At 35.6% G+C, this 119,050-nt stretch overlaps 23 protein-coding genes, 2 long non-coding RNA genes and 1 other non-coding gene across 51 annotated transcripts in view; 10 read left to right on the forward strand and 16 right to left on the reverse strand.

Moving 5' to 3' along the window:
- LOC117126772 (MADS-box transcription factor 23-like) overlaps nucleotides 1–2,550 on the reverse strand; it is an 8,495-nt gene extending 5,945 nt beyond the window's left edge. Inside the window, exon 1 of the mRNA XM_033275835.1 lies at nucleotides 2,319–2,550. Within this exon, the coding sequence (XP_033131726.1) occupies nucleotides 2,319–2,383 (65 nt within the window). The 5' untranslated portion in view covers nucleotides 2,384–2,550. The remainder of the gene's footprint in view (nucleotides 1–2,318) is intronic.
- A 1,990-nt stretch (nucleotides 2,551–4,540) lies between these two features.
- LOC103831745 (ethylene-responsive transcription factor ERF073) lies at nucleotides 4,541–5,531 on the forward strand. The gene has a single exon (XM_009107647.3). It carries the CDS (start codon nucleotides 4,588–4,590, stop codon nucleotides 5,341–5,343), a length of 756 nt encoding a protein of 251 aa, XP_009105895.1. The 5' UTR covers nucleotides 4,541–4,587; the 3' UTR covers nucleotides 5,344–5,531.
- Nucleotides 5,532–6,317: 786 nt separating this feature from the next.
- Nucleotides 6,318–7,913, reverse strand: LOC103831746 (40S ribosomal protein SA). Its single transcript, XM_009107648.3, has 5 exons — nucleotides 7,664–7,913; nucleotides 7,233–7,495; nucleotides 6,962–7,159; nucleotides 6,668–6,875; nucleotides 6,318–6,581 (listed from the first exon to the last, which is right to left on the reverse strand). Exons 1-5 carry the CDS (start codon nucleotides 7,797–7,799, stop codon nucleotides 6,508–6,510), a joined length of 879 nt encoding a protein of 292 aa, XP_009105896.2. The 5' UTR covers nucleotides 7,800–7,913; the 3' UTR covers nucleotides 6,318–6,507.
- A 131-nt stretch (nucleotides 7,914–8,044) lies between these two features.
- On the forward strand, nucleotides 8,045–14,232 carry LOC103831748 (protein PHYTOCHROME-DEPENDENT LATE-FLOWERING). 2 transcript variants are annotated; one of them, XM_033275836.1, is made up of 12 exons: nucleotides 8,045–8,423; nucleotides 8,494–8,563; nucleotides 8,651–8,715; nucleotides 8,786–8,869; nucleotides 9,253–9,333; nucleotides 9,670–9,807; nucleotides 9,897–9,995; nucleotides 10,075–11,420; nucleotides 11,670–11,887; nucleotides 11,964–12,109; nucleotides 12,230–12,268; nucleotides 12,354–14,232. In XM_033275836.1, the coding sequence occupies exons 1-12, from the start codon at nucleotides 8,295–8,297 to the stop codon at nucleotides 13,917–13,919; spliced, it is 3,981 nt and encodes a 1,326-aa protein (XP_033131727.1). In that variant the 5' UTR covers nucleotides 8,045–8,294; the 3' UTR covers nucleotides 13,920–14,232. The 2 variants fall into 2 exon arrangements, with proteins under 2 accessions (XP_033131727.1, XP_009105897.2); XM_009107649.2 differs by having other exon boundaries at nucleotides 8,792–8,869.
- An 844-nt stretch (nucleotides 14,233–15,076) lies between these two features.
- On the reverse strand, nucleotides 15,077–16,806 carry LOC103831749 (chaperone protein DnaJ). Of its 4 annotated transcripts, none has more exons than XM_009107650.3 (6): nucleotides 16,394–16,806; nucleotides 16,165–16,249; nucleotides 16,016–16,083; nucleotides 15,865–15,921; nucleotides 15,543–15,744; nucleotides 15,077–15,416 (listed from the first exon to the last, which is right to left on the reverse strand). In XM_009107650.3, the coding sequence occupies exons 1-6, from the start codon at nucleotides 16,481–16,483 to the stop codon at nucleotides 15,337–15,339; spliced, it is 582 nt and encodes a 193-aa protein (XP_009105898.1). In that variant the 5' UTR covers nucleotides 16,484–16,806; the 3' UTR covers nucleotides 15,077–15,336. The 4 variants fall into 4 exon arrangements, with proteins under 4 accessions (XP_009105898.1, XP_009105900.1, XP_009105902.1 ...); XM_009107652.3 differs by having other exon boundaries at nucleotides 15,077–15,374; nucleotides 16,394–16,793; XM_009107654.3 differs by having other exon boundaries at nucleotides 15,538–15,744; nucleotides 16,394–16,778.
- Nucleotides 16,807–17,317: 511 nt separating this feature from the next.
- LOC103831750 (probable complex I intermediate-associated protein 30) lies at nucleotides 17,318–19,781 on the reverse strand. 3 transcript variants are annotated; one of them, XR_004449582.1, is made up of 8 exons: nucleotides 19,672–19,781; nucleotides 19,249–19,356; nucleotides 18,858–18,971; nucleotides 18,591–18,647; nucleotides 18,175–18,266; nucleotides 18,001–18,081; nucleotides 17,819–17,907; nucleotides 17,318–17,726 (listed from the first exon to the last, which is right to left on the reverse strand). XR_004449582.1 is itself a non-coding variant. In XM_018653108.2 (8 exons), the coding sequence occupies exons 2-8, from the start codon at nucleotides 19,298–19,300 to the stop codon at nucleotides 17,535–17,537; spliced, it is 687 nt and encodes a 228-aa protein (XP_018508624.1). In that variant the 5' UTR covers nucleotides 19,301–19,356; nucleotides 19,672–19,779; the 3' UTR covers nucleotides 17,342–17,534. The 3 variants fall into 3 exon arrangements, 2 of the variants coding, with proteins under 2 accessions (XP_018508624.1, XP_018508625.1); XM_018653108.2 differs by having other exon boundaries at nucleotides 17,342–17,726; nucleotides 17,819–17,917; nucleotides 19,672–19,779; XM_018653109.2 differs by having other exon boundaries at nucleotides 17,342–17,726; nucleotides 17,819–17,917; nucleotides 19,249–19,439; nucleotides 19,672–19,769.
- A 2,389-nt stretch (nucleotides 19,782–22,170) lies between these two features.
- On the reverse strand, nucleotides 22,171–22,986 carry LOC103831751 (auxin-responsive protein SAUR78). Its single transcript, XM_009107656.3, has one exon. The coding sequence runs from the start codon at nucleotides 22,759–22,761 to the stop codon at nucleotides 22,405–22,407; it is 357 nt and encodes a 118-aa protein (XP_009105904.2). The 5' UTR covers nucleotides 22,762–22,986; the 3' UTR covers nucleotides 22,171–22,404.
- A 4,803-nt stretch (nucleotides 22,987–27,789) lies between these two features.
- LOC103831752 (CCAAT/enhancer-binding protein zeta) lies at nucleotides 27,790–33,098 on the reverse strand. Of its 2 annotated transcripts, XM_033274215.1 has the most exons (17): nucleotides 32,338–33,098; nucleotides 32,186–32,258; nucleotides 31,979–32,098; nucleotides 31,736–31,811; nucleotides 31,465–31,533; nucleotides 31,288–31,368; nucleotides 31,114–31,185; nucleotides 30,847–30,939; nucleotides 30,517–30,663; nucleotides 30,348–30,431; nucleotides 30,112–30,255; nucleotides 29,937–30,026; nucleotides 29,636–29,718; nucleotides 29,174–29,545; nucleotides 28,829–29,051; nucleotides 28,297–28,743; nucleotides 27,790–28,265 (listed from the first exon to the last, which is right to left on the reverse strand). In XM_033274215.1, exons 1-17 carry the CDS (start codon nucleotides 32,993–32,995, stop codon nucleotides 28,161–28,163), a joined length of 2,937 nt encoding a protein of 978 aa, XP_033130106.1. In that variant the 5' UTR covers nucleotides 32,996–33,098; the 3' UTR covers nucleotides 27,790–28,160. The 2 variants fall into 2 exon arrangements, with proteins under 2 accessions (XP_033130106.1, XP_009105905.1); XM_009107657.3 differs by having other exon boundaries at nucleotides 27,792–28,743; nucleotides 32,338–33,096.
- A 1,502-nt stretch (nucleotides 33,099–34,600) lies between these two features.
- LOC103831753 (protein TIFY 11B) lies at nucleotides 34,601–36,797 on the reverse strand. The gene is made up of 5 exons (XM_033274216.1): nucleotides 36,591–36,797; nucleotides 36,328–36,531; nucleotides 35,818–35,947; nucleotides 35,391–35,729; nucleotides 34,601–35,189 (listed from the first exon to the last, which is right to left on the reverse strand). Coding segments are annotated over exons 1-5 (876 nt in total). The 5' UTR covers nucleotides 36,592–36,797; the 3' UTR covers nucleotides 34,601–34,987.
- A 1,999-nt stretch (nucleotides 36,798–38,796) lies between these two features.
- LOC103831754 (transmembrane protein 87B) lies at nucleotides 38,797–41,436 on the reverse strand. Its single transcript, XM_009107659.3, has 4 exons — nucleotides 41,059–41,436; nucleotides 39,509–40,523; nucleotides 39,301–39,437; nucleotides 38,797–39,219 (listed from the first exon to the last, which is right to left on the reverse strand). Exons 1-4 carry the CDS (start codon nucleotides 41,262–41,264, stop codon nucleotides 39,039–39,041), a joined length of 1,539 nt encoding a protein of 512 aa, XP_009105907.1. The 5' UTR covers nucleotides 41,265–41,436; the 3' UTR covers nucleotides 38,797–39,038.
- An 835-nt stretch (nucleotides 41,437–42,271) lies between these two features.
- On the reverse strand, nucleotides 42,272–44,708 carry LOC103831755. Of its 2 annotated transcripts, none has more exons than XM_009107662.3 (6): nucleotides 44,031–44,708; nucleotides 43,873–43,951; nucleotides 43,085–43,683; nucleotides 42,830–42,995; nucleotides 42,689–42,747; nucleotides 42,272–42,597 (listed from the first exon to the last, which is right to left on the reverse strand). In XM_009107662.3, the coding sequence occupies exons 1-5, from the start codon at nucleotides 44,034–44,036 to the stop codon at nucleotides 42,728–42,730; spliced, it is 870 nt and encodes a 289-aa protein (XP_009105910.1). In that variant the 5' UTR covers nucleotides 44,037–44,708; the 3' UTR covers nucleotides 42,272–42,597; nucleotides 42,689–42,727. The 2 variants fall into 2 exon arrangements, with proteins under 2 accessions (XP_009105910.1, XP_009105908.1); XM_009107660.3 differs by having other exon boundaries at nucleotides 42,272–42,594; nucleotides 42,684–42,747.
- An 11,041-nt stretch (nucleotides 44,709–55,749) lies between these two features.
- Nucleotides 55,750–59,681, reverse strand: LOC103831758 (inter alpha-trypsin inhibitor, heavy chain 4). The gene is made up of 12 exons (XM_009107663.3): nucleotides 59,106–59,681; nucleotides 58,760–58,918; nucleotides 58,465–58,680; nucleotides 58,305–58,394; nucleotides 57,862–57,978; nucleotides 57,524–57,793; nucleotides 57,280–57,439; nucleotides 57,130–57,207; nucleotides 56,938–57,038; nucleotides 56,695–56,865; nucleotides 56,553–56,627; nucleotides 55,750–56,484 (listed from the first exon to the last, which is right to left on the reverse strand). Exons 1-12 carry the CDS (start codon nucleotides 59,484–59,486, stop codon nucleotides 56,032–56,034), a joined length of 2,271 nt encoding a protein of 756 aa, XP_009105911.1. The 5' UTR covers nucleotides 59,487–59,681; the 3' UTR covers nucleotides 55,750–56,031.
- Nucleotides 59,682–65,291: 5,610 nt separating this feature from the next.
- Nucleotides 65,292–69,033, forward strand: LOC103831760. 8 transcript variants are annotated; one of them, XR_625903.3, is made up of 6 exons: nucleotides 65,292–66,370; nucleotides 66,485–67,087; nucleotides 67,212–67,473; nucleotides 67,645–67,776; nucleotides 67,968–68,200; nucleotides 68,472–69,033. It is a non-coding gene; the product is annotated as an uncharacterized LOC103831760 (long non-coding RNA). The 8 variants fall into 8 exon arrangements; XR_004449420.1 differs by lacking the exon at nucleotides 65,292–66,370 and having other exon boundaries at nucleotides 66,377–67,091; nucleotides 67,212–67,297; nucleotides 67,356–67,473; XR_625905.3 differs by lacking the exon at nucleotides 65,292–66,370 and having other exon boundaries at nucleotides 66,377–67,087; nucleotides 67,212–67,297; nucleotides 67,356–67,473.
- Nucleotides 69,034–72,389: 3,356 nt separating this feature from the next.
- Nucleotides 72,390–73,167, forward strand: LOC103831761. The gene has a single exon (XM_009107665.3). It carries the CDS (start codon nucleotides 72,473–72,475, stop codon nucleotides 72,956–72,958), a length of 486 nt encoding a protein of 161 aa, XP_009105913.1. The 5' UTR covers nucleotides 72,390–72,472; the 3' UTR covers nucleotides 72,959–73,167.
- A 1,159-nt stretch (nucleotides 73,168–74,326) lies between these two features.
- LOC117127001 lies at nucleotides 74,327–74,463 on the forward strand. Its single transcript, XR_004449761.1, has one exon. It is a non-coding gene; the product is annotated as a small nucleolar RNA Z247 (small nucleolar RNA).
- A 3,422-nt stretch (nucleotides 74,464–77,885) lies between these two features.
- On the forward strand, nucleotides 77,886–81,153 carry LOC103831762 (multiple organellar RNA editing factor 7, mitochondrial). 2 transcript variants are annotated; one of them, XM_009107666.3, is made up of 4 exons: nucleotides 77,890–80,309; nucleotides 80,381–80,478; nucleotides 80,575–80,640; nucleotides 80,719–81,153. In XM_009107666.3, exons 1-4 carry the CDS (start codon nucleotides 80,050–80,052, stop codon nucleotides 80,844–80,846), a joined length of 552 nt encoding a protein of 183 aa, XP_009105914.1. In that variant the 5' UTR covers nucleotides 77,890–80,049; the 3' UTR covers nucleotides 80,847–81,153. The 2 variants fall into 2 exon arrangements, with proteins under 2 accessions (XP_033131950.1, XP_009105914.1); XM_033276059.1 differs by having other exon boundaries at nucleotides 77,886–80,309; nucleotides 80,381–80,640.
- Nucleotides 81,154–81,464: 311 nt separating this feature from the next.
- On the reverse strand, nucleotides 81,465–83,466 carry LOC103831763 (putative receptor-like protein kinase At1g72540). The gene is made up of 5 exons (XM_009107667.2): nucleotides 83,007–83,466; nucleotides 82,784–82,919; nucleotides 82,559–82,695; nucleotides 82,352–82,475; nucleotides 81,465–82,269 (listed from the first exon to the last, which is right to left on the reverse strand). The coding sequence occupies exons 1-5, from the start codon at nucleotides 83,409–83,411 to the stop codon at nucleotides 81,716–81,718; spliced, it is 1,356 nt and encodes a 451-aa protein (XP_009105915.2). The 5' UTR covers nucleotides 83,412–83,466; the 3' UTR covers nucleotides 81,465–81,715.
- On the forward strand, nucleotides 82,811–84,093 carry LOC117126868. Its single transcript, XR_004449602.1, has 2 exons — nucleotides 82,811–82,903; nucleotides 83,010–84,093. It is a non-coding gene; the product is annotated as an uncharacterized LOC117126868 (long non-coding RNA).
- A 3,327-nt stretch (nucleotides 84,094–87,420) lies between these two features.
- LOC103831765 (exportin-T) lies at nucleotides 87,421–92,967 on the reverse strand. 3 transcript variants are annotated; one of them, XM_033276060.1, is made up of 14 exons: nucleotides 90,463–92,967; nucleotides 90,185–90,364; nucleotides 89,994–90,098; nucleotides 89,799–89,858; nucleotides 89,617–89,679; nucleotides 89,401–89,496; nucleotides 89,075–89,245; nucleotides 88,818–88,988; nucleotides 88,669–88,734; nucleotides 88,479–88,577; nucleotides 88,228–88,371; nucleotides 87,975–88,128; nucleotides 87,828–87,880; nucleotides 87,421–87,743 (listed from the first exon to the last, which is right to left on the reverse strand). In XM_033276060.1, the coding sequence occupies exons 1-12, from the start codon at nucleotides 92,185–92,187 to the stop codon at nucleotides 88,039–88,041; spliced, it is 2,970 nt and encodes a 989-aa protein (XP_033131951.1). In that variant the 5' UTR covers nucleotides 92,188–92,967; the 3' UTR covers nucleotides 87,421–87,743; nucleotides 87,828–87,880; nucleotides 87,975–88,038. The 3 variants fall into 3 exon arrangements, with proteins under 3 accessions (XP_033131951.1, XP_009105916.1, XP_009105918.1); XM_009107668.3 differs by having other exon boundaries at nucleotides 88,228–88,374; nucleotides 90,463–92,722; XM_009107670.3 differs by having other exon boundaries at nucleotides 88,228–88,374; nucleotides 89,075–89,242; nucleotides 90,463–92,187.
- A 3,786-nt stretch (nucleotides 92,968–96,753) lies between these two features.
- LOC103831766 (germin-like protein 1) lies at nucleotides 96,754–97,736 on the reverse strand. Its single transcript, XM_009107672.2, has one exon. The coding sequence runs from the start codon at nucleotides 97,547–97,549 to the stop codon at nucleotides 96,926–96,928; it is 624 nt and encodes a 207-aa protein (XP_009105920.1). The 5' UTR covers nucleotides 97,550–97,736; the 3' UTR covers nucleotides 96,754–96,925.
- Nucleotides 97,737–98,577: 841 nt separating this feature from the next.
- On the forward strand, nucleotides 98,578–99,830 carry LOC103831768 (protein ELF4-LIKE 2). The gene is made up of 2 exons (XM_009107674.3): nucleotides 98,578–98,838; nucleotides 99,188–99,830. The coding sequence occupies exon 2, from the start codon at nucleotides 99,216–99,218 to the stop codon at nucleotides 99,552–99,554; it is 339 nt and encodes a 112-aa protein (XP_009105922.1). The 5' UTR covers nucleotides 98,578–98,838; nucleotides 99,188–99,215; the 3' UTR covers nucleotides 99,555–99,830.
- A 336-nt stretch (nucleotides 99,831–100,166) lies between these two features.
- On the reverse strand, nucleotides 100,167–102,063 carry LOC103831769 (sanguinarine reductase). Of its 2 annotated transcripts, XM_009107675.3 has the most exons (8): nucleotides 101,776–102,056; nucleotides 101,535–101,695; nucleotides 101,336–101,431; nucleotides 101,176–101,253; nucleotides 101,031–101,093; nucleotides 100,791–100,964; nucleotides 100,619–100,714; nucleotides 100,167–100,472 (listed from the first exon to the last, which is right to left on the reverse strand). In XM_009107675.3, the coding sequence occupies exons 1-8, from the start codon at nucleotides 101,960–101,962 to the stop codon at nucleotides 100,392–100,394; spliced, it is 936 nt and encodes a 311-aa protein (XP_009105923.1). In that variant the 5' UTR covers nucleotides 101,963–102,056; the 3' UTR covers nucleotides 100,167–100,391. The 2 variants fall into 2 exon arrangements, 1 of the variants encoding a protein (XP_009105923.1); XR_004449603.1 differs by lacking the exon at nucleotides 100,167–100,472 and having other exon boundaries at nucleotides 100,682–100,714; nucleotides 100,791–100,944; nucleotides 101,776–102,063.
- A 1,160-nt stretch (nucleotides 102,064–103,223) lies between these two features.
- LOC103831770 lies at nucleotides 103,224–106,682 on the forward strand. 5 transcript variants are annotated; one of them, XM_009107676.3, is made up of 9 exons: nucleotides 103,224–103,401; nucleotides 103,608–103,761; nucleotides 103,946–104,105; nucleotides 104,358–104,428; nucleotides 104,603–105,460; nucleotides 105,597–105,716; nucleotides 105,815–106,111; nucleotides 106,192–106,248; nucleotides 106,356–106,682. In XM_009107676.3, the coding sequence occupies exons 2-9, from the start codon at nucleotides 103,636–103,638 to the stop codon at nucleotides 106,458–106,460; spliced, it is 1,794 nt and encodes a 597-aa protein (XP_009105924.1). In that variant the 5' UTR covers nucleotides 103,224–103,401; nucleotides 103,608–103,635; the 3' UTR covers nucleotides 106,461–106,682. The 5 variants fall into 5 exon arrangements, with proteins under 5 accessions (XP_009105924.1, XP_009105925.1, XP_033131952.1 ...); XM_009107677.3 differs by having other exon boundaries at nucleotides 105,821–106,111; XM_033276061.1 differs by having other exon boundaries at nucleotides 104,358–104,406; nucleotides 104,599–105,460.
- A 72-nt stretch (nucleotides 106,683–106,754) lies between these two features.
- On the forward strand, nucleotides 106,755–109,377 carry LOC103831772 (developmentally-regulated G-protein 2). 2 transcript variants are annotated; one of them, XM_009107679.3, is made up of 12 exons: nucleotides 106,755–106,916; nucleotides 107,076–107,191; nucleotides 107,308–107,375; nucleotides 107,479–107,555; nucleotides 107,661–107,841; nucleotides 107,965–108,021; nucleotides 108,095–108,169; nucleotides 108,265–108,384; nucleotides 108,457–108,627; nucleotides 108,721–108,834; nucleotides 108,918–109,088; nucleotides 109,161–109,377. In XM_009107679.3, exons 2-12 carry the CDS (start codon nucleotides 107,122–107,124, stop codon nucleotides 109,254–109,256), a joined length of 1,200 nt encoding a protein of 399 aa, XP_009105927.1. In that variant the 5' UTR covers nucleotides 106,755–106,916; nucleotides 107,076–107,121; the 3' UTR covers nucleotides 109,257–109,377. The 2 variants fall into 2 exon arrangements, with proteins under 2 accessions (XP_009105927.1, XP_009105928.1); XM_009107680.3 differs by having other exon boundaries at nucleotides 106,901–106,916; nucleotides 107,094–107,191.
- A 74-nt stretch (nucleotides 109,378–109,451) lies between these two features.
- LOC103831773 (protein IQ-DOMAIN 1) lies at nucleotides 109,452–111,825 on the reverse strand. 2 transcript variants are annotated; one of them, XM_009107682.3, is made up of 5 exons: nucleotides 111,324–111,825; nucleotides 110,987–111,247; nucleotides 110,516–110,734; nucleotides 110,326–110,436; nucleotides 109,452–110,238 (listed from the first exon to the last, which is right to left on the reverse strand). In XM_009107682.3, exons 1-5 carry the CDS (start codon nucleotides 111,390–111,392, stop codon nucleotides 109,663–109,665), a joined length of 1,236 nt encoding a protein of 411 aa, XP_009105930.2. In that variant the 5' UTR covers nucleotides 111,393–111,825; the 3' UTR covers nucleotides 109,452–109,662. The 2 variants fall into 2 exon arrangements, with proteins under 2 accessions (XP_009105930.2, XP_009105929.2); XM_009107681.3 differs by having other exon boundaries at nucleotides 110,326–110,439; nucleotides 111,324–111,813.
- A 2,138-nt stretch (nucleotides 111,826–113,963) lies between these two features.
- On the reverse strand, nucleotides 113,964–115,871 carry LOC103831774 (probable cinnamyl alcohol dehydrogenase 1). Its single transcript, XM_009107683.2, has 6 exons — nucleotides 115,636–115,871; nucleotides 115,446–115,559; nucleotides 115,122–115,352; nucleotides 114,767–115,052; nucleotides 114,527–114,677; nucleotides 113,964–114,441 (listed from the first exon to the last, which is right to left on the reverse strand). Exons 1-6 carry the CDS (start codon nucleotides 115,740–115,742, stop codon nucleotides 114,245–114,247), a joined length of 1,086 nt encoding a protein of 361 aa, XP_009105931.1. The 5' UTR covers nucleotides 115,743–115,871; the 3' UTR covers nucleotides 113,964–114,244.
- Between the last annotated feature and the right edge of the window lie 3,179 nt (nucleotides 115,872–119,050).

The raw sequence follows: 119,050 nt of genomic DNA on the forward strand, positions 1-119,050 counted from the left end.
TCTACCTATACGAACCACCGATAAGACGGAGGACTTAGCACGCGAGTATCTGAACGTCATAGTGAAGTTACATGGGGTACCGGTGAGCATAGTATCTGACCGGGATCCGAAGTTTACTTCAACTTTCTGGCAGGCATTTCAAAGAGCATTGGGAACCAAGGTTCGCCTTAGCACCGCGTATCATCCACAGACGGATGGACAATCCGAGAGGACCATCCAGACACTCGAGGATATGTTGAGGGCGAGTGTTTTGGAATGGGGGGGTAAATGGAGCGAATATCTACCGTTGGTGGAGTTCTCTTATAACAACAGCTACCATGCGAGCATCGAAATGTCCCCGTACGAAGCATTGTATGGGCGACCCTGTAGGACCCCCTTATGTTGGACCGAAGTGGGGGAGAAACGAGATATGACCCCCGAACTAGTTGGAGAAACGATCAAGCAAGTAGAACTCCTCAGAGACAGATTGAAAACGGCTCACGACCGCCAGAAGAGTTACGCCGACAAACACCGGAAGAGACTAGAGTTTGCGGTAGGGGATGAGGTGTACTTGAAAATGAGAACTTTTCGAGGGAATGACCCAAACCGAAAGTTGAAAAAGCTGAGACCCAGGTACATGGGTCCATACGTGATAAAGGAGAGAATCGGTGCAGTCGCGTATCGTCTGGTACTACCGCCGGAACTATCAGATTTCCATGACGTGTTTCACATCTCCGTGCTACGGAAGGTCATAAGAGAGCCTGAGCTGATCTTGCCGCACCCGCCTAAGGATGCGCAACGTAACTTGACCTTGGTTAGCAAACCCATAAAGATTATGGAGGAAAAGGAAGTAAATAACCGGGGACGAAAGGAAAAGATGGTTCTTGTACGATGGGAGAGGGATGGAATCCACGAGGATGTGTGGGAACATGAGTCGCACTTGAGGGCTAACTACCCCGAGATCCTTGGAAACGCGGAGCGGGACCAGGAGGAGGTCCAGAATTCGGGGACGAATCCTTTTCTAGTGGGGGAGAATTGTAACATCCCGGGCCCGGCCCAAAAGGGAACTCAAGTGCAGGAGGCCCAAGAAGAAGAAACCCTAGACATAACCCCTCCCATTGCTTATAAAAGGAGAAGTTCCCCTAGGGTTCAGCCACAAGAGAGACAGCAAGCGAAGCCCTGCCCGAGCAGAACCCCGCCGCCGCCTCCGCCTCAAGCCGCCGCCGCTCCACCTCCGGCGAAGCCAGCCGCCAGCCGCCCGCGAAGCCCTAGCCGCCGCGACCGAGCCCCTAGCCGTCGCCTCCTTGATTCAGTTTCGTGCAAGCAACTGAGATCTGAACCCTAAAGGTAAACCTAAGATCTCTAGTTCTAAGTCATTGGAAATGACAGATCCTAAACCCATCTCTCTCTTGTGTGAATCCAATTCTCTAACCAGATCTCGAGAAGTGACTGTTTCCCAAACCTAGATCTAGACCTACTTCTGCAAAAAGCTAAGGTGAGGACTTGGCTGTGAACTTGCCTCATGTTAAGTAACCAATGGGACTTAGTCCTTTGTTAATCAGATCTAGATCTTGTGTGTATGTGTGATATGATTATGTGATTGATCTTGTTTAGACGGCAGTACATGTTGAAGTGATAAGAACATAGGCATGTTAGGGTGGTCAAGAAATGATGATAAGATGATGAGACGTGTTGTGAATGTTAAGTGAAAGATGTAAGAATAAGTACGAATAAGGGATCATATAGAGAGTCTAAGGTTTGTAGGTGGGGTAAGTGGTCCAAGCTAGGTATCCATAGGAGATGTGGCGAATCCACATGAATATGGAAGCACCCATAGGAGATGTGGCGAATCCACATGAATATGGGGTAGAAGCCTAGTGGGGGGCTACCCACTGAGGAAAAGAGGAAAAGAGGAAAAGAGGAAAAGAGGAAAAGATGAAAAGGATATGCATTGTAGGGTCTTTAGTTCATGTCGGGTAGTATGGGATTCTGTGTAATAGATCTTATTAGCTCATGACTTGTGATTGTTTGCTCTTCCTGAGCTGAGTTCGTGGGTTCCTAGAACCTGCCCTCACTGAGTATTGTGTACTCACCCCTCTTTTTACAGGTATGGCCGAGAGGGAGCGGGAGTAGATGTCCGTATGGTGCAAGTGTTTTCTCGAGTCTTTCATTTTGGATTCTTTTCTTTCAGCCATTTCTTCTTAAGTTTTATTCGACATTCAGTTTTTAGTTGAGTTCGGTTTTATGTAAGACAGTTTGAGTTTTAATAAGAGTTTTTTTGAACGAAAAGGTTTGAGTTAAAGTATTTGATAAGGTTCATCGGGCCAAGGCCGTTACAGTTTTGTTGGAGCTTTTCTTCCTTGAGCGGCAAGCAAGCGGTTGATGAAGGTTCTCCATCCTCCATGTTGATGAGGACAATGATGAGAGAGGAGATCACAAGAATATTGAGTTAGCCCTAGTTACAAAAATAAAAGACTCTCTGTAAGGAAAAAAATATTCCGACATTTATTTATATACACATAGTTTGAAGTCAGTTAAGGAAGTTTCATTATACTTATGCTAATTTGAGGTGTTAAATGCTCGTCATAATAATAATTTCATTTTTTTTTATGGAAAGATTCCATAAAATGAAACTTAACCCTTTTAATCTAATTGGTAATATTATTTCCTAGATTTATGAGATACGCTACTTTCAATTTTGCGTGTTAAAGAAACTACCGGTGATTGCTAGCTAGTATATCTACGGTCCAGTAAATTTAATTGCAGATTGTGATTACGGGCCACGGCCGACGTTTTCTTTGACAATAGATACCAATCTTAGCCGTAATCACAATGTATCACTTAAATACATTAGGCAAAGTTATACGTGAATTTTTTTTGGTGTAAAATATACGTGAAAGTTATAGAATAAATTTGGATTTTACTGAAAAATCGAGGTACTAATTCGTAATCAAACTTAGCTAAGCGTTGTTCAAGAAGTTGTAATCAACTTAATTATCCAACCTACCACTCGGCATAGCATTAGTGTGATAAAAGAAATGAGTAATTTGACACTTTTGATACAAATCACTAATTGAACAATATGTAATTTGATACAAGCAATTACTAATATCACTAAAAGAAATGAGTAATTTGACACTTTTGATACAAGTAGAAGAATAAATACGGTGGAATTTGACATTTTTTTAAAAAAAATCACTAATTGAATAATAATAGAAAAAAGATTTCATTAATAGTCTAATTCTGATGTTTTTTTTAATTTCTAAACAAAATATGAAATTTTGTGTCTTTACTAAATTTAAGAGAAACAAGTTATTCCTATACCTCTAATTCTACTCACCACTACTCGATTAATCGTTATTTCACACTAACAACCATTTGGAATCTTCATTTTCTACGGTTTTGAGACAAAAAGGAACCACCGTAAAGTCTAGATGATGCCCATCGTTACCTGCTTGACCTTAAATCGTTATTTTCCGTCAATCGGAGCCATTAGATTCGGAACCCCTTAATTACCGTTACTTAATTACCTTAATTACTCTTCAACTAATCTCCCGCTCACGCTTAGTATATCAAATAGTCTTTTTTTTTTATGAGCAACTATAGTCTTTTATTTATCACTCAACAATACACTATTACCTGTACACACATACATACGTGCACAAAAGCACACACACACATATATACAACTGTAATATATACTGATTATCTTGCTGTAAAAGATTCAAAGAAAAGTTGATAGATTAATTTAGATTTGAAAATGGTTAGTGGGGAAAACCGTGGTGCAGTTAGTCAGTAATTAAAGACTGCTTCTGGTTTCAAAATTTAATGCCATATTTAATAACGACATACCCCTATAGCTAGGTTAACAACTCGTATTACACTATGATTAATTAATGTTTATATTTTACTTATATATCAAGTTGTAGCTCACATCGACTAGTCCAAAAGCCATGGCGACCTCCTGAGAGGTGGTACACGGAAAAGTAAAATAAGCCTAACTAATATACAAGAAAATTTAGAATAGGAATTTTAGAAAAAGTGAACAAATATGATTAAAAATATTGTACTAAATGGAAAAATTGATAGAAATCTATATAGAGCTTCATATCACTGATCATATAGCCACAACAACAGGTCAAAATTACATAGAAATAAAAAAGAAATATAAACGTTGCATTAAATTGGGAGACAGAAATCACCGTCATTAAACTCAAATATATTGTGATCAAAAGAGGCTTCAAAGAAAAATTCTTCAATATACATACGAATATATTAGTCATTAATGTAAAGATATGATGATTATAGATAAGATCGAATACTAAAGATTAACAATCCGATTCATATCCCATCTAATACAGATTCATTACAGCAGCAGCCAACTTGTAAATATTTTAAAATCTACAACAAAGCTATGCAAGGGTAAAACAGTAAATCAGCTAATATCCACTTGGCCCAATTGTCATTCCATGAAACACGCGTGGTCATTTTTGCATATAAAAGAGGAGAGAGTAGTGCAGCTTCAAAGCAAACCACATTCAACATTTGAGAGATATTATATTTCGAGCCACTTTTAACTCACACCCTTATTTAAAAGTCTTGAGCAAGATGTGTGGAGGAGCAGTAATTTCCGATTACATAGCGCCGAGAGCTGGCAAGCCTTCCTGGAGACGCGACGACGTCGTTGACCTGACACTCGACGACTTGGAGGGAGATTCTCAGTATTATCCATGGCTAGGTATGAAAAGAGAAGATGGGACGAGGAGGAAGAAGAAGACGAATAAGAGTAGTAGTAGCGAGTACAGAGGAATCAGGAGACGGCCATGGGGAAGATGGGCGGCTGAGATTCGCGACCCGATCAAAGGAGTTCGAGTTTGGCTAGGGACGTTCAACACTGCAGAAGATGCTGCGAGAGCTTATGACTTTGAAGCTAAGAGACTCCGTGGAGTTAAAGCTAAACTCAACTTCCCTAACGAGTCTCCTGCGTCATCATCTAGAAAGCGTAAAGCCTCTTCACCACCACCAACACAGCGGCCACAGGTTCGGAAGATAGAAGAGAAGCGTGAGGATGTTGATGTTCTTGGTGGTGGATGTTTTGATTTCTTGTGGGAGGAGAATAATAATGCGGACACGAGTCAGGTCGACACGCAATGGCTTGAAGATGTTATTATCATGGGCGATGATGCGGAGAAGAGACAGAAAGGTTATTATGATTGTGAAGGGAACGTTGATGAGCTTCTGTCTTTTCAGAACGAGACGGAGTGTTTCTTACAGACGCCGTTTATGGAGGGGGGAAACTGTGGTTTCTCGACGTCTCTGACTAGTCTCTTAGATGAAGTCAATGTCATGGATCTTTGGTCTTGAACGGTTTTTTTTATTGTATATACGACACGAGTTGTAAAAAAAAAAAAACGACACGAGTGTTTGGTGTTCTGTTTTGTACAAATGAGTTCTTGGTCTGTTTGTATGTGCCTAGTTAGTGTCTTGACTCGTGAATTTGTTTTGTTCTTGTCTCTTGTAAATACTGAAAGAAATGCCTTGTTTCCCGGCTTTTCAACATCGACTAGCGACTATAGCCATTGCATTACACAAGTTCGAAACTTGTGTAAAAACCGAAGTATGTTTGGCAACACAATGGGCCACAACATCACCTTGTAGCACTAGCTCAAACCCATCTAACTTTGTCCCAAACCGTTCCTTAGGACTCAACTCAGTACCATAAATCTCTCCATCTTTTTTGTCCATGACCCATCAACATTGCATTTCAACCAATCACATGATCCTTGGTGCACTAAGCTTGGTATCAAACAAAATGAGAAATGAGAAGGCCATTGTCCTACTCAATTTCTCATTTTGTTTCTTGTACATAAAACTTATAAAACTGTACGCCTTTATAGATCAGCTCATTCCTCGTTTTCCCTTAGCCGCCAAAGCATATCCAAGGAAAAAGCTTCAAACTGTCTTCCACTGTGATCCTGAATACTACTAGCAAAAAAACAGCCTGTAAACTCTCTATCTACCATTTGGACAACATGGAACTAGTGATAACGCCCGAACTAGTCTCGAGAATGGACACTGAAACAGCAAAGTGGCTTCACTGTTTCTATGGCTGAGCAGCATCTTTTACATAAGGACTCTTTGGAGCTATCTGTTGTGTCTATGTCTATGAATCAGAAAGTTCTTGCCTTTCATGGTTGATGGAACAATGATTGCATACTCGTTCGCCAACATTGAGGGTTTGATAGGATGTTATTGGCTAATCAATACCCTGACTATTGAAGTATATAAGAAACTAGATTTGTTTTCATTATTGTGGGATATGTTGGGTAAAGAACAGCTGCAAATAACCAATCTATATTTGTGATAAAGCGCAAAAGATAAATAGAGATTCCATTCAACAACAAAAAAAGGAGCAAAACAGAGTAATCTAAGTGTCTTGTCTCAAGAGAAAAAAGAAAAACAGTGAACTCTTCGATCCCAACAGTAACAAAAAAAACCCATGTCTATAGCCATTAATGGCTATCAACTTTATTCCCAATTGGTCACTGCAGTTGTGGGTGGCACAGCCGCGTCCCATCCACCTTCTGCTGCTGCTGGAGCAGCTGAAAAATAAAACAAAGACCAACAATTAATATTTGTCAAGACCAAAGGGGGGCCGAGATAGGATATTATATATGTCAAGACTAACCGGAATCGTTCCATGAACCAGCGGCAGGAGCAGCAGAGATCGGCGCCTGAGCTTCTCCAGGCCATGCAGCATCAGGGATAGCAGCAGTGGTCCACTGGTCTCCACCTCCATACTCAGGAGCAGGTAGTCCAAACTCAGCCTGAGGTGCAACTTCATCCTCATCCTCTGGCTTGGTCTCCTCGGGCTCTCTGTAGAAGAACAGATCAACCTATACCAGCACAACAACATATAAAAGAAGTCAAACACCAAACAAGAACACAAGAAATGAAATTACAGACTTCTATGCCTCATTACCATGACATCCCACTTCTGAGCAGGGCGAATGGTTCCACGCATCTGAAGGACCATACGAGCAAGAAGCCAGAAGAGACAACCAATGCTGTGCTTCCCCTTGTTGTTAGCAGGGATACCAATGTCAACAAACCTCATGGGAGAGTCAGTGTCACAGAAAGCAATGATTGGAATGTTTCCCAAAGCACCTTCCTTGATAGGCTGCAACACATACACAAACAAGATCCCAAGTTAAGACAAAACCAATCAGGAAAAACACTCATCTTGAAATTACCTGGTGGTCGGTACGTGGATCAGTAAGAATCAAAAGCCTTGGCTCGCTGAACGAAGTCTGCATCTGATTGGTGAAAGTACCAGGAGTGTGCCTTCCAGCAATGGCATTAGCTCCAGTGTACTGAGCGAACTTCAAAACAGCTCTCTGACCATAGGGCCTAGCTGACTGCACAATGATGTCTTGTGGGTTCTCGATAGCAACGATGACTCGTGCAGCCATCATCAGCTTCTCCCATGTCTTTCCAAGGTTAAAGATGTAAATACCTAACAAGCAAAAACAAACAGATACTACAAACATCAGCCGACCCGACCAAAACCTAAACTAAAACTAACAGCTGTCGGAACCAAAAAAAAAAACAGATCTCAATGCTCTAAATCATAACTACTTGGAAGTGAAACATTTTTTTGAAAGAGGAGAAGAGTTGTAATTACCGTCGTTGCGTCTCTTGAAGACGTAACGCTCCATTTGGTAGTTGCAGTTCTTGGTTCCGAGGTGAACCTCAGCAGCGCACATCATCTTGATGTCAGCTTCCTTCTGTGAAAGCTGAGTAGATCCGTTAGCCGCCATTTTCGTTTTCTCTCTTCTTCTTCTTCTGCAATTACACGAGAGAGAGAGGCGAGGAGGAGGAAGCTTTAAGTGGCTGCAATATATGAAGCGGAAACCCTAGTTTGTGTGTGTAAAAGACGATTATACCCTTGTCCTTAACATACGGTTTTATCAAATCGGATTTATAATCACCGGTTTAGTATTTTTTAAACTATTTCCGGTTTTCTAATTTCGGTTCGGTTCAGATTACAGATTCAGTTTGTTTATACCATCTCGCTGCTCGCCCAGTCAGCAAAAAGATCTTATCTCTGTGTTATCTCTCTAACCTATAGAAGTTTAGAACCCTAATGATCTTCGGTTCCTCTCCTTTTCTATCCGATTCGAACGCAATTGGAGCTGTGTTACGATCCTCTCTGAAAAATCGAGCTTATAAAGGTTTCAATTTCATTCAAATTCGTGTTTTGTTGCAAGGACCCAGACGGTTTTGAGATTCGATCTTCTTGGTGAGAGCTCATCATGGGCGTCACGTTTAAGATATCGAGGACTGGTAGAAAGTTCCGCCCCAAGGTCTCTACTGAATCGGCTACTCCCGACTCTCCAGAACAGCTGAATCCCAAATCAATCGTTCTATCAGCTAAATCAAAGGTAATGTAGCCTAATTTTTGAGGAATTGTGATTTTATTACATCACTGTGAACAAATGTTTTTGATTTCAGGCCCTTGTTGAAAGCCATGGTGGTGAGGGCTCTGGGTGTTCGCAGTCATCTTTGCTTCATGTATCTCCAGGTTAGCTTCTTCTTGACAGAGTCATGCTTTTTTTGTGCTGAACTCGAGCTATGTTAAAATTTGGGTGATTTTGGTTTTTATTTGCAGATCATGAAGTTTCCTTTGTGTTGAGTCTCTATCCGAATGGGTACTCCATTGGAAAACCCTCTGAGGTATGTAATGGAGGTTCATGTAGTTAAGAGTCTCTATATGATTAATTCACAATTTTTTTGATTTTGTGAGAACCAGGCTGTGCAGCAGACATCGTTTAGAGATGATCCGAAGGTCTTGCATCTGTATGATAGAGCAGCAGAGAGTCTACTTTCGGTAAATATTGTTTTTTTTTAATAAAAATGGAGTTAATATTTGGTGAATGATTACGATGTACTTTGGAAAGTAAGTTTTTTGAGTTTGTATTATTAATTAGAGCCACTTAGATCTGCATTCTTAGTTGTTGTTGGTTAAGGCTTTTGCTTAAGAAGTTTGTGAAATCTCTATTGTGGCTGTCTGTTTTCAAGAATTTATTTCGATATTTGGGACCTTATGCCAGTGCAAATGTTATTTTTCTGTTAAGTTTAGTATATGTGAGGATGATGTTTACCTTTCAACCCAAACTAAATTTTGACTGCACTGCTTGCTCTAATTTTGTTAAATTTATTTTCAAGCTATCATTCCTCTGAGTATGTTTTTGTTTCCTCTGGTTTCTATAGGCTATTGAAGCTGGTAGACTTCCTGGGGACATTTTGGAAGATATACCGTGCAAATTTGTGGACGGGGTGGTTATATGTGAGGTAAGTTATCTTCAGTACTATTTGAATTGAGCCTAAGCCTTCCATGAACTGCCATCAAGTCGAAGTAAACTAGTATAGTAGTCTCTCCCAGAAACTAAGAAAAAAAATTCCTAAGGCTTGAATTTAGTTATATTTTCCATGGTTCTAATTCCTGCATTGCCTTCCATAAGCTCTTAAATTTAGTTGTATTACCATAATTTGTTTACAAATGAACTTCTGAAACACGTTGGAGTAATTAAAAACATAAAATAACCTTGTTTATTTTCCTCTAATTGACTACTCAGGTATCAGCTTACATAACATGCTTTCTTTAATTTTTGGTACATACTATTGTAGGTGCATGACTATCGTAAACATACTCCAGAGCAAGTCTCTCCTGTGATAAATAAAGTGCGCCTTAAGATGTCACTCGAGAATGTGGTAAAAGATATTCCATCAATGTCAGACAACTCATGGACATACGGTGATCTCATGGTAGTTACTGACTTACTGTTAGTCGTGCATTAAAGGTTGAATATCTGACTATTGAAACTATTCTGTACTAATCCTTACATTACCTGTAGGAAGTGGAATCCAGAATATTAAAAGCCATACAACCTGAACTTTGTCTGGATCCTGTACCCAGACTTGATAGGCTGAGTGAAAACCCTGTGTCTGCTAAGGTAATATCTCGTTAAAAAGACTGCTTGTGCCTTCTCTTCTCACTTGCTTGTCTAAAAAGATTTTGTTTATGCTTCATAGCTCGACTTGTCTCTTTCTACGTTGCGGAGAAAGAGATTGAGGCAAATGACAGAAGTGACAGTCGTTTCTCAGAACAAGATTCATGGGAAAAAGGTTTGCATTGATCGCCTTCCTGAAAGTTCAGAGCGAGGAAATATGCAGGGACATTTGTTAATGCATCAAACCCATCACAACCAGGCTTTTCAAAATCTTGGTACGAACATGCCGGTGGGATTAAGAAATCAGGCCTTGCAAGATGCGCCAACTTCCCCACTGCCTTTGGTACAACCTCAGCAACAAAGGTACCTGGGAACTGGAAATATTAGAAACATGCAGGATCAAGGATCGAATGCTGTCAGTGTCTCTGGAGCTTCGCCTGGAGGACTAGATGCAATGTTGCCTTATGCCTCTGACAGTATGAACCCCGGTCCATCTTTTCATAGAAAGAGAGACAGCCAAGAAGTACAACTGTCTTCTATGCCTGGTTTGAATAAGCGAACAAGGGTTTCTCACATGGGTCCTGATATGGTTCCACAGCAACAGTTAGGGCAACGCATGGATGGCCCTCATGGAACCGATACAAATTGGAAAAATGCGCTTCTACAACAAGACATGCTCCGTAGAAGTATTCAATATCCAAATGCAAATATTCAGAGGTTTTCACCACAGCAAATTGGAGGAGCTATGAATCAGGAAGCTGGTCCCATGCAATTTCCAGCTTCACAACAGGGGCCAATGCGTTACACTTCGAAAGAGGAGCCATTTGAGACTGGTAAAACTGATGGTAATATCAGAAACAATATGCCGGGAGTGGGAAGCGATGCAAATGATTTGGATCCGCGTATTCAGCCTAGGATGCCCCATAATGTATTTAACAGATCAAATTTCCCTCAGACATCCTGGAATGCTAATCCAGGCCAGCAGATTGAAAAAGACCTGAAAAAAGAAGAACAATTCAGTAGAAGGGTATCGTCTCAAAGCCCTCGTTTATCAGCAGGTGCTCCTCCACAGTCCCCGCTTTCATCGAAGTCTGGAGAGTTTTCTGGTGGTTCAATGGGGACCCATTATGGAGCAGTTGCAGCAGCTCAAAAGGACAAGGCTGTTACTTCAATTCCTGCTATAGGTGCTACTCAGTCAGTGGGTTCTAGTGGTAATGATGCTATGCAGCAAAGGCAACACCAAATGGCTCCAAAACGTAGGACAAATTCTCTTCCTAAGACGCAAGTTATGACCAGTGTTGGTTCTCCTGTTAGTGTCAATACTATGAGTGTCCCAGTTAATGCAAGGAGCTCTTCAGTGGGAACCCAAGCTTTGGGCGATCACTCAATCCTCGACAGATTCGCAAAAATTGAACTAGTTGCTGCAAGGTATGGCTTTTATGAATCATGTTTTATTGAGTTTATTCCCATCAAAATCTTCTTCTTGCGGCTAGTATAGTTGAGAAACAAGTAATCGAACCAATAGCCTTTAATGATTTTGACGGTTTTGATACTTCTCCTGATTTTGGCTATACACTAGATCTTTATACAAATTAATTATATCTGTTGGTGCACGAACAAGTTTTTGATGTTCTATGTCGTTAGATTTTTTTTAATGGTGTTTTGTTCTATTTCTAGGTACCAACTAAACTGCAAAAAGCATAAGGTGGACGAGTATTGTCGGAGACCTCGCTCTTACGATCAGGGGTACCTGATGGATTGTTTACCGAAGCTGTCCAACAACGAGGAATTCAAAGACGAGTACAAAGTATTATCAAAATCTATTCTTGGTGGCAGTATGAATACTTGCAAGACAAGAGTCATGAACTTTCTTCGGGTAGACCGTGTAATGCAAGGTCTGTTTTCTGTTCTAACCAGATATATGGCGATTTGTACTTTTCTCTATTTGCTTGACTGACTCCATCTTTTCAGGTAATGTTTCCTCCCTCGTCCCTAGAATAAGAACAAGACTGGTGATGTCAGAGAAGCCCGACGGTACAGTAGCATGGTATCAAGGGGACATAGATGATGGTGATACTTGTCCGTCTGAAGATCATCTTTTAGTGTTGCCAAATACTGTAAGTTGTCCGGAAATTTTAGCAGTTATCGAACTCACCCTACATTCTATACAGATCAGCAATATATCTTCAACTTGCATTCAATGTAATACTGACTTATATTTATCACTTTTTTCACAGCACATCGCCGATCTACTTGCTGCTGAATTCAAATCACTGGTATTTCTCGAATTCTGAATTATTTATGTCACCTTCCTGGTTCTAAAGGAACGCTGCTCACAGATGGATTTATATGCTTATGCAGATGATGTCCCGTGAAGGATACCTCATGGAAGAACATATTCAGGCAAAGTCAAATCGTGGTGATGCTGACCCAAGCAGCAGCCAACCGAATGCTGGGAATGGTTTCCCAAGAGGTAACTCTGCAAATGATATGCAACAGAATGGAGATGGAGCTGCTGGGCAAGCGCCCGGTGAGGCATCGAAACTGGGGATTACTGGAAGTGCGCCTATAAACACTACCCAGAACATTCATGCAAATGCAAGGATGCTCCCTCCTGCAAATTCTCAAGCCATGCAAATGTCGCAAGGACTGTTGTCTGGTGTCTCCATGCCAATGCAACCACAACAGCTGGACCCACAACAACAGGCGGCGCTACTGTCACAGCTACAGCAGAAAAATCAACAGTCCATGTTTACACAGCAGAATCCGCAAATGCAGAGAGCATCTATGAATATGCCTACAAATCCGCTATCAGCTATCAATTCGATGAGCCAGAGCTCTGGCATGCAGCCAGGTGGTCAGATGGCGAACAAGTACTCACCTTATCAATTGCAGATGTTACAGCAGCAGCAGCAGGCAATTCAGAGAAAGATATTGATGGGGCAAGGATCAGGTGTAGGCATGGGGAACAATATGGCTGCGCTTGGAGCTTTTGGCAACCAATTGAACATGGCAGGAAGAGGGATTGTAGGAAGCGGAATCTCATCATCGATGTCTGGTCCTGGCATCAGCAATATGGGCCAGAACCCAATGAATCATCCAGCTTCAAATTTGAATGTTATAAGCCAGCAGATCCGATCTGGTGCATTACCACCACACCAGAGCGCTGCTGTACTTGCAAATCTTAGGTTAGCCCACCGAGGAGGTGTGGTGGGTGCTCCCCAAGCCGGGTTAAGTGGCATGTCAGGTGCCAGGCAGATGCACCCCAACTCAGCTGGCCTTTCAATGATGGATCAGAATATATTAAATCGAGCTACCCTGCAGCGAGCTGCTGCTATGGGCAACATGGGCCCACCTAAGCTGATGCCTGGAATGAATATGTACATGAATCAACAGCAACTCCAGCAGCAGCAACAACCCCAACAACAACAGTTCCAGCAGCAACCACAGTTACAGCAGCTAGCTCAGTCTCAGCAGCAGCAGCAGCAGCAGCTACAACAACATGAGCTGCCACAACAACAGCAGCAGCAACAGTCAACAGCATCCCCTCTTCAATCTGTGCTGTCACCACCCCAAGTAAGCTCACCATCAGCTGGAATTACCCAGCAGCAGCTGCAACAGTCCAGTCCCCAGCAAATGAGTCAGAGAACTCCAGTGAGTCCCCAGCAAATGAACCAACGAGCTGCAATGAGTCCCCAGCAAATGAACCAACAAACTCCACTGAGTCCCCAGCAAATGAACCCAAGAACTCCTATGAGTCCTCAGATAAGCTCTGGTGCGATGCATCCCATGAGCACAAGCAACCTAGAGGCTTGTCCAGCGAGTCCACAGCTAAGTTCTCAGACACATGGATCTGGTGGTAGCATCACCAATTCCCCAATGGAGCTTCAAGGTCCCAAGAGCAACTCTGCTGGTAATAACCCGTAATCAAGAAACCTAATGATTGGTACTAAAAGTCATGGATCTTCAAAACATGAATTGTGTAATTTAACTCAGTGATGGACAAGCATAGGAAGTCTTTCTAGTGTGTCACAGTTTTAAAGTTTGCATGTACATTAAATAAGCTTTTGAAATTAAAATTAGATTCGTGGCATGTGCCAGTAGAGAAAGTAAAGAAGCCGTTGTGCTCTGCAAGTGAAAGTGCCATTTGATAATATATGCAACCATAATCTGCTTCATGCTTATTTGGAGATTTTGTATTTGAATATTTTTGTTCTTATTTGATTATAGGATTCCAATACTATGTATCACCATTTAGGTCTAAACACCTTTATATAATTTTTCATGACTTGTGAAGCAAATTAACATGAGCCAGCGCTTTTACACAAGTTGGAAACTAAGAACAAAAGTAATGAATCAGATTCGGTGTAGAAGGCCACCAATAATTATCATTGGTAATAAAAAGCATAACTATGTATCATTTCATTGCAACTTGTAACATCATTTCATTGCAAACTTGTAATTTTGCTCACCATATAAAGTTATAGTAGTGGGTAACATGATTTTAATTTCTGTAAAAATATAACAAAATGTATATATTTTTCCAAAGGAGAAAAGAAGGGAAGAGAAGAGAAGAGAAGAGAAGAGAAGACTTGTAGAGTCGCAGTCGCAGGTCTATCAAAAAAAAAACAAATGACAACTTGTTGAGTAGCTTTTGTCTTCAGGTCCCACTTTCCTACAAAAATATCCTGTTCCTAACGTTATTGACTTTGCCCTACATTGAAGAAAGATACTACTAGTTGCAACCAAACATCTCTCACTCATGTCGTCTCACTCTATCCACCACAACTTCGAGCTATCTATTTGAACCAACTTGGTGCCAAGATTCTGACAAAGCCTTCTTACTTTTGCCAACTTATTGCTGGCCAATTTAGCTGGCTTGTAGATTTTCTCATGCTCTTACGCGTCAAAAGTTATTATAATGATCATGTTCGTTTGTATGTCGTTGCAACTTGTGGCGGCAGCCAGATATTGTTTGTTTTGATAATGTTGGATGTTGTGGCTAGTCGTAGGTTGCAGAAAAATAATTTTAAATTGCTAAAAAATTTAATGATTTGAAATCATGATTTACAAGTAGTTGTGCGTTAACATAATGAACAATAATATGCAATCTTGCGACATGCAAACAACATGACCGAATGTCTGAACAACTGGAATGTGATATATCGTTCACGTCCAGTACGAACAACGAGTTCAAAATTTGAGAATCAGACAAGTAGAAGTTAAAACACATTGTATTTTTTTTTTAAATTACATACCATATTTTACAGTACCACAACGACGAAAAATAATTTATGTGAAAGTTCCAAAAAAAAAAGTAAGCTCTAGCTACTTCGTAGATCTTCTATTGCCAACCCGGGAACTCGTTGATGGACCACTCACCTTTATTAAAAACATCAACTGTGTCAACATAAATTTTCAATCCTACAAACACATATTTTATCATTTCTTCTTTTTAACAAGATTCTAGATATCCTACATTAATACATTATCATCTAAATGTGTTTTATATCCATACATTTTAGAGAAGAGCGCAGATATATACCTCACCAGAACTTATGCAGCAATAACTGTCAACTTTAGCTTTGTTCTGAATATCATCATTCGATAAATCATCTCCATACACCGAAGCAGACATGCCACTGAACGGTGCATACGGGAATGAAGATGAATGAGGAGTTTTGAATTGATTCACATCATCCATCAACAGTTCTTGAAACAGCTTTTCAAATTCTTCCAAGGTTTCGTCTCCCTGTGTTCGAAGTTATGCAAAAGCACACCATCATCATAAGTTGATAACCATCGTTGTATATAGATAAATACACTAGTAATTAGTTAGTAACTAGTAACCAAGCGATAATTAATTTGTTACCGTAGATGTAGTTTGAGCCATTAGAGTCACCATCTCATTTATGAAATCAGCCATTCCCTACACAACGCAACATAATTAGAAAAAATGTGAAAATTCTATATTTATGTTTTATTTTTTAAAAAAGGAGAAATAATATCAAAGGATAAGTTACAGTTTCGTCGTCATCACTGTCGTAAGCTCCGATGTCATACAACATCCTCTTGTTCGAATCCGACAAAACTGTTGACAACAAAAAAAAACTATTTACTAAACCGAAAGAGCCACAACCAGACCCAGTTTACAAGTAAACCAGGAACTTACCAGAATAGGCTCGTTGAATGGATTGAAATTTCGTATTGGCTTTGTCTTTCTCATTTTCTTCACTAAACCGATCTGGATGCCATTTCTACACATCAGACCAATAAGAACAAAACAATTATTTCTAACCAAAAATTACAGAACCGGATCGCATTCATGCACTACTAGTCTACTACTATACCATATTTGAAAAAGATGAAAAAGATGAAAAAGAGAAAAGATTTGTAAAAACCAGAGCAAGGTTCTTGTAAGAAATTCTGAGATCTCCTTGTGAACATTCGTTGTTCAAATCCATAACAGCGTACAAGTCTTCCTTCTCCATTGATGATGATGATACTACAATGAGTTACACAGAGAACTTTTGGTCTTGTTTAGTATGTGTTAATAAGGTCAAGTCGACGAGTTTATTGGAAGGAACAAGAGAATAAAAGATCGAAATATATGTGTTGTATAGATGCAGAGGATTTGCAAATGCAAACGTGGAATAAGAGAAGAAGAGAAGAGAAAAGAAAAGAAGCAGAGAAGTCTTTGAGATTTGGGGTATCGTGCTTTGTGTTTGTTATACTAATATATAGTTTTTATTTGTTTATATAATGGAGAAAGACTAGTAACACAGAATGATCGAGAAACTCGCCACTTGAACTACTTGTCTTTTTATATTTATCCTCGTTTTTAGCCTACAATAACTTTATTAAAGTACATTACTACTAATTCATTTCTATATTATACGCAACCAATTTCTTTTGCAAATATCTTAAAAATAATTAGAAACTTTTAAAGTATTACTACTGATTCTTTTCTTTTTCTACGCAACAAATGTTTTGCAAATATCTTTAAGATAATTAAAAATCTTTTTCTTTGCTGCTTTAATAATTTAAAATTTACGATTAACTTTATCAAACATAAAACATTTAAAAATAAATTACCAAGATAAAAGTTTGGTTTGATTTAGAAAGTTATAAAAACTCGTACGGACAAATTGATTAAAGATGCTAAATACATAATTAGAGATGTGATGTCGTGACCCTACGTTGTACCCACCCACCCTATTCTTCTTATCGGTTCAAACGTTAGTCACAATGGGCGATCATTGTTCTCTAATAGTTTAGTTTAATTTAATTATTTTTATTCTCTTCATCGTCCATTTAAGGTATAGTTTTGATCAAATTGAGCAACTTGCTTAATATGGCCCATGTAATTTTATTCATTGACTCTTATGTTCTACTAAAGCCAAGACAACTTGCTGTAACTTGTAAGTGTCATTTCACAAACGTTTCCTTTTGTCCACCAACTTTGATCCGGTTAACCCAAATCCCGGTTTTACAAGTAAACCAAACCAGAGAACTTCAGTTTCTTTCTGTCGGCATCATTCATCATGGCATTCTCAATGCTTTGATCCAGTCAATTTCGACTCTGAAATCGCCTGAGCCTAGTTTAGCGCCAATGAAACCACCTCCTTGTGAGTTAACTGACAGAGACATACCCACAACACGGCCTGGATTCATCTCCATGTCTGCATCTATCACGTTTCCTTTCCATGTTGGCAAGTAGCGAGTTAGAGGAACCTGAAAAAGAAAAATTGTCAAACTTGGGTTAGGTTTACATAACAAAACCTCTTTTTACGCAAGTTGCCTTGTCGAAGAAGTCTGAGACTTGCCTTAGCTGTATACCAGTTTCCCTTTGGAGCAAAAACAAAAGCTTGCCATGAGTTATCTTCTGCTTGTCCTGGCGAGTTTACCCAATTCTCTGTATATATCGGAATTAAAATTGCGGTTTAGTTTTAAGAAAGAAAAAAAGGTGTGCTCCTAATAAACCTTATGTGGTCAGCACGAGACTCACAGTAGAGATGTAGCATCTTCCATCTCCTTTAAGCCTCATGGCTATGGAATCATACCCGTCGAGATCAATAAAGCCATCAAACTACAAAAAAAAAAAGAAGAGAAAGTGCTTTTTGTTATGTTTTGATTGACGATGAGATGATTAGTAAGAAGAAAAAAAAGCTTTGTGTTTAACCTTCTTTGAGCGCATTCCACAGAAACCACTCCGGTTAATACTCCATTTTGAACCTTCGCTCATGTCCGTAGAGAGGTTCCCGGAGAACACACATAGGAGGAGGTACACGGTGAAAATGGTACTTAGAAACAATGGTAAAAGAGTCAAGAAACCTCGTACATTCATTTTCATGCATGTAACTTCTTCGCCAGAGACCCATAAAAGAACCTAAACGGCTAAAACCAAACAAATTGCAGATCAAGAACTGAAGAAAAAATGGTGTGGAGAATCCTAATTAACATTTCTATGCCTCCCTAGATGAGCAAACGACAAGTCTATATGAAAATCTATCTTACACAAACTGGGTGTATCAGAACCAAGCAAAAGAGTAACAAAGGAGAAGGCTAAGCACATTTGACCATCATATATACACTAACCAGTGCAGTCTGATCCATTTCCTCCATCTTTCATCTCCAATGAAGCCGAAGATAATCCTATAAAGTAAATATCCAACACGACAATGAGCAGATCACATGAGGAATGGCTAAGTACTGCAGATATTTAGAAATCTTATTTCGCCTGAATAGTTGTAAATATGAATCAATGAGGATTGAGTAGTGTAAATAAAAGAAAAAATTTAAAAGCAGAACATATGTTCTGCAACATCAAATATGAGCAGATGCCTGAACCTGTGTTTTAAGTACCTCCATACTCAGAATCAGAATAAAGGTGCCATCTCTTCAGGTCTTCTTTTGAACTGAACTTGAATATACACTTCTCCGCAGGCGGTACCATTTCCTCGAGTTCCCACGTTAGAGCTGAAGTATGTACATCGTCAAAACAAAGCTAAAAGGCTCAAGAGCATACATATTACAAGTAAAACCGTCATCCCTAGTCTTCAAACATTATCTTTCTTTCCAGGCAAAGACATTTGATTATAAGGCCAAAACAAGAATATATAAAGTATTCGTTACTCTTTAATACACAAACCAACTTTAAACAAGATAAGGAAACCAATAGCAACAAATTCAATAATTTACAAGAAGTGTTAAGCATGTTAATTTGACTCTCAGCAAAGAGAATAAAAGAAAATACCTTTCTTTGTTGCATTCACCGAGGCTTGCCACAATGATCTAAACCGTGACATTCTTCTAAACCTCCTGACTCAGATCAACTGCTTTCCCAAATGGCAACGGAGAAACTCTGAACAGTAATAATACACTAATAAGAACTCGTGCGGTGACTGCAAGTCGTAACATTTCTCATTTAGTCATGAACTAGAGATCCTACAAAAAAAAACATAACCAATAGGAAAAATATTGTTTCCAAGATCATTTTAGATTCATCCGCAGGAAATAATGAATCTCCTTTGAAAAAACTATACTTGCAAAGAAGACTAATTTGCCCATTGAGGCATTTCAGCAAACACTTGGAAGACATAATTGAGCTCAATACAAACTTAATGATGGTAAAATGCACAATCGTAATCATTCAAGACAAAGGATGAGTTGGTTTCACCTGATTTTTTTTTCTTTATGGTGCATACAAGACAAGGGATGAGTTTGGTTTCACAATCACTGGCAACGTCGGCCACCGATGAGTCGGAGACCAACGTGGAAGGAAGAACAAAGTCCCGTATGGGTGTTTATTCATTTCATTGCTTTTTGGCCCATGAGGCCTACTAAGGCCCAATACTTTCGCTCTGTTTTAATATTATTTTCTTAGAATTGTTCTTTTTTTTTTTTCTTTTTTTTCTTTTTGAAACACACTTAGAATTGTTCATTTTACAAATTTAAATGGTGTTACGTTTTAACCTACTCAAAATTGTGGTGAATAAATATATTTGTTCTGATAAAATTGATCACATTTCGACTCATAGCATATAACCCAATTTTGTACTCACAGTGTAGGCAGCAAGAGATGTAATGAAGAAGACAGAAGTAGACATATCCATGAGTTTGCGGAAAGGACACACCGAGCGACTTCTCAATCATTAGCATGTCGGAAGCAATTACGAAACTTAATTAAAACTTAACAACCAAACTTCTCCTCTTGCATAATTTTATATTAGAGCATATAGTATTTTGATCGTACTTAAAAGTTACAATCAATTGATACTAGATATTAACCTGCACATCCGTGCGGATATATTTATATTTTTAAATTAATATTTAAAATATAAAATATGTTATAAAGATATATATCTAATATCAATTTTATGTATATAATTTTTATTTTGAAAATTTATATTTGTTGAAATTTGTTTGATGATATTGTACAAATCATATATTAATGAAGTATTTTTGTTTATTTATTTAAAATACAACATTAATATTAATAATTTAATTTTAAACATTAGTTTTATATGAATTAATAAAAAAAATATTAGCTTCTTTGTTTAGAAATTTTTATTCTCGAAATATTTTTATGTAAATAAATTAAATTATTTTTGTTATATTTTAAAATATTATTTTATTTAACATATTATATTTCAGTTTAATGTTTTTATTTTTACTAAAAATATCAACATAAAATGTTACAACCAATAAAATATTATTTATTTTGTTTTATATAAAAATTTAATTTGATAATTTAAAAAGAATTGGGCTATACTATTTAATTTCAAAATTAGTTATTGGAATATACAAAATATGGTCTATATTAAACAGTCAAATGATAATTAACTAATGACAATATATTTATGTTTTCTTATAAATCTTATTGTTTAGATGTATATTTTTTTTTTTTAGGAGAATATCATATATGAGTAATTTTAGGATGTTTAGTTAAATTTTTAATGAATAGTCTAACATAGACTTGTGTATGGTAGATAAAAAATAGGACTCTATTTTAATAGAGTAGATGATTTAATTATTATGTTTGTCTAATTAAATACGTTTATGTATAGTCGTATAGATAAAGTCCTCGAGACTCTTTAATAATATTCCGTGCGTCCCTTTCGTCACCACCACGACAATTATCAGTTTCGATCACCAACTTTGCTGCTACAGATATACTCTATTATGTATACATGTACTTGTATGTTTTTAATTGATGGTAAGAAAGTAGTATAAACTATATTTTTCATTATGTAACTAATCCATAAATTTTCATATATTTCTTTAAAATTAACATATTTTTATGTGGCTGGAATTGAAGTTCAGAAACATTAAAAATGAATATGTTATATCTGCAACTAGAAAAGAGAGTCGGGGCATGAACTTGGGACCAGGTCACCAACGCGTCATGAGAGCGACCTTTTTTTTTAATAAGGAGCGACCATTATTCTTGGCAAATTTTTTTTTTAAAAAATGCTTATGGGTTTATGATTTATACGGAAATACATATATTTGAAATGGACAACCACAAATATATATATGATATACAGAGGATCGAGTCTCAGGTAGGTATGTACGTGGAATTTCGACGGATTTAAAAATGAGGATTTACTAATTACGTTTGAAAAACACTGTATGTAGTTTAGCAAAAAAAATCACAATGCAAAACCATATGAAAATCTTTATTATAATTGTTAATTTTGTAGAATGAATCTTTCAGATTTCTTAATCATTTCGATACTAGTTAGTTTGCAACGTTATGTAGTATGTCTTAGCTATAGGCCTACTTTAGCTACTGTCCCGGATTTTAAACAAAACACCATGAATGTCAATGATATAAATCATTGCTAGAATTTTTTTAAAAAGATAGATAATTTACCTAAATGGGATCGTCATCATGTAATCAATTTTTTAAAGAAAATCTGTATTAATTTAAGCAATTTTCAAACATCAGTACAGTACTTTTTATATGTCATGAGACACATGACTCATCATGAGATAGATTCCGTTACAAAAAGAGAAACAAAAGTTACAAAACCGCCACAATGAAAGTAAATAATATAAATGCAACCATAAAATAAGTTTACCTGAAAAATCATCACATTCTCTTAATTGTCTATCACAGTTAAGGGATATGCATACATTATAATATATTTGAAGGAAATATAAAGGTTGCTTCTAAGAGAAAATAATTATTTGTTGGTCGTAACAAAGTAAGAAGCTACATATGCTCATCATCATAAAATTGCTCGAGAACAAAAAAAAACAGAAGCAAATGACATGGTTTACGAGATCACGTTTTTGATCACACACCGCATCGAATCAAAATACAAATCAGCAGCAACAACAAAAATAACAAACATAGAAAGTATATATTATACGAAACAAATGTTTAAAAATCAACCGGTCGATGTTAATAAGTATAGAACTCAGCCAATTCTTCAACGGATCCTCCTTCTTGACCAGTCTTGAGCATCCACAACAAATGCTCGAACAAAACAACTTCACAAGATACAACAATCTCACGATCATGTTCCACGGATCTAGAAGACCGATCCACCAGTTCTTGAAAAAGTGGGTGAGAGATGATGTCCGGTCTAAGCATGTAAGGTCTTCGAGTCTGACCAACATAAACAACATGGAGATTGTTGTCCTCTGAGAGCTCATCGGAGACGGCAGCGGAGGAGGACGAGTGGTGGTGATTCTTGGCGAAGGAAGGCCATTTCTTTATGGCCGACTTGAGCTTTGTCAGCTTCCCAACTTTGGCCATTGCTTATGAAACTAACCTCTTTTTTTTTCTTGAGTTTGGAACTAGAGAGTTGTTGGAACTAGGTAGGGTTTAGGGTTTATGAGGACAAATGATTATATGTGTGTGTGTTGGTCAAAATATTGAATGAATGAAGAATAGAAGTGTTTGAGATGTTCTTGGGAGGAAATAACGAGGAAGGTTCGTGTATAAATATTGAGTGCGATAGAGCACAAGAGAGAGAGAACGTATAGATGCATGACCCACCGATTGATGCATAACAGCTAAGAGGGAAGAGGACATAAATGGCAAAACTAGTGTTTCTGTGCCCATTGTTTTTCCTTTTTATCTTATAATCTTTTTTAAAAAAATTGTATAGATATTCCCGTAATAAATTGTGCGGCAGTAATTGATTTATTTTCATGTATAAATATATTAAATAAGTCACAGTTGTTAATCAAATAAGAAATTTCTATGATGACATGAATGATAATATAATCCTTCTAACATACGAGAGATAATTAAGAACAATACAATTTAAAATATATTTTTGGATTAGTAAACTATAATTACTAAAAACTCAACGATATCATATATAAACCACATGTATAAAATATAAAACTATATAACGTTTGAGCAACAAGTAAAAGAAACTAACCATAATGGTTTAATTCATTAAAAATACATTATTAATCTAGATTAACATGACAGCCATCGCGTCACACGTCTATTTTCTTACCTATGTCATTTTGTTTTGCTCCATAGATGCCAGTATGCCACGCATCATAAATCGAAAGTTATAAATATTTTACATATAGATACATTCATGTTTATTCAGTAAGTTTTCTTTGTTGTATCCCTTGTTCGGAAACTCGCTACGCGTAACGCGTGCGGTTGGACAGGGCCTAGCGCCGAATCACAAATCGGAGATAAAACGGACGAGTACTCGGCGATTTATTTTTATTATATATAAAAGATTTCTGTTATTACCCGTAATGTAGACATGGTGTAGTGGTTTATTGTCTATAACTGAACGTATTAACCAAGGTTCGACGCTTGGGAGTTGGGCTTTTTAACATTTTTTTACACTTTTTCTTTAATGAAGGGCAGAAATGTCATTTACTTTTCTTCTTCTTCCTTCCGTTTCTGATTTTCTGCAGTTGCAGATGCGAAAGTTAGGTACTTTTATGGTTTCAGAAGCAATTTTCATAGGTTTTCTTCTTGTTTTTGCTAGAACTTCATAGATATTAGAGAGATTATTCGATTTCTAGGTTAAAATGAGCAAAAACTCATTTTTTTTTTCAGATCCGATTTTTTGACCGCATAGCTTCAATCCGCCACGCTTGGTCACCGTTGAGCGTTTACTCGGCCGCTAAATCGGCTAGGCGGCCGAGTTTTAGAACAGAGGTTGTATCTTATAATGTAGATAAATACGTAAACGTACTGTGTAGATGTGTAGGCAACCTCTTATTGCGTGTTGCTATCTTATGATCGGACAAAGAGTGATGTTTTAAAATAACGATTACATCTTGTCCACAATCTTTGTTGAATATTGCCCGATAATGCTAATTGTTTTTCTTTTGTAACGTAATGCAAATTGTTTGTCGTTTGTATATAGCAAAATAACAATTATCGTCATCTATCGACTAATTTTTTTTTTCATTCGACTAACATACTATTATATCTAAATTTCCAAAATCATTACATAAAAGAATCGTAAGAAATTGTAAAACTGAAAGTGCTTTTTTTTAATGTTTCAGATTCAAACTTTTAAAATATGAGATTATTTTTTAGATGAGACTTTCTTAAAGCTAATTCCATATATAGAAAGATTATGGATTTAAGGTCCAAAAATTTCACCATTAACAAAAATTATATATTTTCTCTGTTTTACAAAGATAATTTTTAACTGTTAACACATATTAAAATGCATTAAATTTATATCACAAATTTATCATTTATGTGTTTATCAATTTTCAATAAAATTAACTAATAGAAATAAAATACTATTTATTATTATTAAATTATTTTTCAAATTTATTTATCTTTGTAGAACAGATGAAATAAATAAAATAGCATTTGAATAAAAACTAAGTTCTCTTGAGTATTTTTTGTGACAGGATGCAACCACCAATCAGAAGGCAAATTTGTTCTTTTGACAAAATACAGTCCTCTTATTCAGTGCAAAGGCATATTACGAATCCTTAAAGTTAGTTTGGTATTTCCGAGAAATTAGGTGGAGAAGACCATTGTACCTTACCCTCTGTCTTTATCCAACAAAAAGTTGTGGATGGTAAGCTAATCATTTAAGAAAATTTAAATACTTCTTTTTATAGGTGGTCGAACATATAATCATTTTTGTAGCAAAATAAATCAAATAGTAAGATAGTACTCGCTCATGATTAGAGATTAGATAACTGTCCAATGTCATATACTATACTTATGTAGACCTCAAACTAAGCCTAATAATTTGATCAAAGGTGATTCTTTCAAAAAAAAATAGTATTCTATTTAAAGAGTGGATTTATTGAAGAATTTTTTTTTGAACAGATATTTTATTGAAGATTAAGAAAGGAAGATGACACGGACATATATGCATACATAATACATTATATATACATTCATTACAAGAGACATACAAGCAACCTGTAATCTGGAATATTAATTTACAGTACTTCTGATTCCTAATCAGTGATTTGATTAAATCGCGTTATGCTGATTAATTTTTAAAAGCAGCCCCATATAAATTACTTAATAATCTAAGGTGTGATACTTTTAGCATTTTGTGTTTTATTTTGTCTTGAGATTTAAACATACTAATAACCTAAAAGGTTAGAAACTCAATTAAAAGAAATTCATAGATTATACTAAAACTAGAGTCCAAAACTAAAGTAGAGACAAGCCAGTTGTGATGGTGCTGTTGTTCATGCAAGTGCTCGACAATTGTGCAACTAATCTACTTTAGTTTTTTGGACTTCCTCTAATTATAATAATCCGTGTTTCATACATACTAATCTACATAATGTAGTAGTTGCAATCGTTGCTGGATATAAATGTATGTTGGGATATGTTTATTTATAGATGAATATTTTTAGATGTATGAACATGAATATCCTACAGATTTGACCTGACACATTGGTGGGTTTGGAAATGTTTAAAGAGAATTTTACTTTGGGAGACACAATTTGAGTTCTCAATTATTCTAAAAGACACATTTCTAGTTGACACATTTTTTCTTAGCAATTTTATCAAAATAACCTTCAGTTAATGATATGGTCTCTTTCGTTAGACTTTCTAACTAGACATAACCAATTTGCTTTTTGTTTCTTTTTTAAACAAATAAACTATCTTTTTTTATCACCTAATAATCTTATCTCTTCAAATCCCTAAAATGACAAAAGACTCACAAAGAGAACCCTTGGCCCCTTTCTCCCTCGATATCTTTTCGATTTACAAATTGATCTACGACATCAGATGCAAGAGAAATTGAATCTTAATCTTCTAGATCTGAAATCGTCTCTAATTTCCTAATCTCCCTTTCGTGATTTTCTCGAACTCTATTTCTCTCCACCGCCGACTGTTCTTTCTCGCCACCATTGTTTCCCAGACAATCTTCAACTGCGCCCTACATTTCGGTGAGACTGCACTCTAGACACTTACATAACACGACGCTTCATCATACAAACGCTCTTTCACTGACTCTTTTTATTTTCTTTCTCAGGTCCCACTTCTGCCGGAGGAACAAGAATCACTTGGAAGCCACTCCCCTATCATTAGCCAATATGCCACACAACACAATCTCCACCCAGATCAAAGCCTACAAGATCACACTCGAATTGTTGCCAACATCGGCATCCATACACTGAGCCTTGACCACAACACTCCCGACACAACAACAATCCCCCTAACCACGAGAGTCTCATCCACAACACACCCGACCACCACAACAATCACACAAACCACGAGAGTCACATCCGCAACACACATGAGGACCCCCAATCCAACCACTAATAATGGGAGTTTCATCACCGTTCTAGGTATTAACTACACTTTGGTCGATCACCGTTCCACTACCCAGAACCCGTTGCAGCTTATGCATCCTTGTAAGCAGTAGCTATTATGTATCTATCTCATTAATGTTGTTGATGTTGTTGTCGGGGATATGTGAGGTGCGGATGTGACTGCTGTGGACAGAGGATGTGTGGATGTGATCGGTGTGGACGGCAATTGTGTGGATGTGGTGGATGTGGACATCAGGTTGGGGGGGGGGGTGGTCAAGTGCGCAATGGTTAGATAAATGGTAGTGAGATGAGATATGGATAACTATGAAGATCCCACATTTGTCTTCCATATTCTGGGTATTTACGAGATCTCTATAAGATAATTGTTTTTGCATTTTGTAAACGTTTGTATTTCTTTTCATATTATACAATTAGATTTTGTTCAGATACTTTTTTGTTATAAACCAAAAGAAAAATCTATCGTTAGATCTTGCGTCTGTAAATAGATCCAACGTTCCAAAAAAATCACTTTTACCCATATATCTACTTTTTCGTTTTAACTTTTATTATTTATTGCAACTAAAAGCAAACTTAGTTTCATTATGCTCAACTTACGTTTTCTTTCTTAAAATAAACACATTTCTCTTTACACAAAAAGTAGGGTTATTTCTGTCCACAAAAAGACAGCTGTCATGAGAAAGTGTGTCAAAGAGAGAATGTGTCTCTTTAGGTAAATGAAAGACAGATTGTGTCTCTCAGTATAACTCTCTCATGTTTAAAAGTTCTACTTTTGATAATGTGTTTAGGCTTGGAAATGTTTTTAAACTTTAAATGAGAGGTTGGCTTCTTCCCCAAAAAAGTAGGATTTTAAGGTTACATATGATCTAAGCATGTCTTAATCATTCAAATCACTCAATTAAAGATCTAGTATGATTTAAACTAACTACCCAATTACCACTGTTTCAACTTGTACTCGCACGCCTACCATGATGCTTTCACTATACCAAGAAGAAATTATACCAAATAGTATCAATATTTGTATGTAAATAAATGTAAACAATGAAAAACACTCAAAACTGATGAAAGTGACACAATTACGGATACAAAGGATATTTTGAATCATGGTTTCAAGGATCAAGCCTCAAGTGATTAGAAAAACATAATCATACAAAATCTTTTGTCTAAAAAAATGAAAACTTAAAGTAGAATAGATAACAAAACACCACAAAATTGGAGTAACTGTCTCCAGAGTTTTAGTACAACTCAACAGCACAAAAGAAGCCTTGCGTAGCAAGCAATACGAGTCTTTCCTTTTGCTTCAATGCATCATTCTTTATTCTGACGCTTTGGTCGTCTTCTTCTTTTTCTTCTTTTTGGGCTCTGATGTTTCTTTTCTTTTCGACTTTGAATCATCCTCGTCTATCAAATGCTCGTACTCTTCAAGACTCGCAAATGGAGATTTCCGTTTTCCTTTTTCCTTCTTTTTCTTGTTACCACCAACACCACCACCACCATCATCATCATCATCTTCATCTTCATCACCACCATCATCACCAACATCATCACCATCCTCATCCACATCTTCACCATCAAGCATATCCATCTCTGTGTCGTCCATCTCTGCATCACTTGCATCATCCACAAGCTCATCATCATCCCCCACAACTTTATCCAGATCATCATAATCATATTCACCACCCTCTTCTTCCACAGCGTCATCATCAACATCATCCAACAGATTCTCAATCTCCTCATTGTCACTCTCATCGCCAGCTTCGAATTCGACGTCACTATCGTAGTCACCTCCACCATCGCCATCGTTCACATCGTAAAGCTCTTCAGCAGCTTCTTCTTCAGGTAGCTTCTTCTTCTTCTTTTTCTTTGATTGCTTCGTACTGTTCATCTTGTTCACGTAGAACTTGTGGAAGACTAAATCTTCAGGAGACACATCTTCTTCTGCTAACCTTAGAATATCAGATCCAATCATCTGGTTTGACATGTCAAGCTGCACATGAAGAAGAATAAGTAAACCATTACAGGTGAATATAGATTACAAAATAGTTTCAAGCTGTACATGTTGAGATGTTTACCTTCTTGGAAGGTTCGATCTGGGAGCCACCATGCCAAGTGTTCTGTTTTGGTTTCTTCTCCATGAATTTATCCAAGAAAGCAGTTAGAGATAAATCATTCAGAGGGTTTCCGTTGTAAACTATAGTAGTTCCTGAGAGAAGTGTTGCAGCCATAGTAGCCACCGAGGGGTGAGCGTGTGAAGCAAGTACCACCAATTCCCACCAACTCACACGGTCTCCGTTACTGTTAAATTTGAAATAAATGATTCAGTTACAACCAAGAATATATAATAGTATCAAGAAAGCTGCCAATACTAATTAGAAGTGCATATGTAATTATTGGGATGAAAGATGAGATTAACTGACCAGTAAGAAGGCTCTCTATGGCGAGGATCGTATCCTCCGGGAAGACAACTTGATTTCAATGGCGCTTGAATTTTTTTGCCACTATCATTAGAAACCTCTATGGTTTCTTTGGGAGTTTCTTTAATAAATAACTCTTCACCATCATCAGAAGCATCATCATCTTCTTCTTCATCAGATTGCCTGACCGCTAAAGCCTCTTCGTCATCTGAAGAATCATCATCATCATCTTTACTTGTGATTTTGTCCTCTTTAACATCATTCTTTTCTTTCTCTGCTTCCTTAATGGGATCAATATCATCTTCATCTTTAGCATCCTCGAAATGTTCTACATCTTCTTCTTCCACAACTGATTCCCTCTGGACCACCATGTTCCTGCATGGTAAAAAATAGAAAGACCCATTGAATAATCAACCGGAGAAAAGCCATTAAGAAATGTGTTTAACAGAACAAAAAAAAGCTTACCAAAGAGGTGGTCTTGATTTTAGCACCTCAGACAGAAGGAAAAGACATCCACAGGCGTACTGTGGTGGCTGTTGTAGCGCAACCTAGTCAAAGTATATAAGAGTAAACTTTAGAGATGACAAAAAATTTCAATACAGTGTGCTAATGCCATCAATCTTTATGTGCTAACATCAATAATCAAGATAACAAAAGAAACAAGATTCAAACATAGTACCAACTAATATGAATATAGTCATCAATATCAATGAAACTAAAACGACAAAAGATGGGTTTTGGTGAATCATATATTCATGTTACCGACCTGCAAGATTCTTTTGGAGAAGGCAGCCACACGCTTTATATTTATATCGTTCTTCATGGCTCTAAGGAGAAGCCCAATAAACATTTCAGCCTGAAATTAAGAACGGCAAACTAACAGAGTTATGGAGAAAAGAATATATAAGGTTCATGCCAGGACGAGACAAAATTTAACTTGCCTTTGAAGAATTCATTGCCGAGGAGAGTAGAAGCTTCGAATACAATGCACGGTAAAATCTATCACTGACGATCTTATTCTTGGATGAGATTTTGTCAAGAAGCATCAGTGATTGAACTCCCACATTGAAATTCTTCGAGTGTACCTGCATAAACATTCAAGATTCAATAATCTTTATTAACTTCCTGGTTGCAACTTTTGAAACAAAACTTATATGATGAGGCTTTCAGAATTTACCAATTTAAAAAGCACCGGCGTTTGAGAATCAATTATATCATCGGCCTCGTCAGTAGAAACATATGGAAAAGCTCTGTTAACTCCCTGCAGTGATGGAATAATAAGGAATAAGTTGAACTGTAAAGTCTCAATGCTATTAATTACATACACCACACACATCCGGACTAACCGTAAGTAGAGCTGATAGAATTCTGGAATCCAATTCAACAGGTGAATCAGCCGCTTTGTCTTCTTTTGAGTCCTTTGAGTTGGCATTTTTCTTATCAGCCGCTTTGTCATCTGTGCCTGGTTTCTTGTTTGCTTCTGTGGTTAAAACCTACAAAAATGGAAACACATTCATATGTCTCAGACTCGGAACACGTCATGTTATGACTATTGACACGCAGAAGAGAACATTTAGGGTAGTAGACGCCTTGGAGATCATGAAAGAAGGTGGAAACGGGGAGGAATATTTTGATTTCTCACTTGTATGGAATTTAGATGCGAGTTAGTTATATACCTTAAACAGGGCAAAATACACATCAATAAGGCGTTTTGCCACCTTTGGATCCTCTCCTTTGTGGCTCAATCGAATTTGGCTCAGAAAGTTGACCTGTGAAAATTTACAGGGTTATAATAAGTATGGTTTCAGAAAATAACATGTATCTCAGTAAAATTGTTTCCCATCGAAGTCAAAAGAAGCCAAAGTATAATAATAATAATAGGAGTATATGAATGGAGAAAAGAAATTTGTTTGAAAATATGAACAGAAAATAAAAGAACATACAGCGTGATACTTTGCACGTAGCCCAAGATGAGGACGAAAGAGAAAGGAGTCAACTTCATCAATCACCACAGCCTGCAAATATCACTACACCTTTAAGCCGAAGAGAAGACTCCAAACAACCAAATAATCAACAAAATCCAGACACATGACATAAGAAGGTTGAATAGTTCAAACCTTCATATTAGGATGATCAGCCAAAAGGTTTGTCAGGTGAAAATCAGCATTAGACGCACTTTTGTTTTGAGGATCTCCTAACTGTGTAAAGTTAATCCAAAGGAACATTTAGAGGGATCACAGTTGATAAAATTTTATTACATGTATATAAATATTCCAAAGTACAGTTGACAATACCTTGTTCACCAATGACACAAGCAACTTCCGCTCCTGTTCTGATTTGCTTGTCAGCATGAAGTATATAGTCTAACACCAAAACAAAACAAAAAAAAATCAATACAATAGTTATTATCCTGATCATGTTACTACACACAAAAAAAAAACAATCGGGTTTATTTGAACACTCAAACATCTACCATGAAACTATTCAAATGTATAATATGATAACTCATAAAGAATAAAAAACCTGGAAATCAGTAAAGAGGAGCAGAGTGGTAATAAGATATACCTTTAAAGCCTTGTCTTTTAGCTCTGGAAGCATATCCTTAGATGATTCATCAAGGGCGTTAACAAAGCGCTCATACCTACAAAGTCAGTATAGTAATCCTTCAAGTGACCAATCAAACCAGAACAGTTACCAAATACCAACACACGATACAGAGATTGGACACATAGCTCGTGGCATGATTTAAGCAAACTACATTTCGAAATAAACTAGAAAGTATATTCTCTCTGGAAGTAGATGTTTTACCTCTGTTTCAAGCATTCTTCCCAGTACCAAAACAGCAAAAGTGAGTAACCATCCTTAGTTTCAGGAATGCTGTTCAAAGGTCGCTGTAAAAGCGTCTTCAGCTTGCGATCAGGTAACAGCCTGGAAACACACAAAAAAAAACTCACTTAATGAGAGCCAAATAAAAATAATACAAGAACTGACATGGGAGAGTAAGAAAAAAAGTGCCTGATCAAAATTTCAGATAGAGCCTTAAGACCCTTGAATGCGAATCTCTTTCCAACCTTTGAAGTCACCATTCCTGCAATCAAAAACAACTCAACAAGTGTTTTGTTTGTGCAGATAAAAACAAACAGACACATCACCAAAAAAAAACTTACCCAACAAGGCATCAAGAGACCTCATATTAGCAATAGGATTCTCCCCAACCATAATCTCAAAGGCAGTGATTTTATCAGCCACCGTCCCAGACTTCTGAGCAGATATCACCATCTTCATATCTCCACTCTTCCCTTTCGACGCCACAAAGTCCTCAGCGTACTGCCACATCAGCCTCTCCCCCATCTCCCTCTTCACCTCCACCACACCCATCACATCCCCCACCGCCACTTTCCTGCTAAAGACCTTCTCCTCCAGCTCCTCCGCGTCGTTATACCACTCCGAGCTTAATAAACTCGCTTTCACCAACGGAAGCTTAGGCAAAGTCTTGAACTTTTCGAACCGCTTCGCCTTGAAGCCACTGTTCTCGTCCTCAATCGATAAAAAATCAGCCTTTGGCTTAGGCTTAGTGTTCACCGTCTGCTTCGCCGGAGCTGCGTCTTTGGAGGTTTGCTTCTTAGCTTCCTTCGGATTGGGCTTGATTGTGTCTCCTTCCTTCTTAGGGTTCTTCCGTTTCTGGGGTTTTGGGGGTTTGCGGAAATCAGAATCGTTGAAGCCGGAAGAAGGGAGAGATGAAGGTAAGCCGAGAGAGGAGGCGAATGAAGCTATCTCTGATGTTGTGAGAGCTTTCATCTCCTTCGTTGGCTTTGGTTCCGACATGATTAAGGTTTAATCGATCTCTCTCTGTTTTTTTTTTGAGATTCTACAAAAGCTTTAAGCTGCTTGTTAGGGTTTTAGAAAGAGCACAAGGAAGCAGACGAGAGTGGCATAAGTGTAAATTAGACTTTTAAAGCCCACTCACTGTAGAGATTATTAGAATTTTAGGCCCAATTTGTTAGGACTTAGGATTGAGGCCCAAACTAATGCCTTCATTTCATCTTGGACATTCCTGAGTTGACATTTTAGTGAAGTAGTTTAATTTTGAAGCATATTGTAGAGTGAAAAGATATTTGAATCTTTTTGTTTTACAAAGGGATCCCTTGTAAGAACGCAAAATCCAATTAACTTCCCACATGATTAGAATTTGAATGGTTTCCCCTCCCCCACGAGTTTACTTGTATGTGGAAGATTGTGGTTGTACTCGTTTGACACTAATTACTAAATTGCATTGTATAATTTCACAAAGTTTACATCATTTAAATGATTGATACAATCACTAATTTGGCTTAACATCACTTATATAAACAGATACAATAGTAACATCGTTTCAATAAATGTTGCAAATTTGACATCAAAACTAAAATGATACTAACATAATTTTAATTAAAATATTACTTTTTTTTTTGTAACTTAATATTAAAATATTAATATTGCATGTAATTGATTTGTGTCGCTTGAATATATATGATTTTGAAATCTTATTTCTTATAAATTTAAAGTTCAATATTATCATTGAATTTATATAAATAAAATCTGTATATTACTATTATAAAGAAAATTTACATTGCTTTTATAAATAGTTTGAATTCATTTAATAATAATTTACATTGAATGGTACCTACTGGTATCCATATAGTCTCTTGCAATTTCATCTTTTGTAGTGGTCTATTTTTGCAGTACAGTTTCTTATGCATCTATGTATTGACCAGTTTGGTCATGAACTTATTTTAGAATGAATGATTCAGCGTTTAAAAAAAAAAAAGCATATGGGACGATTAGGCTTTTAATCAATCTATGCGCTTTTGAAATTTTGCTAGTTTTAGAAAAACGGCACTAGGAAGCAGACATAGATAGAGAATGGTATGGTACTAACCATAGTAACACCATGGTGAAGATGGTTAACGCAGAAGCCAAACTTTAGAGAAATAGGTGGTTAACGCAGAATCAGCTTAATCATTTAGAGGCTGAATGATATATACATATTAATCACTAATATTTTGGAGGATATAATACAAATGTTTTTTTTATCTCGTTATGCCCACTCTGCATAAGGGCTCGCTTGAATTCAATAAAAATTAGCTCTCGAGTATCTTCATTAATTTGAAGTAAGGAAGAGAGAGAGAGTTGCTTAGCTCACATTGGTTAACGCAGAATCAGCTTAATGCTTTGGAAGGTACTGTTCGATGGTGAAGATGGCTGAGCAGTGAGGTCAATGCTCACTTAAGAGTTTTATATATGATACAGAGTTTAGCTGGTTGTAACGTAGCTTCAGCAGCTGGAGACGAGATTTCAAGGTTGTCGACTGTTTTTGGAATAAAAGAGAAAGGCCAAAATATCTTCCCACTTATTCTAAAGAAAGTATGACTATGTAATACAGTTACGAAGAATCTAAACCAGATGGAATTACATATTTTGACAAAAAAGTAAACGAAATAATATATAAATCATTCAATCTATGGCTTCAAATCCTCAGTAAGTTAAACTGCAAACGTGCACTCTTGAATTTTTATACGTCCTAAACAGTGCCGTCCCAAAGATTTATGAGGCTTAAAGCCTGTCAAATAACGTGGCCCTTCATAAAAATTACCAATGAAAAATATATTTAAAACTGGCTGTGGTCTGGTTCGAACTAGAGACCAAAAGGTCTAACATCTCTTACTTTTCCCGTCTAAGCTACAAGTAATTTTTGAAAATGTGGTCTATTTTTTGTATTTATAATATGTGGCCTGAAACCAATGCTTTATTGGCCTTATAGAAGGGACGGGTCTGGTCCTAAAGCTTGAGTTCGAGATCTTTTGAACACCGTTCTTCTTCGTCCACTTCCATCGACATATCGTTATGTCTCTGTGGTTTTGAGGGTGTTGCAGGCTGTCGTGAGTGTTGTCCTGCCTCTACTGATGGACCGACCATTTGTGGCTTGGGAGGAACATGACCACCGTTTTGGTTCACTTGATACGGAGCTCTAGCCACAGCCCTGAAAATCAGATATTAAACTTGTAAACTATAGCGCATATATCACAACAATGGATTCCAACAAAAACATCGAAGCATCACTATTCTAATAAGTTGAGCTCATTAGATATACTTTTCTAAACTAGAAAAGGTTTTGGTCTTAATCTATGTATATACTACGACCAATTCAGGACAGACACATGTTCCAGTTTGGTTTTTCTACCTGTCTTTTCGTTTAGCAAAGAACCGATGAAGAGAGGCTCTTCTTGCGATACGTTCCACGACTTGATGTTGCTCCTTTGTTTGATGATCATCGTTGTTTCCAGAACTCGTTGGTTCATTAAGATCAGGAATCACAACGTTGCTTTTGTTGCTAATGTTGATATCAAGATTCATGTGATTCTGAGTCTTCTTTGAGTCAACAGCAACTGGATTTGCTTCTTTGGCTGCTTCTATTATCTCCTTGGCTTTGTCTTCAGGAAACTCGTTGTAAACTATAACTTTACTGCCGAAAAATATGGTCAGCTGGGAATTTTTAGGCTCCGGTACGTTTCTCGGTTCACTGAAATAAAATAAATTTCATTTGGTTAAGCTCCATACATCACGATTGGACTTTTTATTTCAATACCAAGAGATCAAAACTAGATAACCTTAGATCGACGACATCTATGGCTTTGCCTCTGGAAGAAATAGAGGTTTCACCTACTGAAAGTTGCTTCTGAGTCAACTTGAAGGGTCTGCTTTCAGAAATGTTTGCCTTCTCTATTGCATTTTGTTGAGCTATATAATTAACCAAAAAAATAAATCAAATTTAATAAAATCATATTGCAAAATCTTATTTTTTTTCAAACAACAATGTCTTCAACCTACATATATTACCATGTTTTTAGATTAAAAAATGGGAATTTAAGCCTAAAAATCTAATATTTACGCCAAAATCATGATTTTGTTTGGGATTGTGCTAAGCTAAGCTGGACGGATAAAATTGAGTTAACTCATTAATAAAAATCAGAAATCAATCTAGAATTTATAAGAAATGATTTTTGAATATTTTCTCAGATTTGTGATAAATCCATGTGTTTTATTTAGTGGAAAATATTAAAACAAAAGCTGGGTCTTTGTCGGCGGCAGCCGTGTCAGAGAATGAGAGAAATAAATACCTCTGTGATCGTTTTTTCCGGCAAGCTCAAGATCGGACTTTCGAGCCAAGCCTATAACTATATCTCCGAAACTTCCCTTCTCCTTCAAGTACCGGCTGAGCAAACTACATCTCCGGTTAAAGTTGGACTTCTCTGGTGCTTGTCCGGTCGACATACTGTGATGATACTGCAACACAAGATTCTTGTTCTTGTATGGTTTGCACACGTTAGAAATCAAGGCTAAAACTTACAAGAAGATAAATGTCTTGAGCTTCTTCTGCTCATGCTCTTTTATATTATGTCAATAAGTTTATGTGGCTTTAAGTCCTCACAAATAAATAAACAGACTAATAAGCCATGGCAAATAAATTAGTTTAGTTCAGCACAAAACCAAAACCAATATTCGTTACAACTTCTGCACGTTTTCCTTATGTCTGCAGTAAAATTTTAAAAAAGGAGGAAAATAGTTGACGGCGACGTTACAGGAAGGCGTTAACAATTATTGTTATTTACGATTTTGTTCTTATATTAGTGGCATTTTTGTAATTGATGGACATAACTGAGGGGGTTACAAAGGCCATTGTCGTAACGGACTATATCCCTCGCGTCGGCTGAGGAAATGAATTTGTGGAACCCATTGACTGTTTTAGAACTAGTGCATCGATGAATACTTATCCCCGACAAGAGTGTTTTTAGAACACGTGAAAGTATTATTCTGTGGTTATGTGACAATTAGGATTCCAACACGTATAGACATCTGAACGGGTACTACACCCATAATTCATGCATGATTTGCGTGTTTTCTCATTCTTTTCCTTTTGTTTTTAGCATATTCACAATTGAATTTTTGTTACAAGTTCACATAGTATATCGAAACTGAAAAGTGAGAAGATATATCGGAGACCTATTAATATTTAAGCAGCATATAAACTCAAAATACTTGTGTTTTTTGACTTTTGAGAATTGTCCTCTTGAGAGTTTGCTTAGGACATCTCCAATGGAACACAAAAATTTACTTTATATTTCATATTAAAAAAAGTAACTCTAACTCTATTATAAAGTTGAATTTGTTTCAACGGTTCACTCTATAATATAATTAAAAAACAACATTACTCTATATTTCACTCTATTATATAGTGAACTTGAGCAAATTCAACTCTATAATAGAGTTACTCTATTTTAAAATGAAATATACAATAAATTTTTGTGTACCATTGGAGATGGTCTTTATGGATTTCTTTGTATTTTGCTCAGTTGAATACTATACTAAAAATTTCACTAAAAAAAAGCATACTATACCAAAACGTCACATTATTGGTTTAATTAAGGTTTGCGTTGAATTTTCTTTATATAAAATCCAACACCAACCGGGGACTCAAATAATTCAAAAGTATGAGACAAAATATTCTACAATAAATATCCTACGATGGTGCCAAGGGGAAAAAAATATCAAATGACTATTCATCGCAACTTGCAAGATCTTGTCGATCAGAATATAATGCTCTGAAGACTTTTTCAAACCATTTACATATATCTACAAGTTGAACAGCAACATGAGTCTATATACATACAAATATATAATATATGTATTTAGTGATGCATTGCTGCGCGATTCTACTCCACAAAACCAAAGCAAGATTCACAGTTTCACATGACGATTCATATATATCTACATTGTTTGTTGTATCTAAGGTTATCCGGAAAGGGAAAAACCGACTGCAAATTATATAATATACAAAACTATGTGATAGTATGTAATGTTTGTTAATGCGTCCTTATGACGTTTCACTCGTATTACGTTGTTTAGATGACAATTTTGAAAGATAATATATAAACACTCGTTTGTATTTATCATTAATGTGTGACGCCCAAATAGAAAAGTTTACGTTTCAAACATTCGATGAGACGGGTCTAGGTCCCTCACGACAATGGATGAAAGCTAATTTATGCTTTGACGCCGACAGATACTAACTGCAGCTTCTTTATATGCTCCATATGTAATATGACCATAACATATGTGTCTTTAGATTTGCATGCTTGGTAGTTGGTATCAAACCCGTATTCTGTAACGTATATTACACAAATTTATATGTTGGTTATAAAAGCTATTTAAGTTAATTATATAATACCCACTTTTCAAGTGTGTTTGTGAAAAATATGATTTACTTAACTATTACAAGCCTCTACGCATTGCCAAAGAGCCCCTTGGGTTAAAGTCTTGTATTGCTTAAAAGATGAAGGGAAGGGACGTTACGCACTAAGGGAAGCTTTGCATCAGGTGTCTCAAGAAGTGCTTTAAAGAGTGTTTTAAATCTTTTAACGCTCTGTTTGAGAAAGTTCACAGGGTTCAGCTTAACACGAAGCAGATAGAATAGAAGCAAAGCATATGTTACAAAGCACTATTCATAATGTCTTATCCTCTTTCTTGACCTCTTCGTGTCCTCCTTCATAAGTTGCAACAAAACACCAAGTTTTAGTGTAAGATGCAACTTAGGAAAATGAAATTTCAACATTACATATGGTAACAAAAACATGGGTACACAAACTAAAGCACTATAAAACACCGAAGACAAAGGCTGCTTTGGTTGGTCTCTTGACCTTAGTATTGTACAAAACTAAAACTCACGTGACCTACAAGAAATACATATAATAAAACTTTGAGATGTCTATAAAGAGAGAAAGAAGTGTCAAAGTAGAGGAAGATCTATTGTAACTATTGTGTCTTCACTACTTCACTCTCTTTTGTCTTCCTCCAAATCTTCTTCTGCATCTTCTTGGTCAGGCAAAGATCTAGCTTCTGAGACGCTCTTGGCTTCATGAGAAGGAACCGGAGATGGTTTAATGAGGGTCAGTGTGTAATCATCCTTCTCAAACTCCCCGCTCGAATCACCAGAAGATCCAGAGAATGCATACCTACAAGAAGATCATAACGGTAAAAACAATACCAAGCTTCTTAATCACATATCAAAATCCTCTTCTCGAACATGGTGTTACCTAGTCGAGTTCTGAGATGGAGCCCAGAGAGAGCAGATAACAATCAGGAGCGAGAAGGAGAGAAGCTGCCAAAAGGCTGGAATGATCCAAGCGTTTTGCCAATGCTCATTGTAAACATCTTTAGACTTAAAGTAAAGCTGCCAACAAGTTAAAAAAAACTTTAGTTACAGATTATGAGATTAAAAGACAGTTGTTTCTGTTACATTACCTCGTAGCAAATCCAACCAACGGAAACCAAGATAGCTACAGCCAAAGCGTTAGTGAACTTCCTGTACACATCCAACTTCACCAACAGCCTCCTCGTCTGAAGCTTCTTGAAAGTAGCCGAAAGCGACTTGAATATCCATATGATGAAGAAAGCATCCAACACCGCAACGGGGAGAACCAAAAACAGTCTCGCTTTCCCTGAGAAGTCACTAACCGCACCAACATTCTCCAACAGCTCAAGAGTCTCGGAAGCAGCGAAGAAAGTGACACCAAGCATGATCACCTTCGATGTAAACCCACCAAGCGTAGGCCTCACGACACCGTACCCCATCGAAACCATAAGGATGATGACACGTGCGCACGTGCGTTTGATACACCCAAACGTGACTGCCCATACGGTGATCACCGTTGGTCTAACACCAGTCTCGTTGAACTCAGCGTAGTCGAAGTACCAAAGCGCCATCTCGCACATCCCAAGCGTTATCACTAAAGTTACACAGTTCTGCAAGGGAAGCACTTCTCTCCAGAACCTAGCGCACTGGGAGAACCAGAAGACTCCGAGGAGCACAAAGGCGAGAGACATGAACCCGTAGAAGTACATCAACGGAGCCATTCTACCTGGTAAGTATCCTCCAGGGTTTTTCCAGATGGTTTTGCCTTCAACGACCAAGTCCTTGAGAGCAGGATCACAGTGGATGAAGTAGAGGTTATACATTCCTGTCCTAGTGATCTGAATCGATCTTGTAAGCAGCGTAGCAGACAAATCATTCTCAACAAAGGAAACACCGAAGACTTGAGGCCAGGAGGAGTCTTTAGAAGAAGGATGGTGGATGATCTCTCCGTGTGAGCAAACACCGAGTTTGGCGAGATCAGATGTGCAGCAGACAGCTCTCTGCCCACCGTAAGCTGATCCTCCGATGTTCTCCCTGTCTTCTACCTCGAAAAGGACGGCGTGGATAGGTAATGAAGAGGTGTTGGAAGCTTCCTCGGGTCTCCGGAATGTGATCTTCTCAAAACTGTTAAATGCATTAGCAAGTAAGAAACTTTCACAGAGAAACAGCTAAGATGTTACTCAAACACAAGGAAAGTTCAACTCTTTGACACGTGGAAGCAATGTTTACTCAGAGAGGACACACACAGAGTTTCAAAGTAAGAAGCTTTCACAGAGAAACAGCTAAGATGTTACTCAAACACGAGGAAAGTTCAGCTCTTTTGACACGTGGAAGAAATGTTTACTCAGAGAGGATACAAACAGAGTTTCAAAGTTAGAAACTTTTACAGAGAAACAGCTAAGATTTTACTCAAAACACAATGAAAGTTCAAATCTTTGACACGTGGAAGCAATGCTTACTCAGAGAGGACACACACAGAGTTTCAAAGTAAGAAACTTTCACCGAGAAACAGCTAAGAACTGTATACAAACGAACTTAATCAGCTCTAAGATCCAACTCGTAGACGAAGAATCCTAATGGGTTCTGATTACAAAGTCAGATCCTAAGCAGATTTAAAAGAGGAAACTTTAGTTAAAGAAACGGAATCATAGAACTTTACCGGATAAAGGAGGAGAGGGAATCAGAGTCGGAGGAGAAGTTGTCGGAGGGAGAAGAGGAGTAGATGCCTTCACTGCCGCCGTGGAAGACAAAGGCGTTGCCTTTGGACATGAATCTCTCGCTACGGTACTCATGCACCGACGCTTGGAGCAAAGAAGGTGCTCCAAGGGATAGTAGCAGAAGAAGGAGAAGAAGATGGAGCGACATTGAAACCGAGGAGAAGAAGCAGAGATCTGAAGAAAGAGAAGGAGAAAGCTGATGACTGAGAGGAAGTCAGTGAGAAACTGAGATGTGTCAAATGAGTTTTGATCGTACGGCTGTCAAAGAGTTGCTCCTTTGATCGTTTCCAGATGTTGGAAGGTTCTACTGAAATGGTTGAACCTGTAAGCCTCTGGTTTACTCAGAGGGTTCAGCCGACAACTATATTTTCGATTTTATAGTGGGCCTTTTAACTGTGTTTTGAAATATATGGTCCATGAAAACTGGATTTCATATTTAGGAGATGAACCTGGAAGTAGTCGAGTTACAAGTTAGCTCATAAAATGAAAACTGGCCGATTCTAAAACTGTTATCACAAGCAACAAGCCATATAATTTTTTTTTGAAACATGAAGGTTCTTCTATTCTAGGCAGAAATCTTTAATCTCAAAAAACTACAGCATGTAATATTAGTTTCATTCTAAGTGTCATTTATATTCTATAGCATCTAGGTTTTGTTTTTGATGTTTTTTTCAGTTAAGCTAATGAGACTTGAACATTGCAACCTTTAAGGTGTAACAATTAAGGGTCCTCATCACTCTATGGTTCAGGTTGTCTTCCACGACGACACTTTTAGAGCGGATAACCTCCTTATTTAGCAATATTCTAGTGACCATACCAAGTGTGGCACTTTGTTGGCTCTTAATCTTATGGAGAAAGGTAAGCAAGTAGTATCACAAGTTAAAAAAAACACTTGGATGAAAGTTTTGTCAATAGATTTAAGGTTGAAGAGTACAGATCCTCAACAATACCTAATTATATGTATTTTTAATTTTAACTTAACTCATAATTAAGGAACCCACCAAATTGATTTATGCTTAGAATCCATGTAACTCCATGGCTATTCTGGCTGAGACGATGGTTGTCCTAATCTACTTGGATGCTTTCGTTTAGGACCCACACAGTTTGTGTGATTAACAACTTTATTGAATAAATATGACAGAACAGAACAAAGTGTAAAGAAAAAAAAAGAGTGAGGAAGTCTTTATATAAAACTAAGGTTATCCACCTGAAAAATACACAACTACATACATGTATGTATATATATAATTATCTCCTTATATACACACATGTATGTACTCGTATAAATGTTTAAATTACTGTATTCCAATGTTTTAGTTTCCAGAACGTGTTTGGTTTTATGGACTCAAACATGCAAAAAAGAGAAACTCATGGGATCTACAGATACCCAAAAACTTTCATCAGAAGGAAAAAGAAAAATTGATTGAATCACTTCTTTTTGAATTTTCCGTGTCTTGATATGAATGAAGATCCTCTATCTGCAAAGACATAAGATCCAATATCAGATTCAGAATTAGAACAAGCAAAACTAATGAAATTAATATTCACTATTCAGTTTGATTATTACCTGTGTACTTTCTTGTAAGGACATGAAAAAAGGAGAACTTAGGATCAGATCTCAAGAACAATGACTGCAACCAAAAGAAGAAGATCGAATCAGCTCATGAACCATTTTAGATTTAATTATAAGAAATCAAAAGATATGAAACTCACAATCAGAATCTGTTTTGACCCATTTACACCCATCGCTACTACTACTTCCTTCTTCTTCCTCATTCTTTAATGAAAGCTGTTGCTTGTCTTGCACGTATCTATTCGTTGGTGTTTCCTTCGAGGGAGCTTGAGCATTAATCTTCTTGAGTAGCATCACCCTCAGTAACTGTATATAGCATGTAATTAATAAGTTACATAAACAAAACACTATAATTAATATTAAAAATATATATGTTATGAGCTTCAGTATAGTACCTTTTCCATTCTTGATTCTTGAAACGTGTCTCTCACGCTAGGTTTAGGAAGAGGAGAGAACCCTTCTGTACAGACAAACATCTTCTTGAGGAGATAAGAGACAGAGGTTTTGCTCAAATCTTTCTTAGTCTTCTTCTTCTTACTGTTACTCTCTGTAGAAATGGCTTTGCATCTTCCCAAGATAACACTGATTGTACGCTCAATGTCTTCTTCGTTCTCATCACAATCTCCACAACCACCAGAAAGAGCGTTGCTGATTCGTCTATCGACTTCAAGACTCGAAGGACAATTCAAGAATCTATCCAGAGGAAGATTCGCAAGTTCTCTGTTCACATCAGACTGTCTCTTCTTGTTCTTTCTTGTCAAGAGCTTCGTCAGCTCCTTTTGCAGTTTCCCAACTTCCTCTGGAGTGAAATCTTCTAAATCACCGGAGGAGGAAAGATCTTGATCTCTATCTTGCGCTTGACCTTCCACGTGCAAGTTAGAGGGCTTCTCTTCTTGAACAGTCTCTATTGGTATTTGCTCTTTAGTCACACTACCGAACGTTCCAATCGCAAGTAATCCATGAGGCCAGTCGCTGAACTCCTCTCGTGGTTGATCTATGATTTACAAGCATAATAAAATAAAATTATGAGAGAGCCAATTAATTGGGAGGGTTGCTTTGCACATGTTTCAAGTAGACAACAACTTTTTTTTTGGTTTAAGTAGACAACAACTTTGGTAGATTAAAAGGTTTGTGTCAACGGTAAGTAGACCATATTATCTAAGTTTGTGTAAATTTTACTTACGAGAAGAAGCAGAGGATGTGCTTGGTCTATGAGTGTTCCCTTGTTTCCCATGTAGCTTGTTCTGCATCCATCCAAAGAGCTGAAAAAAACATTTATGTACTTATGTTTATTTTCAGACACCATTTGAGATATCAATGAATATGAGTAATGAAACTAACCTTCATGTTTTAGTAGTCACCACCCCGAATAAGGTATAGTAGGAAACAGGTGGAAAATATAACTAAGGTTCTTGGTGAATCAAGAAGCTTAAATACAAGTAGGGATGCAATAATAAGATCTTTGAATATATTTTTTTGATGAATCAAGAAGCTTAAATACAAGTAGGAATGCAAAAAAAAAAAGATCTTTGAATATATTTTTTGATGAATTTGATGGTTTCAAGTTCCAAAATTGACGGTCTTAATTCTTCGTCCAGATTCACTTCTTCAAAAAGAATAACGAAGAAGGAAAAAAGATTTCTTTAAAAATGAACTCTGGATTTGTTTGGTTAACTTCTGTTCAGATCATACTCTTCTTTATACAGCTCGCAACGTAGGGCTCATATCCCCATGCAAACCATCGAAGTCCAACGAAACATTCTTTTAATTCGTATTATAGCTTAGTTATTAACTTAATTTTTAAGAAGATTGGTTAGTAACAATATTATATAATGATTAACTAATATACTAAAATATTGATTTTGTATTGGAGAGAACGTCACGGCTTTGATCACAGTTCATATAAACGGCACTTCGTATGATCATAAAGTCTCCAATCTCTTTTTCCATATTTCGACTATCTATAAAAGGAGAAAAAATTAAGGTTGAATCCCTAGAAAAGTATTTGTTTTGTCACTGAGTGGTTACTATGGGTCCGATTGGTAATGGCTGTAGCTTTAAATATTTTGCTGTAGAAAAAAATCTGTAGACTTTTTGCTGTGGCTTTAGATTTTATTGCTGTAGAATTTTATTGAAGCACTAAAAAATTGCTTTGGATATTTGGCTCTGCAGAGCACTTGTACAGCTGTAGGATATTTTAAGAGCTGTAGTTTCAAAAAAGAATTTAAAGCTTGATTGCTCTGAATTTGATGCTGTGGAAATAAATAGAGCTGTGGACAGCACCTACAGCAACTACCAATCACCCCCTATGTTGACACGAAGATGTGGAGTGGAGGCTTCTAGTTCTAGCCTTCTACACATTTTGTTATTTGCGTCGAGTTTTATCATTGATTCATTTTTATTGTTGTGATCATATGATATATCGTTAGAGCATGAAGAAACTGGGGTTCATAACTCATAATTTTGACATTTTGTTTTTATATTTTTCGGTTAAAAGACGATTCTTATATCTTTTATTTAAGAGATGGTTCTTAGCTTTTTTAATTAAAATTTAAAAAAACTAAAAAACGTCTTTTATCCGAAACTAAGAACTCCAGTTAAAAAACTGGATTAATCATGATCTTATCTTATGTATGTTGGCTACTTGGCTTGTTCATCTAATTAAGTGCACGCAAAAGTTACCATTATCAGTTTTTTTTTAATGTCATTCCCTCTGTTGCTTAAGTTTATTTTTTATATTCTACATTTTCAATGCAAATTCATTTTTACTCTTTAGAATAACCAATGCTCATTCTATTTCATTATACGTGGTGTTTTAAAAATATTTTTGTATCAAAATAAATGACGTACGTTCTCACTATTTTAGATAAGATTTATTATTATTCAAAGAATTCTAGAGCATTTCAGAAAATTCTAAGAGGGAAGGAGACAGAAAGAAAGAGTGAAATAATTTATAAAGGCAAAACCCCACGAAGGAACTCGTGCCATTGTCCCCTTTTACCCTCTGGATTTCAAAATCTCAGTCTCTCTATCCATCAAATAACTGAGTCATGTAATGTTATGGACGTGTAACACTTTTTATATAATCACATCTTTTTTCTTCTTTTGATGGCAATCTAATCATCTATATTTTTACACTTCTGATGGTGCCACGTTAGTGTTACAATTTATCTATTTTATTTCTTTCCGTAGTATATCAAAATTGAAACTAATTATCGAATATATATTAATGGTCATACCAAAACTTTGGAGACCAGATGTGTGGACATCTTACCAAAATAGATTTTGATTTAATGATTTCACTGAGAGCATCTCCCAAAAATACTATGTTATGAAAATTTTATATTTGAATTTTAAAAATGTTTTTCTTCCAAAAGCAAAACTTAAAACTTAACTTCAAAACTATTTGTATTTTATCAAATGGTTTTTATATTTGTCATAATTAATTTAAATTAGTATTTTTTTGTAAATAACTAATCACATATATAAAAATGTTACAACAATATTAATTAATATTAGAATACAAATTTTAAATAGAAGTAACATAATTAATATTAAACTTCATAAACCAATTTTTGTAATGTATATATGTTCAACTAGTGTATTTTGAAGTGAAAAATGACTTTCTATATTTTCAATTTGTAGATTACAAACTAAAAATTGTTGAAATCAAGTGGTTTTAAACTTGTAAATACATTAGATCTGAACAAGAAAATAAATATTGCTAAAAAAACTTAACTTCTATAGATGATATTAACACTCAGTGAATACATTCCATCTGAATAAGAAATAATCGTACGTAATAGACATCAAAATAACAACAACAATCATCTTTGGTTACACAATTTGTTTAGACAGTATTTTGGAGATTTTTGATCAAATTTACCTAACTATTAGTGTTGTTGTAATATTTAAATTTATGTAATAGTTATGTCTTTATGTAATATTTCAAAAGATTTTTTGTTGTTAAGTTTCTTTTATATTGTTGTCGTCCAAATTTAGCTTTAAAATATTTTAAAGTTTTATTTAATTTTAGGGGAAAATTTCATGTTTACCACTTTCATGGTATCATTATTCATCTTTACCACCATTAAAAGGACATTTTAAAAAAGATATTCTTCATTTTGTATACCCTTGTTCTATGTATATAATAAATAATTATTTAAAGTTTTCAAATTATTCTTTTTCAAATTCGAATTTTTTTTATAACTTTTTTTTGAATAATATTTTTTGAATATTTTCTTCAAATTTTCTTTTTGAAAATCGAAAATTTTGTTTTAAACTATTTTTTTTAAATTATATATTTTAAGTATTTATTTATATATTTGTTAGAATCTTAAATTTCACATTCCAAAAACCATACTCCACCTCTCAACTCTAAATCTTAAGTCTAGATTAGTTAACCCTAGGAAAATAAATATCTTTTAATATTCATCAAAAGTGAGGGTAAAAATGGTTAGTGTAAACAAGAAAAATGGTATGTACTATGAATGTGTTATTTGTGGCAATTTCCCTTAATTTTATGTGTAAAATTTTAATTTATAAAAAAATGAATTTTTTTTTGAGATATAAAAATTTAAAGGGTTAATATGATAAACAAGAAAATATTTAAGAATTATAAATGTGATGTGTAATTGTAAGGACTAAAATGCAAACAAAAATATGAAACTTCTAATTTGAATTTTTGTGAAAAGAAACTTCAAATATAGAGTTTCACTCTTCAAAAATTCAAATTTGAAGTTTTGAAGTTCTTTTTTGGAGAGCAAAAAAATTCATATTTGAAGTTATAGAGTGTCTTTTGTAGATGCTCTAAGTCGTTCGATTAATACCATAAAGTATATATTTGATGACACCGATAATGCATCTATAAGCATTATTCGTCTGATATCATGTTTTAAAGATTGTTTGGATATAAGTATTTAAACAATATTAACATGATCTCTATAAGACTATACTTTAACTCTTTCGCATTTTTAATAAGTGATATCTAACAAAGTGGTGGTAGTCTAGTAATCTCTTGGAGTTTAGTATGTATCAACATCTATCATGGATTCGATTCCTCTGAAAACTAAGTTTTCATTATTTGGACGGTTTGGGCTTGGATTTTGTCTCAAGTGATTTACATGGTGAGACATAACAAATGATTGGTCCACCACCTAATATTAGTTTGAAGGTATTTCAAACTCAGATCATACATTATGGTACGCTTTCAGGCTAGTCCACTCTGTAACACTAACTATGTTTCTTTCGAGACCAATCGGATCAGCCGATAAGGCATATAAAAAATGTGATATCTTCGCTCTTAAAATAAAATGTTAATTAGAAAATGTAAATAAAACATGGTGAGTTGATTGTTTTGAAAAAAAAATACTAGTAGATGTGATTAGAAATCTTACAATACGGAGAAAGACGAAATAGTTTTATGCTTTACTGTTTTTACAATCACATGAGTATGCGATAAATTTATCAAATATTCTTCTAATCCGTAACTATTACTTCCTCCGTTTTTTTATATATGACGCTTTAGGATTGTGCACATAGATTAAGAAATATTTAATTTCTAAACAAAAACATCATTAATAGTTTATCTAACCACAATTTAACCAATAATAAAATATAAACTATAATATCATTGGTCATCTAGCATTAATTAGTAATAAATTTTACATAGAAAATTGAAAACGTCAAATAATTTGGAACAAAAAAATTCCTCTAAAATGTCATATATAAAAAAAAGGAGGGAGTAATAAATTAAAAAAAAACACTGCTGAAATGTTTATCATTTACACGTAGGAGTGAGAACTGAAAAGTGTGATAAAAAATAAAGGAAAATTACTCAAAATAAAGAAGAAGGAGACAAACGGAAAGCAATAAAAAGCAGTTTCGCTTTATCATCGGAAGCTTGAGTCCACCACACCACTCCCAATCACGTTGATTATCATCAAATAGACATTCGCCACATCATTTCTGTCTTTTGTCCACTTGTCTGAAATCAAACTACTACTTTGGTCTTTTTATAAATTTACTTTATTAATAAGTTACTGTAATACAATTTTTAAAAGAGATTATAAATCAATAAAATGTCGAGAGAGACGTGTACTGAGCTAACAGGTAGGCTACGGTGCCTTTAGGCTCCAAATGTGTGCAGCCCTTTTCCACCCTTTTCCCAAATAGGTCGGATTGATAAGCAACTCCACATGCACTAAGCAAAAGAGCCTCCACAGTTTGCTTTGATTGGGGTTTGGTGTTAGAGACTTTAACTTCATTTTAAAGTTTTCGAAGTCTAGTTTTGTTCAATCAGACTTCAGCCTATCTAATGTTTTGAAAGTCTTCTTCAAAAATTTCATATAGTCATAATAACTGTTTTTTAATTTTATAAAAAAAATTATTTTACACTTGACATAAGTTGCTTTTAAGCAACAAATTATGGTTTTTAATATTTCTAAACCCCATAATTATTATTGAAAAGTCAAAAATTTAACATGTAATTTTTAGAAACAGTTAAAGTTTTCAAAGTCACAAACAATAACGATATTCTATGTCAAATCGAATACATTATTATGTGTAATATATTGATAGTAAAATCATTTTTACTTACAGATTCTGGTATATTTCCTAGGCATCCATGTTATTAGTACCAACAAAATATTGTATTACATACGATACAATATAGTATATAGCAGAAAATAATACTGTAAGATATCAAATGAATCTGTTATTAAAAACACTTAGTTTATTGAAAATATTCATGTTTTGATTATTAGTACTTTAACCAGTTCTCTGTATCTATCATTTTATAATATTAAACTAGATATATCATTGCAAATCTCAGACCACCAAATTAGTATACAGCGAAAACTATGTTGGAACAATGTTACAATTGTTTTTTAAACATCATTACAAAAAATTACTTACATATTAGAAGATATCAAAACAAAACCTATTCGTTGTAATTTTCAGTAAGTAGATCAAGTTGGTATTCATCTAAATTTTGACTAATTTGAATACTGACAAGTGATAACTAATGTGTCTATACAGCACACATAAATCTATAACTTATAGAGCGGATTATCAAATTCCAATAGCGTTTCATGTTACTAAATGAACTAACATCATTGGAGAAAACATGCATATCTTATTTTTCCCACAAAACTTCGGTTTTACTTCAACTTGTTCCCTCGCCTTCTTCTCTCTGATATCTTCTGGTTGTACTATTATTTAATTAACATTAGTATCTTTAGCAAAATCGAGACTTATTTAGTTAAATACTAATCGGAGCGTTTGTGGCGACTTGACTCTTACCGCTATTACAACTTATAAATGGTATACACTCGTATGGATATGGGAGGAAAATGTGGACAATGATGGATTAGGGACCACTTAAACAGTCATTATTGTATCGAATGTGTGGTTTATATGGTTGATACGTTGCCTTAAACATTTTGCAAATCGTGATTAACAGCAAAAGGGAGATTTTGAGATGTCTTTGTGATTTTAAACAGAACACGTGTGAGGCATCTGATTATAGATATGTAGTTTATGAAAGTATAATTAATGTACTATAACTTCAGAAAAAGTAGCAATGTACTACATATATACACATGATCGTCATGCAAGTCGTCAGCATGCTATTCTTTTTCGAAGAAATGTATGGTCAAAATAATCTAATCATATATATATTGAGAAGAAATACCATTTTAGTTCACACAAAATATTTAACGGTAGTGTAATTAAACTAAACATTTAAAAAATCTTTAGTATAATATTTAGACCAATTCTTAAGATATTGGATATGCATTACAATGATCAAATCTTTAGTCATTTCTACACCATAAAACAACATTTTGTATTAAGGGATATGTATCCTATATTAGAAAATCAATGAAACATTAAGTAATATATAAAGGGTTAGGGCTAATCCAGTAATTACCAATTGGTTTTAAGTTGGAAACCCACAATAAACACAAATCTAACATGGTATCAGAGCCCAGATCCTAATAAGTTAAACCCCTAATTAATATTAACCCTATTCGACCGGGTATATAGGTCGTAATTGACTCTCTCGACCGAGTATAACTGTCTTAAAAAGTTTCCGAGATTTCTGGCCGATAAGAACCATCATCTCGAGGAGGGGTATTAAGGGATATGTATCTCACATTGAAAAATCAATGGGACATTAAGTAATATATAAAGGGTTAGGATCAATCCACTAATTACCAATTGGTTTTAAGTTGGAAGCCCACAATAAACTCGAATCTAACAATTAAGGGATATGTATCCCACATTGGAAAATCAATGTGATGTTAAGTAATATATAAAGGATTAGGGTCAATCCACTAATTATCAATTGGTTTTAAGTTGGAAGCCCACAATAAACCCAAATGTAACATGGTATCAGAGCCCAGATCCTAATAAGTTAAACCTCTAATTAATATTAACCCTACCCGACCGAGTATATAGGTCGTAATTGACTCGCTCGACCGAATATAACTGTCTTAAAAAGTTTTTGAGATTTCTGGCCGATAAGAGCCATCATTTCGAGGAGGAGTATTAAGGGATATGTATTTCACATTGAAAAATCAATGAAACATTAAATAATATATAAAGGGTTAGGGCCAATCTACTAATTGTCAATTGGTTTTAAGTTGGAAGCCCATAATAAACCCGAATTTAACATCTTGCAAACTATTTCATATATACTTAAGAAGTGCCCGTAGACGACTGAAACACCATGGATCTGTCATTTTTCTTTTTCATAGTATGGGTTTACTCTCTCTTTGTTTTTAGATGGTTTCTGGTTGTGACTAATTATCAACCCATGTTTTTCTTTTCTTTTACAATTTCCATTTGTTTACTTGTCTTTGTAGGAGATGCTCAAAAAATAAAAAATGCCCAAAATAATGTATATATTATGAAATATAGCATGAAATAATCCCCAAAAAGAAAACAAGCATATGATATGTATATATGTATATACCAATATTTAAATAGTTAAACTCCCTTTACAAAATAAATAATAATCCAAGGAAAATGGTTCCAAACTCGAGCCCTATAATTTATTTTATTTTGAAACTGTCAAACCTATATAGTTGATAGAGAAGCATTGATTGGCAACGGTAAATAGAACTAATATATGTCGTATGACTCTAAGTTTTCGAATTTGTTTTCTAAATTCTTCCCATAAACAACCAATAAATTCAAATGTTTAAAGAATTTTTATTAACATATATATACAAAACCTTGTATGTTGTTAATTACTATCGATACGTTGATAGATTGATTATCAAAGTAGCAACGTTCACACATAGTATTAGATACATATGGTTTATTACTTCGTTCCATTCATTTAATAATTCGCCTCTTTTGTGGTAGTTTTTTCGCTTACAAAAATGCAAATAATGATTTCTAACAGAATTCATTCAAACGTTTATTAGGAAAAAGCAAAGTTAATATGATATTGAGATGGCTAAGGCTAAGGCTTATAACTATCTTGGAGACAGATGGAGAACGAGGAACAAAGCTACTGCCGGTCATTATCTCTTGGTATGAATGCATTGACTAGCCGAAGAAACCCGTACTGGATATTTGTGTGTTCGTTCAGGCTATGGGGTTTAATTTTTCTTTTTTTTTGAATGAATGTAAAATTTATTCAAGCAAAAACCTTTTTACATCAAGTGCAACTGTTCTTTTTTGTATTTACAAAATCTGATTTAAAATAAAAAATTATCCAGCTCCTCCATTGCTTTCTTGTATCCCAAACCAAGTGATCAGACCTTCATCAAAGTACGCTGCCCCCTACCCTTTCACTGAAAGCAATCTGAGTTTCATGGTTTTGTCCACACACCTGACTAGACAGCCAATATTTTAAGGGGATTAATTAATTAAATGGGATGGAGCTGGACAAATATGGAATGAAGATGTAGATGTCGTTTGTTTCTCTATCTAAATGAGTCATCTGGATGGAAATGAGAATTTTATTCGTTTATGCATTAAAAGTAAAAGTCATTTCGATGGTTTATCTAGATGAGTTAAAAAATTTAAGTTTAATTTTGAAATCAGCTGGCTGATCCATTGTTAACCATCTGAATGGAGATGGTTCTCCTAAAATAGTATAATGTCTATAATACCTATAATATAATTAACAAATTACAAACATAAACCTAATATCATATTGTCACTCACGAAAAAATGACAAAACAGCAAAACGCATTTTCCCGCCTAAACCACACAAAAAAAAAAAAAATTCGCCAAAATCGAAAATCGAGTTTCTCTCGTCAAAACCGAAAATCTCATTTTTCTACCAAAACCAAAACACCTCGTTTCCCGCAAAAACCCAAAAATCTTATTTTCCCACAAAAACTAAAAAAAAAACTTGTTTTCATGTCAAAACCGAAAATCACATTTTTCCATCAAACCCGAAAATATCATTTTTTTGCTAAAACAAAAAAAAACAGTTATCCCACCAAAATTGGAAAATTCCATTTTCCCGTCAAAACATGAAAATCTCATTTTCCGCCAAAACCAGAAAATGTTTCCTACAAAAACCAAAAATATCATTTTCTCGCCAAAAACAAATAATAGCTTTTTCCTGTCAAAACCGAAACATCATTTTTCCTGCAAAAACGAAAAAACTTTGTTTTCCCACAAAAACTAAAAAATCTTGTTTTCATGTCAAAACCAAAAATCGCATTTTCCCGCCAAACTCAAAAATATCACTTTTTGCCGAAACCAAAAAAACAGTATTCCCGTCAAAACATGAAAATCTCGTCTTCCTGTCAAAACCAGAAAATGTTGTTACCCGCATAAACCGAAATCTCATTTTCTCGCCAAAAACAAAAATAGAATTTTTTGGCAAAATTAAAAAAATTGCATTTTCCCGCTAAAACCAAAAATCACTTTTTCCCACAAAACCCAAAAATCATGTTTTCCTTCTAAAACCAAAAAAATCATGTTTTCCCGCCAAAAAAAATAATCATGTTTTCTCACAAAAACTGAAAAAATCTCACTTTCCCGTATAAACAAAAACAAATCCGTCAAAATTGGAAAATTCCATTCACGCAAAACCCGGAAAAAATCCCATTTTCCTGCAAAAATCAAAAATCGCGTTTTCCCGCAAAAAAAATCGTGTGTTCCTGCCAAAACCGAAAATCTCATTTTTCTCTCGAAAAAGCAAAAATCTCATTTTCCCACCAAAACCGGAAATCTAATTTTTCCGCCAAAACCGGAATTTTTCCACCAAACCACAAAACACATTTTAACGTAAAAAATGTGTATTCAGCTAAAATCAAAAATCTCATTTTCCCTCCAAAACAAAAAAAAAATCATTTTCCTGTCAAAACCGAAAAAACTAATTTTAAAATAATTTCAATGTAGATATATTTTAGACTATATAATAAAAGTCAATATAGTTAAAATTAATATCAAACATATGATTAAATCAAAACATGAGTATATTAGTAATTTGTTTACTGAAATCATTTGGATGAAAATAGAAATAAAAAACAAACATAAATACATCTAGATAATTCATCTAGATGAACCATATGTATGGACAAACAAACAGTCCCACAAAATATGAATAAATCATCTGGATAAATCATACAGATAAATCAGCTGGATGGAGATGATAGATGGTGAAACGAACAGTCCCGTAGACATATATTTTATGTTCGTCGGTTGATAAATTTTTTTGTTAGTTATATAAGAATACACTCTAAATACTTTTATACAAAAGTCCTTTGAGTTTAGTTACTCACATTCGAAAGAAATATGATAAATCTTCAATATTTTTATCTTAATAGTTACAAAAACGTAATTTAGTATGATGTGATGACATTATTTATAAATTAAATAAATATATATATATATATATATATATAATACTATTCTTGTAGCAAAATACAAGTTCTAAAAGGAATTGAATACTTCATTCTGTGAACTGAAAGGTTATCATCTTTGATTTCGTATAAATTTCAGTAGTTAGTAATATCGGAAGATGGTTAAATAATTGTCAAGTTGGTTTTTTTTTGCGCAACTGTCAAGTTGGTTTAAACTAGTTAACTATAGACTTTACACATCGAGATGAGAGAAAAAAGAAGAAGATATGGGGAGGCACATGGAGTATGAGCATGACGATGACTCTTTGTTTCGTAACCTTTCCATTAGTGGAATCAAAAATTTCTATTTTGGGAATGTTTTATCTCTTCCGCATATCCTTTCTCAATCTATTCAACTCTCCCTTCTTCGATGCTCTTAAAAAAAAAAAGGAAAAACCCCTTTAACTTTTACCAACAAATCTACTACTACTGTTTTAACATTTACACCAAAAAAAAAACAAATCTACTACTGTATCTCTATTATTTTGACAGTCATCTTTATCGTTGGATCCGAAATAAGTTTGTCTCTCTAGTCAAAATTCACAGTTGAATACTATTGTTATATACGTAAGAAACTAATTTATGGTGGGTTTTTTGTTTACTGTCTATTGGTGTATTGGTACTTGTTCTTAGTCGTCTTTGGGACCGAGCACAGAATGTTAATCTGGATATGTACTCTGTCTCACATTGTAATCCTCTTCCCAATATTTATTTAACAAATGTAAAGTAATTGAGCTTACTAACAAGATATATATCTTACAGCTGGATTCAAATTTACAGATTCTATGAACGATCACCTATATTAAACTGTTACCATTTACCAACGAAGAATTAGACTATTGGGTCAAACTTCTTGATCATCTAATAAAAGCCTAAGGGATCATATGTTCAATTTCTGTTGAAAGATGTCTAATGAAAGTTAAAATTTTCTTTGAACTTCTCTTTAGAAAAATGTATATGAACTTTGATTTAGAACTGCTATTCTTATTATTATTTTGTGTGTGGTACAGATGGTAATCTTTTGTAACGAATACATGATTTAAAATCAGAGGCATAATTTGGAACAACTGATTCTTGACCCATCAAAATCACTCTGTCTGATCGTTTTTTTGGAGGCTTTTGGTCGTAAGAGCTTTAGCAAAAGTAAACAACGGACATGTTTTGGTGTTCGTGGGGGCTACATATTCATAGGGTGACGTTGTCACTCACCTTTCAATGTTTTCACCTTTTCACACACATAGTAATATACAGGTGATGATGACAATAGTCAAATACATTTAGCCTTTTATTTTCGAACGTCACGTACATTAAAACTCTAATTTTAGTACGTGATTACACATATATATATTACACACACTACTACATTATTTTAGCCTTTGCAAAGATTGTAAATTCATTATTGAATTTTACAATCTCCTTAAAATATTCTTGAGTATATTTTTTTCTCCTTACAGTGACCTGCTTTCTTAGAGGTCCAGACATCCACATACTTCGAAACAGCAACCAAGACACTGGAAGCAAGCCAATGCTGCACATATCTGAGAGAAGACGATGGTGCACTGATCGCTAACCCTAGAAAGGCACTGCAAGCAACACATACAGCAGACACGATCCACCACTCCTGACGCCGCTCTTATCAGAATCTCTGCTCCTTCCGGCTCTTTAGGCTCCTCCATCCACGGTGGAATGTTCTTTAACGTGGCAGCCAAGTTACCGAACCCAAACCCTTGTTTCCCAAGCAAACTTGTTCTCTCTATGTTTCTACTCATCTGCTTTTGGATTTGGTATGATGGGTTCCTAAGTATTTCTTTGATTGAAACTGGTCTCTCTATAGTCTTCTCTTCGTCGTTGTCCTTGAGTGATAAAACCATCTGCGTGTATTCGCTAGGAAACCCTGTTTGTATACTCAATCTCATGACCTGATAAGATGAATTAGTTAAGAAAAATAGATTGAACAAAAATGACAAAATCACAAATCTCTATACACCTTATCTTGTAGCTCTTTCTTGTCTTCGAACCAAGCTTGAGCTGTGAGTTCATCTATTTGTCTCCTCGCAAGAACCTAAAGGTTAGGCAAAAAGATAGTCAATGTTGTGTTTCTTACAATTTCTAGGTTATATTGAAGTGACCTTGTCCAGAGGAATGTCTTTAGCTTTCTCCACTGTTAACTCAATAGTAAAACAGCTCATATCAGCCAGTGTGCCTCTGAGTTCAACTTCATCAGGGAACTGTCCTTTGTACCTTCCAGACAAGATCAATGGTTGACCAAGCGTTATGTCTGGAATCTGAGAAGGAAACAACTGCAAAAGACAAAGATAATGTCAAGAAAGAGCTCAAAGAACTTGATTAAGTATTGTAAGTTGTTTAAATACCTCAACTGAGCGGAGGAGTTTGAGAGCATCAAAAGTCGTATTGGCTACGATTGTAGAAGAAGCAGAATCGAATAGTCTACTCATTTGATGCTCAAATGAATCTGGCTAGGTGTTTCGTTTCATAAAAAACAAGAAACCTTTTTAGTTTCTTGATTCTTGTTTCTGAATATACCAATGGGGAATATAACTTACCTGTATTGTTTGTACCATCATAGTAACCATTCCCTATCCGTGCTAGCATTTGCAAGAAGTAATGGTTGCAAAACGAACCTGCAAGATGTTGATACCTACATGAGAGAAGCTAGGAAGCAAGTAAAAGAAGAGAGTAACCTTTTTACTTACCAATGCCAAAGGTAGATATCCTAGGAGATATCGATTTTTCGTGTCCACTACAACATTCTTTCATGGCATTACATATCTCTCTCTCGTTTTCAACAGATCCATCAGTGACAAGGTATACAAGAGGCACTCCAACCTTGCTTCCTTCAAGCAACTTCACTGCCTAATCAAATAAACACACACAAGAATACTCTAGAAGTCTTTAACTTATGTCTAGTAAAGAGATAAAAATAGATTAGAAAAGGACCTGTATCAGGGGAAGTAACATGTTTGTTCCACCACTTGCAATTAAATTACTATCGAGCCATTCAGTCACAGCAGAGATAGTCTCATCAGTTGCAAACTCCATCTTAGTTGAGAATTCTAGAATATTGTCATTGAAGGCGATTATGTTGAACACATCTTCAGGTTCTAGCTTAGCCAAAGACTCTAACAAGGCTTTCTTTACATCCTCGAGCGGCTTCCATTTCATGCTTCCACTTATGTCGATCACAAACACAACCCTTCGTCTGAAAATCTACATATAACATGCAATGCATTAATAATGTCATCATTAAATGATATCCCAAAGTTGTAAGAACAAACCTGCTTATGCTTGGTGGTTCCAGGGAATAGGTACAAACAGAACATCCCTCTGTCATCTGAATCCCATGGAGATGGAGACTTAACCAAAACATGACCACTCAGATCACCAGAGGAAACCTGTGAAAGGAAACATATATCAATCTTAAACTCCATTTCAATATATACGACTGTTTTGAGGAGGTTTTGTTGTTTCGCAATGTTTTACATATTTATGTAACTTTAATTATATTTTTAAAACTGTGTAAACAATTATATTTCAATTATTTTATTTACAATTAAATAAGTTAATTTTAATTATATTTTTATTGATAATTTTTAGAAAAAAAGTATTTTTAAAAAAAAAATTGTGTATTGAGGTAAAACATCATATAAACACAGGGAGTATTGTTAAAAAAAAAAAAAACACAGAGGGAGTATGCCTCAGAGAATCAAGAAGTTCTCACATTGAATGAAACATCAAAATCAACCCTTGACCAAGAAGGTACTTCAGCTTCATACTCACAGCTTAATTTACCGGATTCACGGTGAATAACCTGAGAACAATCACAACATTACACAATCTATAACATCAATTTGATCAAATCTGAAAATGTAAAACGATACCTTTAAAGGATGGCTTGAATAACTGCAGGCTACTTCACCACCATTAACACAAGAATTCATGTTCAACACAATCTTTTCTCGCTTAGTAATCTCCTTGCCTACAGGAGTCACATAAGCAGGGAATCTAAAAGGCACATTGAGATGAAACTTGCCGTCTTTGTAGACCAGTTTCTGTGACCAATTCACATTAACAGAAAAGATTGATCCTCCACTAACCTATTATCAATAACACCATTAGGAAACAAGATAATTAACAATTAAAAAAAAGTGAGGCAAAGAGGATTAAACAACAAACATGTGGGATCTTGAAAGTAAAGATTTGAGACTTCAAAAAACGTGAATCTTTGTCTTTGTGGACATTATCAATGTCGCAAGCTTCTTCCTCTGTAACTAGTTTGGTCTTGTAAGTCTTCTCATTGCTCAGAACATCAATCTCAGCACTTAAAAGTGTCCCCTGTTACCAAAAATATACAGAACATTATGCATTTTTCAACAAATATTGAATGTCTAAATATATTAGAATTTATTTTTGGTAACAAATACTATAATTAAAATAGTAAAAAAATATGAGTCAGTAAAGTTATGCTATATAAGGCAAAGATAGATAAAGCAGATTTTGTCGTGTAGTTGTAATAATTTACCTTCTCCCCCGTGGGAACAGCGATGCAGCAGTCAAAGCGTTTACTAGGCATAACGCAGTGAACGCGCCACCGTCCGGTGACGGTGACGAACGCCGTGTCGAGCCAGCAATCTACTCTCATCTCTATCCCGAGCATCTGAAGAGGCACGAGCGCCGACGGGTCGCAACGTGCGTGCACGTACGGCTGGTAGCTAGGGACGTCGGGGTTATCCACGGCCACCGGATCTGTGATTGAAGCGTAGGCGGTAATCGCCGTCGGGAGAAAATTCTCCGGCGAGGACTGAGGATCCGGGACTACGGGAGGAGCGATGCCTTTGCCGTAGTATATACGTCGTGAGAGCTTGAGACCTTGCTCTACTCGGACAGCGAATTCTTCGGACATTTTTATGTTCCGGCGATGATTGAGATGAGAGGGAAGGAAAAAAAAACAGGAGAGTGAGAAGGGGAAGAGCTTTATTCAGGCCCGTGTTTAAAGGGGGTGTTTAATCGACCGGTGAAAGGAACGGCGACAGAAGATTTTTTTAAATAAGTGAGCTTGTTGAGCTAATTGTTAGTGGACACGTATAAAGTATCCTGCCGTCAGAACAGTGATGGATGTTTTATATATAGGGGATTAGATGGATTTTTTTTTTCCAACAGTTAGTGATTTAAAATCATGTTTATTGTTTACCATTTCTGTTTTCTCATTACTTTTGTATAGTTTTAAGTTAACCAAACGAAGTGATCTTAATATTGATTTAAACATAGAAAATCCTTCAATGAAAGAACGTAAAGCCACTCTAGTGGAAATTTCTCAACTAGAGCTTTTCAGAAAAAAAACCATATATGAATTATAGATGTTTTAGAATTTTAAGAAATTTATCATAATTTTTTTCATCTTGAGATTTTTTTTATGTCTCTCAAGCTTTTAAGAGATTTCATTTATTAAAAAACTCTAGTTGGAAGATTTCCAATGCGAATGTTCTATGATAGTTTTAGAACTTCATCCGGTGGCTAAAAATTCCATCTCAAAAATTTAGTTAATTTATTTGTCACTAAAAAAAAAAATCTAATCTACATACTAAACAAAAAAAATTCCAAGGTTCCTACTTTACATGATATTTGCTCTCGGACATACCAACCCCTTTATCAGTTTTTCCACAAACAATATGATTTGTGCTCAACTATTTCTGTTATTTTAATCATAAAAATTGAATTATTTCTCATTCCACTATTCTGATATATTTTCCTTAGTAATTATAACATCTTGTTTTTGACTTTTTCTTGTCAATATTTTGCACTTTTAGTTTATTCACTCCTAACATAATGATGTCTCGCTATCCATATTTAATTTTTGGGTCCAATGTCGATCTTATATCCTATATATTTGTGTGGACTTTTTCTTTTATATTCTTCGTTTATCACTCACTTAACAAAAAATATATTAATAAAACTATTATATTTGACTATATATCACCAAAAAAATATTTGAAAAAACTTGTAAAATGTTAAATCTTGTACAAAGTCTTCCACGTCGCGATCGGACGACAACGATCAAATGCTCAATATAAATTCGGCGAACCAAATCATTAGACATGTAGGCCATGTTCAATAAATAACAATATTACAAAACAACTTTAAATTTATATATCCATGATGAGTCTATTCTGATATCTAGATATTATAACTATATATGATGGCTGAAAAAGCAACATGTTTTTATTAGAGCATCTTCGATTTATTATTACTTTTTATTTATAATAGTATTTTGAGTTAAATTATTCTAATTTATTTTTGTCTTTTATAAAATAAAATTTATATTTTCTATATTTAAGACAACAACGAGCAATTTCTATTTTTACCTTATATTTTAAAGAACATTATTAAAAAAAATATTAGTATAAACCCTATCTTTATTATATAATTTGTTTAAAAGAAAAATATAGCAATATACATAAGAGATGGTCTTCATTCTCATCTCGATAGGAAAGTTTCAGATACACAGTAGGGGTGGACGTTCGGGTACCCGTTCGGGTTCGGATCGGGTATTTCGGATTTTCGGGTATTTCGGTATAGAGGTGTAGAACCCGTTCGGGTATTTCTGTACTTCGGGTCGGGTTCGGGTATTTTTAGTTCGGTTTCGGTTATTTCGGATCGGGTTCGGATATTTAGATTTTGAAAAAAAAATTAAAATTTTCATTTTTCAAATTTCTTGTATTTAAATATATAACTTTCACTTAACTATTTTTTGTATTTTTAATAGATTGAATGGTTATTAGATTTGGACATAACATTTTCAAACTAAAAAGACATTAATTTGGTTATTTTTTTTAAATTTTGGATGTAACTTTTTGTTAATTGTTGAAATAAAAAGTTTGACATGTATTTTAAGTGCATAGCAAATCATCTTCTACGTAATTGTATGTATATCATATGAATTTAAAGTATGTGTAGTATCAATATAAATATTTTATATAAAATGAAAGATGTAAATTAAAAATATAAGGTTAATTATACATATGTTCGGTTATCTTCGGATATCCATTCGGGTTCGGATATTACCCGTTCGGGTTCGGATATCCAATCTCTCCTAATTTAATATCCGTTCGGATATTTTGCTACTTCGGTTCGGATTTCGGTTCGGGTTTTTCGGATCGGGTTCGGGTGCCACTTCGGATTTCGGGTAAAGTGTCCACCCCTAATACACAGAATACAAGTTTTGTTTGCCTAATTAGCCCAAGCATTGGCATAAATAGCTTACAAACTAATAAATAAAAATGAGTTAAATTTTTGAATTAAGAGATGTGTAAAACCTGATTTAACGGATTGCTGTCTGCCACTATTTTCTGTTACTAATGAGAATTTAATAGAATTTGCCCAAAGTTTAATTACTTATTTTAGGTTTTGGTCCACTAAAGATTCGGTCCTACCTTATTTATAAAAGAAAGAATTACACTAAGAGGCAGTTTTAAGTTTCTTATAACATAATAAGTCACTTTCAACTACCAGAACACTTTTTCCTAACTTTCTTCCTTTTTTGTTACGTTTACTGGTTCAAACCAAAACAAGCTATAACTGCTAGGTCCCACTTCTTCTCTTTCCTTGTTTTCTTTTTTTTTTCAAAATTAAAATATTTTTTTTCAAAGATCAAAAAGATATTGAAATTTGCAGAACAAGATTATTACGGTGAAAAGAACTGATCTTTAGTAACAAAATATAGACAATTCTTTCTGTGATTTCAAACAAATTTCTTTTTATGACGAACAATCGTTCATGAAAATAGAACAAAAAAAGAATCAAGATCATTTTTGGAGTGGTGAAAAACCTTGTGGTTTCTTCTCCAATGAACAACCAACATTTCTTCTCCAACGGAAATTCCATTGTCGGCGATCTCAAACCCTAAGCTCCATTCCAACATAGCTCTACCGCTATCCACGTCAAGGTCAAATCTTCTCCTCCTCGCCGTGGTCGTCATGCCCGGAACCAGAGTTGTGGACGCTGGAATCGTAGGCACTTTAGTCGCAGATCGAAGAGAAAGCTTCACTGGAGCAACAATGGTCAAGTTTTGCTTATTTGCACATTTGGTCCTCCAACTTTTGTTACATGTGGATAATAAAAACAATTGTGTACATGGTATAGTGTACACATCAAATGGTTATGACTAGAAACTGTGTACAATTAGTAGGCAGTGTATATCGTTGATTAGAAACTGTGTATAATTAGTAGGCAGTGTATATGGTGTATACATATAATGCATTTCAAAATGTTTTTCTACATTTGTAAATTTTTTGAAATATGTCCACCTTACATAGTTTTGTTTGTACACTATCATCAAAGTGTACACTATCCATTAGACTGTACATGTATACACTAAATAATTTTTCTATTACACAATCTATCTTTTGAGATATGTGAAGGTGCACCATGATAAAATGTACATGTCAATATTGGTAAACAAACATGTAGATATATTCATTATTGACAAGTGCATACGTGTACAATATACATATTATCTTTTAATGGATATTTACATGTACACATATGTTTGAGACACATGCTACATGTTCAACATGTGTTAAAGTTGTGTACATTCGTTAGTGTACATGTGTAAATTAAAGGTTGGTCTCGTACATGTGTACAACAAATGTGGTAGTGTACACGACATGGATGTACAAAATCACAATGTACATTTACAAAATCATATTGTACATAAATTTACATGTATACATATATAAGGACAAGAAAAAATCAGAATGGACATATGATACATTTCTCTTGTTGAAGAAACAGTTGTTTATTATTTTGTGAAAAAAATTGTGTACATTAATTTTGCTTTGAATTCTCATAATCAAAATTTACATAATCAAAACAATTTAGACTTTGCTTTGAATTCTCATGTGACATTAATTTTGTGTACATATGAACATACAATGTTGAAACTTGTAAATCTATGTTACAAACTCGTAAATGTCTAATTGAATTTATTGTTGAGCTACTTGTAATATTTCAAAATAGTGTACATATGGATTATTGTACATGTGGATAGTATAATTGTATGTACAACATATCATGTACATATGAATCATTTTTTAATGAGTGGTATTTTCGTAATTTTAACTTTATCTTCCCCAAAATCAATTAGGATTTTCTGCAATTTCTCTCTATAGCCGCCAGCCATTATTCTCACCTGAATCATCACTTTTTTTCATTTTTCTTGCTTATTTAATCTTTAAACCTGTAGAAATATCGTATAAGACACTATTTCAAGCTCAAAATTACCTTGTTTCTACAACAAAAACGTAAATTTTGCATCTTTTTTTTGCTTCTTCGTCGTGTTGATTCATGGCAAAGAAACAGAAGAACCGCAATCGTGTTCTTCATTTTGTTTTCGGCGGCAAATATGAAGAGATCGTATTATTCATTTTGTTTTCCAGATTTTCTCTTGGGATTTCTCAGGATTTTTCATTTTATTCTTTAATATTTTGTTCAGATTACAATCTATCAACTTCTTCATTTTGTTACTTTTAGAATTATTTCTCTGTTAGAGAAAGAGAAAAAAAATGATATTAAAAATTGTGGGATCCATTTAGTTGCAAGAATAAACTTAGTTAGCTTCTAGTTATAAAAAACTACCTTAGGAGCAATAACTGCTCTATCTTGTAATAAAAAACTTGAAACTGCCCTAGGATGAAAATAACTCTTTATAAAATGAGGTTGTAACCAATAACCACTTATCGGGCCAGCCACAGCGACTGTTTTCATTTTCACGTTATGTTATTATTTAAGTGACTGTTTTATTTTATATCCAGTCAATAAACAAAAGTTTATAGAACAAAAAAATATATACATCGTTTCAACTACGTGTCATCCATTGAAGTTCATTATAGGCGTGAAACAATTTTCGCATTTAAATAGTTTGAATACAATAATCACTTCCCGGTTAACATGCCGAGTACAATCATTTGTAATCATTTGTACGTGTCCATTACCAATTCAATTTATTCTAACGATACTTTATTTAAGTAATTAAACGTCAGCTTAAATATAAAAGTTTTCTGGAAACTTGGACAGAATAAATTGTTAATTCTTAAAATTAATTAACTTTATATCTCTAGAATTGTATCTATTTACTTTACTAAAACAGAGTCACTATTTTATCTACCATAAAAATCTATATTAGACCACTAATAAAAATTTAACAAAATATATCCTAAATTTACTCATATGTGATATTTTCCTAACTAAAAAAAACAATATAGATCTAAACAATAAAATTCTCAACAAAAGCCAGATATATTTATATTATACAAGTATTATTCCATTTTCTTACCCTATTTAATATAGGTCAGATTCTACGTACTTTTATGTAATTAATTTTAAAATTAAATTGCATTGGCTAATTATTTTTTTTAATTATCATATTAACTTTTTATATATAACAAACAAATTATAGTTTATTAGCTGTATCATTTTATGTTATATTTTTATAGCACAAACAAAAACAATAAATTGATATATAACACATTAAATAAAAAATATAATATTATCAAAATAATATGATTAATACAATTTCGTCAAAATCATATGATTAATACAATTTAATCAAAATAAATTTTAATAATTTTTAAAAAAAAAAAATTATATACAGAAACCAAAAACTGATATAATATATATATATATATATATATTTTATATATTTTGAATATTATTTTAAAAGTAATCATATATTCGTGCGGATCCAACACTAGTTATCTATACTATTAAAATAAAAGTCAAATAAGAATTATCCCATAGAGTTATTAGAGCATGAGCAGCACCGAACCTTGCAATTCCCGATTTCCAATGTTTTTTTTTATTATTTTAATATTTTTTTTTCGTTTGACTTTGAAAAAAAATATATATATATATATATAAAAGAATCTATCGCGGGCCGCCACGTGTCGTGGGGCCTGCGGAACAAAACGGTATCACTCCAGCGAACCTGCACGAGCCGGATTCATTAAAATTTGATTATTTTAATATTTTTTTGCCTCAAAAATCGTGTGAACTCTAGTGTTGATTCTTCAATGCTGATGGTCTTACACTCTTATGTCACTCAACTAATTAATAAGCATAATTTTAAGTTTTTATTGTCTTTTCCTTATATAATTCAAATAAAACTAATACTTCCTATAATCTAGCTTAATAAACCACGATATTATATGAATTAAAGTAAAGAGAAAATTTGTAAATTTGGAGCAAACTGTTTTGAAAAAACAAGATTTCGGCAACCATTTCTAATAGAATTTTAGATACTCGTAATGTTCTTTAGTCCCACAAAATATTTCTAAAATCTATAAAATTTTCAGAATATGCAGTCGTCAGTTTGTCTTAATTTTAGATACCAAAGCGAAAAGATTTAAATATTTCAATTCATGTCTGCTTTATTAACTAATCACATATTACTGTGTTTAATCTAGAATATAATTGCAAAAATTCATTTATTATCAAAACAAAAATGTGCATTCACTTATTATAAAAACAAAATGTGTATTAAAACCTATCTTTATATATAAAGTAGGGATTGCTTCTCTCCCAGGGTGTCCACCTAGGATTCCAGCTCACTAATTCATGCATCCTAGAGCTGACACCTGTCCTCTCTAACTAAAACTCATCGTTTCATTAAAATTCCCGTTTGATGGGCTTCGATCTGTTTCCGTGTGTTACGTGTTTGGGCTCTAGAATCAGGTGTTTTCGCGGCCGGGTAGATGTAATCGCTGCTTGAGCTTCTTCTCACTTTCGGAAACGGTACGAGTTATGGCTTTGAATTTCAATGCGTGATTTAATCACCCACGATTTGCTAGAGCATTCGATGATCGCAGACGTTTGTTGCTTTTGTTTTGATTTGTTCATCTGTTTCAGGCGACCCTCATGGAATCCACCTTGGAGTTTCTGGGAGACGATTAGTCACGGCCAATCTATGGTGGGAGCCGTCGTTCCGTGTTGAATCGTCTAGATTTCTTTTCACCGGCTATGTGAATCTGGAAGCGTCACAGACTGCAATCGTTGGCATTAGCGGTTTTATTAACTCCTGCATGAATGGGCAAATAGACTCGACGATCGTTACGGACAGGAATCGTTTCTTTAAATCTTCTTCCTCCTTTCTTCACTATCACCACAAGTAGAAAGATAACCATCATGAATGCTTGAGTCAACTGTAATTTTTTCCTCAAGATCTAAAAAAAGAAGATTGAATAATCTAAGATATAGAAAAGCTTTGAATTTGGTGTTTGGCGTTTTTTATAAATCTACAATATCATTTTGAGATCGATTCTTCTCCTGTTTCATTACATCTCAGTGTTTGTTAATTTTTTCTGCTCATTTTAACATGTAACTTAACTTCACTGCAGTTCTACAACATATTGTCTGAGTGTTTTTTTTTTACGCTCAAGCCAACCAGAAGTTATTGGGCGTGGATGTGGAGCATGAGGTGATGTCGCTACCAGTAATGACCCTAAGTTCATGGTAGGTAACCTCCTTCATTTGAATTCCACAGCCAACTTTTGCAATGCCACTTTCACCTTTCATGGATCTTTTTAGCAAAAAAAAAAAAAAAAAAAACCTTTCATGGATCTCCTACAACTTGCAGGCTGGCTTTTCCTAAATGCAACTTTTGGTACACATTTATATTTACTTTGACAAAGAAACAAGTGACAGTGACACCTTCATATCCAGGTAGTTTGCTCTAGCTTTAACAATTTATTCTTGAGAAAAATACGGCTGTTTTTTGTAGCTTTGGTAATGGTGAGTTAGCCTCTTCCACAAGTTCCATCAAATATGGTGGTGTTAATAAAATAGAAACAGTAACAGTGTCAGAGCTCAACACCTATGTGGTCAACTCTAAACCTCAGGTACATTGCCTATATCTTTCCTAATGCTTATGGTTTTCACATTCGTTCATTTGTAGACGCCTATTAATACGTTCTACTTCAGGCTGTAGATTTTTTTATTCCTTAAAAAGGGACTTTTATTCCTTACCAACATATCAGACCTAAAACCTTAGCAACATAAACTATTTGTAGGTACCGTGGGGAGATGACCATCTCGGATGCGATAGACTGGGGTGTGTTTGTGCTGTTTGATGCAGAAATGTCTAAGTTAACAAATGTGCGTGCGGCAGGAAGCGGGAGAGCTCATGAACTATGCAGCTGATGGTAATATTTCTCTCTTTCCTGGGGTTGACTTGAAGCTCCGGTTCAATTCTTATAGAGTGTTTTTGTGGGTCAAATCTATGTTATTTATCATGAGGTTTGAAGCTTTTGATGATGTGCGGGACATTATAAATAATATGAAGCCGGTTTTGTCATTAATTTTGCTATTATCATTCTCTTTTGTGGGGTTTCAGGGTATATAAAAGAGAAAGTAGCATTTTTGTGACTGGACTTAGTATTTACACAGTTCCTGTTGAGATATGTGAGAAGCTTGCTATTCCTGAAGCTGAATGGCCACGAGCTATTGGTGAATTGTGCGGTTTGATTTATATCAAAGAGGCTCTGTTCTAACACCGCATGGATATTTATGTTTTAGCTTTGTCTCAACATCGATGGAGTGAAAGAAGACACTGAATGGATGTCAAAGGTAACTCTTTTCATTTAGCTTTTATTGAGCTATTATTGTTCTTTTTGTGATACTTTGTATCAGTTTTACTTCTGTTAGACGAGCGTGTCTAATGCCGTAAAGCATATTAAAATGGTGTTTGTTATCTTAAAACGTCTGTTTTGTTCAATCTGTTTATATAGTGCTTATTTTATTTTAGATGTGTTCATTCAGTACCAAAATATTAAAGGATGCTGGTGTCAAAGTGTTTTTTATACACTTTATCGTTATGCTTTGCTATTGCTTTGCACAGGTAAGCTTGAAAAGGGGAAGGGATATGGCTGAACTGGTACCAAAATATGGTCTGCCATCACTGGCACAACGACATGGCTGAACTGGAAAAGTGCTGGAGGAAAATAAGGTGGTCTTTACATGAATACTACTTGGTCTAAGAAGAACAATACGAACGCAATTTGTAGCTAATTAATTATACCCTCAAAAATTTACGGTACGAATGAAATCCTTGAGAGATGTCCAAAATATTTTTATTATAAACATAGAAATTCAACCATGAAACATGACTCTTGCATTTCCTTACCTTTTTCAAGTTATCTAAAGTTAGTTAAAAAAGTTTATTCAACTAAAACATTTATCAAATAAACCATATCATCCAAACTTTTATAGAAATATATAAAAGTGTATCAACGTATTCAAAACAAATATATAAGAACAAAAAATAATTCATAATTTATGTATCAACTGTATCAACTGTATTGCAAGTATTTTTATTTACTTACTTTTATAATAAAAATATAGCACACAAAAAATGTAAAATAGTTACATTTTTGAAAAAAAAAATAAAAGCTATTTATTAATTTAACAAACTTTTGATTTCTAATAAGAACAACAGAAACAACAGTAAAAATTAAAATCATTTTTAGTTTAGAGTAAATTGCATATTTTCATGTATATGAAAATATAATATATCTTTTAATTGACCTTCACTTGCTTAACAAAGACTAATATAGAAAAATATAAGTCAATCAGTTACAATAATTAGTGTTAAAACAAATATTCTGTATCATTTATTAATAAGTGTTACAAAAAATTGATATCATTTTTTCTGATACTATTTATGTGTTGTAATATGATCTTTTTTATAGTATATTATACACATTTTTTTGTAAATACAAACCTAAAACAAAAACCACAAAATCATTAAAAAAAATAACGTAGATCACAAGTAAAGTAAATCCCGCCCTACGGGCGGACCGACCCTAGTATTATTAAAAAATAAGTTATCAGCTATCATTTCATGTGTGATTCATTTCATTTAGACCACCTCTTAGAAATTGCTTAATTAATTTTTGTATAAATATGTGAATTATTTAAATTATTATAAAAAACATCAAATAAATATTTTTTTCTCTGAAATTGTAAAATATTTCATGTCTTTGTATTTACAACATAAATATGTATATTTCATTTTTACTTGAACAAACCTTTTAATTATTTAACTAAATTCGTGTTTATTTAAAATATAAATGTATATTTCATTTTATCTAACACATGAAAAATAAATTAAATTAACTATAAAATTATTGTATTTTAAAATGTTATATTAAAAGATTAGAAAGTTGGTAAATATTCAAAATATATACCATTGACCATGTAAATAAATATTTAATGGTTATAATGATTGGTTCGATTGGTATCTCGCATCGAAGGTTTACCGCTTCAATTAATATCATAAAAATAAATATGACTTAACAAAATAAAATGAAACATGGGAAACGATGTTAAAATAGGATAGTCATCCTGGCTCTCAGAGGCCTGGTCCCTAGCGTAGTATTTCAAATATAAATTGGGCTTACAGACTAGAATAAACTATGAATCCAAATTCATTTCATTAGGGGTTTTTGTATTTTGCCCATTTAGATGCTTATGGTGAGTGCGCGTTTGGGTGGGTGGGGGGGGGGGGGGGCAACGGTGGGGTTTGGGGGCGATGGTCTTTTGCCAATTTGGTTATGATGTTTCTCTATTTAGCTGCTGCCTTTCTATTCCTTCGGAAAACGGAAATAAAAATGTTTTTGAGTGATTGTTGCCTGTAGAGATAGTCTTATTCCTACGGTTGTATAAAAATTTTGAAAATATTTTTAAAACTATACAGATGGTAAAATACTAAAATCCAATATACTAGAATTTTTGATCACCAGGGAAAATTTGTTCTTGGAATTGTCGGCTAAAAGGGCCGGCTTTAACGTGATGATGACCCTTTATTTCCGGAACTTATAAGGTCTTTCAGTAAGATTTTCTTTTAATTATTATGCACATTGCACAAGTCAAGCCGCGTCAATATCTTACTTTAGAAGTACATTTCTTTCTCTTATTCTGTGTTTATTCATACTATAATGCATTCAGTTTCGGAGTTGACCTATATTAAATTACATTAGATCCTAGACTTATGCCATGAAATTTTCAAATTAATATTTCTTTATATTAGCATGATCTTTTTCGTCATCGAACTACCGAGAAACATTAGTTACAAAAAGGGGTATATATTCATGACATGATGAAAGGCCAATATTTCCAAAATCAAGGACACATGTCCACAAATATTTCTCTCTATATTTATGGGCTGTGAAAGTGTGAATCTATCATACACGTGAAACACACTTTGAAGATTTCCCATCGGATCAATGTGAACACTTTTTATACGACGGCCTCATAAATGACATTATAATATTTGTATATATATGTATGCATTGTATATATGAAATATGATCTTGAACTGGACAAAGTTTATCGTTAGCGTGCAAGATCACACATACCGTATAACTTAAGACATGATTCTAGATACATATACAACCATGGACGCTAATAATTAGCGATGAGATATACTAATACAATTTCCCAAATCGCTGTGTCTAAAGTTAGAATGAAATATGATGGTCGTTAATTTGTCCAAAAAAAAAACATGATGGTGCATTAAGAGATATAGCAAGTATATTCTATACACTTACATGTTTTCTGTTTGGAATATTTTGGCTTTCTAATTTATGGCCTTTTTAATCTGGAAGATTAGCCTTTAGCCATGTAGTGCATATATACCTGAACCTCAACAGGTTCTATTGCGTTTCTTTCGTCAACGTGGATCTATTGTTTACTGTATAAAATTAATAGTTAAAGGTAACAAGAAAATTATACAATATGATCACAAGTTGCTCTTTCCTCATTGGCTGTATCTTGTATGGTGTATATTGGATCTAAAGGAATCGCCAACAAGGCATATCCCTTCGTTTAATTATTCCACGCAATCATTCAGCTAAAAAATGAAATATATACGTGTCCATTATATATAAATTATTACTACTTTTGTGATTTTTTTTTTTGCAAACCACTACTGAGAATAACATTTTTAGGGTATGTATAAGCATGTCTACACTCTCCAAATGAAGATTGTGCTAAAACTATTTTTTTCCTAACACTCCTATTTCTTAATTGGATATGAGAATATTTATCTAAAAGTTCAAAATAATAGGTCTGATTTAATTTACATGTAACTCCGTCGATTAAGAGCTAATGACATATCTTTCGAATTTCAGATTTTTAAATTACAAACCGGTACTATACGAAATTGTTTCTTGTAAAAACAAAAATCATGTTTCTAAATCTCGTAAGTAAAAGTTTCGGTTTGTGTATCTAACCAATAATTGCCTACTGCTGACGTCACCGCATATGATCATTGGCGACAGAAAGATCAAAGATAATAGTTAAATCACGATTAAAACGCAACTAATTAGCAATTACTGATTTGACTTGGTCGTATATCATTTATACCTCATTCACAAACACTTTCAAAATTGCAAACTGACCCACAAAAACAACTCGTGATTCGATCAAAATTAAACTCAAAACTTGAAAATACAAATCATTTTAATACTAGCAAAACTAATGCCGTGACTAACTATATAGTACTATATGTAGTTTTCCTGCATAGTTGAGCAATAACATGAGTTGGAAACAGCGTCATATCCCACGTGACAGCTTCTGATTGGCTAAGTTAGTCAAACTAAAACCAAACCGAAACGGCTGAAGTAAATAACACATTTAATTAATGTTATTTTATTTGTGTTCGACGCCAGCTGGCTTAACTCCAGATAGACGGCGAGGATTAAGTTGTCAGAATATCAAATAATCTGACGTGGCTTATATTCTTCTTCTTCTACCTTTAAAACACCAATCATTGCTTCTCCTTCGCCTGCACATTCCCTCTCTCTCTCTCTCTCCCTCTCTTCCTCTCCCTCTGTCTATATGACCACAAGTCTCTTAAGCGATCCCACCATGCTACTTTCAACACCAGAGGTCATGATCGCCTCTCACCAGCCGTCTCCAGCGTCAACAACACAAATCTCCTATGAGGAGCCAGAGCAGGTGACGTGTGACTGCTGCGGATTAACCGAGGAGTGCACACAATCTTACATAGAGATGATCAGAGAACATTACATGGGTAAATGGATATGTGGTCTCTGTTCTGAAGCTGTGAAGTACGAGGTTATAAGAACAAAACGTTTGCTAACTACAGAGGAAGCCATGGCAAGACACATGAACATGTGTTATAAGTTCAAATCCTCAAGCCCACCTCCTAATCCGACCGGACGTTTGATCTCTGCTATGACGCAAATCTTGAGAAGAAGCTTGGATTCTCCAAGGATGCTCAGATCAATGCCTAGTAGTCCTTCTAAAGACAAAGATGATTATTGTGTCTCAAATGTTTTGTCTAGGTCCGATAGCTGCTAGACTCAAAGAAAAGTTAAAAGAATTGTTTTAACCGGTTGATAACCGTTTGGTTTAGGGATCACCACCTGGAAAAGGTCCGGTTTTCAGATTTGAATTTTTCGTCAGTAACCAAGATTGGTCTCTGTATGTATTTGTTTTTGCCGGATTTGTGTACCTGTGGAAATTTTTGGGCTAAATGCAAATAACTTTGAAGGTTCGGAGTTGTGTCATTGTGAGCTTAGTTAAACAAGAACAAAGTAATGTTGATGCTATTCGATTTACTCATTTATCATATTGAAAAGACATGTATGAACAAAAACCCTCGAAGGTAGTAAGTAGTAGGGCCATTCTCTTATCTTTGTGATGATTCTCTATCACAGAATAGAAATGTCACAAGGTTACTTCTTTAAGCCTTAAGACACAACAAACCCTTTTTTTTTTCTTTGAAAGCTTTAGTTATTTTCATCAGAACGACAGTAATGCGACTTCTGATTCGGTAATACTACTATTACATAAACAAATCCTTTTCAGCTATGTTTTGTTTATAAATAAATTAGATGGTTTTTTGGTGTAATAAATTAGTGGGTTGGTTGTCCAATTTTCAATAACTCACAATACAATAGTTATGGGACTATGGAAAGTCTTGATGCTCACTCCTCTGATTATGCACAATATATTCTTTCATTAACTCCGTATATAGCCTTACCAAACCTGTACATTCTCTCTTGTATAAAACAGAGCATTGCTCTTGTCAATAAGAATCATCTAATTCCATAATCCAATATGGTATCAGAGCAGTAAAGATCAAAATATTTTTTTTTTTTCTACGCTCCATTCTCTTCTTCTTCTTCTTCCCTCTAATCTCTATCCTCTTCTGTTATCGCCATGTCTGGTGAAAATCATCAAACCTCAGAAACCACAACTGTCTACGACACCAACAATCCATCGGCAACGTTGATCTCGATCAATATGTCCAACATAACAAAACTCACTCATCTCAACTACATCATGTGGAGCAGGCAGATTCGGGCACTCCTTGAAGGTCATGAACTCCATCAGTTTCTTGAAGCACCGGCTCCACCGGCTACGATCGTTGTAGACGGTGACGACTCTCCCAATCCGGATCTGGCTCCATGGAGACGACAAGACCGCCTTCTCTACAGTGCTATCATCGGAGCTATCTCTCTCCCAGTCCAACCGGTTGTCTCAAGCGCTATCACAACTGCTGATGTGTGGAGCATCCTTGCGTCTACGTATGGGAATCCAACAAGAGGGCACATTCGACAACTCAAATTCCAGATCAAACAATGCTCCAAGGGAACCAAAACTATTAGTGAATACCTACGTCTCATCAAAACAAAAGCTGACGAACTTGGTTTACTTGGAAAACCTCTGGATCCAGAAGACTTAACCGAACAGATTCTGGCTGGTTTAAGTGATGATTACAAACCGGAGATCGACGCTATTAACGGCCGTGACAATCCAATCTCCTTTGCTGAACTCCATGAACGTCTCCTCAATCGAGAAGCGATGCTCCTCTGTTCTGAAACACCACAGAGTGGTCCGATCACGGCAAATGCTACTGATACTCGTCCTCGCCAGAACTGGAAGTCCCACAACAGCAACACCAATACACGCAACACCACGTCCTCACTCCAGTACAATAACAACCGTGGCTCACGTCCCTATCTTGGCCGCTGTCAAGCTTGCGGCATTCAAGGTCACAGTGCCAAGAATTGTCCAGAGTACCGTATTGTACGTGGCTCGGCTAGCTCCGCCTCTGCTACTGCACCAGCGTGGTCGCAACACAACAACACCAGACCTTGGCAATCACCGTTTCCACAGCAGCAACAACATTGGCGCCCACAAGCGAATCAAGCAATGATGTCTTCTGGCGATTCCACCACCTGGCTTCTTGACTCCGGTGCCTCTCACCACATGACATCCGACCTCGCCAATTTGGCTCTCCACTCACCATACACTGGAGGCGATGATGTCTTACTTGGTGATGGTTCAGGTTTACAAATCACTCACACTGGTTCTTTATCAACACCCTCTTTTACTCGTCCTTTTTTTCTTAACAATGTCCTTTATGTTCCATCTCTTGATAAAAACTTACTTTCTGTCTTTCAATTATGTTATACTAATGGTGTTTCTGTCACATTTACTCCCACTTACTTCCAGGTTCGAGATCTGAACACGGGGGTTCTTCGGTTGGAAGGCAAACCTAAGAATGGCACCTATGAGTGGCCTCATCTTCGCACCTCTACTCCACCTTCTTTAGCTTTTGCTTCAGCTACTAAAACTTCTTTAACGGATTGGCATTCCCGTTTGGGCCATCCTGCTTTATCTATTTTACAAACTATTATATCTAAGTTTGATTTACCTACATCATCTAAATCTGTTTCAGACAAGCCATGTTATGCTTGTTCTATCAATAAAATGCATAAGTTACCTTTTAAAAACTCAACTCTCGTTTCCACTCATCCTCTTCATGTAGTGTTTTCGGATGTGTGGACTTCTCCTATCCTTTCAATAGATGGTTTCAAATACTATGTGTTATTTGTTGACCACTATACAAGGTACATGTGGTTATATCCACTAAAACAAAAGTCTCAAGTGTATGATGTCTTTGTTAAGTTTACAGCGTTGGTTGAAAATCAATTTCAATCAAAGCTACGAACATTATATACGGATAATGGTGGTGAGTATATCGCACTAGCAAGCTTCTTATCTAGTCACGGTATATCACACTTCACCACTCCGCCGCATACGCCTGAGCATAATGGTATTGCGGAGCGTCGTCACCGGCACATTGTCGAAACTGGCCTCGCTCTATTGAGCCATGCTTCCATGCCAAAGTCCTACTGGACCTATGCTCTTGCTACTGCCGTTTATTTGATCAATAGGATGCCTACTCCTACTCTGTCACTTAAAACACCTTACGAATGTCTCTTTGGTAGTTTGCCTAATTATCATAAACTTAAAGTGTTTGGCTCTCTCTGCTTTCCCTGGCTCAAGCCATATGCACACCACAAATTAGATTCAAGGTCCACACCTTGTGTTTTTCTTGGTTATTCACCAACTCAGAGTGCATATTTTTGCTTAGATCGTCAAACATCTAGGATTTACACATCACGCCATGTAGTATTTCATGAATATGTGTTTCCCTTTTCTATCTCATCTCCACTAACGTCTGATAATTCTTCTGTCCATGATCTGTTCGATGTACCTGCAGATTCAGTTACAGTGACGCCATTGCCTTCACACAATCAGCCACCTTCTTCATCTTCTCCTTCGCAGGTTTCTCAACAGCCACCACCTACACATGATCCGCCTGCACCAGCTCCAACACCAGCTTCACAAGTCACGCCTCTTCCTGATGTTGCACCTGCACCAGCTCCAACACCAGCTTCACAAGTCACGCCTCTTCCTGATGTCACACCTGAGCCAGAACAATCAACACCTGCAGAAGCATCTGTGCAACAAACCGCCGTCGCTCCTCAGCCACCAAAACGTACAAGCAATCGTCTCAAGAAGCCAACTCAGAAGCTCAATCTCACTGCCACCGTGATTCCTATGTCCGAGAAAATACCAACAAGTGTTGCTGAGGCTCTCAAGGACCCACGCTGGCGTAAAGCAATGTATGAAGAACTTGAAGCAATGGCTCGGAACAGAACATGGGATCTCACTGATGCTGCTGTTGCTGCTAATATAGTTGGCTGCAAGTGGGTGTTTACCATCAAAAGACATCCCGATGGTTCGATAGATCGCTTCAAAGCGCGCTTGGTCGCCAAAGGATTTCATCAACGACCCGGCGTAGACTTCCAAGAGACCTTCAGCCCTGTCATAAAACCAGCCACAATTCGTCTAGTACTGAGTGTCTCTGTCTCTCACAATTGGCAGTTGCGTCAACTCGATGTCAATAACGCCTTTCTTCAAGGCCAACTTGATGAGGAAGTGTTCATGGCACAACCACCAGGATTTCGAGATAAAGCTCAACCACAGGCAGTTTGCAAGCTTCACAAGGCAATTTATGGCCTCAAACAAGCTCCTAGAGCCTGGTACAATGAACTGAGAACATTCCTTCTCCACTCCGGCTTCACTAACTCACTCGCTGATGCAAGCCTCTTCATCTACAACAGAAACGACACTCTCGTCTACCTATTAGTATACGTCGATGACATCATCATCACTGGGAACAATGACTCCATCGTCAACAACTTCATTCAGTCCCTCTCCACTCGTTTTTCACTAAAGGACCTAGGCCTTCTCTCTTACTTCCTTGGTATAGAAGTTTTACGTACCAACAATGGTTTACTAATTAATCAAAATCGCTACATTGCAGATATCTTACACAAGACCAAGATGAGCACGGCCACACCTGCAACGACACCAATGTGCTCGACTACCCCTCTTACCTTGCGTTCTGGAACTCCACTTGCAGATCCAACAGAATACCGTGCTACTGTTGGGAGTCTGCAATATCTGTCCCTGACTCGACCTGATATCTCCTTTGCGGTCAATAAGCTCTCCCAGTACATGCATCAGCCCACTACTGATCACTGGACTGCAGTGAAGCGGATCCTCCGTTATCTCGTGGGAACTTCATCCAATGGTCTCTTCTTTTCAAGAAACAATCCACCCTCTCTCCATGCCTTCACTGACGCTGACTGGGCCGGCGACAAAGATGACTACATGTCCACTGGTGCTTACATAGTTTACTATGGCTCTCATCCAATCGCTTGGTCCTCTAAGAAACAATCTGGTGTTGCTCGTTCATCTACAGAAGCTGAATATCGCTCGGTCGCCAATACCACTGCTGAAGTCATCTGGATCAAGTCTCTACTTACGGAACTCGGCATTTCAACTACCAAACCACCTGCCATCTACTGTGACAACAAGGGAGCTACATATCTCTGCGCAAATCCGATGTTTCACTCCAGGATGAAACACTTAGCTCTTGACTACCACTTCGTCAGAAACCATGTCCAAGCAGCTAACATTCGTGTCTCACACATCCACTCTACTGATCAGCTTGCTGACGCACTCACCAAACCGCTACCAAGACCCCGCTTTGCCTCACTCTGTATCAAGATCGGTCTCGCTACTCCTCGTCCGTCTTGAGGGGGCGTATGGGACTATGGAAAGTCTTGATGCTCACTCCTCTGATTATGCACAATATATTCTTTCATTAACTCCGTATATAGCCTTACCAAACCTGTACATTCTCTCTTGTATAAAACAGAGCATTGCTCTTGTCAATAAGAATCATCTAATTCCATAATCCAATAATAGTATCCACAATTGGAATCTATTCTATTATGATAAAATCGAAAATAAGAATCCTATTTGAGCATTATTGTAACGTGTAGACACTATAACGATTTGGCTATCTACCTTGATTCGAAATTTGTATTACTTACAAGTAGATTTTCCTTCCAACTTGCTATATATCTTCTGAGAATATATCTAAATAAAAACAGGGAAAAAATAAAGGGAATATAAACTAGAACATGGAAGGGTTTGATTGAAGATAATCACATGTGAGAAATGAATATAAGGCGTACACAACACAAGTTTCTGTTTGTGTGTACTGAATGTCTCAAGTTAACAATAGCTTTTGGCAAAAGAAAAATGAACTTGAAGTTTTGTTTTCAATATTTCTTGGTTAGAAGTTATTACAATGTTGTTTTTAAAGAAACATAATCAATTGTTGTTTTACTAGCTAATGTTGTCTTAGAATGTGCTGTGTGCTTTACTTTGACTCGTTGTAGTCTAAACCCTACTTTTGCAAGTTGGATTTTCAAGCTCAGTAGCATGTTTTGTTTTCACTTACATCAATTGTCAATTTATATAATATATTACTCTGGCATGTGTTCTTGATGCGACTTTTGAAACATGTATGAAGTGATAAGCTAAGTAAAAGAAGAAGAGATTAATACATCATAAGGAGAGATGCTACACGAGCTGGTGTAGAGAAGTACAAAAGACAGATAGTATTTACATTAGCATAACTTATGAGTTATGGCTACATGCAGAAATATCAACGAAAGAAAGGTGCGCTATGAGAGATTAATTCATGTTAAAAATTTGTAACATGATCTAACAAACCGATGTATGTCTTGTGTTTGTGGAGATGCGGCTTTTACATTTAGGGATGCCTTAGAGTCTTGTACATAGAGTATGCTATGTTATTTACTCTGAATTTCCATTTGCATAAAATGAACTTTATATAAATACGCAGAAAATGTCGAATCTTTCATATTTTCTGGCAAGAAAAGATAATATGATCCATAAATTAAAATGTATAATCTAGTATACGGTCGATTATCAGTTTATCACTCTTTATGCTGCCCAACAAGGAAAACAAAACACAGAGATTGAAAATGTCTTAAGAGAGCTGGCTGGCCCATAGATATCAGAGACAAACAAAGCCCGAGTGCTTGAACCTAATGAATGGATCTCGCATCTATAAACTTGAAATATAATAAAATTTTACATTAATTTGATTTCATAAGTTTTATAAATTTCGTATTTAGTTGGATTATTTTATATAAATATAAATTTTAGCTGAATGAGTTTTTGCCTAATGCGGATCGAACCCGAACATCGGAAAGCTAATAGCATTTTCTTTATCACTGAACCCTCAACGTTGGGAAAAAAAGTGATAAACCCTCAACGTTCGGAAAAAAAAAAAAGGTAATTATTATTACCTTGTTTTTTGATAAGAATCAAGAGACGACATCAAAGGTCCGAGGTATCAAAGAGAGAGAGAGAGATAGGAGGTACCAAAGCTGTTTCGAACACTGGATCCCCAAGTGGAAAGGTCATAACCACAACCAACTGGACCAGGTTCGCTTTGGTAGCAACAGACTTGTACCAAAAACACAAATAGCAATAAACCAAATCAAAACCAAACTGAACTTCAAACAAAACAGGACCGCCATTTGGTTTTCAGCTCCTATAAAACACAAAAAAAAAACTGAACCAAAACCAAACCATAATCCGGTTTACGACAAAACCAACGCAGAACGAAACAAACACTCTGTCCGAAGTGGAGGGTCTCACACGTTATCGAGGTTCCATCGTTTTACTACTCTGCCGTATCAATGGCGAGCATCATCAGAAGGCCGTTAAACTTAACGGCAGCCGTCCGGTTTCGACTTACTCCGTTACTTCCGTTCTCCGGAAGTTCTTGTTCCGTTAACTCGAACCCGACTCGCTGCTCTGAGTTAATCAAAGTCCCGAGTTTAGTCGAAGGCTGCGACTACAAGCACTGGCTGGTGCTCATGAAGCCTCCCAAAGGATACCCACCTCGAAACGACATCGTCCAAAGCTTTGTCAAAACCCTATCCATGGCTCTTGGGAGGTAACTCCTTTTGATAAAAAAAAAGATCGAAGCTTTGTGGTGTATGATCGTGGTTGCTTTGTTGTGTGCAGCGAAGAAGAAGCTAAGAGATCGATTTACTCTGTTTCCACAAAGTACTATTACGCATTTGGATGCAGGGTTCATGAACCTTTGACTTATAAGATTAGATGTATTGTCACATATCCTTCAAAAATCTTATTTTTTTTTTATATTTTAGTTTTGTTGGAAAATGCTGTAAAACTGTGGTTAATGTGTTTGGTTGCAGCTCTGCCTGATGTTAGATGGGTTCTGCCAGATTCATATGTAGTGGATGGTGACTGTGGATATGGAGGTTTGGTTTGCTGCTCAAGTTATATTTAGTATCTGGAGCACTCTTTGTTTATTAATCATGTATTATTTTCTTTTGCAGGAGAGCCGTTCGTTGATGGGGAGGTTGTCTCATACGATGAGAAGTACCATGCGGACTGGCTACGAGATCAAACTGATGAGGATGCTATAATAGTTAAAAAGAAGCCTAGGAGGAAAAGAAACAAGTAGATTTAGTATTTGGAAGTCTTCTTACATTATTATAGAGCTACTCAAACCTTATGCGTCTTCTAGTGTTACTACCATGAGCTACTGTAAAGAATCCTAGGTGTAATGTTAGTGGGGAGTTTTTATATTATATATGGAGGTTTTATGTTTCAGTTGATGATAAAAAAGTTGAAATAAAACTGATGATGTAAGCCAAATAGCCAATGCTAGTACTAGATACGTAATGTTTTACTAGATATATGTAATAGTCAATGATACACTTTGACTATTCATTACAATTCATTGTATTGCTTCAGTTTTCTGTTAGTGACATGTAACCTGTAATTTATTGAAGTCTCCTCTTAGAAAATAGACCAATCCACCAAATGGCTGCTTCTTGGTCATTCAGGGACCAATGAGAAAAAAATTAGAGGAGAAGACGAAAGCAACCACAGAGAATTGGTTTTCTACACGTCTTTGAGTGGGGTTTGGTGTGGGATTAAGAATTCTTTCTTCATGACCAAGGTAATGTAATCTAATCTGTCTTCATATATATGATAACTGTTTTGTCTGAAACTGGAACATGCTTGCGTAGTTGGTGAAACTACAGTCAATTTTAGGATTATGATGTTTGAGTCTTTGTGGTGAAAATAAAATTCCAAAGTAGTACTGTCCCTTTTGAACATTGCATACAATTCAGACTTACACATCTCTAATTTACAAAAATCAAAAAAATTGACTGCTGAAAATATCTATGTAGCTCACTTTTTAAGCTTCCTATAGTATTTTCACTTATCTAACACAACCTTTATTTTTTGTATTCTCCTGTATATATATACTATAGTTTCTATACCTGTATAAAAATTAAATAAATATTTTTTGTGTGTGTCTAGTTACTCAGCTTGTGTGTATAAACTAGTTCCTAGACTCTTGTACAGAGTAGTGTCTGAATAGACGGCTCTAGACTTCATTGCCCTGTGTTTACGTCTCCTCCTCCGACCTGCTCGGTGTCTTGGACAGACTTTTGCCTCCTTCTCTGTTTCCTCCTTTGTGACTTTGGCATCATCATCCTTACATGTGATGTCATTTGCACCTGCTACTGGGACAATATACACAAACGGCCCGTTTTGGATGTCTTTGAGGTCTAGAATGGGCCCCAGGGTCTTGACCACGGTGGCCATAGTGGGTCGTGACTTAGGGTTGTGGCTCAGGCACTGGTAAGCCAGAGAAGCGGCTTTTCTGATGCCTTCTAGCGAGTATCTCCCTTCCAAGCTAGGGTCTATGATTCGTTCAAGCTTGTTGGGATCTTTTAACATAGGTCTTGCCCATTCCACTAGGTTCCTCCCTCTCTGTGATGACCGGTACTTCTCCACTGCCTTTCTAGCTGTTAGCATCTCTAGAAGCACCACACCGAAACTGAACACATCGCTCATGGTTGTCAAGTTGCCTGAAATGCATCAAAAACATGTAAGCTAAGAATGTAATAGTTGTGATTTGTGACAAGTAGCCTTATTGTTATGTTCTTTAACCTGTTGAGATGTATTCCGGAGCGGCATAGCCTTCTGTGCCCATTACATTTTTGGTGAAGTTTGAGTCTTCTGCCTCTGATCCATCTGTGGCTAAGCCAAAATCTGAAAGCTTAGAGCTGTAATCCTGAAAGTTTCACATATGAATATATAAGTTAGTTACCTGATATTAAAATATGTATGTTGAAATGCAAAAAAATAGGAAAGTACCGAGCTCAAGAGGATGTTGGAAGGCTTGAAATCTCTGTAAATAACAGGTTTCTTTCCTTTGTGAAGGAAGTCAAGTCCCTTCGCAGCACCCAGCAGAATCTTTACTCTTGTTAACCAAGGCAAGGCTCCACCATACTCTGCATTAACACCAAACATTACTCATATTGTTAGTAACCTGCATCTCTAAATAACAATCATTGTTTTGTATGATTTAACTTGACTTACTTTGAAACAGATGGTCTTCAAGATTGCCTCGTTCCATGTATTCATAAACTAGTAGCCTGTGATCATCCTCACAGCAGTATCCGATCAAGTTCACAAGATGTGGATGCTTCAACTGACCAAGTATTATAACTTCAGCCTGCATAATGTCAAAGAAACGTTTAAAAAAAAATTTATATGCTCCCATTCTCATATGACCTTTGACTAATTCAACAATATTTATTACCAGCCACTCTCTATGGCCTTGTCCACCGTCTTGTTTCAAAGCCTTGACAGCAACAGGCTGAGCTTTCAAACCAGTCTTGAGGCTATCATCAACAAACCCTTTGTAGACTTCTCCGAATCCTCCTTCACCGAGGTAGTTATGCTTTGAGAAGCCTTGTGTGATCGTTTTGAGCTCTTCTAAGGTGAAGATGTGAATGTCTGTGAGGAAAGAGTTTGAGAAGTCGTTGAGTGAGATGGTTGAGTTGCTGAAATCAGACAGGTATACTCTGCTTGGGACAGAGGTTTGTCTGGTGAGCAGAAGAAGTTTTTCCTTAGATGGGTTTGTTGTAGTCTTCTTGAGATTTGTATCGTTCATGCAGCTTATAGGAAGACATATGTTCTTCCAAGAGAATCTCATTGCTTTCATCTGAAAGAATTTTTATCCTTTTTTGTGTTTCTTTCAGAAGATTTTGTCTCTCTAAATTGTTAATGGTTTTCTTTCTTTTTATGAATATATATATAGGAGATGGTGAAACTTCTTTGAAAATAGTGGTGAGATATTGGTGAAGACTAACAAAAAAGTAAGTCTATAGTCTTAAAAAGACATTCAAGAAGGTATCAACCACTTAGTATAATCTATTGTAAATAAAATATGCAAATGAGTAAGATTTTTCTTAGATCCCTCTATTTTTTATTTCTTTATATTCTCAGTTTCAAACTTTAATTTGTTAAAGCTCTATTTATGAAGTATAATTTCCTAAGCTACCAAAAGAAATTTTATGTTTCTATTGTTATTTTTTCATTCCAATTCAATGTTTTGGTTGGTTATATAATGCAGTTTGGCATTAATTTATGGTAACAGATTAGCTTAGATGTGCAAGAGACATTTTCAGAGACGGTTTTGGAGCTATTAGAAAATTTCTTTGACTATCTCAAGCCATCTCATTCTTTTTAATGTTTATTAGCTACTATCATACACTTGTAAGTTGTTAATAAAATGGTTATATATGTATCATATATTCACTTTCATCTAGAAGAAATGTTGCTTCTGCTAGATAAACTTTGTTAGTTCTCTCAAAAATAATAGTAAGTTGGACTGTTTTGTGTCTTTTTTTCCTCTGTGGAGTTGGAAATTTGGAATGTTTAGTCCAATACCTTAGGCTTTGGCACTGGCTTTGGCCACACCATTGACTTGAAACAATGGTATCATCCTCTGTTTTCTCCGTTAGGCTGAGCTGTTAAAAACCAAATACAATTTGTGTAAATACTATATTAAAGTCGGCCAATTGTATTCTACATACTAATATTGCGAGTAATAAAAAAGAACTAGTACAATTTCTTCTTTATAAATAAATTTCACTACCTATCTTATGACGAAGTTTATAGAAACCTCAAAATAAATTCAAGTGATATTGTTAATAGAAATGAAATACAAATGTAGAGTTCCACTAAATCTTCTCCTGTCGTGTCATAGTCATATAAAATATGTTGCATGCGCACGAACTTTGTTTTGTAATATTCTCAAAAAAAAAAACTGTTTTGTAATTTTTTTTTGAACCAAACACAAAGTTGGTTATGTTACTACGTGGTGGCCGTATATGATGATGCACCATTTTCTTTTCTAATAAAATAGTAATACAAAGCAGACGGAGATTTGCTTTTCGTTAAGGTCAATTTTTCTCATTATCATTCATTTATTTTTCAACATTTTAAAATATTCGGAGAGCGACAAGGCAACAACTTCATTGCCAAATCTTTTGAAGAAAAGCCTGAACATTTTATTTTATATACAAGGTACGTAGCCTTTTTGTTATACGTGTGTTTTCATGGAAAAATACATCAAAAAAGGAAAAGCTATAGTTTTTTTTTTTTTGAAAAGCGAAAAAGCTATAGTTAGGTAATTGTTAATAGTTTAATGAGAAACTGATACATCTTAAGTTTTCTTTTTACTGATCAAAGACTAAAAGGTTGGCGTAAACAAAGATGTGAACTGCCTTGCAAGGGGGGGGAAAAGATGTGAACTGTACTAACATCTAGTGACACATTTACCACGTGACGTATATATTAATCTTTTTGTCGTCACCATGTGACGTATATTTCTTCAAGTTACACAAAATTGTATCATCATTATGTATATATATATATAATTTTTTTTTGAAAGAATTTTAAATTTTATTCAAATAAAAAAAACATTTTTACAGAGTTTACTGCTTCTTTCTCTACAAATTATAAATCTAGAATCTCAGCACATTTTTTGACTATGCTCCATTAGCTTCTTCCAAACCATACTCCCATTGTCTTCTCGTGTTTCCCATTATATCGTATTACCATTATGTCTAGTCAGATAGCCAATTGCTTCTAGAGAAGTAGCAAACGTAAAACTGTGTTACATATAACATTTTTTTTGCTTGAAACACTAGATATAACATAATATATATTTATACACAAGATAATCAAAAATATAACATTTTTTTTTGCTTGAAACAAACAATATAACATAATATATATATTTATAAACAAGATAATCAAATATATATATTTTTATTTATTTATGCAGATGGTAAATATGATTTCAAAGTATTATTGAAATTAAACCAAACAACTAACTTGGTTGGTTTAACTAAATTGACCTGGAAATTCAAATGGTGCTAGACTTAATTATTACATATAGATTTTTCTAAGAATTAATTATGTGAATGAGATCAATGCATCTAATTAAATAAGACCGGCAAGTAAGAACATAAAGTAAAAAAATAAACAAGAAGAGGATTTGTATAACAGGTGTGAAACATATTAGAAATTAACAGTGAATTTGAATGTTACAAACTTTTGACTTCTATTCTCCTTTTTTACCACATGAAAGACCAAATGGGGAAAAATATGTGTATACACGATATAAGAAACAAAAAAGAGATATATGTAATCATTTTTTTTAGATATATGTAATCATGATTTCAGGTGTTTCAATATATATAAGACAATTGTTGGCAAATTTGAGTATATTTTGAAAAAGGACACTATTATAAAAATGAGGTTTTATTTTGTGGCAGCTGCGCGATGGCATCAATTAGAGGTTGCTCTTGACCTTAGTCCATTTTAGGATATTTTATTTAGAGCAAAGCTAATACAATAAATCACGTGTTCTTCTTTACAATTTATAAACACTCTCTAACCGCAAAGAAATTAAACTCGTTAAGCCCCTTTCTGATTTGAATTCACGACGCCACAACAAATATTTGTTTATACTTCAGCATATTACGTATGTGCATACACACACAAATACAAGTGCTGAAACAGAAGCGCCAAGATAATGTTCAAAGCTTCACAGAACTTTTCGACGGTATCTTAAAACAGAAGTATTTAAAGTTTTATGGGATTATTTCTAAAGAGGATCATTAGAAAAGTAATCTTAATCCTTTTTAGAGAAAGATAGACTATTTAAAAATAAAAGACTAATTTGTTTAGGTTTTGTAAGATTGACGATTTAGAGTTTAAGACTTATTACGTCTGTGCATACACATACGAGTGCCAAAATAATTTGTACGCCTCGTAGACCTTTTCAACACGGCAGCTATGAATCAAACTATTTGGACTTTATAGTAAAATGATAACTAGAAAAGTAGTCTAAACTTTTCAAAAATAAACTACATATAAAAATTTTAAAAATACATTTTAAAACTTTTGTGTTAGCATTTCGTAGAGTTGTAGAATTATGGTTCATAGAAAATAAAATTTAGGTTTGGACTACAAGATTTTAGAATTTAGGGTATATACACTAGATTACTCTTGTTGTTTTCAAAACAATATCGATTATGAGTTCAGAGAGACTCCAATTGGATCTATAATAATCAATCTGTTTTAAAATATAAAAAATTTTAGGTAAAAAATACATATTAAGAAAATTATGTTTTATTTTAAAACTATCAATAATTTTTTTAATTGAAAACTTTTCAACCAATTACAAGATAGAATATAAAATATAATTGGTCACACATATGAGAACGTTTTAAATATTAAATCATCTAAAAATCTTTTAAACATCCTATCACTTTAGAACGAATGAATATATGAGAATGAATTTCAAAATCGTACAGTCAATGAGTCAAATTCGGATAGATGTGCGACTCTTCATTGTCATCTGTTTTTTTTTTTTGAACAACCATTGTCATATTTAAATTCAGCAGGTTCAGTCTCAAATTTTCTCTCACAATATTCTGAAAAAAGTTGTCACCTGGTATACATTGACTGATCAGTTTAACACATCAGCTTTGATCTGTTTACCACGTACCATTGTATTCAAAACAATCTTGATCTTTCTCAAAACGGTTGATGTACATCCAATGAAGACCTTCTTTGTCTGCATGGTAATTGCTGAATGTGCACCATTGATAGTGTGCGGCAATGATAGCACAATGTAATCTATTGAACAACGAAGCTAATAATAATTTCATATTAAGGAACTAAAATAAAGAATCAGCCAAAACTTTATGTTTCTTTTTTTCTTTCCAAGTATTTTCATGGACAAGAAGAAGCACGTAACACCGAAAGGACAAATTCATGAGTAACGACATAACCAAAATTTGGAGATATGGCAAAAAGAGAGGCTTCATAGATACAATCCCATGACCAAAAGGCTAAAAGAAAAAACAAATTAAACATCTGGAGTGTTGCACTGGAAGAACTTGCACTGCATTGGTGGTACTGAGTAAACTACTTCGGGAGAGAGAATCAATAACATGTTTCTTTCGTAAAGGTACAACTGCACGAAGCAATACAAAAAGAAATCTAGTATCAGCATAATGAGTCTATAACAAGATTAATCTGGTGGATGGTGAGAACCAACCTTGTTGCCTCTCAAGTAACGCATCGACAACAAATATTTACATCTGGAGAAACCTGCAGAGAGACTAAACATCAATATATATATATATACCAAAGACATTGCTTCAATCCTTTAATGTAGATAATTAAGAGAGCTTTGTGGTCAAACCTTTTAGAGTTCACAGTGGTAGAGCTCGCAGAAGAATTGACCTTAGAGACCTTTATTTCGAATGCTATCTGAAAACATGATTCCCGTTTTGTTGAAGCCTGAGATTTTTAATAAGGGACTGGTAGTATGACTTGAGCCCCCCAATATCATTACCCTGTATAACCAAACAAGGCAAGGAGAAACCATATTTAAGCACAGAACAAGGGAAGATTCTTTATCTAATTGTACGGTAGTTTTGAATGTGTTAACAAACCTGCAACTTTTGGCAATACTGTTCCGCCATTTCTTGTGGACAATTTGCTGATGGAAAAGCTCCAGACATAAGATGCATGAGAAACGCATTACCAAATCTTTCATACATCACTCTCTGAACCGTGATGATTTCACTTAACAAGCCCTGCTGTGTTCACAAGGAAGAAATTGAGTCAGTTGCGGAAACAATTCTCCAACTAGTAGATAAAACGTCTGAAAAAGAAAAGAGAGCTCAATTTTCTTAATGCTTACAGTATTCGCGTCATTGAAATCAAATGATGTATCGAGTACGCTCAACAAGCAGCAGTTCGTTGCAAAACTGTTGCTCATGAAATCCTGAAAACCTGGGACCTGAGAGCAAATAATTTTTAATTATTAAGGCATTTGTGCTTCTTCTTCCATAAAGAGAAGAAAGTGAACAAGAAGGTTTAGCAAGGCGGACCTTCTCCACGGTGTATTGCTTGGGACACCAATCTTCAATAAGTCTAATAAATATCTGCACGCATGCCTATTCAATGGCAACCAATAAAGGAAGAGTGCGATAAGTAAGTGAACCAAAAAAGTGTAACCAAAGGGGCAAGTGTTACAAACCTTTCGTACGGTTATATCCTTGTGAGTACAAGAAGCGTTCAAAAGCAGCAGCGTCATCGGTTCTATATACGTCATACTTTTAACAAGGAATACAGAAGAGAGATCATGTGTGGCCATCACATGAAGAAATGTGAAGAGCGTCCTCTGAAGCTCGATCAGTTCCCTCATTTCCTACACAGAGAAACGATCTATGACTGTGGATAAAAGAGGACGTAGGTTCCCACTGCTGTTTATAAAGACAAACAACAAACAAATACCTCATCAGTGACAGTTCCAGTGCATGGGGTTAATCCATCTATTGGAATTACTTTGAAAATCCTGTCGGCAACCACAGGAAAGACTTCTTCCAGTATACCGCGGAGCGAGCCGCTGAACTTGCAGATGAGCTGGTTGAGTAGTACCAGGAAACCAACCATTTCCTTCGGCTGCTACACCATAAATAAGATTTTATTTGTTGAAAAAAGTCAACCGCAGATACGAAATTGAACAATAGGTCTAACTAAATGTTATTTTGAGGATTCAAAAAGAAAAGAAAAAGAAAGGAAGTGAACAGTCTAAGGTGAGTTTGAAAATTTTGGTATACCTCACTGTCAGCAAGTAGCTGTTCTAAAGCCTTGGGGAGATACGGCAACACAGAGGGTCCAAGGGTTTCAACCATACGGTGTATGAGTGATATGACCTGAAGAGAAGAGGAACAACTTAATCGCCAAACCGTGAGCCAATATTTTAATAGAATAGGATATGTAACACCACAGGTCACAATATGTCTACTTAATAATATACAACTTAAAACTCATACCTTACTCCGCAAAGGCTCAACCTTTGGAAACTCAACCAAAATCCTTAGAAGCATATCAAGCGTCTACATTACAGAGAAGGTTACTAATTGTTAGGAAGCCAGCAGATTTCAATTAGGGCAGTAAACTACACGAGAATGGATTCATAAGAAAGAGAAGAAGAAAAAAAATATTTCATACAAACCTGCTTAAACATGAGACCAATTCGAGGACGGCTCACAGTAACAAGACGTTCACTAAAGCCCTGAATTTCAAAAAAGAAAAAAAAAACTGTAAGGACAAGTCCAGAAGAGGGTAAAGTTAAAAAAATACTAGGTAACAAATGTCACATACAGAAAGATATCTTATGGAAAACAAACTATAATAAAGGAGCACAAACCTTGCTGAGAGCATTAATTGCCACAATGGCAAACTGGATATTAGCAATTTTTACAGGGAACTCTTCACCATTTGCAACTTTTGCCTCCATGAGTCCTTTCTCAATCTGGTACACTCCCATTGAAATGAATCAGAACACATTGGGACGTAAACAATGCCTAATGCAAATAAGAGAATAGTAGGAACCAAAACCTGTTGACAGAGAGGAGTAAGCAGTAAAGACAGATAATCTGACTGCTTTTCAGCTGGGACATCCTCTAACCCTATGATTAAGCCAATGGCCTCAAAAATGTGACTGCCATCTTCAGTTCCTGAAAGTTGTCTTGATGCAAAGTTCATGGTCGTCAACTGGGACAATGTATCTTGGAGGTTCTGATTTTTCCCAAAAGATATATATATTGGTTAGACAAAAAATTAATCAAACAAATAAACAAGAGTTACAGACAGAAGAAAATCAATTAATTACGTACCTGCAGGATCTTATCAATGAATGGAACAAGCTTTGATTTTAACAATTTGACGACTCTCATGAACAAGTAATAGGCTCTACGGCTCACGTGGACGTTCTGGTGATGCAAACCCCTTTCGTCAAGGAAAGCACCAAGAACGTTTGGAATGTACTGTGAATTTTCTTGGATAAACTTCATGTACCTAGTTATGTTTTCCAAGTAGACAAGCGCAACTAGTCTATGCGAATGACCAGGGAACTTTGTGGTCAAGAGCATCGGAATCAATACACTCAGACATCCGGATCCTGATTTCATGGCCTCCTCCGTCATAGACTCTCCAAGTGAGTACAAAAGCGAGAGCGCAGCTTCTACTTCTTCGACGTTTCTCTCAGAGGAGGATTCAACAGCATTTGCCAAAGCGTTGCGGATGAAATGCTGTGTAACTTCAGGAGCAACACGTCCCACTGTACGTAACAAGACAAAGAGATCTTTTCTGAACTCGGACATTCTATCCTCCTCTTCCAACCCAATCTTGTCCAGCGCATCGAGGTTATTGCGGTACATGGGATCGTAGCAAATCTGGATTCTGATCACTTCGAGAATCTGAGTAATGTGGAGGAGCTGCTTCTCCTTCAGCGCAGGGAGGCCTTTGAGAGTTGAGACGTAGCCCATGAGAAACTGGACGATGCTGAAAGTAGAATCCACCTCACAGTTCCTCATGACGTAGAAAACCGATGGCAGAACTTCGTTGAGCAGATCCATGGAGACCGCCTTGGTCTCCTCTGAGTTCAACCGCTTATGGCATTCAAGAACCTCAACCGCATAGCCAGTAACCAAAGCGGATACCTTCGACACAAGCTCTGAGTCAGCATCTTCAGACACTAAACCAAAAACACGGCTTATCTGAAGAGTCTTCAACAGAGGCAGCTTCGAGTGCGGCTCCATCCGCTTAGCAACCATGGCCAAGACACACCCAGCTGCTGCCCCACGGACTTGATCAGCCAACCCCTCAGACAAAATCAACTCAAACAGAAGCGGAACAAACGCGTCATTAGCAACCAAATTAATATCAATCCAAGACACAAATCTCCTCATACAATCCAACACAGTAGCAGAGAGCTCAGGATCCGAGTTCCTGTAGGCAGAGACAATGTCATACCAAGCTCTAGCAATCTGAGGCACACACTGCTGCCTCATCGCATCCTTCACCCTCGCAGCCACCGCTATCTCCTCCGGCGACCGAGGATAATCCAAGCTAATCAACTCATCATCCAACCCATTCAAAACCCGACAAAACATATCAATCACAACACCCCCTTTACTCAAATGCCCCATGAAATCAACAAACACAGAGGACCAAACCAAAGGATACTCAAAGTAGATCAAAGTAACCAAAACCTGAGCAAGCTTGTTCTTAACAAACACAGGCCCTTCCACAACCCTCACAACATTCTCATTACTATCAACACCTTCCAAACACGCCATCGAGAACACCGAGCTCCTAACAAAGCTCCTCTCATCCAACGTCATGGATCCGTAGCTGACCCTCAACACATCCTGAAGAGTCTGCAAACACCAGAACTGGACCTGGACAAGGCTGCAGAACCAGAGCTTCTGAATGCAAATCCTGCATATGTCCGGGGCCTCTTTGGCTTGCTGACAGTAAGCAGCGGCTTGGGGCTTTAACGAGGCTTCGACGGGACCAGATTCGAAGCAGATTAGTATCGCGTTTTCGAGGTCGTCCATTGTTAAACAAACCCCTCAGATTCGGAAAGTCTGTTCCTTTATGAGTTATATAAGTCAAAACAATGCCTTGGGAATTAGAATCCGAAGGAAGCTTAGCTCCGGTTCACCGGTAAAAATCGAATCTTTGAGTGAGGGGATTTACCAAAAAGTAAGGATCTTTGGCGATTGTGATCGGATTTAGAGAGGGAGGAGATGAGAGATTGGAAACCCTAAGGCTAAGGGTGAGTTTCTTCGAATTCGGTTTTTTTTTTTAGTGAAAATAGTTTTATAAGACTTTTTTTTTTATGGAAACAAAGATTTATATGAGACTCGGAAGGAAGACGATGGGTAGGGTTTTTCTTTATAGCGTGCCGAAAAAAATGTAAATAAGGGAATCTCTGACAATAAATATTTTATTTGCAAATTTATAAATTTATATTTGAGAATTGGAAATTTACACCGAATCAGTTTCATAACCCATGGACTTCATATTACGGTTAATTTGTTTTATTTGTGGACTATTTTATTTAAATAAAATGTAAAATTACAATAACAATACAGAAAAAATAACAGAAATACAATCAATTGCAAATATAGGATTAGAAAACATTACAACACAAAGATTAAAATCTAATAAACCTTTCTTATGATTATTTCGCTTCTTCTTATGAAAGACCATTTACATTTGGTTATCTTCTTTCTGAAGATATTCCAAATCATTTTTCAAAAATTCCTTTGTTGTATAACATTGGCCGGATTCCAAATAAATCTATAAATATTCTTTGAGAGAAAACCTAATCTAATAATTTTCTCAAAAAAAAGAAACTAGAACTGCTAAATTTCAACGATTCTAACAACATCACTATCATACAACAAAAAAATTACATTCTCCAATGAAGAACCACCCATAAATATTTTGAATTGTAATCTTCGAAAACTTGAAATATCTTTGTGGTTTCATCACTTCCATACCCATGATGGAGACAAGTGTGGAGAGTATTCAGATTCAAAAACTTATAACAACATCCGATACAAACTTGTCTTCATACCTTGGTGCATGTGACTTTCAATATCATAACATATACTACTCAGTAGGCCAAAACCATGACATAAAACTAGAGTTTTATCCGTCAATCTGCACTGTTTTTGTTTTAATGAAATAAACATATAATTTTTCCACAGCACAAAAATATAATGATTGTACAAATATACATTCATATGAGTATTTGTTCAACTTGTAATATATAAAATTTGTGATAAATCAAAGATTTTTACATGTGTGTAATTTCTTTTTATCATATTGTGGTTGGAACTTTGGGAGAGTGAAAGGAAGACGATGGGAAGAGAGGCGTAGGGTTTTTATACAGTTTTTATTCAGTGTGCAGATAAAAACGTAAATTAGGGGAATCTTGAAAAAAAAATATTTTATTTGCCAATGTATCATTTTATATTTGAGAATTCGAATTTTACATTGACCCAGTTTCATATAAAAGCAGCCCATGAGCTTCATATTACACCTACTTTGTTTCTTTTTATCAACTATTTTATTTAAACAAAATGTAAAGTTACGATAAAAATATAGAAAATAATAGAAATACAATCAATTGCAAATATAAGATTAGAAAACATTACAACACAAAGATTAAAATATGAAGATTCTTCTAATCCATCTTGCTTCTTCTTATGCAACATCATTTATATTTGGTTTTCTTCTTTTCGAAGATATTCTAAATTCTTTTTAGAAAAATTTCTTTGTTGTATATGGCTAGATTCCAAATATGATCTAGAATATTCTTTGAGAAAAATCTAATATATTGATTTTCTCAAAAGAAATAGAAACTAGAACTGCCAATTTTCAACGATTCTAACAATGTCGCCATCATTAAACAAAAAAATTGCATCTCCAATGAAGAATCACCCATAAATATTTTGAATTGTAATCTTCAAAAACTTTAAATACCTTTGTTGTTGCATCACTTCCATAACCATGATGATGACACACCATAGTGGTTTCCATGGTACTTGTTTCCAAAGTAAAGCGGTTAAGATAAGCTTCCTACCACTTGATCTTTGATTCAACATGAATGGATTGAATTTCTTGTCATCGATCATAGTCATGGAGACTAAGCCAGAGATTGTAATGGTGGATTGGAAAAGAGAGGAATTAACCATTAATCCACCATATATGAAATTATTTTCAACGAAAAAGAAGAATAAAAAATAGAAGAGAATATAAAGATTAATCATGTCTTTGATCAAATTAGAGTTTGAGTAGTTGAGAATTTCATGTTCCCCATCGCCATTAAGTATTGTAAAATAGTTCATAATTTTACATTAGAGTCTGAAGACCAAACATATACTAATTCTTCTTATGCTTTGTTTATATGGTATATGATAGTCTAATGCGGAAACCAAACATAGAAAATCATTTGCCATGAGTACACATTTGAAACTTGAACACAATACTTTTGGTGAAAATGTCTAAAACATAAATTTATGGTGACAAGTGTGGAGAGTATTCAGATTCAAAAAACTATAACAGCATCTGATACAAACTTGTCTTCATACCTTGGTGCATGTGACTTTCAATACCATAACATATACTACTCAGTATGCGAAAACCATAACATAAAACTAGAGTTTTATCCGTCAATCCGCATGGTTTTTATTTTAATAAAATAAACATATATTTTTTTCACAACACAGAAATGTAAATGGCTGTACAAATATGCATTCATATGAGTATTCTTTCAATTTGTAATATATAAAATTTGTGATAAATCAAAGATTTTTAATTGTGTGTAATTTTTTATTTATCATATTGCGGTTGGATACAAAACCAAACAAAATAATATTGTATATAACATATATTTTAATTAATAATTTTTAAATTATAATAACCATTTTGATGTATTTATTTATAAGTTAAAACACCAATTATTATGTTTATGTATATTAATAAATATGTTTTCCAAATATATTTTTTAATAAAATAGATAGATAGATAGATATGTCTCTAAGTTTTTTATATGCCAAATAAATTTCACTTCTATGTTTATTTTGAGAAAATATAAAATTGAATTTGTTTTGTTGTATTCTTATAATTCAAATATATGTGTGAATTATTAATTATTACACTATTTAACATATATTTGAAAACTAAATCTATAGTTTATATTTTGTATATGAAATGAAAATTTAATATACATGCATATATAACATTTAAAATATTTCAAATAAATTTGTTTAGTTTTATTGTAAAATTTGGTGAGAGAATAATCCGTTTCGAGAATAATCATAAGTTTGGTATGTTTGGTTAGAGAATAATGTAAAAAAATAAATGATTTGTGGTTAATGAAAAAAAATTGTGGTTAGTTATAATAACCATAAGTTGTAATTACTAAGGTGAAATAAAGGTTGTTTCTAAAAGGTTATTCAATTATTAATAAAGGGCCTGATTGATAAAATAATGATAAGGAAGATCCAAGAAGGGCCCGAAATGAAACGTGGGTTGGACCCACTGATCTTTTTAAAATATCGTAAAACTTCAATCAGTCGTCGTCACCTTCCCAAATTAACAGATTCACGTCAACGTTCTTCAGATTTGCTTTCTCAAAGTTGATTCCTTTTCATCAACGATTTAACAATTCTGAGACTTTGAAGTCGTTGACGAGCTTGAGTTTCGAGATTTCTGTTTTCCACTCGAATCCATGGAACCTCCATTACAGAGTTTGACTCTGTTTCTTGTGCTCTTCGTCTCCCTCGTCTCTGCTTCTATCTTAGTTGACTCACAATCACAAGATTCATCCATCTCTCCACCTCCACCACCACCACCACCACCCCAATCATTAACTCCACCGCCGCCGCCTCCTCCGGTAAAGGTCGGGAGTAGCAAACCGATTCACGAGAAACATCACCAAAAGAGAAAATGGAGACAGAGAAGGAACCATAATCATAGACGGCCAGAGAAGCAGAAGCTGAACACGGGGAAGACGGTGGGGCTTTTCTTCGCCGGTGCAGCTACAGCTTTGCAAGTTGTTGTTGCTGCCTTCTTGCTTATCAAAAGAAGACAGCTTCTCCTCAAGCTCAGCAACGATAACAGACACTGAATCTGGATCTTTGCAGTGGGAGTTAAGTTCATCTCAATTTTGTCTGTAAAGTTTTAGTCTTTTTGACTTGTCCCCCCCTGAGTAATCCAAATGAAAAAAAAAATCAGTTTTGCTGCTTCAAAGCTTTTGTCTTTCAGACAAATCTCTCTAGTACTAATCTGGAGGTTGTTTGGTAATAATATCAATGAAAGTTCATAGATTCTTCAAATTTGATGATACATTGTTTATTTTGATTCCCCCCAGTGATAGATCTAATTTAAACAAAAGACTAAAAAGGAGGATTGTACGCATCATGTCTCCTTTTTTGAATGGTGTTAATGTCATGCATATCATGTAGAATAGTTGCAGTGGACCGATCTGAACTTAAGTATGTGGGACCACTTAAACCCCATGTGGAGAGCCTTGTCCTAAAAAGTTACCTTATCTTTGCTTATTTTCTTCTTCTAAGGTGAATGCTTAGACTTAGTTTTAGCAAGTGATATAAAACGGTGTGACTAACTCAAGATATGAAATGAAAAACTCACATTACAATGTAACCATGTTGACAGGTTTTTTTGAAGAATTACAAAGGAATAACAAAACAGACAAGACAAGAAGAATCCATCAAAGAGGAGAAAAGAAAAAACAAACAGGCGTTGTTTTTTTTTTGCTTAGCCAGTTCCACCAAGAACACCCTTAAGCGTCTTGACTGTAGCAGGCGGTAGGAAAGTAGTAGCTGAGACGAGTTCAGTGGAAAGAGTATTAGCAAATAGCGCAAAGTCAAGAATCTGGAGACCAGGACTCGCACTGCTGAAAGTGACAAACGCAGCAGCAGGGGTTTTACCAGCATTGATCTGGAAATGAAGCAAGCCCTGCGGGAACACCATGACCTGTCCCGGTTTAAGCGTCTGCACGTAGACAGAGTTGGCAGAGGAGATGAATCCAGCGGTGATAGAGCCGTCGAGGACGAAGAGAACCTCAGAGGCGCCAGGGTGAGTGTGCATTGGGATCACACCTTTAGGTGCTAGGTCAAGCCTAGCAGTAGAGATGCCTAGACCGTTCAGAGCCGGGAACTGAGCGACGAAGCCTGGTGTCACCGCGGCGCTGATGATGTTGGTGGTGTTACCAGGAGTGCCTAAGCTGAAGACGAAGTCCGAGGCTTTGACGTGGATGGGGCGGATGCAAGGGTAGCCAGCGGGGGTCTCAGCGCGTTTGAGGTTGGCGACGCAGAAGTCTTGAACTGAGGCATTGGAGAGAGCGAAGAGGAGAGACAAGAGGAAGATAATGCGCAACATTTTTTTGATTTGATTTGGTTGGTTTGAGTTTACTGCTCTATTCCTCCTCTCTTCTCTTGTGAGTGTTTATATAGAGTGAGGCTATGAGGCTGGTGGATGGAACTGTGTGGTGAACGTTCGAGAGACGGAGATAAGCTTTTGGATGGGGGGAGAAAACAAAAGGACCACTCTTTAGATAGATGCAAACAAAATGGCTCTTTTCTTTGCCTGTCTGTCACGCATCATTGGCTCTCGCTGGTGACCTTAATGGATGATGTAGACATTGATATTTACTGACTGCGTAGATTACGCGTTGTTAAATGAGAAGAAGCCGGTGGATTTTGAGAAGAACAGAGAGTGAGACATCAAGCTTGTAGATTAACGTGTGCCTCAAGTAAGTAGAGGAGAGTAAATCACGGTAATAAGACGCACCGTTTACTTGGGGGCAGTTGGAGTTATGAGTCAAGGAGGGGCTAGCATTTTTGTCACAAGTTGGGGTAAGTTGACGTAGAGAATACGAGGGAGAGGATGTGTTGTCATGTAGTGTGGACCCTAGGCACACATGTGAAGAAACCATTAGAAGACACTATTTGACAGCCAAGAGAAGCTTAAGAAAGATTCTTATAAATATCCCATTTTACTTTTGTTTCATGCAAGTCTCTAACCAAATGTGTGGAGAGTAAACCTTAACTTACAAAAAGTGATATCTTTCTATGTTTGGAAGCATTATAGATAGACTGTGTGAACACAAAAAAAAAAGAAGCATTATAGATTGTAAGATACTCTGACAATTATGGGCTGAAAAGTTGACACTTGAGCCTTAAATTTAAATAAATGGGCTTCGGCCCATAGATGAAGTCTAAATAAAGACATAACAACGAAACAAATGTTACGGGTCGGGTTATAGTTATCCCGCTCCAGATGTCTGGCACTGACACACACACACACGCCTTTTACCTCTCCATAATAACTACAGAACTGAGCAGAAGTACAGCCCAACAAAGGCAACAAGATCTTCTTTTTTAAGTTTAAAAGAGTTTAAAAGAAAAGAAAAAAAAGATAAGAACATTTTTACATTATTATTAATATATACATTCCTATCAAATCTCTCTCTGTCTCAGACTGTTTGTCTTAGAGACGACAAGTAGATTCCTTTTTTTTCATTTGCTTTCCCAGCATCCAATAATTGTCATATAATTTTCTCAAGAGAAAATAAGATTCTTTGGTTTTAGTTCCCAAGAAAATATAATCTTGATTTCAACTCTGTTATTATCTGTACTCCCGGAGCTTCTTCGTTTCTGCTTTTGAAGGTAAGTAAACATAAAATTTTATTCCCTTGTTTATAATCAAAGCTTTTGAAAGTTTTTTTGCTTTGCTTTAGAGATTCATAGATGTGAATCTTTTGGTTTCTGTGTCTTCATTTATAGATGTTATATTATTGCTATGAATCTTATGAATCAGTTGTCTCCTTATCTCTAGGCTACTTATAGAACAGCTATTACTTCTTCTCTTTGTATCTATATATAGATCTCTTTCCACAAAACATTGATTGTTATCTTGTCCGAGATTGGTTGATATATATATAACTGAAAAAATAAATATATTTATTTATCTATGCCTTGTGCTTACTGGAAAAGTAAATATACTGTTAAATCTCAGGAACAAGAACAATCAAGATTTGAGCTTAATGGAATCAAGAATGGAAGGAGATGTGTTTTCTGGATTTGGAGAGCGGCACCAGATGGATGGCAAAGTGTTGCAGAGTTTCCAGAAGAGCTTTGTTCAGGTTCAAGACATTTTGGATCAGAACCGGCTTCTGATCAACGAGATCAATCAGAACCATGAGTCCAAACAAGCAGATCACTTGGGAAGAAACGTTGGTTTGATAAGAGAGCTCAACAACAATATCAGAACTGTAGCAAGTCTTTATGGTGATCTCTCTCATTCTTTTGCCAGATCCATTGATGCTTCATCAGAAGGAGAATCCACTGGGACCAACAACCAAAAGAGATTTAGATCCGGTTAATATTACCAAAAGAAAGATCAATCTCTCTGTGTTCTGTAGATTCAATGCTAATCTGAGTGTGTATTGTGCAACAAGACAACAAGGTCACTTCTGTTGAAATGAGTTCATGTCTTTAGTTCAGAGAATAAAAAAAGGAAGTTCATGTCCTTGATGATCAGACCTTTGGGACTATAATGATATGTAGAGCTCTTTGTTTTCTTTGGTTCTTGATTGACTTTGTAGACCTTTTAATTGTTGTTGTTGCAGTAACTAAGAATATAGAATTGTTCATATGAACCTTGATTTTATCTAAAACAAAGCAAGTAACTAAATCATGATAGTAACAAAAAAAAAATTCAAGTGTACTGAAGATCTGATCTAAACAAAAGAAAGAATAAAAGATGCTGATCACTGTTGCCTTTGTGGCTTGCATGATCCTTAAAGTCAAAAAGTCAGCAGAGTTTTAACTAGGCCTAGTTTTAACTTTAGTTAGGTTGTACATTATTGCACTTTTGTTTTATTTTATTTATTTAGCTTTTGGACAAGAGAATCTAGCCAACCTTCTGGTTCCACTTCATGTATTGCACCTTTTTTTGTAATATTCAAATTGCTTGGCTCACAACATCCCATTTCAAATTAACAACACCCAGTTTCCAATCAACTTTCCTGTGGATGGATATCTTATAAAAAACTACAAAAGTGAAAGGAATGTAAACTGTAGGGTCCTCATACTTTGGTAAGAAAAAAAAATGTATTGAGACACATATCAAATATGTAGGAAGAATGATTTTTTTTTAGATATAGACAATGGTGATGATCTCTAGTGTTCTGTTTCTGTTCATCTCAACTTCAAAAGTTTTACTTCTTTTGATTCTGTCTCTGCATCAGTTTCATCAACTGTCCTTCCCAGTCAGAAACAGCCTCTTCTCCATTTGAAACCTGACAAAACCAAAACCCACATCAGTAACAATGCTTATTTAACAATCACACATGTTGTAAAAAGTTTTTTTTTTATTTGAATAAATTTAACATTTTTTTTTTAAAATGCTTATTTATATTGAAAGCAACATCAGAATGTTATCTACCTGGAATAACAATCCTGTTGGTGGGATCACACTTAGTGCTTCAATGCATATACGAGCAGCGTCTTCCTTGCTTAAGCTTCCTTTGGCTGCAGCATCCTGTTTCATTCACAAAAATGTTGTTTAAATGTCCAACACATGATTCAGCTTATGAGTTGTAATATTATGATTTTACCGTGCTGAAGTTGAAGCCTAGGTTCCCACCAGGACTGTTCTCCAGCTTGCCTGTTCTTATGATTGTATAAGGTACATTAGAAGATAAAACTGCTTTTTCATCTCCCTCAGATAGTTTTTTAGCTTTGCTATTCATCATAGCTTCAATTCCACCGCTGCTTTCATAAACAGACAACTGCAGCTTCATTAAACCATGATCTTTCCATATACAAAACAAGTCTACATGCAAATGCATCCTTACCTGAGACAAGAGAACTACATGTTTCACACCTTTTAAACTCTTGACATTTGATAAGAAACCTTCCTGCCAATGACATGTTCGATGTTCTAGATCAATGCAGAACTGGATTCAAAGTAATGATTGAAGAGTTTGGTTAAAAACATACAGTTGGGGATATGATTGCACCAACACCTCTAAAAGCTTTCCTTAAGAAACGCTCATCGCTTGCATCTCCAGACGTCAGCTTCATTAATTTAAGAATGTTTTAACCAAGAGAGAAACAAACAGACCACAGTTCAGAAGTGTTTTGATTCAGTGAACCAAACCTCAACATAAGCTCCAAAAGCTTCCATGGCCTTTCGTTTGTCCTTCACAAGTGCTTTAACACGAGTGCCTTTCACAATAAGTTGCAGTATAATCATCTACATGAGCTAAAAGTTAACACTTTCTCAGTTTCTTTTTCTTGTTGCATCCACAATTAATGTATGATGATTCTATATATGAAAGACTTTAAAACACACACACCTGACCAACATCACTGTCTCCGTCCGTTACAAAAACAGTGTCTTTGTTTCCATCAAGAGCGTCTTCTTCTTGTTCCTCTGCTTCATCGTCTTCTCCACTTGATGATCCATCCTTTGGCAAAAGCTCAGGCGCTCCATACCATTTCCTAAGCTTAGGACCGCCTTAAAACACACAGACCAAACTGATTCAAAAGTCATACTTACATGAAAAGTAAACATAAAGCATAGAAAGTTAAAAATACCTTCGATGTAATCAAGAATCTGATCCACAAAGCTGATTTTCTTCTTAGCCAAGCAACGAACAAGAGAGCGTTTTCCAGGTGTAACCACAAGTTGACATTTAGCTTCTGAGACTTGGTTCGAAGAAGAGAATAGTAACGAAGGTCCTCCTTGAGTGAGGAGAGATGAAGGTAGAGAAGAACCCGCCATGTCTGTAGTTGCAAAGATAAGGTTTCGACCTCACGTTACTACTGTGATCTCCTCAACTGTTCAGTGTAACCCTCTAGAAGAGACAGAGGTTTTACGAAGATCAGTCTCTGCCAGGTGTTTGAAGTCCAAACCTTCCATTTTGCAAACCTTATCACAAACGTCATCTTGGTGTTATGTGGTTTTAATAATCCATTTTGATTCAAAATCCCTATGGATGCTTCTTTATGTGAAAAAAGTTTTATTAATATGATTCTTTTTATGTTGCTTAGTCTTTTAGCATTGATCCATCTCTACACTAGATCCTTGTGGTATATGAGGATACAGCGACAGTTTTTACATTTAAAGTGGAGTTTAATAGTCTCTATGAACTCTCTATAGTCCAAAGTTCTTAGGAGTTTCGGAAGCTCTTTACACTGTTCACATATTGTCCTTTATAATTGATTCTCTGTTGTCTCTTTTCTTAAGCAAGCACTTCCATCTCAACTACTTAAGCTTTCCTATGAGATTTCTTTTCCAAAAACAGCACATTCTGTTCAATTTCACCAGCAGGTTCAGTCTAAGATCCACTTTGAGGCCTAATAGCTGCTTAGGTTGAATTAAATCTCATCGATGGTGACTCTTTCTCATTCAAACACATTCAATGTTAAGTATATGGAGTAAGTCTCTTTTGTTCTAGTATCAAGTTCTTGATATGTTGATTATCTGTGATGCTAGTGGTTACCTCTTGATGGGCTTGTGTAAAGTCTTTTCACTCAAACATTCAATTCAAATTATATTCATATATGCAGCAGCAAAAGACCATTGTTGTAAGAGAAACATGTCAACAATAAAGTCTAAAAGGATCAATGACATACTTAAGCACAAATGTTTGTACAATGTACTATTGATTAAGTTTGCAAGAGAAACACAAATTATGTATAGCTTAACAAAAATTAAACCTGGACTAACAGAAATACTCACCTACTCCATGAAAACTTCATCTCGTTTCTTAAACACTTAAACGGCGCGTATACCTTTTCTAGATGTACCAGACGGCACGGTGTTTTTGTACACGTGAACCAAAACGGAAGGTAGTTGATTCTGTTTTGGCGTTATCCGGCTATTAACTGACATGGCAAAATAATCGGACAAAACTTCGTGAAGTACATTAAACTCAGAAGCGTATGTGTGTATAGACGGATTCCAAATCACCAAAAGCAAAGATTTGATTCGAGTTAATAAAAACACTTTCGAGTCCGGACTTTTGTTTAACTAGAAAAGCAGAAAGCGAGCCAACCAAAGATTAGTCCTTCCAGTTTTCTTTACCCTACTTTTTGCTTTTGATAAAATCCACAAGAAGCTTCTCCTCTGCAAACCAAATCGAATGTTAGGGATCAATTCGAGTAAAGTCTAATCGTCTTCCATCGATTTCTGCTAGACTAACTCAATTTTTTCTGGTGGTAAGCATTGAATTAGTGTGTGTTTCTTGATAGAGATTGATACTTTCTATTCAATGGCCTTTATCTTTGTGTTAAATATAGATACTTTCTCGTTTTTGTAATGCAGATTTATAGATAGTGATCTTTTTAGGCACACACATTATATAAATCTCTTTGTAGCATCCTTTTTGTGGTTTACTAGCATTTATCATGTTTGGGATTTATAGGTTGTGTGTTGGAGTTTGATTTATCTATATGGGGACTGTGGTTGGAACCGTTGAGGACTGCAGGGAGATGTTTGATGTCAGTGCTCAGACAAGGATCACACCTTTTTCTTCAACAAATCAGATTGGGAATCCTGTTGCCTACAAGCTTGTCCGGGTATGGTTTTCAAAATGTGTCCTTCTCGTTCGTAGCTTCTGTAAGCGTGTTCCTAGTTAGAAGAGGAAAGAAAAACAAATTCTTAATAGAGTTTTTCTTCTCTTGACATTGAAAAGTCTATTGACTATAGGTATTATTAGTCTTTCACAATCTTATGTTAGTTGTGTTTGTGGAAATGGTTTAGGTTGCAGGAGATGGGAGACTAGTTCCTGCTACCGATGAAGAAATTTTGGAGGTTAACGAGACGGATATGCATAATGCATCAGATGCTTGTCAGAGTCTAGGCTACCTTCCGACCGAATGGTCACCTTCTCGGTTGTCCCAACTAGAAGAATGTTCTGAAGGTTTGGTTCTTACCATTCTTTACATGTTGAACCGCTTTTGACTAAAAAAGCCTATGCTTCTTTGCTTCTATTAATGCTCCTTTCTTGAGTAAATTTTTGTTTCTTTGGTAGATAATGCATTATATATCTGAATATGCTAAGTCTTTAGTGATATAATAGGCCCAAATATGCTCAAGTATCTCTGACTTTTCCGACTAGATCAAGTTATTGTTTACTTGCATCTTGTTGATAACTTTTTTTTATTTGACTAAGTTCTCAATCTAGGTTTATTGCGGTCTGACAATGTGGAACCATCTACAGAGCAGCTGAGTTCTCAACCTGAGGTTAGTCCCATTTCATAAACTATGGAAGACAGATTTTTATTTCTTTAGCATTGTATATTTACTTTCACAAAAGTCCTATTATTTTCTGATTCTAAATAATGTTATGAAATGTCGTTAGAACTCTATCAGTGACCTTACTCACTACATTTTGCTCCAACTTTGATATTTTTGCAGTATAGCGAGGAGTTGTTGCAAAAGGCAAAACAGGATGAGAGGCTTGTCATGGTTTCTACTCCTCCAGATGCAAACATCCAGTTTTGTAATGAAAACAACATGTTTGACGAGGATCAAGTCCACCATGAGCCCCTTCCTTTCTCATTAGATGTTCAGAATGGATGCGATGTGAATCAAACTAACACTGTTGAACCATCTTGTCCAAAAGAAACTGCATTGCCTGCTTCTGCTGCTTCTCAAAAACCTGATTTTGCTTTAGTTAGAGGTGAGATCTGCTTGAATGATTTGCCTATTAAAGCACTGCAGGAAACATTCAGGGCGACGTTTGGCCGTGAGACGACTGTTAAGGACAAGACTTGGCTGAAAAGGAGGATCACAATGGGGCTTACTAAGTCCTTTGATGTACCAACGACGAACCTGACAATTAAAGATAACAAGCTAGTTGGAATTAAAGACAAGTCCAATGATGTGTCTGATGATGTAAGAGCTACTAACGTTAAGGAAGCACCATCTAGTAGTGCTTATCATGTCAATGGACATTCAAATGCTTCTGGCCGTAGTCTCGGTGTCAACCACTATTGGGCAACTGAAGATTTTTCAAGTGAAGAGAGGGCTGCAAAAAGAGTTAGGAAACCTACACGAAGATACATTGAAGAACTTGAAACCGATGACAAGTCAGTGGTTACTTCAAAAGATCAGAGGCTATCTGAAAAATCTGAGGTCAGGTCCATGAGCGTCTCCTTAGGAAAGAGAGTTACAGTCACCAGGGTGGTGCCTCTCGGTGGATCTGAGGTTGAGGTTCCTTATGTCTCTCATGTCCGGAGAAGCCGTCCTAGAGAGAACTTTATGGCTCTTATGGTATGTCTCTTGGTTACTCATTCTTCTCAAATATAGTAATTAGTCTTGGTGACTTCTAAATATAGAACATATGAACAAAACAATTAAAGGACATTTTGGTTGGAATGTGATTAAGAATAATACAACACTTGTGTAGGAATGTCATACCAATTGCTTGGAAGCAAAAGGTAGTGCAAGAGAGAGTAACCTGTTGAACAGTGAGGTTGTGAGCCCAGGTTCAGTGGTTAAGTCAGCTTCTGGACCAATCCAGAAAGAAGTAAGACATACTTTTGTCTTTTTGGATCTGTCCATCCATGTGATATTTTAGAAACAGATTTCATTTACAGTTTCTCGTTGCATTCTTTGGTTTTGCAAATGCAGTTGGCTACGAGTCACAATAACACCAACGAGGAGTATATTCCCGCTGAGGCTGATCAAGACATGGAGCCAGATCACGTAGACTCATCTGGAAATAGCTCAGATGAGTATAACAACACTGGCGCGCCAATGATGCAAGGTGGTGGACTAAGAAGGAAGCATCATAGAGCTTGGACTCTGACTGAGGTTACAACATTAGTAGAAGGTGTATCCAAGTATGGAGCTGGGAAGTGGTCCGAGATCAAAAAGTTTTCCTTCTCATCTCATTCACACCGTACCTCTGTAGATCTCAAGGTAATTTCAATTGATTAACCCTCTTGACATGATCCTATCAATGCAAGCTTTGTTTTGTAATCATCTTATTGTTATTGTAGGACAAATGGCGAAATCTCCTGAGAGCAAGCTTTGCTCAGAGTCCCTCAAACACCATGGTACCTCTCTCTCTTTCTCTATATACATGTTTCTTTATCTTGCAACTGCATTGTCCTTTGTTGGCCAACAAGAGTGGATGTGCTTAGTTTTGAATATGTGGTTGCAGGGAAGTTTCAAGAAACATGGGTCGATGCACATTCCTGTGGAGATTCTGTTGCAGGTAAGGGAGCTCGCGGAGAAGCAATCACTGGTCCCTCCGAATCACCGTTAGGACAAGGAAACAAGATCCAACTTCTAAATGTAGCTGAGTTTTGTAAAATAGCCAACTAAGTAAGAGAGACGAGAAGTGTGAGATACGATGAGAATTTATGTAGGGGTTATGTAACTTTATAAGGAAGCTTTGTGGGTTTAGTTATATATGCAAGAACACTATGAAGAAGTGTCTTTCTCTGAAGTTGGTGTCTCATAACAAAACATGCGTTTGATTTGGACATGAACTGGGCCTTCTCTAATTGGATCCATTATTCCCTATCTATTGTCTCTGGACCCCAGACATACGTGTATGAGTGTATCTTTCTCGCTTTCTCTAGAACCATCCTCTGGTCGCAATTCGTTTTTTTTCTTTCTTATTCCTTCCAAGATTCATATGTAAGGTTAAGTTGTATAGCTTCGTACGTGATCTAAGTTTCGAACTCGTTTGGTCGAAAGACGTGTATTTGTTACTTAGGTGAGCTTTTTTGTTGTTGATTATGTTACTTATTTAAGATTTGGGTTAAAAGCTTGTTATTCAGATGATGTATCTTGCTTTATGTTTTTTTATTCATTTAATAAATGGTTGAATTGGTGTTTTATGATTTACGTCTAAACTCTGTCTGATCATTGTTAGATCATTACATATCTCCAGCCATTGTAGCAGAAAGTTGTGAAAGAAAATGGGAATAATTGAAAGGATTAAAGAAATTGAAGCCGAGATGGCTCGGACACAGAAGAACAAAGCTACAGGTTTCTCTTTACAGAACTTGTAGATAAATGCATGAGAATCATCATTGATTTTTCATATATTTGCTGAGAAAATAGTAACATAACTTGAAATGATTGTTCCCACTTGTGATGGGCAGAGTATCATCTTGGTCAGCTCAAGGCAAAGATTGCAAAGCTCAGAACACAACTGTTAGAGCCTCCAAAAGTAAGTATTCAACTTCTTATAAATATAGCTGTATACAAACTTGTGCTCCTTTCATCATTTCTAATTTTTTTTTTTGTAATTGTCTACCAAATGTACATAACAGGGTTCAAGTGGAGGTGGAGATGGTTTTGAAGTGACAAAGTATGGTCATGGACGTGTTGCACTTATAGGCTTTCCAAGGTTCGTCTCTACTAACATGTATATATGCATTTGTTTCAATTTTGGAGTCCTCACTTTTATAGCCTAGTTTTTTTTTTGCTTTTTTTTGTGGCTGTGATTTGGCAGTGTTGGAAAGTCCACGCTCTTGACGATGTTAACTGGCACACATTCTGAAGCAGCCTCGTATGAATTCACAACGCTTACATGCATCCCTGGAGTCATTCGCTACAATGACACCAAGATTCAGTTGCTTGATCTTCCTGGTATTATTGAAGGTGCTTCAGAAGGAAAAGGACGAGGGAGGCAGGTTTAAAATCCATTTCATTTTTACTTTTTATCACTCCCAAAGTCTTTTTTTTTCCTTCTTGAATCACAAAATATTAAGGAATGCTATGTAATGAAGGTAGATTGAAACTGTTTTGTTTCACAGGTTATTGCTGTTGCAAAGTCTTCTGACCTTGTGTTGATGGTTCTTGATGCCTCCAAAGTAAGAGTTTTAGTTTTGGTGGCTTTGTTTTTATTTTTTTGCTGATCCTTAATCTCTATTTATCGTTCCTTAGAGTGAAGGTCACAGGCAGATTCTGACTAAGGAACTTGAAGCAGTTGGTTTGCGTCTAAACAAAAGACCTCCACAGGTAAAACTCATCTTTATGTGCTGAACTATAAACTCTTGAGAGAGACTGATGAAACCAGCTTAATGTGCAACCAATTTTGTGGCTTGTTTCAACAGATATACTTTAAGAAGAAGAAGACTGGTGGAATCTCTTTCAACACTACAGCACCGTTGACTCGCATTGACGAGAAGCTCTGTTATCAAATTCTGCATGAATACAAGATTCACAATGCTGAGGTACTATAAGAACTTTGAATGGTATTGCTTTTGTTGAGCGATATGTAATGAGTTTAGTAATGAACCGTGCAGGTTCTGTTCCGTGAGGATGCTACGGTGGATGACTTTATTGATGTCATTGAAGGCAACCGCAAATATATAAAGTGTGTATATGTCTACAACAAGATAGATGTTGTCGGAATCGATGATGTTGATAGGCTAGCAAGACGGCCAAATTCGATTGTTATTAGCTGCAATCTAAAGGCAAGTTCTATTATTAGTGTTTGGTCTGGAACATTTGTGGATGTATGTTTGGAACACTAGTCTAATGGTGAAAGATTGTGTTTGTTGAAACAGCTAAACTTAGATAGACTACTTGCAAGAATGTGGGAGGAAATGGGACTTGTGAGAGTTTACACAAAGCCTCAGGGCCAGCAACCAGATTTTGATGAGCCCTTTGTCCTTTCATCTGTAAGTATAGGCAAAATTTTGGGGGAGATGACTTTTTTTTTTTTTTTTTCGACTTAACAATAACATCTCTTGTCATTCTACAGGACAGGGGTGGATGCACGGTTGAAGATTTTTGTAACCATGTCCACAAGACTCTAGTGAAGGATATGAAGTATGCATTGGTTTGGGGCACAAGCGCAAGGCACTACCCTCAACACTGTGGTCTTTCTCATCGTCTTGAGGATGAAGATGTTGTTCAAATCGTCAAGAAAAAGGTATGGATGCACATATCATATTTTTTGGTCTCTCTAATATCAAATGTTGATGATGCTGGTGGAAATTTCCAGGAGAGAGAGGAAGGAGGAAGGGGAAGGTTCAAGACACACTCAAACGCACCTGCAAGAATTGCAGACAGAGAGAAGAAAGCTCCACTTAAGCAATAAGACACAGTTGATCATCCTAAATGATCTCATTTAAGACTTCATATGTTTTGTCTTTCTGTATGTGAACATATTTGCAAAACTAATATTAAAAGTTGGAACCGTTTTTGTGTGTTTAAAATAAGTTGAAAGTATAGTTGTCAACCACCATTTCTTATATAAACTATGTTATTAGTCCTGAAATGAGCTCATCATATCTGGAGGGTGAAGCTTATTGGTTTCATTTTGACGAGATAAGAACAGATTCTTTCAGGATCATTAGAAAGCAAAAGATAAAATGGTCCAAACAGTGACATTGCAATCTTCAAACTAATCATATCTAAAAGATACACAGAGAGATTGCTTCTTTATCTATAATCCGTGTATGTGTTTAGTGGGGGGACCAACAAGCTGTTGAAACGATGCTTCCTTAGCCTCTCTGACTCTTTGCCCACATATGCCTCCCTGTTACTTGAGCCGGTGGGTACAGATCCGAACCAGCACTACGCTTTACATCCACGTCTCCATTGAAAGACATTGACTGTTTCTTCTCAAACGGTGTTCTGGAACAGGCCGATGAAGAAGAACCTGAACGTCTCTGCTTAGCTTTGATAGACTGCGTCAAGCTCATGTAGCTTGGCTTCCTGTAATACCCTCCTTCCTCAAGGAAGCTTCCTGAGAAGGGAACCGGAGACTGAGACGTAGACGAAGTCTCGGAACTCGTAGCTGAGGATGACATTGGAGGAGGTCTAGCCACTACTCTTGTTGTGAGACTGTTCTTCCTGACCTGAACCGCGTCATGTTCAGACACGCTACTCTCGCTTTTCCTTGCGTTGTTGTCTGATGAGTTCGCAGGACCACCTTCCATCAACCGCCCTTCCCATGGCCTGTCTGCGACCCATCTGTCGAGCCAGTTCCAACCTGGACTGCTCTTGCATGACCCGCTACTCTTCTTAACGCTCCCTTGTTTGTTCACCTTAGCGTTAGGGCTTGGACACGTCCTTGGCTGTCAAAGATTTTGAGAAAACTCAGTAAACACAAATGTCCCTGAAAGAGTCAAGAGTTGATTATAATGCTTTTCAAGGCGTTTTACCTGGTGTGTGAGTGCATAAACCATAGCTCTCTCCCTCTTGATAGCTCCTTCTTGCCTCATTTGTAGCTTTGTTCTCACTTCATTCACACTTCCAGGGCTATCACACCATCCCTTCTACACAAAAAACATCATTAACAAACTTTAGTCTTCTCTTACAATGTCTCATGCCTTTGTATGATAATATCATTACCTCAGCTTGCTTAGCAGGATCATTCTTTTCTTCAGATGGCTTCTCCAACTCCTGTCCATCTGAAGGAGTCCTGTTGCAATGAGCTCGTACACGAGCTTGGACTCGAACAAGAGCTTGCATACACCTTAATGTCACATCTGCTTGCTTCCTGACTTGCCTACCACGGAAGATCGCCTGAATCCTCACCACCGCCTTCAAAGCTCTCAGCGCCTGCCTTGCCTATAAAAAACATTGACCACAAAAGCTTCAGACAAAACTGAATTGACTAAGTTCATTAGTTGTTGATGTTTTGACTTAAAGTTTCGAACTTTATGAGAGTAAACAACCACTAAGACACAACTCATTGCAATGATCAAGTCTCTAATGTCCATGTAAGAGTGTGTTTGACTTAAAGTTTCAAACTTTATGAAAGTAAAGACACAACTCATTGCAATTATCAAGTCTCTAATCTCCATGTAAGAGTCAATGTACCAGGAAAGATCGAAAAGCAGCTTGGATCCTTGTTGCAGCCCATTCACGTTTAACAAGAAGGAAATCTTTAGGTGGAGCTCTGATAACAGCAGCAACAGATGCTGCAAAAGAATCATCAGCGGAGAAAGACGGAGGATCTGAGCCCAGAGAAGGAGTTCCATAGCTACCAGCACGGCTCTTGAATCCCTTTGAGGAAGAGATGAAACTCTCTGAAGAAGTCCTCCACAGTTTCCACTTCTTCTTGCTGTTCTTATCACCTAACTGAAAAAAAATATCAATGCTTTATAAGAGAGATCGAATCATGGAGATAGAGAAAGAGAGAGGCTTTGGAGATTACCTGATGATCATCAGTGATGGGTTTCTTGTTAGATATCAGAGACTTAATCCAGTTTCCAGAGCCACCCATTTGTCAAGTTGGAGACTTTTGGAATCAGATACTGTGGAGGAAGATCAGATTCGAGAATATAACTGTGGAGTGTTCTTGGGAAGTGAAAGAGAAGAAAGAGAGAAAGTTTTGGTGGCCTGTGAATGATGTAGACAAAAAGGGTCTGTAATGTTAAAAGAAGAGAGAAGAATGCATTTGAAATTTGAAATTTTGGGGGAAGGAAGAGAAAAAAGCATTTGTTTAATTTAAATAACGGTAACATTGACATCTCGCTTTCGTCTCGTAATAAATAAATGAAAGGATAATAAATGACTCTTTTACTTTGGAAAATTAAATAATTTATATCTCATGTCCCGCGTGGTTGATAATGCTAACAAATATGCTTTAGGTACCTGTAAATATGGGTAATTGTGAAAGGACCACTTACTATTTATTTCGTAGTTTTTCGTCCCTAACTCTTGTAAACGATTAAATAGTCCATTTAGGCATTTAGTGATTTTGAGGGAAATCGGCTAATTCCTACATCAACAAGGATCAACGGTCCCGATCAGTACATAAACATGTTACCTGTGCGAAAACATACATCAACTAGTACAAAATTTAATTTTCATACATGAACTTTCAAAATTTGGTTTTATCATACATTGACCTAATTTCCGTTAGTCAAACGTTGAGTTGTCGTTAACCGGTAATAGAAAACCGGCTAATTCCTACAACAACAGGGACCAATGATACATATCAATACATAAACACTTTACTTGTGCAAAAACATACATCAACTAATACAAAATTCAAATTCAATACATGAACTTTTGAAATCTGGTTTTAACATACGTTAAAGCTTGATATATACCTAACTTCAACTAGTCAAATAATATCGAAGATAAATTGTCTGTCACGTATTGATTAAGTAAGGTTTTTAATGTATTATGTGGTAATTAAACTGTATTACGCGGTAATTAAATGAGAAAAATAAATCATGTATGTCAAACGATTTTTTTTGTGTGTAATTTATTAGTTAGTTTTTCTCTTTAATTTTTTCTTCAACTTTTACGACAACAGAAAACACTAACACCAAAAAAATGAAAGAAGACAAAATTGAACAAAGAAAAAAGAGAATTTCTTCGATAAGCTAAACATTTTCATTTCTCTCTGTCAATTACTACGTACTATGGTTTAATTATCACATAATACAATAAAAAACTTTACTTAATCAATACATGACATACCATTTATTTTCGGTATTATTTGACTAGTGGAAATTAGGTAAATCTATTTTATTAAATTTAATTACAAAATAAAACTAACATTATTTTCAACAGATTTATTACATTTTTTCTTTCCTTATTTTCACTCAACTTAACTACTTTATTAATTGCATTTTTTTCAAATAATTTGACAGCATGTCTTATAAAAATATAAAACAGAACTTACCTATTTTTAAGTGTTTTATTATATCTTTTACATTTTTTTTATACTTCTTAACTACTTCATTAAGATATGGATATCAAGTATACGGTTGGGTATGGATTGGTTCTTTCGGATATCAAATTTTTTTAGGTTTTGAAATTATGCTTTGTTCGGGTATTATAAAATTTTGGGTGAGATTCGAATAGGGTCTTTCAGATCCGGATGGCTTTGGTTTTTATGTATAGGCACATAATAATTAACAAAAATTTATATATTTAGGAATGTCACTAAACAATTTATAAAAAAATTAACAACAAATATCCGCACGGACGCGCATGTCAAGCTTTAGTGTATGTTAAAAACAGATTTCGAAAGTTCATGTATTGAATTTAAATTTTGTATTAGTTGATGTATGTTTTTGTACAGGTGAAGTGTTTATGTATTGATCTGGACCATTGATCACTGTTGATGTAGGAATTAGCCGATTTTCTGTTACTGGTTAACGACAGCTCAACGTTTGACTAACGGAAATTAAGTCAATGTATGATAAAACTAAATTTTGAAAGTTTGCGTATGAAAATTAAACTTTCTAGTAGTTGATGTATGTTTTCGCACAGATAACATGTTTATGTACTGATCGGGACCGTTGGTCCTTGTTGATGTAGGAATTGGCCGATTTCCCGTGATTTTGATGTTAGAGTTCAACTGCTATTTGTTTGGGATCCATCTTAGTGGTATTGGTTCTTGTATTCTCATTATATAATAGGAGGATTGTTTTAAAACTATGTCACATCTGTTGACTGTTATAGAAAAATAGCATTTTCGAAATGGACGATTAGAAAACAATCTTGAAGTGGACAAAAAGACAATTAGTGGAAACATATGATATAACATCAGTTTAACATTAAAAAAAAAACACATAGTACGACATGGTGATTATAGAAATGAAGAATACAAAAGTTGGTAGTGTGGTTAGATCATAGACCTAGTCACTATAGACAAATCCAACCACTATGACAATGTTCATCTCAATATTATAATTTCTTTGTATTTTAGTTTTAAACACTTATAAATCCACTAAATACAAATCTTTACACAAATTCTTATTAGTGAATAATATTGATTCTTAAATCTGTTATCGATTCTTGATTTTAAAATGTTTTAAAATCAAGAATCAATAACAATTGATTTAAATATTAGATTTCAAAATCATAAAACCAATAACACATTCCAAATACAAGAACCAATAACATCAGCTTAACATGAACAATACATTCTCTTAATAATCTCCACTTATTTACTTTATTAACAAACGCAAAGAACAATAATAAGTGTAGCAGTGAGTGTTCTTTTATTACAGAAAATCACTTCAGTCGCCATTATGCCTCTTGTGCTTTGTGGAAATCAGGTTTACAAACGTTCAGAAAGCCTCTAAACGAGAGCAATGATGCTTTATATGGTTTCTATTTCAGAGAGTTCTCGATATCAATCACAAACCGGTACTTGATGTCCTTCTTCACCACCCTTTCAATAGCTTCGTTTGCCTTCTGAATAGGAATCACCTCAATGTTGGGATAAATCTTATGAGCAGCACAGAAATCTATCATCTCCTGAGTCACCTTGGTACCTCCACTTACACTTCCCGCAAGCACTCTCATACCTGTAGTACCAATAATCTTTTTCTTTTAATCATCTTAACGGTATGCATGTAACTCAATTACAAAGAGCTTTAGAGTGATGCGTACCGAGGTTGAGAGTGGCAGGCTGGATTTTAATCTCACTTGGGAAACCAACCAGGACATAAGTTCCAGCGATCTTCAACAGCGACATGTAAGGATCAAACGCGTGATCACCAGATGCTGTGTCAATGATAAAGTCTAGAGACTTCGCTAGTGCCTGCAAAGTTAACATCACGTAGCTCCCAAGTTAGGTTTTGGTTCCATCCCTAAGAAAACCTCTCTCTCTCTCTCTCTCTCTATACGTACCTTCATCTGGTCATGATCAGAGGAGATAACGAAGTTGTTAGCTCCCAGCAGGTTCAAAGCCTCCTCTTTCTTGGAAACACTAGTGCTGAAAACAGTGACATGAAGTCCAAAAGCCTTGCCGAACTTAACCGCCATGTGGCCAAGCCCACCAAGCCCAACCACCCCAAGAGACTTACCAGGCTGGTTCATACTGTGACGCACCATGGGAGCATAAACAGTGACTCCAGCGCATAGCAACGGCGCAGCTGATTCCAAAGGATAGTCCACAGGTATCTTGTAGCAGTACCTATTGTATCAAACTCATCAGCCACTCACATCACAACTTTTTTTTAAAGAATATGACTATAAAACCAACCTCTCGTGAACAACAATGTGGCTAGAGTAGCCTCCTTTAGTAACAGAGCCATCGTAATCAACGCCGTTGAAAGTGAAGACTTGCCCTTTCACACAGCTAACCTCTTGTCCTTCGTCACAGTAATCACACTCCCTGCAGGAGTTAACAAACGTGCCAACACCAACGTGGTCTCCGACTTTGAACCGTGTGACATTAGATCCAACCTTGTTCACTACTCCAGCAATCTCATGCCTTAAAAACAGAGGAATATTTAAATAAAATAAAAACATTAGAGAAGGTCAAAGGTGGAAGCTTTAAGAGATGGGTTTGTTAAAAAAAACATACCCAGGAACCAAAGGGTACTTAGAGTCTCCATGTTTGTTTTTTGTCCAGATGACGTCAGCGTAACAGACCCCACAGTGTGTGATTTTTAGTGAAACATCATCACTTGTTACAGATCTGGTCATGAATATGAACATGGTGTATCAAATCATTTGCATGAGATGAGGATTGGTGGATGGATAATGAGACGTACCTGCGAGTGAAGGTGTGAGGAGAGAGGAGACCAGATGGATCTCGTGCAGCCCAACTCAAGCACTCGTCTCCTCCGGAAGAACTCATCGGCGGTTTCGATTCTTCCATTACCTAATCAAGGATCGTCGTCTTTGTCTTCTTCTTAGCTGGCTTGCAGAATATGATCATGGTTTTTAATTAAATTTTATAAAGTTTCTAATGGTCGTGATTCCCGTGATTTATTTTTTTTAATTGAGGTGATAATTGTTTATTTAATTTTTGGTTTTTGATTTTTGGCTTTTAATTTTTGGTTTTTAGTTTTGCAGTGGATTTTATCTTTTTAAAAAACTTGAATAGAGATTTAGATTTTGATTTTTGTTTTCAGAGTAAAACAAAATATTAAATAAATAAAATTTATTATGAAAACAATTACTACTATCACCATAATTTTATATTATTGTTTTAATATAAAACAACAAAAATGTTATAAAATAAAAAAACTACTAGCTAGCCTACATGTATAATTACATTTAATTTTATATTGATAGAAAAATGGATAACTAATTAAAATTTCAAAACAAACTAAATAAAATTTAATTATATTTTTATAAAACATGGTAAGAATGAATAAAATTTATGCAATTCCAGGATTACAAACAAATCTCTGGCTCTTTACAACAACTTGTTGCTCAAAAATAAAAACAAAAAGCTCTTTAAAACAAAAAGAAAGCCCATCAGGCCTAACAAAGCCCATTGTATCCCCAAGTTCTTTGTAATATTTGGTAACATAGCTTTGTAACTTGACAGAAACTAGTGTATTGTATTAACAGATGTCTAACTCATAAGAGACAAAAAAAAAAAAAATTGTGAATCTCTGTGATGGTAATCTTACATTCTTGCTACTGTACACTAATCACTTTTTGTTATAAAGAGGAGAAGACTGTAAAATAAGCCTAATGTGTTAGAACGGGTCAAAGGAGAAATAGAGGCAACGGGTCATGTGGAAAGTCGAGGAGTAACCATCACAAAGAGACTCATGGAACAAGTAACGACTTTGATCAGAATAACTCAGTTGGCCAGTGAGAAGCTCTGGTTTCTTTGAACGAGTCAAATAAGATATTGTGAAGCCATCGTTAGTGCTGTTAATCCAAAGCATTCTTCCAAGACGTGAAGTTTCACAGTATTTTCGTATGTATGCAAATGCATAACTGATAGTGATCCACTTAACAAACTCAAATTTCATTATATATCTCAATGTCGGATTGACCTTCAATGTGATAGTTTCTGAGTCTCAAGCCTGAGTCCTGTGTGGATTTCTTGTGAACACCAGCAAAAGATAACAACAAGGGTGTCTGAAATGCCAGAAGACCAGTTGTAATATTTGATATTGATTTGAACTCCGTTAAGTCCTTGTTCATTAAGGTGAAGTCTGGTTTATGAATCAGAAGGTTATATATGTGTTCAAAAAAAAAAAAAAAAATCAGAAGGTTATATGAAAGGAGGATATTCACCCTATAGCCTCGCATAGAATGTCTAAGGACATTAAGATTGTTTCTTGATACCAACTTGTTTATTGTATAAGAGAAAAATAAAAGGTTATTAGTAGATGGAAACTGGAAGTGTGGAAAGAGAGACTTAAGGAATAAGGATTGGAAAAATAAGCTCACCAAACGCAACAACGCTTTTGTTTTTATGAGTGTTGTCTTTTACTTTTATGAATGCGATGTGCCTAACTCTTTCCCCCATCAATCTGGAAACTGAGATGGTCCAGCAAGAAAATTACAATTGTCACAACTATGACATTTTCTGTATTTTTCTTCCTTCTTTTGATATTTTGTCTCCCAAATTTTGATATTTTAAAAGAAGTCTTAACAGAAATGGCTTTTGAATATATTGATATCTACATTAGAAACAAAAAAAATTATACATAACTGTCTGCTTGATATATTAATATTTGTAATGTCGGTCCTCATATATTTGGAGTCGAAAAGAAAATAAAACCTAATGCTTTTTTCTAAATAATATATAGCTTATCAAACAAACGAAAATCAAATTTGGAAAAATTTATATAAATAAAAAAAAATGATCAGTTTGTATTTTTAAGATGAAGTGTACAGTTTCGATACTTCTTTTTTATATGACGAGTCTCCTGTAAAAATTTAAATAAATCATTCGTGTGTGTGTGTGTTTAAGTATGCGTTTAGGACGGGATCTAAATATTGGAGACGAGCAAACTGAATAACTGATAATCTCTTACATAAATCGTTTACAGGTTGACATGGCTTCCTTTTCTACTCAAGAACGTGTCAGAATATTTATTGTGTTAAACATGATTAGTCTCATAAATACGGCGGGACCAAATAACTCTATGATTGCTAGATCTCCTATGTTTTCTATTGGGACATGAATATTGTACGTAATAGCATACGACACCTGTGTGTTCGTCCGGTGTATTAAAATATAAACAATATCAATCATACAAATTGTATTACTATATTTTTTTTCTAGTTCATTAGTATATATTATTCCCCTTAATATTTTTGTCGCACCGTAACCCAACAGACCCATATGATTTTGAAAAATGTAGCACTTTAATGTATACTATAAATTACAAAATTTGAAATCAGATTGGCGGATTGATAGGTATATTAGCTTTCTCTGCCGTGTTGCCGTGTTGGGCTACACGTTAAATAGACCACCACGTTGATCAGTGATAAATGGACCGGTTAATTCCGTTGTGGGACTCCTCTTTGTGGGTCCTATGCCTTCCCTCCACCACGTTTCAATTTTTGACCGTCAGATTTAAAATGACCACAAACGATTCGAGCTGAGAAGTCAATCAAACCAACGGATACGATGAGCTGTTGTTGGGTGAACTAATCAATTTTGAGGTCGATCGACCACGACATCACAACGGCTAGTCCAAGTCATGTGTTATTATTTTCCACAAATTTAGAGCAAGTTTTGGTTTCAGTCGAATAATCAGCAAATGATTTGATTTTTAACGATTATCGTTTTAAATTGAGATATTCACCGAATATATACTCTGAAAAATTTCGATTTTGGAAAGGAAATATTTCTAAAATGAGGCCTAACAGTAACTAAAAGGAAAATAGGGTCCATGAAAGTGAGTGAAAATAGTAAAAAGTGGTCATTATCGTGTGCAGAGAATAAAGAAAGTTACAAAGCTCGGAAAAGGTTTAAAGAATCATGGACGTGGACCGATCCCATGTGGAACATATCCTTCGAACCAAAGTAAACATTTTTTTGTTTTTGCCTAAAAACCAAAGTAAACTAAAAAAAAAACCCAAAGTAAACTCGAAAGCTCTTCTGAACACAAAATTAAATAGAACCCCAAGCATGACATTAACAATGGAAAAAGGATTGAAAAAGCACTTACATATATATGCGATAAACAATAAGAATGCAAATTAGCA

Source organism: Brassica rapa, chromosome A07, assembly GCF_000309985.2.
Source record: "Brassica rapa cultivar Chiifu-401-42 chromosome A07, CAAS_Brap_v3.01, whole genome shotgun sequence".
NCBI lineage: Eukaryota > Viridiplantae > Streptophyta > Magnoliopsida > Brassicales > Brassicaceae > Brassica > Brassica rapa.

Coding starts and splice junctions, on each gene's coding strand:
- LOC103831745 (XM_009107647.3), top strand. CDS start 4,588: ATGTGTGGAGGAGCAGTAATTTCCGATTACATAGCGCCGAGAGCTGGC.
- LOC103831746 (XM_009107648.3), bottom strand. CDS start 7,799: ATGGCGGCTAACGGATCTACTCAGCTTTCACAGAAGGAAGCTGACATC. Junction 6,876..6,961: donor CTCAGAAGTGGGATGTCATG/GTAATGAGGCAT, acceptor GTGCTGGTATAG/GTTGATCTGTTCTTCTACAG. Junction 6,582..6,667: donor TGGTTCATGGAACGATTCCG/GTTAGTCTTGAC, acceptor TTTATTTTTCAG/CTGCTCCAGCAGCAGCAGAA.
- LOC103831748 (XM_033275836.1), top strand. CDS start 8,295: ATGGGCGTCACGTTTAAGATATCGAGGACTGGTAGAAAGTTCCGCCCC. Junction 8,564..8,650: donor TTTGCTTCATGTATCTCCAG/GTTAGCTTCTTC, acceptor TTTTATTTGCAG/ATCATGAAGTTTCCTTTGTG. Junction 12,110..12,229: donor TTTTAGTGTTGCCAAATACT/GTAAGTTGTCCG, acceptor CTTTTTTCACAG/CACATCGCCGATCTACTTGC.
- LOC103831749 (XM_009107650.3), bottom strand. CDS start 16,483: ATGGAGAAGGAAGACTTGTACGCTGTTATGGATTTGAACAACGAATGT. Junction 16,084..16,164: donor CATTCAACGAGCCTATTCTG/GTAAGTTCCTGG, acceptor TGTTGTCAACAG/TTTTGTCGGATTCGAACAAG. Junction 15,417..15,542: donor TTATTGCTGCATAAGTTCTG/GTGAGGTATATA, acceptor ATGTGTTTGTAG/GATTGAAAATTTATGTTGAC.
- LOC103831750 (XM_018653108.2), bottom strand. CDS start 19,300: ATGTCACGGTTTAGATCATTGTGGCAAGCCTCGGTGAATGCAACAAAG. Junction 18,648..18,857: donor TTCTGATTCTGAGTATGGAG/GTACTTAAAACA, acceptor TTTACTTTATAG/GATTATCTTCGGCTTCATTG. Junction 18,267..18,590: donor AAATGGATCAGACTGCACTG/GTTAGTGTATAT, acceptor ACCTCCTCCTAT/GTGTGTTCTCCGGGAACCTC.
- LOC103831751 (XM_009107656.3), bottom strand. CDS start 22,761: ATGGCCAAAGTTGGGAAGCTGACAAAGCTCAAGTCGGCCATAAAGAAA.
- LOC103831752 (XM_009107657.3), bottom strand. CDS start 32,995: ATGTCGGAACCAAAGCCAACGAAGGAGATGAAAGCTCTCACAACATCA. Junction 32,259..32,337: donor GTCTCTTGATGCCTTGTTGG/GTAAGTTTTTTT, acceptor TTTTGATTGCAG/GAATGGTGACTTCAAAGGTT. Junction 30,664..30,846: donor TGTATTTTGCCCTGTTTAAG/GTATATAACTAA, acceptor CCATTTTTGTAG/GTTTTAACCACAGAAGCAAA.
- LOC103831753 (XM_033274216.1), bottom strand. Junction 35,948..36,327: donor CGGAAAAAACGATCACAGAG/GTATTTATTTCT, acceptor TTAATTATATAG/CTCAACAAAATGCAATAGAG. Junction 35,190..35,390: donor TTTGCTAAACGAAAAGACAG/GTAGAAAAACCA, acceptor TCTGATTTTCAG/GGCTGTGGCTAGAGCTCCGT.
- LOC103831754 (XM_009107659.3), bottom strand. CDS start 41,264: ATGTCGCTCCATCTTCTTCTCCTTCTTCTGCTACTATCCCTTGGAGCA. Junction 39,438..39,508: donor TTGGTTGGATTTGCTACGAG/GTAATGTAACAG, acceptor ACTTGTTGGCAG/CTTTACTTTAAGTCTAAAGA. Junction 39,220..39,300: donor CCATCTCAGAACTCGACTAG/GTAACACCATGT, acceptor ATCTTCTTGTAG/GTATGCATTCTCTGGATCTT.
- LOC103831755 (XM_009107662.3), bottom strand. Junction 42,996..43,084: donor AAGAATCAAGAATGGAAAAG/GTACTATACTGA, acceptor TGCTATATACAG/TTACTGAGGGTGATGCTACT. Junction 42,748..42,829: donor GGTCAAAACAGATTCTGATT/GTGAGTTTCATA, acceptor TTTTGGTTGCAG/TCATTGTTCTTGAGATCTGA.
- LOC103831758 (XM_009107663.3), bottom strand. CDS start 59,486: ATGTCCGAAGAATTCGCTGTCCGAGTAGAGCAAGGTCTCAAGCTCTCA. Junction 58,395..58,464: donor ATTCAAGCCATCCTTTAAAG/GTATCGTTTTAC, acceptor GATTGTTCTCAG/GTTATTCACCGTGAATCCGG. Junction 57,208..57,279: donor GATATCTACCTTTGGCATTG/GTAAGTAAAAAG, acceptor AACATCTTGCAG/GTTCGTTTTGCAACCATTAC.
- LOC103831761 (XM_009107665.3), top strand. CDS start 72,473: ATGACCACAAGTCTCTTAAGCGATCCCACCATGCTACTTTCAACACCA.
- LOC103831762 (XM_033276059.1), top strand. CDS start 80,050: ATGGCGAGCATCATCAGAAGGCCGTTAAACTTAACGGCAGCCGTCCGG. Junction 80,310..80,380: donor CTATCCATGGCTCTTGGGAG/GTAACTCCTTTT, acceptor TGTTGTGTGCAG/CGAAGAAGAAGCTAAGAGAT. Junction 80,641..80,718: donor TGGTGACTGTGGATATGGAG/GTTTGGTTTGCT, acceptor TTTCTTTTGCAG/GAGAGCCGTTCGTTGATGGG.
- LOC103831763 (XM_009107667.2), bottom strand. CDS start 83,411: ATGAAAGCAATGAGATTCTCTTGGAAGAACATATGTCTTCCTATAAGC. Junction 82,696..82,783: donor TGAAGACCATCTGTTTCAAA/GTAAGTCAAGTT, acceptor GTGTTAATGCAG/AGTATGGTGGAGCCTTGCCT. Junction 82,270..82,351: donor TCCGGAATACATCTCAACAG/GTTAAAGAACAT, acceptor GATGCATTTCAG/GCAACTTGACAACCATGAGC.
- LOC103831765 (XM_009107668.3), bottom strand. CDS start 92,187: ATGGACGACCTCGAAAACGCGATACTAATCTGCTTCGAATCTGGTCCC. Junction 89,497..89,616: donor TTGAGCCTTTGCGGAGTAAG/GTATGAGTTTTA, acceptor TCTTCTCTTCAG/GTCATATCACTCATACACCG. Junction 88,578..88,668: donor AGCAATACACCGTGGAGAAG/GTCCGCCTTGCT, acceptor ATTTGCTCTCAG/GTCCCAGGTTTTCAGGATTT.
- LOC103831766 (XM_009107672.2), bottom strand. CDS start 97,549: ATGTTGCGCATTATCTTCCTCTTGTCTCTCCTCTTCGCTCTCTCCAAT.
- LOC103831768 (XM_009107674.3), top strand. CDS start 99,216: ATGGAATCAAGAATGGAAGGAGATGTGTTTTCTGGATTTGGAGAGCGG.
- LOC103831769 (XM_009107675.3), bottom strand. CDS start 101,962: ATGGCGGGTTCTTCTCTACCTTCATCTCTCCTCACTCAAGGAGGACCT. Junction 101,254..101,335: donor CTTTTGGAGCTTATGTTGAG/GTTTGGTTCACT, acceptor AAATTAATGAAG/CTGACGTCTGGAGATGCAAG. Junction 100,715..100,790: donor TAGGCTTCAACTTCAGCACG/GTAAAATCATAA, acceptor TGAATGAAACAG/GATGCTGCAGCCAAAGGAAG.
- LOC103831770 (XM_009107676.3), top strand. CDS start 103,636: ATGGGGACTGTGGTTGGAACCGTTGAGGACTGCAGGGAGATGTTTGAT. Junction 105,717..105,814: donor CTGGACCAATCCAGAAAGAA/GTAAGACATACT, acceptor TTGGTTTTGCAA/ATGCAGTTGGCTACGAGTCA. Junction 106,112..106,191: donor GTACCTCTGTAGATCTCAAG/GTAATTTCAATT, acceptor TTGTTATTGTAG/GACAAATGGCGAAATCTCCT.
- LOC103831772 (XM_009107679.3), top strand. CDS start 107,122: ATGGGAATAATTGAAAGGATTAAAGAAATTGAAGCCGAGATGGCTCGG. Junction 107,192..107,307: donor ACAGAAGAACAAAGCTACAG/GTTTCTCTTTAC, acceptor TGTGATGGGCAG/AGTATCATCTTGGTCAGCTC. Junction 108,022..108,094: donor TGGTTCTTGATGCCTCCAAA/GTAAGAGTTTTA, acceptor ATCGTTCCTTAG/AGTGAAGGTCACAGGCAGAT.
- LOC103831773 (XM_009107681.3), bottom strand. CDS start 111,392: ATGGGTGGCTCTGGAAACTGGATTAAGTCTCTGATATCTAACAAGAAA. Junction 111,248..111,323: donor CCATCACTGATGATCATCAG/GTAATCTCCAAA, acceptor ATTTTTTTTCAG/TTAGGTGATAAGAACAGCAA. Junction 110,239..110,325: donor TTTATGCACTCACACACCAG/GTAAAACGCCTT, acceptor AATCTTTGACAG/CCAAGGACGTGTCCAAGCCC.
- LOC103831774 (XM_009107683.2), bottom strand. CDS start 115,742: ATGGAAGAATCGAAACCGCCGATGAGTTCTTCCGGAGGAGACGAGTGC. Junction 115,053..115,121: donor CACATTGTTGTTCACGAGAG/GTTGGTTTTATA, acceptor TTGATACAATAG/GTACTGCTACAAGATACCTG. Junction 114,442..114,526: donor GCCTGCCACTCTCAACCTCG/GTACGCATCACT, acceptor TTGGTACTACAG/GTATGAGAGTGCTTGCGGGA.